The sequence below is a fragment of the Apostichopus japonicus genome, chromosome 18 (assembly GCF_037975245.1).
Source record: "Apostichopus japonicus isolate 1M-3 chromosome 18, ASM3797524v1, whole genome shotgun sequence".
In the NCBI taxonomy this organism is placed as follows: Eukaryota; Metazoa; Echinodermata; class Holothuroidea; order Aspidochirotida; family Stichopodidae; genus Apostichopus; species Apostichopus japonicus.
Genome location: NC_092578.1, coordinates 5519748 through 5632092, shown reverse-complemented (window position 1 = coordinate 5632092; position 112345 = coordinate 5519748). Strand labels below are relative to the sequence as shown.

At 36.2% G+C, this 112345-nt stretch overlaps 7 protein-coding genes and 1 pseudogene across 12 annotated transcripts; 2 read left to right on the top strand and 6 right to left on the bottom strand.

Moving 5' to 3' along the window:
- Nucleotides 1–1452: 1452 nt before the first annotated feature.
- Nucleotides 1453–16972, top strand: LOC139958698 (cytochrome P450 20A1-like). The gene is made up of 12 exons (XM_071955972.1): nucleotides 1453–1632; nucleotides 3078–3205; nucleotides 3818–3867; nucleotides 4701–4870; nucleotides 5408–5553; nucleotides 6600–6767; nucleotides 7069–7147; nucleotides 8636–8818; nucleotides 9311–9434; nucleotides 9907–10018; nucleotides 10860–10924; nucleotides 14003–16972. Exons 2-12 carry the CDS (start codon nucleotides 3131–3133, stop codon nucleotides 14247–14249), a joined length of 1419 nt encoding a protein of 472 aa, XP_071812073.1. The 5' UTR covers nucleotides 1453–1632; nucleotides 3078–3130; the 3' UTR covers nucleotides 14250–16972.
- LOC139958695 (cytochrome P450 20A1-like) lies at nucleotides 15427–34105 on the bottom strand. Of its 2 annotated transcripts, none has more exons than XM_071955965.1 (12): nucleotides 33896–34105; nucleotides 32110–32251; nucleotides 31127–31182; nucleotides 30450–30619; nucleotides 29580–29725; nucleotides 28356–28523; nucleotides 26699–26777; nucleotides 25810–25992; nucleotides 24244–24367; nucleotides 22991–23102; nucleotides 21876–21940; nucleotides 15427–21408 (listed from the first exon to the last, which is right to left on the bottom strand). In XM_071955965.1, the coding sequence occupies exons 2-12, from the start codon at nucleotides 32188–32190 to the stop codon at nucleotides 21159–21161; spliced, it is 1434 nt and encodes a 477-aa protein (XP_071812066.1). In that variant the 5' UTR covers nucleotides 32191–32251; nucleotides 33896–34105; the 3' UTR covers nucleotides 15427–21158. The 2 variants fall into 2 exon arrangements, with proteins under 2 accessions (XP_071812066.1, XP_071812067.1); XM_071955966.1 differs by having other exon boundaries at nucleotides 32110–32224.
- Nucleotides 34106–36561: 2456 nt separating this feature from the next.
- LOC139958696 (cytochrome P450 20A1-like) lies at nucleotides 36562–69734 on the bottom strand. The gene is made up of 12 exons (XM_071955968.1): nucleotides 69588–69734; nucleotides 65148–65286; nucleotides 62989–63044; nucleotides 61603–61772; nucleotides 60620–60765; nucleotides 60152–60319; nucleotides 47498–47576; nucleotides 43603–43785; nucleotides 41911–42034; nucleotides 41003–41114; nucleotides 40093–40157; nucleotides 36562–39578 (listed from the first exon to the last, which is right to left on the bottom strand). Exons 2-12 carry the CDS (start codon nucleotides 65226–65228, stop codon nucleotides 39329–39331), a joined length of 1434 nt encoding a protein of 477 aa, XP_071812069.1. The 5' UTR covers nucleotides 65229–65286; nucleotides 69588–69734; the 3' UTR covers nucleotides 36562–39328.
- LOC139958699 (sister chromatid cohesion protein DCC1-like) lies at nucleotides 43870–47422 on the bottom strand (annotated as a pseudogene).
- Nucleotides 47607–60145, bottom strand: LOC139958693 (uncharacterized). 3 transcript variants are annotated; one of them, XM_071955963.1, is made up of 10 exons: nucleotides 59691–60145; nucleotides 57830–57884; nucleotides 54434–55186; nucleotides 53896–54036; nucleotides 53396–53492; nucleotides 52567–52721; nucleotides 52129–52288; nucleotides 51336–51522; nucleotides 50637–50719; nucleotides 47607–50384 (listed from the first exon to the last, which is right to left on the bottom strand). In XM_071955963.1, the coding sequence occupies exons 3-10, from the start codon at nucleotides 54916–54918 to the stop codon at nucleotides 50094–50096; spliced, it is 1599 nt and encodes a 532-aa protein (XP_071812064.1). In that variant the 5' UTR covers nucleotides 54919–55186; nucleotides 57830–57884; nucleotides 59691–60145; the 3' UTR covers nucleotides 47607–50093. The 3 variants fall into 3 exon arrangements, with proteins under 3 accessions (XP_071812064.1, XP_071812065.1, XP_071812063.1); XM_071955964.1 differs by lacking the exon at nucleotides 59691–60145 and adding an exon at nucleotides 59562–59580; XM_071955962.1 differs by lacking the exon at nucleotides 59691–60145 and having other exon boundaries at nucleotides 57830–59173.
- Nucleotides 55154–57803, bottom strand: LOC139959128 (uncharacterized). The gene is made up of 3 exons (XM_071956726.1): nucleotides 56467–57803; nucleotides 55676–55785; nucleotides 55154–55186 (listed from the first exon to the last, which is right to left on the bottom strand). Exons 1-3 carry the CDS (start codon nucleotides 57590–57592, stop codon nucleotides 55154–55156), a joined length of 1269 nt encoding a protein of 422 aa, XP_071812827.1. The 5' UTR covers nucleotides 57593–57803.
- A 6345-nt stretch (nucleotides 69735–76079) lies between the features above and the next one.
- On the bottom strand, nucleotides 76080–88581 carry LOC139958697 (cytochrome P450 20A1-like). Of its 3 annotated transcripts, none has more exons than XM_071955971.1 (12): nucleotides 88070–88581; nucleotides 86695–86808; nucleotides 85256–85311; nucleotides 84336–84505; nucleotides 83186–83331; nucleotides 82703–82870; nucleotides 81558–81636; nucleotides 80728–80910; nucleotides 79073–79196; nucleotides 78318–78429; nucleotides 77174–77238; nucleotides 76080–76668 (listed from the first exon to the last, which is right to left on the bottom strand). In XM_071955971.1, exons 2-12 carry the CDS (start codon nucleotides 86773–86775, stop codon nucleotides 76419–76421), a joined length of 1434 nt encoding a protein of 477 aa, XP_071812072.1. In that variant the 5' UTR covers nucleotides 86776–86808; nucleotides 88070–88581; the 3' UTR covers nucleotides 76080–76418. The 3 variants fall into 3 exon arrangements, with proteins under 3 accessions (XP_071812072.1, XP_071812071.1, XP_071812070.1); XM_071955970.1 differs by having other exon boundaries at nucleotides 86695–86830; nucleotides 88126–88580; XM_071955969.1 differs by having other exon boundaries at nucleotides 86695–86830; nucleotides 88070–88579.
- Nucleotides 88582–90395: 1814 nt separating this feature from the next.
- Nucleotides 90396–109932, top strand: LOC139958692 (uncharacterized). Its single transcript, XM_071955961.1, has 20 exons — nucleotides 90396–90746; nucleotides 91508–91585; nucleotides 91890–91970; nucleotides 93066–93149; nucleotides 93728–93902; nucleotides 94242–94313; nucleotides 94853–95002; nucleotides 97010–97088; nucleotides 97513–97679; nucleotides 98655–98811; nucleotides 101022–101142; nucleotides 101754–101864; nucleotides 102370–102513; nucleotides 103571–103648; nucleotides 104533–104640; nucleotides 104785–104880; nucleotides 105387–105464; nucleotides 106723–106800; nucleotides 108327–108377; nucleotides 109684–109932. The coding sequence occupies exons 6-20, from the start codon at nucleotides 94286–94288 to the stop codon at nucleotides 109879–109881; spliced, it is 1644 nt and encodes a 547-aa protein (XP_071812062.1). The 5' UTR covers nucleotides 90396–90746; nucleotides 91508–91585; nucleotides 91890–91970; nucleotides 93066–93149; nucleotides 93728–93902; nucleotides 94242–94285; the 3' UTR covers nucleotides 109882–109932.
- Nucleotides 109933–112345: the final 2413 nt, after the last annotated feature.

The following is a 112345-nucleotide window of genomic DNA, read 5'->3' as shown; positions in this document are numbered from 1 at the left end:
GATTTCACCTCTTTCTGTCAACCGATTGCATAAAGTGATACAGTTTTGTCACCTGATGGCCAATATAGTAATTAGGTTCTCCAACACCTAGTAAAATAGGCTTCCAACATCGGCCTATAAGGCTATAACCTCTCCTCCGGTGGCTTAATAGGGACATAGGGGGGAAAATGTCACCAAATCTCAAACGTTTGACTTTTTATCTCAAAATGTTGACTTAAAAAGTCAAATATCTATACTAAATGAGTGAGTATACGTGAGTAAAATATAATATAAAATAGGCCATTGCCATAACTTCTTCCCCAAAACTTATTATTATAATCAGTTGCACACAGTAGTGTCGACACTAATATGTGATTCTGAAACTGTAGTGGCTATAGCTATTCTAAAATATTCACATACACTTTAACCTTTCAACATTAATTTTACGTATTTCCCCAGACGGAATACGCGTTGATATCATATATCATAATTTTTATAACATATATTAAGTGAACCTCCTGCGTTTTGGCGGAGACGAAGACAGACAGTGTCTTTCGGCAACGGCAGTATTTCTGCGAACTTTGTTAGCAACTTAAACTATGCCTCTGGTTGCTTCAATTTATCATCCCTTAATTTGTTATAGGGTTTACGTACTATACAAGTTTCGAACTTTGTTGTAGAAACTTACCTTTCACCGTCAAGAATCAGGATTTATACGACACTCCTCTTTCGAATGAATAATATTTCAGTGTTGAAAGGACCTCAAACAAGCGGATAAAGGAATAACTTAATCCAATGGTTTTACTTTATTTGCTTTCAGCAGTGTTTTCTTAGCTGCAACTTTTCTAATTATTTTTAGTTTGACAGCATTCCCACATCATATATCAATATATGCTTAGCTATAATCAGTACTTTATCTTACGTAATCAACAGTTAACTGTTCTTCAAACGTTTGGTTCTTTCTGCTATCGGTTTTGTTCCTCAACATATAGGAGGTATTGTATATGTATGGCCATACTCGGTCTAAATCATAACCCCTTGGCCGGTTTGAGACAATCACCCATTGTTCATATTCTAAGCAGCGCGCAGTTCTGATGTCAATACCCAAACCTTAATTATTCTCTACAATGAATAAAATTTTGACAATAGTTAGCAATTGTCTTCCTATCATGCAGGGGTTCATACAGAGTGAAATAGGTCTTTTGTGCGATAAAATGGTGACATGTTACTCCTCGCTTGAGTTTCAAATTTTTGATATTTTATCAGCGATTTGATACGGAAGCTGTAAGTTCAGAGCTATCTCCATCACATAAGTTCTAACTAAGCCGAAGTCTTTTTTTAAACATATGTAAATTACTCTTCTAAATTATATATTTATAACAGCGCCACCCATTTAAGACTTGATCGTCTGCTAAGCAATTTATAGTCAAGTTACGTATGTTTGTGTATTAACCACGTAGTCTAAATGCTATGTTGACAACATGAACCTTCTGAAACACATCCATATGACTTAAATTTAGCCCAGTCAGCTTCAATTGATTTTCTCAATAACACGAAGAAAACACACGAGGAGCTGTAATTGAACGAAAATTGATACTAAAATAGACTACTTCTACTGAATTTCTTCACTCAAGTTTCCAGCAAAACCGAAAGGTATATTATCACCATTTCAGTATGTGCCATACCCATACTCCTTAGGCCTAACGTTGGACCTAGGCCTAGGCCCTAACTTTAGAAATTAGAGTAGGATTAAAGGCCTAGGTAGGCTAGCGTAAAAACCCCCAGCTCTATTGCCAGAGCAGAGTAGCCAATTAGACGTAGGCCCAGGCTGCTGTATGCGCCGATAGTTGGAACACAGCTCCATAAGTACCTCATGTACTGTATGACTAACAGTACAGTAGTTTTAGACTTGAGTTAGACCTAGCCTAGTACGACCTAGTCTGAGGCCTATGCCTATTCAATCTATAATATTAATAAGGCTTGGGCAAGCTGCTGTAACCAAATTTACCACAGTATTGTTATTTTATTAACAACTGTAGAACAGGAAACAAGATTTGAGATGAAAGGACTTCTGGCATTTATCAATACAAAACAAAGTACCAAATGTAACATAGCTTTGAAGCATGAGAAATAGGCCACGAGAATGAAAGTTATAGATTTGTGTCCGGACTTTTTTGAAAACACATGAGGCTGTTTTTCATCATTCATTATTCATTATTTACAACTGCGCATGCGTAGCTATCTACATAAACCGTTCACGCAAGTGGTAATGGTATATAAACGACTTCAAAATACCATGTCACAGTAGGGGAGAATAAAACCCTGGCTTTGAAACACAACTGCTACTACTGTAGTACTAGGCTAGCTGGATGGGGATGCATAGAATTTATAAAAATGTTAAAATACCGGGCTCCTGTCTGCAACATGATGTACACAGTGACAATGATAGCCTACATGACTTGGTCACTACAGTGCATTGACCTGGAACAGTACGTACGTACGTAGGCTAGGCCTAGATCGACTGCTTGTTATCCTATGCTTTAGCATTACACTGGAGACGATCAAAAACACCGCCGAACATCGACCAGTGAATCGTACAATTTCACATTCTGATCATGCCATCCATCAATATTTGTATATCGTATGCAATGTCAATAAACTTTGTTATAGTTTAGCCCTTTTATTTCAACAATTCGAGTCTTCAAACTATAGGTAAGTATAAAAGATTGACAGGATTTCTTACGTTTCGTTCCACGAGAACAATGCATGGTATCAACGCACGTGTGCGCGTGGAGACATTGCGAGAATCCGATGCGCGGTTGGAGCGATTTGACCTGTGACCCCGATGACGCCGCGACACTGGCAAAGCGATGATACTGTTTTCATAGCTGCATTTACGTGATAAATAGATCGTCTTTCCGCTGTGCGCGATTTGGATTTTTTTTTTTTTATAATGAAATTTTTTGTATATAATAATGAAATTTTTGGAAATAATGAAAATTTTCGTGCGGTAGCTTTTCAGGCATGCGGGCGGTGGACGCAAATCTATAACTTTCATTCTCGTGGCCATATATGTTTTCTTTCTGATTTATTTTCAGGTTTCTTCCTCCAACCTATTTCTCCTGACAGCAAAACAAAACTAATTATCAGGATGCTAATTGCATTTGGCATGTTTGCTGTGGCATTTGTCACATTTCTACTTATTGCTGTGATTTACTTCTATCCTGTGAGTATATTGTTCACTAATTAAGACAAACCATTGTTTTAAACTTGTTTATTCAACAGTCGTATCGTTTTTCTCTCCTGTGAATACTCATAAATAAGCTGTCGCAAGTTAAAGTATGTTCACTTCAACATTCATGTTCATAGTCTTGGCAGCAATTTTGATGTTTCTTCATTTCCATGCTGATAAAATTAACACTGAAATATAATATCATTTTTGGGTTCAAAAACTGCTATGAATATAGCTACATTTTTGCTACCAAATTAATTAGTGCTGGATTTACATAGAACCAAGCTGAGTTAGAAACAGATCTCTGAGTAAACCACATTAATGATGGAAGAAGATATACATCTCAGCAAGAACAAAGCCAACATCCACCTGGGTATTTTGGCAACTTTTAAGACTCATCTTTTTAGATCTTATTTTGATTGTTCAAGTACCATGAGCAGTTATTGTTTTGTGGATATTGGTACATGATAAATGTATTTATTAGTAATAAACAGACCAAAACAGCTTTCTTTATATAAAGTAGAAATGAGCATGATTTTATGCAATAGGAAGAAACCATCGTTTTTCCTTTCTTCAATTTGGAACTTTTTTCTATCTTCTTTGCAGGGATCAGCCAAAGTGAGCACAATACCTGGACTTGATCCAAGCGATTCAAAGTAAGTACATATGATGATTGAACTTTCTTCTCTCCATCCCTTATCTACTAACCCCCCCTACATATATCTCTTAGTGTTCACCATGCTCATTAACCTGTTTGTATTCTGTGCGTGTTTTTGTCCCTTCTGATACTGTTACTTGTCATTTAGCCTTTGAAGAAGATCCTGCTAGGATTGAAACGTCAGGCCAACGTTCTTTTACACATTCTCCTACACAGGCTCTCTAGTGGATGCAGTTTGCTAACAGTTTTATTTTATTTAGATTGAAAATAAAATGCACAAAAGTAGAATGAGTTTCTGTGCTCAAAGCGACTGATTATGTTTGACTGCTGACTTCTGGGAGGGTTTTCCTTCTCAATCACTCAAAGCTTCCCTGCTGCTTAGACAACTGAGCCTAACATACTAATTTAATATAAATATATTTTTGTGTGATTGTATGGGTTATAAAATGTAATATGAGACTGAATCCAGTAAGTGAGTTGAAGACAGAAGTAGACATGTAAATTAATTGATAGTTCACAAAGCAGAAAGAGCTAAATATTGTCTTTTTTTTCTTTCCAGTTATCAAATCTATTGTTCTTCGATGTCTCTGTATTATTTTGTCTCTCATCATATCTTACATGATATGCATAATTGTTCCGTACTCTTGTAATGAATTCTGTTATGTTAAATAATTGCTGTTCCACCTCCCAACCAAGATAGTTGGAGAGAGAGAGGGGGGGAGGGTATGGGGGGGAGGTATATTACAATATTGTAAAGCCAGAGCCTAAGTGTTGGTCTTCACTATTCTAACATACAGTACTACATTATCTCCAATATATTTTTTCTTGTAGGGAAGGCAACTTTCCTGACATAGCTGCTGCTGGGAGTCTGCATGAGTTTCTTGCCAAGTTGCATGCAGACCACGGACCGATCGCCTCTTTCTGGTACGGACCCAAATTTACCGTCAGTGTTGCATCCCCGGATCTACTCAGCGATCTCAAAGGAGTTTTTGACAGACCAGGTAAGTGTGCCCTTCAGAAAGGGTATAACCATTTATTGTTGTAGGGCTTTGTTCTTAACCGGTCATCAGTATTGGCTCCAAAATTTTGAAGCGCTAAAAATCGCTGGAAGTTTTCCAAACATACTTTCCTAGAGACTTTGATCCTCAAAATAATTGGCAGACATTAAAAAGGAAGTTTCAATAGACATTTAAATAATGTCTCAAGGAGGCAGTATAATGCTTTAATTGCGGCAGTAAAATGCATGTGGAAATGTGAGCCTCAGTGACACTTGAACTTTAAAGCGTATTCATCCCATTACAAAGCTTCTCGTAGGTAGTTTAATGAGTCGTCTTCACGATGTGATTGCATGCTTGTGTAGGCTGTATGTGATAAAATCACATCACCTACCTTTTGATAATGATGTCTAACAAATTAGATTCCCATTGTGCTATTTGCTGACTCAATTTAAGAACGTGGTGATAGGCATTATTTTGAGGCCAAGATCAACGTAATATGTGAACGGAAAGTTCCAATTGATGCTGTTGTCTTTTCCACAGCTGAATTGTTCAGTGTCTATGAACCAATCGTGGGACCAGATGGCATCAGGTTTACCAATGGTGTGGAGGGTCGCAAGAGGAGGGCCTTGATAAACCCTGTCTTGGCTCATGATAATCTTGATCAATTCTGTATAACCTTCAGCCAGGTAAAACACTGAAAACATTTTGTTCAAGAGGGGATATTTTGGTGCACTGGTTTGTAATAAAATAATACTTTCATCTGGAATTTGCTCTGGAGGGTGTTTAGGTGAGAGGAAATTTTGGAGAACCAGGAATAATTTAGGGCGACATTGCAGTACATTATGCAAAGATGTGGAGCGGTTTTCTTGTGAGCTGAAGTGCACTATTTACTGTATGCTCTGAGGACTAGAATTCTAAACTTTAAAATTGCCGAGTGATTCGTAAACCCTTAAGTGGTACTCGGAGAAGTCATAAGATCTAAATTGGCGATTTAAGGTAGGGGACAAGTTCTAACACAACACTTTCAAAGGCCTTCTTGATGCTTTTTCCATTAGAGTTAAGAAACAAACGGTGACATTTGTAGAATATTTATAGTAATTTTGTGTACTTCCCCATTAGTGACTTTGGAAGAACCGTACACTCACTCAGGTAGATCAATTGAAAAGCAGATGAGTCACTCAAGCAGATAATTTAATAAGCACACTTCAGTCTTAGAACATGAGTATCTCATGTACAGTATAAACAAAGGTCCATGGATAGGTATGAGTTCATTGGTGATGTACTTGAAGTACCAGACATGGTAAAGATAGTTGCTATAGTAACCACCATCATGGAAAGAATGATCATGTGACAACCAAACCATTTTTACCAGGGTCCTTTTTTTACCAATCCTGGAATTTTAGCAACAGGTGGAGACGAGTTTGTAAAAACATCCATAGATGTGTTACCTTACACCTTACTATGCTACTTGAAAGCATTTGGACTGTGATAGCAATTTTCAACAAAAGTGCTAAAAACCAACATGAGGCAACTTTGTCCCCCATTCCTATCCCCACCACACTCCATCCCCACCCCACCCCACCCCACCCCACCCCACCCCACCCCACCCCACCCCACCCCACCCCACCCCACCCCACCCCACCAAAAACAAAAAGAGAAATATATTTGCCACTTGAATCTTTTCATGCATTTTTAGAATGTCTATTTTCTTTCCATTTTTTTGATTTTTTAGTTGGGCCAGGAAGTTGTAAAGAAGCTTTCTTCCACACCTAACGATGATCACATACCACTCTGCCAATATAGTCTTGCCCTCACCATTAAGGCACTCGCCCAAGCAGCCTTTGGCAATTACTTCAAAGATGACCGTAAATGCTACGAACTGAAGCGTAATTATGAAATTGTAAGAGCAATTCATCGTCTTATCCAAAGTTGTAATTTCACCGATGGAGTCCTAATTGAATAAAGTTGAATGTAGGAACTTGTTGAAAAAAAAGAAAGCTTAGAAGGCAGCAAGGAAAATTTGTTTGTGCCGCTTCAGTTTTTTTTATAAGTTTCAGTCATTTTTCTGTCGTTCATTTACTTACAGAAAATTTAAAAGATATTCTTATTTCCTTTCTTTTTGTTTGCTTGTTTTTTATGATAATAGACAAATGTATCTGTATGATGATAGTAAACTTCCCCTTCCCTTTTCTTGTTGGCAGTGTTGGCATGAGATGGAGGCTAGGGTGGGAGGAGAGCTTGACCAAGAGGGAAGTGAGAACATGAAGAAAGTAGATGAAGGTTAGTCCAATACTTGCATCTGATATTATAAGAACAGTGGTCCTTATTTCAAAGTCTTCACCTGCCCCATGCATGAAGGAGGAGACACAGAATCAACCATCATTTAGCTTTATTATCTGACAAGGAAGTTTGTGAGAAACAACTTCCCTGAACATTTAGGTCAAATCTTTCTCCATTTGGAAGATATTGTAATATTGTGACGAGCCTGGCTCCTCCGATAGTAATACTATATCGGGACTCGCGATAGAAAGGTACTGGGGTTATCTTGATGCCGTATTTATGCTCAGGAGATGTCTCGAACGGGAGAAAACAATGAGTTCACACAAAAACAAGTTGACAAGATAGGATTTGATTATTGATTCGGTATAATTTCTTCTCTGTCGATTCTCTTTACAAATAAAACTACAATGATTTGACTCCGTCAATTACGCATTTAGAAGGAGTGATGAAATGGTGACGAAGCAATGACGAAGCGATGAACTGATGACGGAGTGATAAACTTGCGCCACCATGCCGCCTTTTATACCTTACTTCTATAAAATCCCACTGCGCACAGTCAGTAGGCAGCCAATAACCTGACCATCCTGTATTAACTCAACGATATAAAAATAAGTGCACTGGCACTGATCTGCCCTGATTGGTTGGGAGTTTGGAAGTCCAGCCCCTTTTCTATGGAAACTTCCATACCACGTGAGAGAACCTTCTCGAATGTTCCACAGACATAATGGAATCTATTTTGGGAAAAGGCCCTGTACCAAGATTCAATAAGATAGTTAAAACTTCTCGTGGGAAAACTGAATCTTTGACTTAGATAAATATATAAGAGGCCTGTAAGGTGTCTCGATGGAGTTTTTCGGTAACATCAAAGAGGCAGTATTACTATTTCATAACAATATATTAGTTTAAAAGTCAGGCCTAGTAACTGCAATCTTTATAAACCTGTGATGTCCTAGTGCCACCAGGATCTGAAATCTGTTACTTTTGTCCCTGTTTTTCCTTTCGTACTTTGAAGGTGGAATATTAGCAGTGTTGACACACAAACCGCAAAAGGTCATGTTAAGAAATTAGATATTTGATATTCATCATTTGCTAACCCATCTCCTATACAGAAAAATAAACATTGTAATAAATTAAGAAAAACATGACAAAATTTAAGCACCTTTGGCTTAATGATGCTCAAAATATGATATAGGGCCAGCTGAATAAAGCTGATGTAGAAAAGACCTTAGCATATATTCTTAACTGTTAGAGACTATTCACTGACCAGAACCAAAACGTAAATCATTGAAGGAATACAGTATCTGCTTTCCAAATACTGTACCTTTAATGGGGGAGCCCAAAGTAGCAATGTGTTTGTTGTTAAATAATCTAAATTGTTTTAATCAAGCAAAATAGGCAATTAATAAGTTTGATGTAGAACACAGTCAACTGATTCTTCTGTTCTATAAGACTATTTGTTGCTTTTCTTTAACCTGTTTTTAATACAAGCTCTTAAGGAGCTAAAAAAGATGATAAAGGAAGCAGTCAAGGAGAGGCAGGCCAACCCTCCCAAGAGCAACCAGAAAGCTTTCATTGATGTCATTTTGGAGAACAGTTCTACCTACTCGGATGCTACAATGATATCAGAGGCCATGAGTATTATGGTAGAGGGTTTCCATACTTCAGGATATCGTGAGTATTATTATGCACGTTTATCAGTTCTTTTTTCCATGCTGCTACAAAATTGTTCTGTAACATTTTAGTGATTAATCATATAAAGGAAGGTTTAAAACATTCTTTCAGGGTTAGTGGGGCTTAAAACAGTTGGAAGTTGCCTTTTATGACCATATTACACTTTTCATGAGATTCACCTTGGTTTAATATTTGAGCAAAGTTCTGTGTAAGGCCTATAAGTGTTTCTTTTCTCTTTTTTTGTCAAGAAAGGTGTAGTGAACAGGTATAAATTAACCTCAGTAGTTAATGACCATAATTTCAGCCCCGTTATCAGCTAGGAATCTCCTGATATCAAAGTTCATGGTATATTTTTTGGCAAATGACAGAATTATATCTCTATTGTTAGAAATCTGATTTCAGACACATTTTATTAACTGAATCATTCTTGAAGCATATTTGAGAACTATATAATTAGTATCAAACTTAGGTGCTTATCTTTCGATTTGGCAGTTCTCGCCTGGACGTTATACTTCATCGCAACTCACACCGACGTCGAGGAGAAATTATACCAAGAAATATCGAAAGTCATCGGCAATAGAGAATCTGTTTCCCATGAGGATATTAGCAAACTGAAGTGAGTTGAAAATGTGTTCTTAGACACCAAACAAGCCATTTCCAAACAGAGTGTGATATTTTACTGTACTGTATGTACAAAGTGTCAGATAATATATGTATATTGATCTCAAGTATGACTTCTGTATAATTAAGGAAACTTAGTTTAGTCTTGTTTTGAGCTTGAAGTCTTGCTTGGTAGGGGCTGTTACGTGCCCGGGGTAAGGTGTGGGAGGGTGGAGTGAGGAGGGTTAGTGGGTGAACCAGGCAGGTATATTAGAAAAAATAAAAATAAATTGGGATGAGAGAAGTTATTGCAGATAACATATCGTAGAACTTCTCTGGATGGACGTAGAGCGAGCAACAACTTCAATTCTTCAATTTTTAGTAATCAATAATAAATTTAATCAGGTGTCTAATGTTATCAGTAGTAATGACAGGATGATATCAACTTTATTATTTTGTTTGTTTTCAATTAACTTCCCCAAAACTAGATATTTACAGCAAGTTTTGAATGAGAGTATGCGGTTAAGTGCCCTGATACCCTGGGCTGCTAAGGTGCAAGACCTGGATATCGAACTTGGAGGACACATCATTCCAAAAGGGGTGAGTGTAACTTCAAGATCTAAAAACTCATGAGTGAAGGGCAAGAACACTGCAAAAGCTATGACAACTCCATATTATTATTTTCAGTGTTCTATTTTAAAGAATTTTTTATATAAGCACATTTAAATGAGCACATTGGTGTATTATTCATAAAGGGTAGTTGCATCACTGATATGGTAGAGTTAATCACATTACAGAAGGTCCCCAAAACAACCCCCCCAGGCATCTTTATGATATGAAGAGCATCGTTTGTATAATTATTGACCGAATAGTAGGTTCCTACAAGGCTGTTATTTTTGAATCACCATAGCTTTAATGTATTTTTCTATCCTATATAAGTACTATTTTATTCTTACTATTTTATTATGATTATAAGTGGGCATGTCGGTATAGGTTTAGGTTTTTAGGGGTTTAGGGGAATGTGAGGAGGCAAAGTATACACACAGACACTAAGTGTACTGTCTGTACTGTATGAATCACTGATTTATTCTCCCATTCCAGAATTACAGATGAATGGTGCATGCTGGGAATGGTTTACAATTAACCTATAATTAATCTTGAATTACTTTTTATATCATGATATAACAAATGCTTTGGGTGATATTGTTTGGATTCTGGTGGGATTATGTTGAAATGTATGACACCATTCACAAGTTTTGTTTCAAGTGTAAAACATGATTGAACTGGGTGAACAAATTTTGTATTTCATTATGAACAGAAAACATAATGAGGTTTAGACATTTTATATTGACTGATAGTAGAAAACCTTGTCCTGATCCGATGTTTGAGTATTATTTAATAATGATTTTCATTGTCTTTGGTATTTTACTTTCTTTTTAAGACATCTGTCATCACAGCTTTGGGAGTAGTGTTTCAAGATGAAACTGTCTGGCCTTTACCAAATCAGTGAGTTATGATTCATTTTCCCAACCTTTTTGTTCTGATTGGTTCAACATGGTATCATGTGACCATATATCTGCCAGTAAGATATTCCTGAACTAGTGGTCAGTAAACCTCATTTGTATACCAACAAAATCACAGATATGTTGTTTATTAGTAATTGCTTAAAATTTGGCAACCTCTCTCTATCCATTATTTTCATTTTTGGCTCTGATTGGCTGATACAGCATAATGTGACCATTCCTGACTATCTGTTAATATACAAATAATGAATGGTTATGAGTGCATTAGTGCAAATATTTCATGAGTTGAAAGATGGAAAGTTCCATCCAACAATGCACAGCCGAGTTGAATGGAACAAATTACAACGAATGAAATATTTGCAGTATTGCACGAATGGAAACCATTCATTATTTGTTTTATACAACATATTATATTAAGATGGGTAAAATGCACTCATGCAACAGATTGTTTTGAACAGACAGGTTTCTCTGCTCTCTTACCATTGAAAAAAGTGCTACCAAAATAGCATAACCCATGGTTCTATTTCATAGAGTGCAATAGAGCGGATTTTGCATGCAATCAATGAGCAATTGACCAATCAAATGACCAGAATACAATTAGGTGTTGTATAATTCTCAATAACTCTATAGTAGCCTTAATTAGCATGCACAAATCCCTAGAAACAAATCATTATCAGAGGGTATAGAGATGGTCTGTTGTTGCTAGGCAACAGGTTGTGCAGGACATTGACAAAGCAAGGCAAGGACACTGACGAATCACATCATGTAAACAATATACTGACAGTGATGCAATGATCTTCTATTGACACATTATTCCAAGTGGAAATTCCATGCATTGAATTTTCAACTTTAAGCCAATTTGGATAGTTGTTAAAGGGGGCGGAATCCCTCTCCATACTACCTTTGATTCCTATAAAAAGAATAAATTAACATTTACATGTCTTTTATTTGTGAATCAGATGGTCTAGACATGTGTTCATCTTTTGGAAATCAAACACGTTTGTTCGCCTCATAAATCAAATAATGAAAGGTCTTGACAAAACTGTACTGTACTTATAAGTACATGCAGAATTGTTAAAAAAGAAATGTTTAGTAAATCTGGTGCACTTAGAAATTATGAAAGCCCACAATGTCTCTTTAAAGGGTTAAGAATCCTGGTCTCACGATATTTCAGATTATGAGCCCAAACAATTGTCATTAGCATATGTAGATGATATCATTTCTGATAAATTTTGGCAAAATCTTTGTCTTTGTGGTCTCTTCCAAATAAACTAGAGTATGACAATTAAATGCTTCAACAGTTCATGGAGAAAAGCCTCTGGAGATTTTGTTATAAATATAAAGGCCTTATGATTAGGTCCTGCTAACATTACAACTTTATCACTAATTCTGATATTAATCAATCATTATACTCTAGGCTTGGGCTAACTTGTTAGGCCTAGGAAACAAACTGTGCAGCGCCTGACAAAGCTTGTCAACTGAATGACTGAAGCACAAAAATAAACTAGGCTATCAAACTTCCCAAGTGACCTGATTGTTAGATCTTTGAAATAAGAGATATGGCTATCAGCCTAAATGTACAGAATATGTGTAGCCCTAGCCTAAGTTATAAACTATTGATTATCAAACCGCAAGCGTCTAACGTTAGGCCCACAGTAGCCTACACCGTAGACCTGTGAACCAAACATGTTCTTAGCAAACGATGAGCAAAGAATCCCTTAAATTTATCAAAGATGTTTCATAGCAATATTTCAATCTTCAGTCACCAAATGAAAGGCATTGCGAAGAACTTTTCTTAACCGTAATGCTGATAAGCCCTCTCTGCTTAAGGCCTCTCTGCAATCATAAGGTCCCCGGTTTGAGTCACTCCAAGATTAATGTATGTCGTCCAGTTACATAGTTGTTGACAATTCATAATCATGGACGTTAAATATGAATGTAAGAGACTGACTTCGGTCAGCTTGCGGCTTTGATAAGCCAATGAGGCTTCTTTGCCAGTTCCTGCTTGCAGGAGGATCTTAAATACATACATAAGCCCTCTTGACTTTAAAGTTTAGACAATAGCGGACCCTGCTGCACCTTATCCAATACTCCCCTAAATTTAGTGCCTCGACGGTTTATTCTCTAATTACCAGCGACCTATGGCAATTTAACTTAGGTATATATTTTTACCTTTTCACTGATAGCAGTCTCACACAAACATAATCTACATCATCCTGGTACAATTTCTATGTGTAGTGTTGAAAACATTAATAGCTGAACAGATAATAATTTTGTGTTCAATTCTGTTTAGCAGTTTTGCAGGTTCTGAAATTTGTCTCTTGTATTCATACACTGTTTCCTGTGTTAAGAAACAACGGCCATACATCTTTGGACTTCTATAGCAACTTAACCATTTGGCAGAGCAATTTGCGATGCGGTTCCGATTAAATTATCCCCCTGATGAGGGTGCTACAGTTTCCGTCACAATTGATAATGAAACAAACCGGTGTTATGTTGTTGAATGTGGGATCACATGCAAATTTTGGAGAAAAAAATAAGCAATTCTGTCAGTGGGTGACTATGACATCACACCTATATATGCCACTATTCCATTTTTGTTAGAAAATGTATCAAGCTCAAATGTTGTTATGTCAAATACAGGAAACGAATGCAAAGTCCATTGGGATATTCGGATTATATTCCTCATCTCACGTCTAGAAGTAAAATTATCTCTGGATTATTCTGGTCTATGGTAGACCATGAGTTAGACGGAAGATTAATAGTCTAAATCTAACATTGTCAAGATTCAATTTGAGAAAGAGAAGAACATTAAAACAATGTTCACTATCACTATCACTGAAATTAATTTAGCAATTTGAAGTATTTTTGCAATCCTTGAAATTGACATCGTAAAATCAGACTGTATCCAAAATGTGGTGAAAATAATCTTAAAAATCTACTTTAAAGCTCCCTGTGATGTTGGAAACAAAAATTGTTCTAATAATTGCCTTCTCATCTTTCTTCTCATTTTTTTCTTCTCCGGTTTCCTCTCATTTCATTTTCTCATTTTGCTGAACAGATTTAATCCTGATAGGTTCAGTGCGGAGAATGTCAAAGGTCGTTCTCAGTTTGCCTTTCAACCATTCGGACTCCCTCAGCGTATATGCCCGGGAAATCAGTTTGCCTTGTACGAGCTTTCAATCTTCGTCTCGCTACTGGTCCGAAGCTTCAAATGGAAACTTGTCGAAGGGCAAGTAGTAGAGAGCGTCCATCACCTGGTCACTTCGCCGAAAGAAGAAATCTGGGTACAGGTTGAAAAACGCTAAAACCTTTCATCATTTATAGACATGCTCTCTCATCCAATGGTTTCTGTTCGGTGCCATCATTTAATATTCAACTCTGAAAAGGCTTTGACCTAAGTTTTCTTCCGCTTGATCCTTGCATTCAAAAAGTTTGGAATCAACAGTTCATATAAAATTTTGTCCTGATGTAGGCTCTGTATATTTCATCACTTCTTGCTTGGCTGTATTTCTGGGCCTTACAAGAGGAGGTCTGGTGAGGGGGGAGTCAACATATTTATAGACTGACAGACACCTGTAGAGTGTCTGGTGCTCTGTGTCTTTCCGTTGGTTGAAAGAAAAGTGGGACGCAGCGCTTGTACTTACGTAGTTTAGTGTAGCTGTAACATCTAATGACCACGTTATACCGACGGATACCTAAGTAATTATATTGCAAAATAGCTACATTAATGTTATTGGTCGTACTTGTCACAACAATCTAGCTCATGTTACACAGCTTTTCTCGTCAAGCTTGTGGGGCGTATATAACGGCTTGAATCATGTTTGTGGGCTGATGCATCATACTTTCCAAACATCACGTACTGTACAGTGATGTGCTGACTATCCTTCATGTGTTCTTTTCTTTAAGTTAGTTTACTTGTCTTAAAAAAGAAGATATCTTGTCGTGTCACAAAGAGTTTTAGAAGGTCGGGATAATTTTGTTTGCTGGCAGTATGGTATATGTTCATTGCAGAAATGGGACAGTCCTGCGTGATTGGGACGGTCCTGCATAGTTGGGACAGTCTTGCATAATTGGGAGGGTATATTGTAACGCTAAAGTATGTGTGATGTGTTTCTTTGTTGACATTCGAGACCACAGAAAATAATAGAAGCTGGGTCTTCTGATTTTTAACATTTAATGTTTCAAGTGGCTGTTTCTTAATAACTTCTCTATTATGTCAGTGCTGATATTACCACTATAAACTGAATATCATACTAGGCTGAAATTTGAGTTTTTGATTTCACTGTCCATACCTTAAAGAATTTCTAAAAAAAAGTAATCATGACATTTGAGATTCTATTTTGGTCAGTGAAAGTTTACCGTGTTTGTATTGCTTTAGCTGTCCATTACTAACAGAATAATGTGCAAGTATCTTCAAAGTGATTCACTTACCTTGGAAGTCATACCAATAGAGTTTTATTAATGACTTAAACACAAAACTGGTTGTTTGTTTACAATGTCCATTCTGTCGCAGTGCAAATATACTTGAGCACAAAACATGTTTATCTTTGTTGCCCATATACGGTACCACAGTAAATGTTTAAAGAAAACTTGTTACCTTTCTAACACATGTTCACCAAATATAGGCTTGACAACACTTTTAGGACATATGTACCTACGTCTGATCTACTCTGTGTGTGTAAGAATTGTTGTACTTGCCAACTGTCATTGTAATGAGGTGATATCATTTCTGCCTTAGAGCTGTATTGTGCTTCGGCTTGTAGTATTTTTAAGCAATCCAGTGGATGTTCACACATTATTGGATTACACCTAACACTAACCAAGAGATGTATGCGGTTGTTCACTTGGTGACACCTAATCGTCAATTTACTAACCATTCAACGCTGTACAGAAAATTTGTGTCCCACACATTTCATGTAGTTTTCTAATGTTTAGTTTGCACACTGTTAAAGTAAAATGCTTAATTTCACATTCTTGGTGTGATTTTTATTGGCTATCTTAACAGAGTGTGTTTTCAGCTACCTTATTTTGCTGTTAACATTGCAGTGTGGTGCTTAGATTGTGCTAATTATGAACTCAGCGAGTGCACCATTTTAGGTAAGAAAACCAAGACAACGTTGCACTAGATGCTACTGTGATGCTGTGTGGAAGTAGGTAACATTTCAGTGCCCGAAGGTGGGGAGGAGGGGGGCATGACACCCACCTTCAGTGGGGGATTTTTTGTCTTCAGTGTGGGAAGAATTATAACCCCCTCCCCTGTTGCATTTGGAGCTACTTACTGTATATAGATCTTATTTGTAGGTTTAATATGCCTCAGAATGCACCCACCATTTGAAGTCTAAACTTTGAATGTTTTTCTAGGGGAGGACCCAGATGCTCTACAGCTTCAATGACCCCAGGGCAGTACCCCTATCTTTATAAAAGTCTGGCCTCTGGCCTTCCCATCAAGGTTCAGGCCCCTACGTAAGTCAGTACTGGGAATTTGAATTTACTATTATTTTAAATAATAATAATTCTATTATATATGATAAAATTTCTAGTTTATAAATTGACTTCTGGTCCTTCCGTAAAGGCTCATGCCCCTTCCTTAATAAGTGGAGGGGATTATTGATTTCCCCCTCCGCCCACTTTGGAATCCTGTCCATGCCACTGATATACAAGTTTAAATTGCGACAAGCATTTTTATGGTTCAAATTTCAAGTTGTATCTCATCAGGAGCACGGATAAATGCAAACATGAATAACAATTAACAAATTTTGTTCTGGTTTCATCATATTCTCTTTTCTTTGAGTTTCTTCATTGGTGCTTTTGTTAGGTTTTCACTTCATTAGGGTTACCTTTATTTATTTTTTCTTTAGTAAGGTAGCATTGGGAGGGGGTGGGGTTTGGGGATACTTCATCAGGCATTGGTGATGAAGCCATACTGAAGAAGTTTGTGCTGTTAAGGTACCATGTTCAAGGTACCACAAGTTTATTGTTCAGCAATGAGGTCCTGTGAACATGAGAAACAAATGCTAAAGTAAACAAATTGTGTTTGCTTTCTATGTCATTTTGTCTTTTGTTTGTTTATTTATTCATTATTTTTCATTCTTTTTGTAAAATATCCTCTTTCTTTGACCTTGCTTTGGCAGTGGTAGTTCCCCTCTCAAAATTTGACAGAAGGTAGTCTGAAATAATAACTCAACTTACATTTGTAATCTGGATGGAAAGACCATGAGATCTTTGTTACATGGTGTTGCTGTACCTCAAGCAAGGGTACGTCATTACTCTGCCAACTGTCCAAGAAAATATTTCTTTGGGTGATTCCACTACACTACCTCTTAAGTGCCTATAAGAGATATAGTTGGGAATCCCCTATATGATTTATAGTTGGGGTGCCTATAAGAGGTATAGTTGGGTGTGCCTATAAGAGATATAGTTGGGGTGCCTATAAGAGGTATAGTTGGGTGTGCCTATAAGAGATATAGTTGGGGGTACATATAAGAGGTATAGCTAGAGGTGCCTATAAGAGGTATAGTTTAGGGTGCCTATAAGAGGTATAGTTTGGGGTGCCTATAAGAGGTGTAGCTGGGGCGCATATAAGAGATATAGTTAGGGGACGCCTATAAGATATAGTGTTTGGGCGCCTACAAGAGGTTTAGTTGGGGGTGCCTATAAGTGGTATAGTTTGGGGTGCATATAAGAGGTTGGCCTATAGTTAGGGGCGCCTATAAGATATGTAGTTAGGGGACGCCTATAAGAGGTATAGTTAAGGGACGCCTATAAGAGGTTTAGCTGGGGGCGCCTGTAAGAGGTATAGTTTGGGCGCCTATCTGACGGTATGTTTTAGGCTGGTGGAGAACGACCAAATAATTTGATCTTTGTGCCATTAATTTCCTTTCTAACAGCGAAGCCAGTTAGCTTTGGTGATACCTTGAATATAAGTTGCTCAAAATAAACAATACTGTCACTATCTGACTAATGTAGGGCAAATGAGTTAAATTTGTCCAAGGATTAAGTGAGAACATGAAAACATTGTAGAAATCCATTGAGAGTATCAACCATGTCATTGACTCATAAGGATTATCCATATAGAATTTTAAACCAAAAGGTTTCAATATCCAGAAAGAACGGCCTATGTGAAATTTAGACACATTTTACCAACTTTGAGCTAGCAAATCCCTTTAAATAATTGTTCAGAGTTATATGACTTTGTTTTTATACCTTGAAATATATTTGAGAAAGTGGCAAAGTTTTCTACCTTTTGACATAACCTGTTGACCCCTTGAGCCATTTTTCTCTATTTGAGGTATCCTGTTGACCCCTTGCGCTCAGAAGGAGAAACTCTTATAGAAGGTTTAGGTGCACATTTAAAGCAAGAATATGAACTCTGAAACAGATTTCACTACCTGCAAGAAAGCCAGGTATGTTTCTTTGGAGACCTAAATAGCCCCTCCGCAGAACTAAACTAATTGCATTGAAGAATTGACAGATTAATTGTAGCTTTAATTTTGGAGTTATCATGTTTAAAAGTTTTCCAGACTGCGATGTCTGACCTTATGTAACCTTTGACCTCTACCAATTTCAATAGGATTATTGCACTGATCAAGCTGGATCTACATACTAGTATTAGGTTCAAGAAGGAGGTACTACTTTTGTTATCATGTTTACAAGATTTTCAGACTATATTTTAAATGTTGACCGCAAATGACCTTTGACCTCCACCTATTTCAATAGGGTTCTTGTACCCAACAAGCTGGATGTGCATACCATGTAGTTCAACAAAGATGTACATTCTGAGTAATTGTGTTTATATGGTTTTCAGACCAAATGAACATTAAAGTTATAGGCTTTTTGTACTTATTAAGACTGATAACATACCAAGTATGAAGTTAATCCACATATTAACTTTTTGAGTTTCCCTGTTTCGAGTGTCATAAACATACACATACACACATACCATCGCATAGCTTCCTTTATGTCGGGGCAAGGAATTAAAAACTGGGAACTGTGCTTTGCATTTTTCGTTTTTAGAGTGCACAGATCTAGTGTCTTAGGAAAGTTAATTATCTTACTATTAAAGTTAAACAGACTGCACTGTGAGGTTATTATTACTAACAGTTTAATTACTTTTCATAATAACAATGTATGGACAAACTAGACAGACAGTGAAACAACTCTATCAGATGCCAAATCTACATTTATTCTGTGAAAACCCAAAACACATTGAAACAACAAAAGAAAAGAAAAATGGAGCAAAAACGAGGCAGAATTAAGTAAACAAAACAATTATAAGAGAAATTCTTTGTGTAACCTTTATACTCTTCACCTTTTACAGTAATTGCAAGTGAATCCATCTCTGCAAAACTTGCACTGCTCCCTCATCATTATACCTTACAGAAACATGGACAAAAACATCTCCTCTAGATATGCCATCCTTACTTCTACTTGTTACCCCTCCACTCCCTCAATAGAGCAAAGTAGATATACAAAATCGTTATCACATTTAAAAAAAGTAGAAGAAATATAGTGTTGTATATGACATACTTTTCAAAGAAACAGCTGTTTGACAGCAAAAAAAGAAAGACCAAAAAAATAGAATTATCCACATCCAGAAGTGGTTGATCTAAAGTAAAATATTTCTTTATTTTAATTTCTGCAAAGGCACACTGTTTCACATAATGTGCATTGATTTAAATGAAACTACTGTTTGAACAGCAAACAGTGAAAGGTTAAAAGCTGCAGTGTTTAATATTCTAAGAAGTGGTTGATATAAATTGAAATAGACAATATATCATTATAATATCTAAAACAAATGATAGCGTTGTGTATGAATTTATATATTTTCACAATTTTCAAAGTGAAACTTGTTTAACAGCAAAATTGAAAGACCAATAATAGAATCATCCATATTCTGAGAAGTGGTTGAAATAAAGTAAAATATTTCCTTTATTTTAATGTCCTGGAAGACGCACTGTTTAACACCGAAATTAAATGTAACAAATTGGAGTGATTTCCATTACTCAAAGACATTTGTATCGTTTGGAATTGGACCGTAGTTTATTTCATACATTTTTGTAAATGCGTGTCCTCACAGAAACTTCAGGGTTATAGATAATTGCAATCAGGAGAGGGCTGACCGGTCGGGCAATCGGACAGTGCCCAAAGGGCCAGGAACTGAAGAGGGGCCCACTAACCTCGAAAACTCCGGATAAAATTGGATATTTACAATTAGTACCCTTGTGTTCACATTGGTAAAATAGTTTTGGCCTAACCAATGTAAGACAAGTTGTGCTCAGAAATGGACAAAATGACAACACTTTTATATACAAAATATGCAAAATAATGCGTGTTAATATTCTGCTGTACTGTAATATCTCCAAAGAGCAATATCAAAGCAATAATCTTGAAATGATCCAAGTTCCTTACAAACAATTGTTAATGATAATATTTTGGACATCAATAGCTTTTTTCTTCTTGGCTATGGTGCCGGTGGAAGAAACCCAATTGATGTTCTGTTGCCAGGGCCCAGAACATACTTTGAACTGGTACACACTGTTGCATAGGAAAAATTATTAATAAAGTGAAAGAAGTTGCTATGTTTGATGCTCAGTCTATAATATCTGTATAGATCTCTTCAAGCAAATAATAGTAACTATCACACAAATTTAGTTCTTCCTTTTTAAGTTCCTCATTTCTTGGAAATTCGAAATGCACTATCATCAGTACAGTCAAGACATTGTTACCACCGCCGTCTAGATTTTTATTTAATTTCTCTTTTAAAGTTTTAGTTATGTCTTTAGAAATTAAAAAACAAACAAGCATTAAACAACATTACATGACAAAGTCAGATCATTGATAGAAATAAAAAACCTCATCACCGTTATCTTTCTATTGATTATATGTATAAATAAAAAGAAGAAACCCTTCCACCATAATTGCTCGAAACATTTCGAATATCGGCAAAACATTAGTTTATATATTAGTTGATTGAAAACAGTGTATATTCAAGGAGGTGGGGCAGGGACGGGTGGGGCAGGGATGGGATGGGGCATCGTCATGGTTTAACTGACATGATTCAATGTTGTTCCTGGTTACTTTACATTAAACTGCTTTACCAATGATAGAAAAATGAAGAAGAAAGTGGAATCAAAACAAACCTACCACCAGCATTTTCAGTTGTAGTAAATCAGTATAAAACTTTCTACTTTGCTGATAAAAGAAAATACAGGTTTTTACTGACGTTTTTCAATATGAACCCAAACCTCCTCTTTTGGGGATGTAACCAATCCATAGACACTTTCCACCAACTGGCCTTCAACTAGAGTCCACTTGAAGTTCCTGATGAGTATCGCCATGAACACGGTCAACTCGTAATAGGCAAATCTATATCCAGGGCATATACGACCCGGTAAACCAAACGGCTGAAACGCAAACTGGTGACGACCTTTGACATTTTCAGGACTGAAACGGTCAGGATCGAATCTAACAGAGTAGAAACGAGATTTTGGTGTGGAAACAAAACAAATGGATGATTTTGTTAGCATTTTGACTGAACTTTGAAAAGGAATGAATATTCCACAAGAAAGAGTGTTTCACAGACATTTTCAGATTTTATTTACTGTATTTGACCTTTTAATCTATAATATACACCGTATATTTGTGTAGAAACAACAAAATTTGGCATAAACCAGAAGGTCTGCCAAAGATAAATGAAAATATTGCATTAAATATGTTGGACAAAGAAACTGATAGAATGCAGTCATATGGTTTCAACCATACCGAGCTGTTAATAGTCAAGAGTGAGAGGTATCCATAATATGTGTATACTACCTGGCTTGGTTACAGTTACAAACGATTTAACACAAACCAAAGACACACATAAAGATGTGAAGAGTAATGAATACTGTCCAGTGATCGACAAATACGAATATTTGGTCATCTCCACTTACTTCTTAGGGTTTGGCCATATTTTCTCATCCTGCGACATCACGCCCAAAGCTGTAATCACCGGAGTCTGTCCAAAAGAAAACCACAGACTCATGATCCATTGCAATCTGCAATGCCTTAGAAGCTTATGGTATTGATATACCTTAGAACATATGAGTATTAAACACTTTCAAACATCGGTATCATAAAGTTTAAAAAAACAATTTTGAAGTTAACTTAGGTTTACTTGTCCTGTATGAAGTCTTGTATCAGTCGTGCTCTCAAATGACTTTACAACACCCACACACCTAAGTCTGTACAATTTAAACAGTTGCCCTTAGCTGGGTAATAAATAGTGCCAACATCTAAGGGAAATCCCATTGGGTGAAACCATATCCATAGTAACAAGTTACCTCGCACATTCCCTTTTATACACCTGGATAAAGACAGGTAATGAAGATAATGAAAGTGCCTTGCAGTAGGACAAAATTAAAAAAAGATCTGACAGGTTGCGAACCTATACTCTCCTCAGATTGAGATTGCCTTTAATCTGATGACGTAATGCTCTATACCATATCAAACAGACACTAAGATTACTAACACATTTGAAATCCAGTCCTACAATCCATTCTTTCATCCAATTTTTAAAGAGAGAAGGGCTGCCCGCAGTTTGGAAACCATATTTAGCAACCCTCATTGACGGATTTATGATATGCGAAAAATATATGGGGAAACATAATGAGATGTTCCATGTCATTAGCATACAAAAACATCTGAAATAGATCACTATACCTGCTGACATCAAATAACCATGCAACTACACTAAAGCATCTGCACGATATGGAGCATCTTTGCGTAGAAAGTTTGAAAGTCTACCAAGTGTCAATCTTTGAGATACTGTGATTACATGGTTATCTTAATTTGTGTCAAGTTTTTGCTACAGTAGACACAATGGGTGGCCAATAGTCCCAGTTACAAATATGATAAGGCCTTTTCTAAAGAAATCATGTTACATTAAAATCATTTGTCATTTTTAAACATTTCTCTGAAGAGCATAACTGTTCATTTCAAGCTGTAACAGGGACGTTTTGATGAGAGACAAACCATAAAATAAGGTGAATTTCGAATGATTACTTACACCTTTAGGAATGGAATGTCCACCAAGAGAAATATCAACCTCTTGAACTTTTGCAGCCCAGGGAGCAAGAATGCTTAATCGGAGAGACTCATTCATCACTTGTTTCATGTATCTGCATAAAATCATAAACATTTGCACAAAACAAAATTCTAAAGCTATTTGAACAAAATTATTTACTGGTTCGAAAATTGCTGCAAGTTCATGACAATCAGGCCTGTCTATAGAAAAACAGTTCTCCTCATATGCAATCGAGCATTAATAATTTGTTACTTGAATACATAAACTGCCCCAAGTACTGCCATTGGGATTCAACCTTGAGCCCACCTAATTAATTGACCAGCCACCATATGATTGTAAACACAAGTGCTCTAATGGCTGGCATTACTTTCCTGTGCGCAGACGAATTTGGCTTGACCACTGATATAGTACACTGTGTGTTGAATCATGAATTTGTGCAGAGGAGAGTTCAGTATGGATAGCATTACCTACTCACGTACATATTCAATCTCCACTGTTTTGGCCAAGAACAGGGGACTCGGTGGTATTTGGTTTTGGCAGTGAAGATCGTAATGTTGTTGATTTAATGCAGTATAAAAAATGCCATCCAAATGCAAAGTTCTATAGCAGTTTTTGTAGACAGTAACCATATTATTTCATGTGGGACAACGCTCACATCATTAGGGCTCAAACCTGCTACACAAATATGAGCCCTAAACTATACCCTGGTTTAAAGGGGAATTAGGTTTGTTAATAAATTACCAGTCACTTAACACCTTTATTGTCTTGACAACTGCGACACAACTTCTCATGACAAAACGAAGCATTCTGCATGCTAGTCACGTACGCTGATTACCAAACGCAACCACTTCGACAGCATCCATCCATCTATGCTACATAACTCATAAAAACCATAATATATAAACCATAACGTACGATGACATGACCACTTTTGTTTCCAACAGACTTTATCATACAAATCATGCCGTTTGGTGACATTTGGCAAAACAATTCAGATAACAAAGGAACTGCTTTATACTTCAATCACATATTTGCCTGACATCCGCCTTCACACTTTGCAACATTCAAAAAGCCAGCATATTATGTTAGTCTTCTTTATTCTGCTTAAAGGTTAAACTCAAGCTGAGTCCTCCATGTCCTACAGCAATAGTTAAATTTAGAGATCATGTATGTATCATACACATGTAAATTTAACTATTTGGTATTTTATCATGAAATAAAATGTAAAAACTCACTGGAATTGAGGAATGTCCTCGGGTCCGATGGATTCTTTAGATCCAACCACTCTCAAGACTTCCTGATACACTTTCTCTTGTACCTCCTGATTCAAGGTCAGGTAATAGATGGTCCAACATAGCACTACAGTGAATTATTGTGAAGGGAAACAACATCATTTAATTAGTTATCACTGATAATGTCGATACAAAACCTCTAGTTATGACATAGAGCAATACATCTTTAATGTTACACAGTCACATCGATTTGGTCTAGACTACCTACCCTTTTCATTACCACTAAATTCTGTTTGAAGATTGCAACTAATCAAATGATCTTTTTTTTTGTGTGCTTTTCATTTATATATTTTTTCAACTAACAATCTCCTAGGACCATTTATGAACAGTTAAAACAGCTGATATTAGTTTGATTGATGCATTATAGCCATGTTGATTCCAGCTGCAATTTACATATTATGTTTTAGGGGAGTTTATTATTATAGTCTAGGGTGTCAAGTAGCGTACAAAATTTAAAAGCCTAAAGCAAAACTCATAAGGGCACATCTGCATTGGCCTCACATTTGAGCATAGTAAATTGCTTAAATGAATAATAACTTTCCTGGGGTTTTTACCCTCCAAAAGTATTCCCAAACATTGGGTGTTTTTACTTGAAGACAATTAAGATCTTAGTGATGAAAACTGCTCTGAGGGGGGGGGGGGGGGCAGCAACAATACTTGTTGAGCTTCTGAGCATGAGTACCATAACTCGAAATTTCTAGCAAATTTGTGGGCAAATACTCTGTTGTCAAGTTAGTGACCACAAGAAAAAAAAACTCTGAGAGAAACCCTCCTTCCGGTTTGCCTCCATATACACTACAAATGCAGCACAAGAGTAGTTTGCAAGCTAACCCTGGCTGAAGTTCATACTGCAGACGGAGAGCAGTATAAATCTAAACAGAGTCAGTGCCTACATGGTTTTATGACTGGGAATCATGTGGCATAATACTACAACGATGAAAGAAAGACAGACATTGTTTGTTGTTGGTAATTTATTTTGCATGCTCACTCTAACAATAAAGGGCTCAATTTGCATTTGTAATAGATAACCTGATGAGATCAATTTGACAATTTGACATTTGGAATTCTGCTGACCCAAATGACCTTTGAACTCTACCCAAAAATAAAAGAGACAAATATGAACTATGTGATGTAAACTATCTTGGGATATCCTGTTTACAAAGTTTGTGTTATAAGGCTCTGCAGATAAGGTTCTTGTACTCATTATAGGAAATCCACATGCAAAATACGATAGCAAATAAAGTTTCCTATCTGGAGATATCGTGTTAACAAGGATTTCAAGTTTAGGTAGGCTTTCAGGTTATGTTGTATACTTCTGGGATTACTAGTTGAACGAATAATTAAAGTTTCCATGATGCCGAGTATAATAGTAATAGTTCTTTAATGATATTTTAACATAAATTGTTCTATAATGTGATTACTGCAAGTTCTTTGTTGCGAGTTTTTGCAGAAATGGCAGATTAATTTAGTTGAATATGCCAGTATTGTGATGTTTCATACTTTACTCACAATATCCAGAGGTGTGAAATCCTCCAACCATATATGAGGTGGCATCTGCCAGTAGCTTTGACTCATCGTAAATATCTTCGTTTTCCATGAGAAGGTCAATGAAAGCTCTCTCATGAGGCTTGGGTGGATTTTCTTTCCTCTTCTGAACGATGTCCTTCACCATAGCTCTCATATTCCCGAGGGCTACCAATACGAAAATGTGATGTACACGTAAGCAGTTAATTAATCACAACATCAGTTTATAGTGATTTTTAAATTTTAGTGATTTTTAAGTTTAAATTACTCTTCATACTTTCATAGTAAATTGCTGGGTTTTTCATGTTTTTTGGGCAGTTCATGAGAAAATTCTATGCAATGTAAATTTGGAATAGCAAGGCTCATACTAAAGCTTTTTAAGGGAACAAGAACAATAAAAGCAACTTACATAGCACTAAAAAATTTGAAAGTGATTCAAACTGATAGTGCTCTATGGCGCTTATACCTACCTATGGCACTTATACCTACCTATGACACTGATGCCTACCTGTGGCACTTATGCTTACCTTTGGCACTTATACCTACCCATGGCACTTATACCTACCTACGGCACTGATACCTACCACCAACTCACCTAACTTTTAGAAGGAATGGTGGCAGACTTTTTGAAAGATGACAATAGTTGTTCCTGGATCAAACTGACACACTAAACGTATTGTTGTTGTCAGATAAAACTAATTTGATTTAAGTTTAAAAATAACATTTCTATCAGAAAATTGTGTCAGGTACGCAGTAGAGATTTAAGTCATCTTCTCACAATCATTCTGGGCTAAGTCTCACACAAAAATAGGGATGGATAATGTTAAAATGTAAAAAAAAAAATTAAGCAGACAAAGAGGTTCTATAAAGCTACCTTCATCATATCTTTTCTGTCTCTCACTTCCTTCCACCATTTGTGCACCACCCAATCTTGACTCCATTTCTTCCCAGCACTGTCAATATGAAAGCATAGCTATGTTAGAGTCGCATAATAATCAAACAAAGGTATTGAACATTAGAGGAGCAAAACAGTTGTGAAAGATTGAGAAACCCAGCTATGCATATGTGGACTAATCAAGGGCTGATCATTTCTTATGCTTATTAAACAATTGAACCATGTTAACGTATAATAGGTAGTATTAACTGAAGTATAGCCTAATACTCATGGCCTTGGTAGGCATATTCCCTAGTGCGTATCATAGGTACTGGGAGGTACTACCCAGTGCATATCATAGGTACTCCCAAGTTCTTGTCATTGGCTCATAGGTAATCTGTTCAAGGTTTGACTGAAGGATCTTCAAGTATTTAGTAACTTTCTTTCCATCTAATTATCTAATCACTTCTACTACGGAATGGACTTTCTCTTTTCCATACCATATCTGACTTCTATCCAGTGAATGGAAGTGGATCCCGTTATAACAAGTACAACTGTCCTTGGATGAACTATTAATCATTTATTTATTCCGCGCGCTCTACTACACCATCGAGTTCATCGACTTCAGACCCATTCTTTATAGATAAGTTATTTCTTTCTGGCGCCTTAAGTATACTGTACCTTTGCTTATCACTAACTTGTACCATTCACCTGTATTTTCCAAACTATTTGTAGAATATAGAAATATTGTTATTCAAAATACCATACGAAACCTCGTCCATCTTTGCTTTTATGCGCCAACACCCTTGGAAACTCTTTCTGCCGGAATACGAATTATTTACATGTCGTTTCCGTCACAACTTCATATTTAGCTCTAATAAGCTCACATCATATATCATGGGTACCATAGTTCCAAGTTAATATGATAGGTACTTATATGATATGTACTCTAAACTTTGTATCATAGGTATACATCTCATAGGTATTCTGAAGTAGTCCATATGAAACCACTCTTCTTGCTTCAATCATCTTGCTTTGACCTTTATTTCCTGCTCACACAGACGAAGCATAATAGCTTAGTAATCTGCAACATACGGTGGGTCATTAATATAGCAATTACCTTACACTGTGTGATACTATATGGCATGCACATCATCAACGCACTCACATCTCTCCATAGACCTTGGCTTACACATGACATGCTGATCCCCATGCATGAACTTTTTGCCCATTCTCTTTTCTTAAGTATTTAACCAAGTATGCGTAACATGTGCACCCGATGCTCTCCGTTTAATTGGTTGTGTAGTACTAACTGGACTTTTAGTGCCATTTCCTATTTTACTCTTTATTTTGGGGGCCTTCGCTGAATTTATGCCAAGCTAACCAGACATGTTCAGTTATTGTTGGTATCTTTTTGAAAAAAGTTGGCTTTTCCATCTACTTCATAATTTCTATATGCCTTATGCAGAGGGGATGGGGGGGGGGGGGCTGTTATACGGTTGCTGAACTCCTTAGTGTGATGGCTGAATGATATATAAGCATGAAACTGTTCTGCTTTGATGTTGGACAAGCATAATCATACTTGTAAACAAGTCCGGTCAGAAAGATAAGCTTTCATATATAAAGAATGGGACGAAATGCAAAAAAAGCAGCTCACAATTTCATAATTATGCTTCATATTGTGGCAGTGCTCATCATCCTTAAAGTAATCGCCGAATGAAGTCTGCGAGAGTCCTTTGATGGTGAGAGCTAGGGTGTACTGAGAGAGGGGAATGTGTTCCATCTTGGGCAAAGAGGAGAGTTTGGTACTCATCTCTTCACCGAGCTGCAGAATAAATTAATTAACACAGATGGAGCATTTTGATAGAATGTGGTTCACTAAGGTAATTTACGTTTCCTTGCTTCAGTTACAAAAAAGAAAGGAAGAAAGGAAAGTGGAGGGGTCATTGGCTCCAAATCAAAATGTAGAAAACATAATTCTATGCTTAGTTATCTTCCTGAGAAATGATATAAAAAAAACAATAAAAAAATTAACACATACAGTCTAAAACTGGAATTTGTGGTAGAATTGAGACAAAAAATCCATTGCCATACAAAAAAACTACATGATTTTATGTCAATAAAATTATCAGGTAATCCCTAAATTTCTACTGACAAACAAACACTGCACAGTTTCACATGCTTTCACAGGCTTTCAAATCCAGATTTCTACTTTGGCATTTTGTTTCCCACACTGAAGAAGTACCTCAAAATCCAATCTCGATGCGTGATGTTGGTTTTGAAACCCGCAGGGTTTCCACGTCTGCTGTTAAATAAGTTTGTCTTTTCTATTTAACCAGTGTGCATAGAATAGATCCATTGTAGATTGAGGGTGTGTGAAGTTCAAATCTCAAATCTTATTAATATGAAATTGTATGGAGTGCCAATATCTTTAAAACAGAGTCATTCTGGCATGACTGCACGCTCTACTGGTCACATTCTTCACAGTATAAAGCCAAGTGGTTACCAATGATGAAAATATCCCAATACGAAGGTAATACAGCATGCCTATTCATAGTGTGTCGATGGCATAGTATAGAAGGAATTAACTTCTTGCTCTACGACATATTTTGCAATATAACTGCTTAATCTAGATCAAGCCAGTACTGAAAATGATAAATAATGAGGAGAATTATAATTTAGCAATCTTGACATGATTCTATAATGAACAGGTTTTAATATTAAGCAGACCTATAATAACATACAAAGCTACAGCACTAACGACAAGAACAAGAAACATTGTCTTAATGATTCCAAAAAATGACAACTTCTTTAAAACCAATCTGTTAACATCATCATACAAATCAGGTGTTAATCTCAAATTTGTCGATAATTCACTTACTTCATTGAAGTTTTCACAAAAGTGTCGAAGCATGTCGTGACTCCACGATGCGTCGGTGAGTTTCCGGCGTTTGTGTCCTTCAAAGCCATTTGCATACTGGATGCTTTCTGGACCAATCAGAGGCTCAAACAATCGGAACAACTCAGCTACAATATAAGAACAGACACAAAGTTTATAATTATCATATGAAATTTGACATGGATTAAATTCAAAGTCCTGGCCAAAATTTGAACTATTTTACTGTATTTCCTCTAATCTCCTCGGCCGACATTTTTTACTTTTCCGTTCTTTTTCAGTCATGTGCGTCTGTTAAATATTAGTTTCAACCGCGTTGCAGTCAGCTCAGCAAGAAAAAGAGAGTTTTTTTTTATGTAATCTTCCTCCCATTGGTATGAAAGGTCACAGGTGCTCAATTTTCTTGGACAGAATCAAAATTTCACTATAAAGTAGACTGAACAGGGAGGTAGGGATATCAAGCCGAAGATGCCCAGATCCGATTAAGATCGTGGGCTAAGTTTTTTCATAGGCTGGATTGAAAACTTTTGCGGGCTGGACTTGACCCAAAGGGGACCCCTGTATTATGTAATTATGACATATTTGATTCTGATATATTTCTGCATTTCTTTTTGTCTATAAATACTGGCAGTTGAATTGATAGTGATACGCACTAAAGTATGACAATTAAACTACAACAACAGTATGTAAATGTTTGTACAAGTGACAAAGCAAATAAATAAATGAATGAATGAATATGTTGCTTTAAGTGAACTAAAAAAGTATTTTGAAGATTCCAAATATCATGAGACCATATGAATATTACCTACGAGCAAAGTTTATACCATACTTTGCATGATATAAATGTGTACTTACGAGGTCTATCGAACACAGCCTTCAATTCTTTAAACATGTCAGGATCGGCTACACTAACGGTAAACTTTGGTCCAAACCAAAATGAGACTATAGGCCCATGTGTCTTGTGAAGATTGACTAACAGTTCATGTAGGCTTCCTGCTATGGCAATATCAGTAAAGTTTCCATTCCTGCACATAAGAAATACGTTCCACATTTTGCATAGTCAAAGGAAAAGGGATTGGCAATGAGAATGGAGAGTAAAGGAAAAGCTTATCTCTTGGAGTTGAAGAAGAACGAAGGATATGGCTAGCAAAATGGCCAAACTTGCTACTGAAAAATGAAAAACTATAAAACATGCAATGGTGTTTTGTGATAAATTAATCTGATGTACTTATTCAAAATTTGTTGCAGACATAATACAGTACAAGTTCCAGAAACAATTCTGTGGACACTTTTCATCCCGGGGATTGAACATGGAAGTTAACTATACGGTATATAGCCAATCTATTGAACTCTATTGATATGGGATATTAGAATCCGACTTATTAAGGGGGGCAATCGGTGTTATCAATGAACTCAAAAGCTGACTCATCTGCATGTGATTCACTTAAACTTAACAGTATTTTAAACATAAAGTTTAAACTGTACACATTTATAAAGCAAACAGACACAGAACAAGAAATGCAATGTTTTACTGTGGATCATTCGATTGTAGTCCAGGGATAGTAGTTTTCACTTTCCATCCTGGACTCTGCGAAGAGGAGAAATGAAAGAAAAAAAGACATATACCTCCATGTTATGACTACTGTTTGTGCAGAAAAAAATTGACTCAAGGTTCTTATGGAAGCTAAAGTTGAAACGGTTTAACAACGAGAGGCCATGATAACTCCTAATATACGTTCTTATGAGACAAAGACTAACTGAGAACTCTCGAATATAAAAACAAACACACGTACACAGCCACATTGCTGTACACCTTAGTCAACTTGGGGGAATCCATATAATACTAAGATATAGTCCACGTTTCTCAAATGTTCTGAGATATCACATTAATTAACAATGTTTGCAACCCTTGACTTCTTGCGACCTCTTGTGACTATTGACCTTGGGTTTTCCAACCACTAAATATTAAGTTTCCATTCTTGAAGTTTCATGCTTATATGGTTTGCAGATATTGATGTATCTGCTGACCTTTTACCTCAAGAAAAAAATGACTAGAAATTATCTACTTGATATGTGGAGTATGCCTTACTATGTGTGGGATACCATCTAATGGTTTCCTTATCGGGATATTACGTTTAAAATGTTTACACTTTCACCTTTGTTGACAGTAAATGACCTTTGACCTCTATAAAACATATACTCATCATTATGCATCTACACACTAGACGAAAAACTTCAACTATTATTTCACTAGTTGCGAAAAATGTTTAAAAACTGATTAAAAGACTTTGACCACTGATGATATTGAATGACGTTTGACCTTAACACAAAGCAAAATATTTCTAAACCTGGTGGGTCTTGAAATCCATCCACACCCTCTGCAAATATTGCAGGAATGCTCTCGAACCATGGTTAATGCCACAATATGTATGATCATCTGCTGAAAAAAGTTTCACTAAAGGACAAACGAATGATGAGCTTATCTTCAGCTAATGAGCAATATAGGCTTACTCACCACTGTATGACGCTGCATGTAAAAGTAGGCAGCCAGCACTACAGTTACCAAGACGACAAGAGCAGCAAACACTGGAGTCATGATGGCAAAACAAGGTATTTCCAGATAAACGTCTCTGATAAAGTACCAGGGAAAAAAAACACTGCAGTAAAAACAACCATGTATCATTAAATTTGTCAATGTAAAATACAATGAATTTATGCAAATGTTTACAAAATCATGTGTCTATTATATTTTTAGACCCGATTGACTAAGTTCAGGAAGCTATATCAAAATTTCCTTGACAAGGTTCAAAATAAGTGGGTGCTTATATCTTGCCAAACAGCAAGCTTAGAATGTATCATATTTTGTTTGTGCAATGTTTATAAGTGTGTATAGTACACCCAGAAAATTAGGCCAAAACTCATTTCAAATGAGAAGTGAAAAAGACAGTCATGTAGCCATGCATTTTAATTAAACAAGAAACCTTCGGGACAACGGCATAATATTGCAGGCTGAAATGTTTGACAACAGACCATCAGCTGACTTCTGTTATGGAAGTTTTCTCCCTAAATTGTCAACACATATTTTGTGAATATTTGATCGACCTCATATGATCCCGAACCATCTGCAAAAATTCTTGCATCTTCCATAGCTCTTGCACAAAAATGTCATGATCAAACTTGCAGGCTTTTTTGTAAACAATATTTTCTCATGTATATGATTCATTTTTTTTCTGCAGCGTAAACCATGAAGTTGCTCACAAAGTATTATAACAATAAGTCAAACTTGACACCGTTTCCGAACAAGTTAGCGTTCAGAAAGTAAATATGCGACGGTCCTAGAAGTACAATAATGTTAGTTATACATGTGTGTGCTTGCTCTATCTAGTTCCAAGTACAGCAACATGCAGTTCACATAAAAGTTGATCACATGATCTCACTTCCTCTACACTTCCTCTGCACTTCCTCTGCTTTAGGCCTATATATACTGAACATATCTGAGTATAGAATAGCATTTAACATCATTTGTTACACTGGGAAGATATCGATGAATCAGAATTGTGCATAGACTGATAAGTTACAGATTACCGGCAATGGACTACAAAACAGATATTGTTGTCAGTCCTGACTACTGACTAAATAACTAAGTTTTGTAGTTAATGAAAATGGGCTATGTTCAGTCTGAATTTTGGCAACTCCAATTTTGACATTGAGGAACACTTTTGAATCAGGTAATGTTGCCCCCCAGATCTAAAATAGATTTACTAAGGCTGCTAATTATGCAAACTTGCATCAACTTTTTGACATCACAATTGTGCTAAAAACACCGTAAGGCTTACAAGCACCCTTCAAGTTGGTATTTGTGATTCTATGGCAGGATTACTAACTTAAGTTCCTAGACTGTACCACTACTGTATGATAAGGTTTCTCACTATTTATAAGTTGTAATAATATGAAAAATGCTTCAGTAAAGTTGTAACTTGCAAGCCATGTTAGGCATGCATGCCTGTGCAAGTAGGATAAGAGATATCAAGACCTTTAGAGTGCAGTTCGTGAGTACTTATGCCGAATTCTTTTCCCTCCTGTTTCTCATTTGTTCTCTTTCGCAGAAGAATTGCCTTTGTCCTCAAACCTCACGTGATCATGAATGCCTACGTACCGTTTTTACCATGTTCAATGTTATTCTGTAGGGATTGCCTCGGCCTATTACTAGGTATTGTATTAGTAGTAATAGGCTACTAGCAATATTTGTCCATTAATTCAGTTTCCCCAACCGTGCACTAAAAAAGAAGTTGAACACAAACCTGTGAGTTCCTATTCCCGAAGTAGCAACTCCCTGTTCAACCAGCTCTTCCTATTTTACCTACCAACGGTAAAAAAATGGATCAATTTATATCCCCTATCGGTCTCAGACTCTACGTTCAGCTACAATACAACATTGAGCTACAACAACATTACAGACATTCTTCAGCATGTATACACAGGTCTCTATTACTGCTTATGTTGCAACCAACGTGGTTGCAATGCATTGCATGAAATTAGACACTTGAACATTGTTAGGACTCCGACCCCGAGTTGAACTTGTTTTATTTAAGTCAACGAAAAGCGGTTTACGTATGCTGCCGGTATTAGGTAATAGGCCTAAACTATAAGTTTAAGTGCTCTATCATAATTGAAAATAAGTCGATGTGAATAGTTATGATATTTCTGCAATAAGCTTGTATCAGTTAAACCCAACCCAAATGCAACTCGCAGATGTCTGTTTTTAAGTTACTCCATATGAAACGATCGTACTGTATGTGATCTGTCCATAATATACATTAAGTTCACCTAGCACAGTGTATGTATGTATGTATGTATGTATGTATGTATGTATGTATGTATGTATGTATGTATGTATGTATGTATGTATGTATGTATATGTGATCTTCCCGCAAGCAGGAACTCGCGAAAGAAGCCATGGAGGCTTATAGACTCGCAAGCTGACCGAAGCCAATCTCTCGGCACACATCCATTTAACGTCCATGTCGGGAAGTTGTTATTGAACAACACCCTTGCCAGACGACACACATTGCTGTCGGCGGGGAATCGAACCGGGGATCTCATGACTGGGAGACGCCGGCGTAACCACTAGACTATACACTCCACAGTGTTTCTAAACCTTTCCCACTTCTCGAACAGACGCACCTCTTAGGAACCTGAAAGAAAGAAAAAGTCGTTTCATCCCCTGGACAGCCCCTCCGTAATTTCAACAAAAAAAAATACCAAAAAATATCTTAACATTAAAAGAAAGAAAAGAAAACCTTATACAATGAAATGACCTTCGTGCACTCTACTGTACAAAGATTAAAGATGAAAGAATATCATTTCTTAACGCTTTTGTGCATTAGGCGATATTGCAACATCTCTGGAAATATCTTAATTTACATCAACAGTTCCTCAGAATATAGATCCCTCATTTCCTTCCATTTGCAATTGACTATACTGGGATTTTTAGCAATTATTTATGGAAACATAATCCACTTTTCTGGGGGATGGAGTGGACTGAGGTTTGCTGGTTTGTTTGCCTTATCCACCATGTTCAACTTGGTTTTGACCGTATATTATTGTAATTTGGGGTGCTGTTCTGGAAATTGGGGGTGGTGTTATTGAAAGGGATGATGTTTTGAAGAGGTTATGTTATCGGAAGGGGGTAATGTTATTGGAAGGTAATGAGCGGCCAAATCCTCAAACGTGTAAATCAATGCTCTTCTACGAATTGCGTTTCTCCGAAAAACACTCAAAGTGATAATTACACATATCTCATATACTGTTGGTTTAATAATGATATAATTTCAATCTAGTACCGCCCCATTATCCATTGGAGGGAGGGGGTGGGTGGAATTGTTTTGGCTTAGTTTGACTTTTAATATTTATTAAATGAAAAATTATCACTGTCACAATTTTGTACCAAATTATTTTGGTTGAAACTTCGAGAGGGCCAAATATTCAACCGTGTAAATCCTATTCTTTTCTTGGACCAGCTTTCTTTACTTCTACTCCAGTCTTTTGTTTCTGTTGTTGTTATGACTGCTGCTGTAGCTGTAAATGGAAGTATGTAGGCCTACTACCATGGCATTTAATATTTTAAGATATATACTACCATAAATTTTTATATTTGAAATCATGTTATAACGTGATAAAATAAGGGAATGATATCCGCGGCCGTCTACACATAATTAATTCTGTAGCAAACAGTTTTCGAAGGTTATTACAATGATAAAGAAGCCTTCAAAATTAAAAGGTGGCAGCAGCAAGGTTTTCAGTTTCACTTATTTTAAATACAGTGAAGTTATTGGATTTACTTGACAAAAAACAAGTTCGAATTTTTACACCTTCAAATTGTACATTTTCTATTCCCGAACGTATATATAAACATTAATTGACTGACATGGTAATACTAACACATACAATTGACTAAACTTATGATTTGCTCCCTCCCTAATTGATGCTAGCGCTCGCATTATTGGCTACATTATAGTCTAAATGAATCACAAATTTTTCATCTATTTTCATTTAGTTTGCCAAACATTGATTACTGGTTTGAATTTCAAGTTCCATTAATTACTTCAATCACAAGAAATTGGGTGTCAGTTCTTGGTTTATATGCTACATTGAATATTTGGTCAATTGTTTTAGACGTTCGACCATCAGTGTGACGTGGTATTGAATGGCGTGCTTGCAAATATAATACCTGCCCATTACTTTCGTTTTCATTCTGTTTTAAATGTCCTGTCATATAGGCTACATGTTTTATCATACTGGAAGCTTGCTATATGACAATATGATTCTACCAGCTGTTTGAACTATGCCCACCGTTTTATGAATACACTTTACATAAGATGCTGACAAATCAAACAGAGTCACAAACTCCACAATTAATCAATGATGTTCTCTACTTTGGCCAAGAGATAACACAATTTTAGAGCACTTAAAATTGCTGCGTGCTTTATTCAACAAACGCCAACTGTTGTACAGGTTCTATCACAGGCGTGCATGGGCAAGAGTACACTCTTATAGTGGAAATTAACGTTACAGATTTTGCCTTCGGAAGTCAATTCGAATAGCATGATGAAATGGATACTCTCTGGTAGAAAGGTGTGGATCCTTATAAAGCTCAGTAACCGGTATATTGGCAGGCACCGTGCCTTTAATGATGTGTCGCAAGTCCTGCATAGTTGATGTGTAACTAGTGTAATAAATTATGACTTCTAAAGTACTAATGTATCCTTTCTTATTCTTCCTACGTTCTGCACCCTAGTGGATGGACATACATATGTTTGCCATATGAAATAAAAACTTAAGAGCCAATTTCTTCCCTACATTTTAAGATTCAGGGAATTTAAATTAGATTAACGATGTCAATTGATGACTTTCGATGACACTATACAGGCTATACCCTCTGATACATAATTCGAAAAATTTAGGGGGTGTTTCCAGTGTATTTTTTGCCCCTCTTTTAGGAGGAGGAGGAGGAGAGAAAGCATGTGCCCATGCTCATATTGGCTATGGTCATATATATATTACGGCTATCAAACAGAAAATGAAACATAATGTCAGAAAAAACAAAACACAAAGTAAGAAAAATGAAAAAAGAAGTTAAAAAGACCGAAAATTATTGTTTTAATGGTAATTACTCAAATTTGGAAGTGCTTTGTGATGCTATTGCTCCATTAAAGCGCTAGAACGGAATGAATGACAAAGATATAATTTAACGGCGACATTCTATTTCCATCGTAACGGCGACACTCTATCTACATCATTACACCCAATCCACGTTCAAATTTTGGTCATTCATACACGCAAAAAAGTGGGGAAAACAAGCAGAAATTCCTCATTATTAAAAATATGACAGAAATGTTGAACCTGATATATCGAACATGTGTTTCTTTGAACAACGGTTTCTTCATACAATCACCCATCAGTTTTCGTGAACAGTAAATACAGTTATATGAATGCCATATGAATGAAGTCATTTGTGGATTAGTCATTTTATGTATGCATGTAAAGAATGTGAGACACGTTTGATGGAAACATATTGTTTGTTGAAAAATTATTGTTTTCCTATATTTATTGAATAACTTTAAACTGATATTCTGTCACAAATTGTTCAGCACAATCCCCACAGAGCATTAAGTGCTTAATTTCGAATTGACCCGACCAAGGCCAAAATCCCTTGACCCCATGCTAGGGTAGCTTGCCACTACAGTATTGTCCTCAAACCTGCGAGGCGGTTAGCTTACTGAGCATCCATTCTGAGCTCTCATTCTCATGTCCTTACCCCCTCCTGTGTGAATCGGGACTGGAGTGGTGGCTGGACTGAGTGTGGGCTGGAGTGGGAGAAAGTATGTGGACATTTTAAGATACCATTCTGTAATTAATGGAGTCTGTACTTCAATCATACAGTGAAGGTTGTTAGGTTAACTTTTATGCTATGTCATAGACAACACAGAAACTTACAGGAAATTTTGGAAAATTGTTAGCCCTTTGAAAATTGTACCATAATTTTGTTTAAACTTTATTCGAAGGAGCTCTTACTCGTAGCTTAAATCACAACTCCAACATGTAGTGTCATAATAAATTTTCTAGTTAAAGCTTCTTATTCAAGTGTGCATTTATCCAAGAACTGATCCTAGTCTTGACTTTTTCATATGCAGTGTTGGCATATATGTTTGGCCTTACCTATGTAAGGTAAGTTGTGCTCAGAAGTGGACTAACCGAAACACTTTCTGCTTGGCTATAGTGCTGGTGGAGGGGGCCCCAATGATTTGCCTAGGTGCCCAGAACACCATCAATCCATCCCTGATTGCTATTTTGAAATTATTGAATTATTAAGAATACTGCATGTTATATATTATCAAAGTCTTGTTCTGTAATGTGCAAAGGGCAGTATCAAAACAAGAATCGTGAAATGATCCTTATAAAATATTGTTAAAGATTACACTTAGGACATCAATAGCTTTTATTCTTGGCTATGGTGGCAGGGACACAATTATTGTTCTGTTGCTCAAACATTCTTTGAAATGGTACTCACTGTTGCACAGAAAATAGTAAGTGAAAGAAGTTGCTGTGTTTAATGCTCAGTCTTTAATATCTGAAAATCTCTTTATGCCAAATTTTATTAATAATTACACAAATTTAGTACTTCCTTTTACATGTTTCCTCATTCATTGTCACTATTAAATGCACTATCATCAGTACCGTCAAGATATTGTTACCAACGTCGCCTAGATATTTATTAACTTTGTTTTTTAATTATTAGTAATGTCTTTAGAAAAATAAAAACAAACATGCATTTAATGCCATTATATGAAAAAGTAAGAGATAAAAACGAAATCAAAACTTCACCACTGCTATATTTCTATTGAGTATATTTGTAAATTTGAAGAAGAAACCCTTCCACCATAATTTCTCGAAACATTTCGAATATTAGCAAACTTCAGTTTATATTTCAGGTAAGTGAAAACAGTGTAGATATATGGAAGAGGGGCAGGGCTAACATGGAGCATTGACAGGGTTTAATTGACATAATTCAATGTTCCTATTGTTTTTGGTGACTTTACATTAAAATTCATTACCAATGATAGAAAAATGAAGAAGAGAGTGGAATCAAAACAAACCTACCAGCAACATTTTGAATTGAGTTATTAAATCAGAAGAAGACTTTCTACGTTGCTGATAAAAGGCAATACAGGTTTTTACTGACGTTTTTCAATATGAACCCAAATCTCCTCTTTTGGAGATGTAACCAATCCATGGACACTTTCAACCATCTGGCCTTCAACAAGGGTCCACTTGAAGTTCCTGATGAGTATCGCAAGTAACACGGTCAACTCGTACAAGGCAAACCTACATCCAGGGCAGATACGACCCGGTAAACCAAACGGCTGAAAGGCAAACTGGTGACGACCTTTGACATTTTCTGGGCTGAAACGGTCAGGATCGAATCTAACAGAGTAGAAGCACGATTTTGGTGTGAAAAGAAAGCAAATGGGCGGAAAATTTCAGCATTTTGACTGAACTTTTAAAAGGAATGAATGTTACATATAGAAATTAGTGTTTTAAAGACATTTTCAGATTTTTTACTGTATTTTGAACATTCAAACTATAATATATAGCGTTTATTTGTGTTGAAGCAAACCAAAAATGGTATAAACCAAAACTTTGGAAAATTAAAAGGAGGACCTGGCATTGAATTTGTTAGACAAAGAAACTGTGACAGAATGCAGTGAAAGGTTTCAATCATACGGAGCTTTTAATAGTCAAGAGTGAAGAGTTTCCAATACCACTAGGCTTGGTTACAGTTACAAAAAGTTTAACACTGTTAAAAAAAAAGTTACATTTTTTATATGTGACAAATAAAGATGCCGTAAAGTGTAAAGTATACTGTCCAATAACCAATGTAAACTATTGCTGGAAATAATTACAATAATTATACGAGTAAGTGGTCATCTCTGCTTACTTCTTGGGGTTTGGCCATATTTTCTCATCCTGCGACATCACGCCCAAAGCTGTGATCACCGGAGTCTGTCCAAAAGAAAACCAAAGACTCATGTGCGATCTGCAATTCCTTAGACGCTTATAATATTGATATATCTTAGAAAATATGAGTATTAAACACTTTAAATCGTCGGTATCGTAAAGTTTAAAAAAAAATGAAGTTTACTTAGGTTTACTTGTCATGTATCGAGTCTTGCATCAGAAATGTTCTCAAATGACTCTACAACACCCACATACCTTAGTCTAGTTGGGTAATACAGGGCGCCACATCTACATCTAAGAGAAATGACAATACTTACAAGTTTACCGAGCACATTCCTATTTATACACCTGGATTAAGAGAGGCAAAGAGGATAATAACAGTGCCTTGCCTAAGGACATAATTTTATTGATATGATCAGGATGCGAACCTATACTCTCTTCAGATAGCAAGTCTACTGCCTACAAACATTTGACTGCAATGCTCCATACCATATCAAAACAGACATCTGTACTAACACATTTGCAATATATTTTACAATCCATTCTTGCAATCCAATTATTGAAAAGAGAACAGCTGCCTACAATATCGAAAACATATCTAAAAAGTCAATCAAGTGTCTAACTTTAAGATACAACGATTAAAAAGTTCTCTTAATTTGTTTCACAGTTTCAATTTTATGCCGAAGTAGACACAAGTGTCTCAGTTATAAATATGTAAATCTACATGATATCAGTTTTTATTAAAATAATTTGTCATTTCTTAAACGACCATAGTTGTTCAGTTCAAGCTGTGACAGGGAGGTTTTGATGGGGACATGCTCTATAAAACAACAATATAGCCAATGAAATGCGGCGAACCACAATACGGTAAACTTCGAATGGTTACTTACACCTTTAGGGATAAAATGTCCGCCGAGAGAAATGTCAACCTCTTGAACTTTTGCAGCCCATGGGGCTAGAATGCTTAATCGGAGAGACTCATCCATCACTTGTTTCATGTACCTACATAAAAAACATAACAATATGTACAAAATATGTTAAGGCTTTGTGAAAAAAACTATTTTATGGGGACCTGGTATGAAGAACTGGTGCAAGTTGTTGATTTAAAGCAGTATAAAGCAGTGAATGAATTATGGTGGATCGCAACGCACAATGCCATGCAAATTCAAAATTACATAGCAGTTTTTTAACACAAGAAAACCATAGTATTTCATACGAGACAAAGTTCAGATCCTTCAAACCTGGTACACAAACTTAGAACACTAAATTATTCCCTGGTATAAAGGGAAGCTAGGTTTGTTAAGAAACTACCAGCCACTTAATACTGTCATTGTCTTGACAAAACTTCTCATGACAAAAGAAGAATTCTACATGCTAGTCAGGTACATGCTATTCAGATGATTATCTAATCACAACCACAAACGCTGCAACAGCATCCAGCCAGCCAGCCAGCTAACATAACTAATAAAAAAAATTAAAATGACATGACCACTTTTGTTTCAACAGAATCTATCATACAAATCATGCTATTTTGTGACATTTGGAATAAACTTTGATGAAAGATCAATCACATATATACTTGACATCCTTCAACACTTTGAATTATTTAAAACCAGCATATTAGGTTAGTCATCTTTATTCTGCTTCAAAGTTTAATATAAGCTGTGTCTTTGTTTTATAGCCATAGATAAATAGAGCGATCATCATTGTATGTATCACTAACATGTAAATTGTAACTGCTAAAGTCTGTACTACAACTACTTGGTATCGTATCATGAATTAAAATGTAAAACCTCACTGAAATTTAGTAATGTCCTCGGGTCCGATGGATTCTTTAGATCCAGCCACTCGCAAGACTTCCTGGTACACTTTCTCTTGTACCTCTTGATTCAGGGTCAGGTAATAGATGGTCCAACATAGCACTATAGTGAATTATAATGAAGGGAAACAACATCATTCAATCAGTTATCACTGAAAACGTTGATACAAAACCTCTAGTTATGACATAGAGCAACACGTCTTTAATGTTAAACAGTCATATCGATTTGGTCTAAAGTGTCCTAGTACCCTTTTCATTACCACTAAATTCTGTTTGAAACATCATTGCAACTAATCAAATGATCTTCGATAACCAGGTTCATTTGCCTATTTTGGGTGCATATGTTTTAACTAGCAATCGACTAGGAACATTTATAAACATTTAAATATTATTGATGCATCAGCTATGTTGATTACAGCTGAAAGTTTTGACCCCTGGTTAACTTAAATGAACTGTGACTTACACCAAATAGCTTTACACTATATAAGGCTATCCTACCATACATAGGTATATGAGCTGATATGTTCAGATTCTGGAACATAGATAAATATAGCGATCATTAATGTATGTATCACTCACATGTAAATTGTAACTGTTTAAGTCTGCTTAGATGTTCAGGTTATGGCGCATAGATAAATATAGCGATCATCAATTTATGTATCATTCACGTGTAAACTGTGACCTACAACAAATTGTGTGAAAGCTTTACACTACATATGTATTTGTTCAGGTTCTGGAGATAGTATATTTGAGATTTCCACATTTTGCCCTGTGCTGACCCCAAATGACCTCCATTCAAAATAATATGTTTCTTGTACTAATTATGGTCGACCACATGCCAAATATGAGAACTGCAGAGGTTACCTATCTGGAGATATTGTGTTTAAAAATAGGGCGTCACATACACACGCACACCCAAACTTGAATGCGTTGGTTACTTATCTGCCTATGGCAACTAATCAGAAAAAAGACATAGCAAAACAAAGAAACGTCAAAGAATTCTGATTCAGACATAGTGAGTGTTAACTATTTACAAGAGAGGATTTCAGGTTATATTGGATACTTATGAGATTACTAGTTGTTTAAAAGTAAGTGGGCTTGCAGTTTCGATCCTAGCAGGATCTTCTTCAGAGGCTGAATGACAAGTAACAGAAAGGACAAATACACGCACAGAACACAAACAGGTTAAAGAGCAGGGTGAACACAAAAGAGATAGATGTAAGAGGATTAGTACACAAGGGATGAAGAGAAGAAAGAAACCAACAGGTCGAAGAGGAGAGGTAGGAGATAAACTGAAGAGGGACAAAGAGAGGATTAAGCAAAGAGAGTGCGGAATAAACTAGAGGAGGGCAAAGACAGAACAGTAGGGAGAAAAAAGGTAGATGAGAGCTACAAGAAGATGGGTGACAGATGTGGAAACAAAAGAAGATATCGGGGGAGGGGGAGGGGTGAGCAGAAGGCAGGTTATTCATGTCCTTCCTGAATGTTGAGATTTCTAGTTGCGAGAATAATTAAGTAGGGATTATGCCAAGTATAGAGACTTCTTTAATGATAGTTTACCATAACTTGTGCTATGATGTCATAACTGCATATTGTTACGAGTTTTTTACAGAAATGTCAATTCAAGTTTGTTTAGGATGCCAACATTGTGATGTTTCATACTTTACTCACAAAATCCAGAGGTGTGAAATCCTGCAACCATATATGTGGTCGCCTCTGCCAGTAGCTTTGACTCATCGTAAATATCCTCGTTTTCCATGAGAAGGTCAATGAAAGCTCTCTCGTGAGGCTTGGGTGGATTTTCCTTCCTCTCCTGTACGATCTCCTTCACCATAGCTCTCATATTCCCGAGGGCTACCAATAAATAAATGTGACGCATTCGTAAGCAGTTAATAAACCACAACAGCAGTTTAAAGTGGTAAGTTGAAATTACTCTCTTTCATAGCAAATTGCAGACTAACACACTAACTTTGTTGTTGTTGTCAGATACAACTAAAGTTGATTTAAGTTTAAAAATTACCTTTCTACAAGAAAATAGTGTTAAGTACGATTTATATATCGATGCAAGCAATCAAGTACTCTACCAGCAGAGCATGCATTTCGATTTAAGTTCATACCGACAATTATTCTTGACTAAATCATTCAAAAACAAAACTTCAAACTCATAATCAAAGTCTAGAAGCCGCCAAAACCCATTGATACAACAAGCTCTAAGTTTATTCAGTTCAGCCCTTAATTCTTTCTGACTGGCCTGAACTACATCTAAGAGATCGTTGTCAGTAAACTTAGGACCTGTGTGACTGGGACTGTCTTCACAGAGATCGCCAGCATATACATGTTGTTCCAATAAGTGCTGTAGCTTCTATACTCTCGGTCGCATGGTGCGTAGTTCATAATATTCATGAGCTAATGCTTGTACCGCAAAATAATGAATATGTGTCTCATTCTCCTGGAAATTTTCTGGATCACAGAAACATATGTCCAGTAAAAGGGAATTTGATGTCTGCGCTTCTTTGAGGTCAAAAGTTACACCATCAAGGCATAAAACCGCACTCTCCTTTTTATATCCACGTATTATTAAGTTTTTGCCTTCTTCAACATAATCTATGACAGATGAATCCACTTTCACGATTTTCATACAAGAGTTATAGGAAATTTGTGGACATTTCGCAGAGATAGCAATCCCTTCACTCACTTTCCCGAAGAGGAGAGAAATGAGTTTGGACTGATCATTGTGGGGAACGGTTTCAGCTCCTGAAGCCTAAATTGGAATCTGTCCCCGTTACGGCATATCCAAAGTTTGAAAATATGTTCATACTAGACACTGATGCGAGTGACCGTGCGGTGGGAGCAGATCTCTCGCAAAAGATTAATGGGGAGGAGCACCCTGTAGCATATGCTAGTAGAACATTGAGTAAAAAAGTATGATGTTACTAGGAAAGAGCTCCTTGCGGTTGTTACGTTTGTAAAATACTTCCGTCCATATCTTTATGGTAACAAGTTTCACCTTAGAACAGACCACGGGTCTTTAAAATGGCTCTATTACTTCAAATCCCATCAGGGTCAAGTGGCCAGGTGGATCGAAGTATTAAATACTTTTGAATTTGAGATAGAGACAAGGCCTGGAAGAGTACATGTTAATGCCGATGCATTATCTTGAGTAGAATTTAGTTCCCCTAATTTGGAGAACGAGCTTACTACAAAGGTAGTTGGTAATGATCCCCTTAGGTAAAATCTAGTAACTGTCGATAGTAATTGGGTGGGATGTTGTAGTAAGGCCCAACTGCGACAGTATCAGTGCGATAACCCGGATATCGGGGTCATTTTGCACTGAAAGAACGCTGGTGGTCCCCGGCCGGGATGGGAAAAAGTTAGCGGAATGAGTAGGGCAGTCAGAGCCTATTGGTATCAGTGGGATTTATTTCATGTTAGGGAAGGGGTACTCTACAGGTTATGGGGTTCAGACTCTGGTGAACAAAATAGTTACTTATTGGTGGTGCCCCAGAATTTGAGAAGTGATATACTTTACGAGCTGCATAATTCCCCCACTGATGGTCATTTAGGCAAAAGAAAACTAGGGCCAATGTAAGAGCAAAGTGTTATTGGTTTTCCATGAGAAGGGACATCAAGGACTGGTGTCGTAGATGTGAATTATGTTCCCGTCTGATACCCCCTACTCCCCGTGGTCAAGTCCCTATGGAAATAGTGAAGGCATGAGAGCCAATGCAACGTGTAGCGATTGATGTTCTAGGTCCTTTACTTGAGACTTACAACCGCAACAGGTATATATTAGTAGTTGCCGACTAATTTACTAAGTGGACGGAGGCTTATCCCATTTCTAATCAAGAGGCCAAACCTGTGGCTTCAGAATACTTATTTCATTGCTAGATTTTGGGTACCGCAGATCATACATTCTGACCAAAGTTCACATTTTTAATCTGAATTATTTGGGGAATTATTTAAAAGCCTAGGAATTCATAAAACTAGAACGACGGAATATCGACCCAGTGTGATGGGTTAGTAGAGAGATTCAACAGGACGTTGGAACAAATGATCAGCGTATATGAGCATGAGAATCAAAGAGATTGGGATGTGCATGTCCCCATATTATTAATGGCTTATCGTTTTAGTTGCAGGAAACCAGACTGAAGCGGTATCTTGAGCCGGATGCATTATGCACGAGTTTCGGGGTGCGGGAGCTGTTTCCGGAGGAAAATACTGCATATTCGATTACTGGGGATAGGGTTGAAGGGGGGAGAGTAGTGACAGAGATATATGGAGCGAAGAAGAGGCTGGGAGCGATGAACATTGTGATAATGATTGTGTTAGGCGACCTCGCTGGGTGATATAGGACCTACAGGACGAAGACGTCGCCCTCCGGTGTGGTTAAGTGATTATGTACAATATTAGCGTGACTGATCACCATTCTAATATTTAAAGGAAATGTAATTGATGGTTAATCGTTAGTAACCTATTTGGATGCAGAAATGTGGATTGTGCGCAGGTTCATTGTTCTGCGGGTGTTTGACACTAAAACATACATTTGGTTGGGACGGCACGGGTGTATGTGTGTTTGGGGCATTTCATTGGGAACTACTTAACTTTTGGAATTTTCTATTGTAGACTCGAGGACGAGACCTACTCATTAGGGTGGGGGTGATCTGACGCACGGATGAGCGTCACGTAGACGTCTCCGTACATAGGTGGCATCACTGCTGGAGTAGTTGTCCTGTTTGTGTGTATTGTTCTATTGTTCTCTGGGGTCTGTTTGATCTAATATCTTTTATATGTATAGTGAATTGGTGTAGTTTCACATGCTATTTTATTCGTTTGTTTCCGTCTCCCTTTCAGCTGTCCAGCTCTTGTGACAACAGTCTGGTTCCTTCATAGCTATGTGGAATGTTCGAGCCACGCGAAGATCTGAGGTTTCGAGTCAGTATTTGTATTAAGTTAGAGCAGTTGTAATTTTGATTTCTAAGAGTGTGTTATGGGTTGGGTGTAAGCTGCTGCCCAGTGAGGTCCGTTGGCCAGTTCTTTAAGTAAGTTAAATTTTCTTTTATATTTTAATAGTTTAGGCAAGTCCGAGTCCTTTTTCTTATAATGTTGTAGACGTTTTTCCCGTTTTTCGGAATCCCTTTGAATTAGTTCTCTAAACCCATTTAAAGTTTGGGAACACGGTGTTTGCGTCGGACGATTTTATCGCTTCACCCTGCGGGATTATTCTTGTATTTGTGGCTTGGGGATGACTTTGATTCGGGTTGAATTTCCCCGAGGCAACGCCTACGTATTGTAGATTTAGGACCCGTAATTATACGTTTGGCGACGGACTTTGTATTAAATTTATTGGTTGTAGAAAATTCAATTTATTTGTTCGTGTTTTATTGGTTCAGGTATTGTTAACTTGTAATTGCCCCACATTGATCCTGACATAGGGTGGCTGACAGCGGCCCCATCGAACCCACAGCCGCTTGGCTAGTTACAACCTGTTGGAGGCGCTACAGTATAACACAAAAAGAGGAATGCATAATTTTATTGTAAAAAGGATAAAGAAGGTCTATGAAGTTACCTTCATCATATCTTTTCTGTCTCTCACTGCCTTCCAACATTTGTGCACCACTCAATCTTGCTTCCATTTCTTTCCAGCACTGTCAAAATGAAAACATAGCCATTACAGAGTCGCATCGTAAACTAAAGGTATTGAACTTTTTTGGAGCAAAAAAGATTGTCGAAGATTGAGAAACCCAGCTATATAGGTGGACTAATTGTAGGGCTGGCTATTTGTTATGTTTATTGAAAAAACAAAAACATTTTATCGTGTGTTGTATCACTGTAATAGGCCAATGGTAGAGAGAATTAATATAGAGTGTTTACAAACGCAATAATTATTAAATTATTGGTTAACGTTTTTCAGCATATACAATATCTAGTGACTAAAATGTAGCCTACTACTCAGGGCTTCGGTAGGCCTACTCCTACGTTAATATCATAGGTACTGGGAGCTACTCCTCAGTGCATATCGTAGGTACTTGTATCATTGATACTCCAGAGTTCTTAACAAGTGCTCATAGGTAATCCCGAGTTCCAAGTTCATATCATCAGTATATCATATATCATTATAATTGTTACTCCCAAGGTCATATGATAGGTACTTATTTGATAGGTACTTATTTGATAGGTACTGTAAAGTTTATATCATAGGTATAAGTATCATAGGAACTCTGAAGTAGTCCACATGAAGCCACTCTTCTTGCTTCAATCATCCTGGTTTGACCCAAACACATGGTGGGTCATTAGTATAGCAAACATATTACATTGTGTGATACTATATGGCATGCACATCGTCAACGCTCTCAAATATATCTATAGACCTTGGCTTACACATGATATGCTGATCCCCATGTATGCATTTATTTGCCTATTCTTTTCTTATCGGTATTTAAGCAATTATGTTTTTATACTTAGCATATGTCTACGATGCCCTCTATTTAATCGGTTGCGTGGTACAAACTAATCCTTGAGTATTATTTCCTTTTTGCCCTTTTTTGGTGGCCTAAAAGTAAAGTAAAGCTTTATTACTCCACAGAAGGAGATTGTTTATAGGCCTTCGCTTATTTTATGCCATATTAACCAGACATGTAAAGTTTTTATCAATTGACATTTTGAGAAACCTTGGCTGTTCATTATTTCTATATGCCATAAACAGAGGGGAAGGGGAGGCTATACAATTGCAGAAGTCCTTAATGTGCTGGTTGAATGAGATCCAGGCAGCAAACTGTTTTGCTTTGATGTTGGACAAGCATAATCATACTTGTAAACAAGTCAGGTCAGTAAGATCAGCTTTCATATATAAAGAATTGGGACGAAATGCAATAAAAGCAGCTTACACAGAAAACGAAATTTACTCCAATTGCGAGTAAAGTTACATCCCCAATTCTACTAGGCAAATGTGAGTAAATTTACGACCACTATGAGTATGCTTACATGGTGTTGGTAGTAAAGTTACTATATAAGCCTCGTAAAGTTACATCCCGAAAACTACCAGGAAATTTGTTTAAATTTACTAGTCGAACCATAAACATACTCAAGCCATGAGTAAAATTACTATTCACTTAACCATTTATGTAATCTTAAGAAATGAAAGCTGAGATAAAATATTGTAGTTTTGTCAATGTTTTATTGAAACAAATACGTATCAAATCAAACGCGTCAGAACAGAACAAAAGAAGGCACACTAAACACATGTACTCCAAAACAGTTAAAGTATTCTAAGACTTGTTAAAACGATATCTTCCTTGAAAGTACGTAAAAAGCAGATGACTTTGATCAATCTTTTCCGTTCATGAAAGACACATAATTTTCTTTGCAAGATATGCTTTGGCTAATTAACTTATGTATATATACTATGACTTATAAAACGACCAGATATAATGACGAGAACGATAAACACCATTGATTTCCAGTCAATTAAACATCAACGATTATTTGTTTTCGTAGTACAAAAAACTCTGCTTTAGGATGTAATCAACACCAAACATCTTTAAACTTTTTAGATTTCTCCCGCCCATGCACATGTGTACATCTCAAAGGGTTACAATGTTTTGCGTATTGACACTAAATACATTGTTATGATACTAAATTCTAATATGAAACTTTAGTGATTTACTTTTAATATCATCATGGAAAGGTTGACATAAACTTGAAATAGTGATCATTCATTGGCAAGGGTTAACAATTATATATATGAATTAAAGTGCATCAAACATGGATTTGCAAGTGCAGACCAGAACTTTTTCAGCCCATGCAGCAATTATTTATGAAGAATAAATAATTTAAATGAAAGAAAATGGAAAAGAACAGTCAAAACCTTTTTTTCAAAAGTTTCTTTGCATTGGTAATAAAATGAAGAAAACATACACCTAAACTTTGAGAAACAGAATAACCATACTTTTTACACTTTTTTGCTTTCAATTAGTTTTCCATTGTATAGAACTCTTAGTCTATTAAAGTTAAAGCTTAAAGAGCTATATGAAGGTCCTTTGAATCAATAAATGCATAGTTTGTGTTTTTTCTGTTCTGGACTAATATCATTGTTTCAGCCAGCAGTAATGGAGTCTAACATATCTTTGATACTCAATATCAAAGTTAGAGCAAATGAGGGTGTTTTACACTTTGGAGGTACATGAAAGTACCTTTTGAATAAGTGATTGTACACTTCGTGTTGTTCTATTCTTCGCTCCAAGCATGGTTTCTGCCAGCAACAAGGAATTTTTACATTCCTTTGGATACTCCATATCAAAGGCAAAGTATGTGCAAATTAGACAACAAAGAGCATCTAACATCGATTTGCAAGTACAGACCAGAACATTTTCAGCCTGCACAACAATTTCTTCAGGGGCGTACAGATCTCCTTTGTAACAAACTTTTGGGTGTGCTGTAAGAAGTGAATCTTCCTCCTGAAGAAGATAAAATAATTAAAAAAACAAATGAAGTTTCAAACAGTCACAAGAATGTATAAAAATAATTATCATTAGTCTTGAATCAACTTCAACCCTTTTAAACATATCAATGGTTTTCCACATTATTGTCATAAATATATGTTGTGTTTGGTTAAAAAAAAGTGGGCATAATATATTTTTTACAAAGTAGCCAACAATTTATGTTGAGCAATCCCTGAATCAAGTTTGCATTTTGCTATCATAACATACCTGATCTCCAACAAGGTAGGAAGACAGCTTTTCTCCCTTAAAGTAGAACGGTACAAGTACAAGAGCTGTGAGGACCTTTGCTTCTAGAGAAAGTTGAATAAAATATAATGTAGTATGTATTCGCACACATTCCTTTGTCAATAGAGCTCCACGTCTTAGAGGTGCTAATAATATTTGAAAAATGGCACATGGACATTTCAAATATCAGAAAGGGACAAAATATCACAACAAGAAATGTGGATAAAAATTTAATGCTGTAACTTTTTGGCTATTTGATTTAACCCAATTTGTCAATTTTTAAGTCCTTGTGCAAAAACCTGTGAAAAAAACTGTTTCTTCCAAATGATCCTGCAAAAATCCATTAAAGAACTAACACTTCCCAAACTCCCTTGCCAACAGGCCAGAATAATCGATCAACTGCAATAACATGATTTACCTCTTATTTTTGTAGCTTTTATTTGTACATTTATACATATGGTAATAGTACTAAATATGCATCAGTTACTATTAAGTACAGTACATTTTGCATACGACCTCATGTATGCTAACAATTTTGAAAGAGATAATTTGGAATAAGGTGCATTGTCGTTTCAGAAGTTCATTAACTAAATGTGCTTTTTAACCTCTTACCTATTTCACTATGGCTGGAAATCAGCTTTTCATATACATAAATATTCTACATTAGTGAAGTAAAATTACCTTTAGCTTGGTCGTTGGTTAAGTTGGCAATTGCCTCTCTGTAGTTGTTAACAATCGCTTTAGCATTCTTTTTGCTTTGGCAGCTATCTATTAAATATTTAGCATATGCCTCTAAGTTGCTCATCAGAAGATCTTTTGCATGACAAGCATCAATGCTGGGGGTTATTCGCCTCATCTCGATGAGAATCTGTTGTACAAAATGTAGAAGTTCATATTTCAGTAAAGCAAATTTGTAATGAGAAAATAAAATATTAAAACATATTTGTATGAAAAACAGACAAAAAAGGCTGACACTCCTTGGGTGGCGTGGAGACATGAAACCATTTGTGCATGCCTCTGTCCATGCCATAGAGAAATAGAAGTCTAGATTGATCTTAGTATGAAGCAAATATATAAATTTAAGAGAATATTCCACTGTGTATGGCCATTGAACACCATCTCATTCCCTACTCCACTAATGAACATATGAAACCATTTCAAAATGTTGTTTGCATATCCCAACAAGAACTGTAATGCAAACTGCAAACTGCAGAATGCAAATGTTTTGCAGAATGATATATTTGACAACCAGACAAAGAAAGCAATTACATGGATGTTACAATAAAGATATGATCATGAACGTCATGGTTACATAAGTAATCAGAACCAAAAAGCATATCTATCTTCATGATGCATGCTGAAATGTTACTTTCATTAAGAAAGAAAAACAATGGAAATGAAGAACAGTATGAAACACATCATGAAGTTGCAAGGAGCAAATTTTAACTTGTGCTTTTGTAGGAGGAAGGTTTACCTGTCTCTGTGAAAACAGACAAGGAAATTCTCGCTTCAGCTCAGCTACAGTAGGCTTTTCATCGATAATCCATTTTCTTCTTGGTTGAAAAGTTATCTCCATCATCTGTGATATCTTAACTTCATTTTGTCGAGCCCTTCTTGCCTCTTCCTGCATCCACCTATGGAAACACAAATATCAAAGAAATGGAGGTCACACCAACCATGCATTGCAAAACAAAAGGCACCACCGTGTCCTTCTAGAACAAGAAGTCTTGATTGATTTCTTTTATTTTTAAACCCTTGATTACCATTCTGATGCCTATATGGAAATGACACAGTTGAGAATGAGCAAGAAGAGTGTTTCTGTTTTGTTTTTCAGAAGAAAAAGCAGAAGATTTATTTGATTCATATTCAGCCCGTATCAAAAAAGTAAATTACTTACTACCTACATACTTACTTCTTATGCCTCTGAATACTGGCTGTATCATCTACTAATTGTTGATCATCAACTGCTTTAGCTGGTGTCACTCCACTACTTTTTCTCTTCTTTTCCACTGGCATGTGCTTTCTCTCATTCCTGAACTTGTCCATTATTTTCATTCTCCAGTATTCCTGTTTTAAAAAAAAATTATAATAATTTGTACATAAAAATATTGGATAGTCAATATTGAACATGGATTCCCAAATGTTTTCCCTCAAAAGCCTACCCCCCCAACTCTCCCTCTCTCTCAGGCTCTCCATATACCTGTTTATTTAAAACTCCATAATATTCAACCTTCAGTGACCATATCCCAAGCTCTAGAAATATTACACAAAGAACAGATGTTTTCATCAGACTTCCATAGTATTGCTGAAAGTTGTAACTATTTAATAATTGCCATCAATCACGATTACACTTTGATCGTCCAATTAATATAGCTCAAAACCAATGTTGGGATTTCTCAAATTTAAGAGTGAAATCCATCAGCTGTCAAAAGTCAAACTAAAGCAGTTTTTCTGCCAAAATATCTTACAAATATTGATTTTCTTACAACAATTTTGTGGTATTGCTCTACAAATCAATCAATATCATGCCAAGACTCAATATAAAAAAGTTTGAAAACGATATGCAGAGAAAGAATTTCTTACTGTACTTTTGAATGACAATAGGGATGTCACAATTATTTAATCATTGTAATCGAGGTAATCAAGAGAAGAGCTGCACCATTAATCCACCAAAATTCCTTTCAGCACAAGTGTGCAGCCCTGAACCCATATTATGCAAATTTTCAAAAGTGATCTCTTACTACTGGACGGGCTCCAGGGATGGTTTCCTTTCCAAGGAAGGGGTACTTCTCCAATAAGCATCTCACTGCCTCTGAGTAGTGAGCTGACAATGGATAGCTGTGTGTTGATGGACCAAAGGGCAACTATCAATACATGAAAATAACCAATGGAAAAGCACTGCAAGATTTGTGACCACTGTTGAATGAACATCTTTGGGTTAACATATTTTGAGAGATTATGTGTGAATTTCTCCATAACCAAAGTAACTGTCACATAAATAATTGACATCATTCAACAACAAATGCTTTGACAATTAAGCTTGTCCACAGTAATGATCCATTTGGTAGATTTGTTTGTACCTGAGTAACCGGTAATTTGACAGTTGCACAACCAATATGGTAAGATATATCCTACATAACTTAGCAACCTCTTTTGTAACCCAACAAATTGTGAGGTATGGTAAGTGAGGGATGGCATCAGTGAAGTAAATCTACTATTAACAAGTGTTACTTTAACTTACCTTGTAAAGCCTGCCATGTAATCAAACAATGTTTGGACTATCTGTCTCCTTTCTCTGTCGTTAGGCATTCTCTCTGCGTTGAGCTTTCCCTCCAACACAACTGGCAGTCTTGGCAGAGCAAATTTGTCTGGCCATTGCTTCCTGTGAAGAAATATTTTGGATTAACAAACCGGTTATCTCCACAGCTTTGCAATTTTATATAAACCAACATCTACCATCAGATCCTTAGCCGTAGCACGAACGTGTTAGTTCATTAACTATGCCATCCTCCCCTTCTACCCCCTCCCCCCTTCATCAGCTCCTCCTGTTGGTTGTTATTTAACCACACCCAGAAGAATGTCCGGTGATGTATCTGGGTCTTGTTTCCAAGCAATCATTACAGTTACTGTTCGATATGTTACAATGATCCTATCAGCAAGTAAAGGTCAGCAAGTAAAGGCAAGTTATTTCAAGATTTGAAAGTTTTCAAATTATAGCATGGGTGTTGATCATACCATTGAGGGTAAAACATTGAAGAAAAGGAACTTAAGTATCTTACATCTCAAGCCATTTTCTCTTGACATCTGACTCTCCGGTACTGCAGTCTTCTTCCACATTCCATGAATGACTAGAACTTGTTGAAGCTGAAGAGATATCTTCAGCCTGAGAGGTTGATTGGCAACTTTCTTTTTGGTGTGCAAGTTGAATCATACTACTTATGAAGTTTTTTGTGGGTGGCTCAATTTGGATTGGAGCATCTGAGAAGTTATAACTTTCACTAAATAAGCTGTTTGTTGAGCTTAAGTCAGTCAAGTTTATTGGAAGTGTATCCTCATGAGGGATGGTAATTATTTGGATTTTTCCTCTTTGTGGTAGCTGATGGATTTCCACATCTACCCAATCATCCCATGTTTTGTCATAAAGTTGAAACCTGATATCCTCATCTATGTGAAATTCACTTCTCACTTTTTCCTTTAAAGTTGATATGTCTTGAACCTCAAAGACCTGCTTTTGTTCTTTGAAGGTGATATGAAATGTTGACATGTTGTTGCTCTTTAATACTGATTTAGTTCACAATGATAACTTCTACTTCACACGCTCTTTTTAGGACAAAGTTAATTAATGTTGAAAACCCAATTAAGCTGTAAAATACGATTGTGTTTTTCCCTTCAAAAAAACAGTCTGTAACATCTAGGTTATCTTTGCTGCATTTTTCAAGGGCAATGATAAAACATGTACCATTTTTAAAAGCTAGGGCAAGTTTTGGCATGCTTATTTTTTATAGAAGATGAGGCTTTAGAAACTGCACAGCCTGATGAGAAAAAAAAATGATATAAAATGTATCAAAATGTGAAACTTGTTTGTGCTGATTATGGCTAGAGTACTGCAAGGCTACCCACAAACTTAAAATACCAAGCAAAAAAGCAACAAAAGGTCTCCTCGCCTTTTTGATAAGTATGTGGACAATGGCTTACAGGCCAGCATACTCTTGATGCAACTTGTACTTCATTACTACATAGCTTTTAGTACCAACTTTGTACATTGGTAAAGCATTGTGATCAAGAAAACTCCTACTCTGAATGATCACTTTTCTATTTGACTCTACAACAACATATGCATGACAATTCCTATCAAAGCACTCAGTATCCATTTCATGAATAATGAAGTAACACTCGCAATTGTGAAAAAAACACAGTTTGATTAAGCCAAATTGGCACATTCTCTCAACTACATTCAGGATAACACATGCTCCAGAATCATATCTCACCCCATTCAAATGTACAGACATTGAGACATATACCTCGTCACATTCCCCAGTAATTTTCAAAATGAATGGTGTCATTTCAGGTGATAATTCACCAATCTTGATCATTTCACCTTGTACCGGTAATGTGTTCTCTTTGCCCAAATCTGAAGTTGACATAATGATACTCTGAAATATTTGGTGTCTCTTTGCCAGGGTATATGTTATATTTTTTAAATTTTTAGTAGCCCTTGAGATATCTTTGAAGTAAGAATGTTTTGATTCAAACCTCAAAGTCCAAAAATGTGATAAAGGTCCAAATTGCATCATTTGTTTGGCATAGTGGGTCATAAAATGCATTTTGGGTGTAAGATGTGAATTTGGATATAGCTCACAAAACAGCTCTAAGCAATCTAAAACCACACCATTGAGGTAAACACATGACTGTTTGGTCACACTAGGACTAGTCACAAGGTCCACAATGTCAATGATATGTAGCAAAAGTTGCCACTTTTCATCTTTTTCTTCAATGTCATTTGAAAACATCAAGAAAAAAAGGCGCATCAAGCACCACATTTGACAGGCTTTTTGCCTTACCTTAACTGAAGAGCATGACCAAGATAATGTAGTGGGTTTGTTTGATTTGTCAAAACTTGCATATGGAAAATCATTGATCCTCTTATTGATTGTTTCAACAGAAATTTGACCTGTCTGCACATATGACGTCATCACAGTGCTCAAAATTTTTGGACAAACGCCCTCAAACAAGTCATGAGCTATGTCTGGTGGTAGCCCATTAATTACATGAAAATAATGAAGGGAATTCAAAGGCGAATCCAGCTTCACACCATACGCAGTTGACATTTCGCTGTCATTTCGCACTCTGCTCACATGAATCTTATGGGCATTGACTGTTCTTTCCATATGACTTTGATGAAGCTCATTTTTTCTGAGACTTTCAGATGTGCACATACAAAACCTGCACACACGAAAACCTGAGAAAGATTCTGTAAATCCCCCTATGAAATGACTGGCTAAATTATCTGCTATGACACTACAAACTGAACCATAAAATTTGTGTTCTACGCCATGAACATTTACCTGAATTCCATGTTCCTCTAGAATGTTTAGATCATCCATGAGGGGTTTGATAATTGTATCCAAGCCATATTTTTTCATTAATGAACTTTTGCAAAGCCAAACTAATTGAATATGGTTCACAGAAGATCGATATTTTGGTTCAACATTTCCAATAAACATGTACATAGCATTAACTTTATGGGTACCAGTGTATGTCCCTAGAGGATTTACAACCTCAAAATCATCTACATATAAGTGAATTTGAATTGCAGTTGAATGAATTTGAAAAAGTCTACTACATTTAAATTTGGCTCCATCACAATAGTCCATCATAATATCTGGATCCCTAGATGAATGTCCATTGATAACATGTGCTAAAATTTCAGCATTTAGCAACATAGACTGCAAAGTACCTAAAATAGAAACATATTCGAATGTTTCTTTCTTGCCAGATGCTTCAAATCCAAGACAAATTTGTAGGGGATCCACCATATTCAACTGTTGTCTACAAAAGTGAAGTTGATGATTCTCACTAGCCATGTGTTCAATGGCTTTACGAAGTTTGTTTTCCTTTAATACTCCCTGAATGTTAGGACAATCTTTTATATTTACACCCATTGCAGCTAAATCAGTATTTATGGCATTTTCAATGTCGAGAAGATTTGAAACAAAGAGTTTATTATATTCACTAGCAACTTCATCTAAAATTGTCCGAGGTAATTTGTGAACTTCTCTCAATTTTAAAACATGGATTGCATATGGAAATAGATACTGGTTTTCAAGTTGATTTTGGAGGTGAGAACTTTGATCTGTTATGTTTGCATCATATTCTAGCATTTCAGAATTGGTATCTTCATGATCGCAATGCATTTGCATGTTTGCTTCCTCAGACATAGACAGTGTTTCATCCAAATGACAATTATTATGCACCCTTTTCAGATGTTTCTTAAATGAATCAATTTTAACATAAGTCTTTTCACAATTTTTTATCCCGCATCTTAGTGAAAAATTTTGCTCATGAGAGTGAATGGAGTGTAAATGTTCTAAGAGTTTGTTGAACCTTCCTGTCCAAAAGACCGAACATTTTGGGCATTGGTAATTTAAATTCCACCTATTTTCTGCCATGCTTACTTTGCGTATGTTTGGCTCCTTTTCAGGACTGTCGTTCTGCAGTGTTTATGAAAATCTGAAATGAAAAAGAAACAGTTCATTTCAAAACATCATTAAAAAGAGCGTACGAAATATGTTTTCCAGCTATTTAAAGATAAGACTGTCGATAGCAGTATACTGACTGATTAAATGTAACTTGGTATTATCCAGTAACACCTTTCTATGTAGGCCTAAAACATTTATAAAATCTCATTTAGGCATTAGCATCAATGTGCCTATATTTAACTAATGGCTTTAAATTCAAAATCATGATTCAAGGCAGTTTTCTATACTGATGGCTACAATGGCCTGTTGAACAGAGCATGCTTTCAAGTGGACTATGGTGAAAGTCTATGATACAGTTGAAGTATAGGATCAAAATCCTCGATAAAACAGGACAAAAGAAGAATTTTTTAGCCCAAAATTAGGACAAAAGTAAGACTTTTGCAAGTAGTCAATATTCATCAACGTTTGCAGCACTTCATGAATATTTTAGGCAATGGCATTGTCCGTTGATTTTCACATTAATATTATAATTTTTTTTCAGTCTTTGAGAAGAATATAGTCTGAATTAAATTAAAATAAAAAAACAAGTAGAAGGAAGCTTCAAAAAGTTGGAGAAACTATTAACTGCTGTAAATTAGGCCTATATGCATTTTAAAACTCTGAGACATCGATCAGCATCTGTTAATAACATCAAGGACATGACAGAGCTTTGACTAACATCAATAATTTTATTATTCTTCCCTCCTTATCATCAGAATATGACAATTCATCATTTGATGTACGTTTCTCACTAAATTTCATCCAGCCTAGTTCATCATGATCAACTACTTCATACTGGTACACTTATGAATTTAGTGAAGGATTTTGTAGCAATGGTGATTCAACTAAGCGGCCTGTGTATTGACTTCTGTGGTCTATTGTAACTGCAAGAATAATGAAGGCTTTTAGTTTAAGGGGTTGGTATTAACAATGGCAGACCTATATAATTTGAATGAAATTAGGCATATAGGCTAAGCCTAATTTTCTTCAAATGCCTAGGTCTAGTGCCTGACTTTCACATTTTAAAAATAGTATATTTCTACCTCTGCTGACCCAATGATAAGCTACTTCTGCTTCTCACCCGACCTTTACTAAATTAAGAGTCATGTACCCTATTAAGCTAATATTAATAAGGTAGCCTAGATGATGTTCCAACTTCCAAGTAGCATGGCAATTTGGTTGTTCATTTGTTCTTATAATAGGCCCTAGGCCCCTAGGCCTAGTATTATTTTGTTTTTAACAGTACATCTGTAGTTATAACAAGTATGATCTCTTTCACAATATTACCCTATAGGGCCTACTGTTAATACCCCCCCCCCCCCCGCCCCACTCTGCTTTGGCAGGGCTAGGGCCTGCACAAACACAATCAAATTGCTACTCGTTAGGATTAAGTAAGGCTGGACTACACAGAACCACATATATCATTGCAGTCATAAACTTTCGGCTAAGTGGAACAATAGTACTAGTAGTAGCATATGCAGGTCATTTCTTAGTTGAACAACTGCCACACTGCTGTTCACAACGTCAACTCAGATGGCATATGCCTAGCCTAGTCAATTCTTTTCGCCTAGTCTATGCCTACTTACACGTAGATGTAGGCCTAGCCTACAAAGACTACGGGACAAAGCTGCCCAAGTAGGCTATCCTAACGTTACAACTTACAAGTAACCTTGCAAGTAACTGTCACTGACTTTACGTATCAGTCTAGTAGCTGAATGTGTTGATCAATATAAAAATGAAAAGTTAGGTATAGTCCACGACCTGTGCTGTTGGATCATCTTTTCAATAAAATACTTACTCTTAGATGCTTAACGAAACACCACAACTTCGTAACCGTAACTTCGTGAGCGTGGTATAAGGTAGCCTGCGCGTGAAAGTGACGTATTCATCGTACGAAGTAGTAGTCCTTGAAAGCGGCGTGTGAGATTATTCTAATACTAGTAAAGTTAAACACGAACGTGTACTTAAACTCTCGTTGTTGTAAGACATTTCTGAAGAGATTGAGTAAATTTACCATGGTCAAGGGTAAACTTAAATGTGCGAATAGTTTTATCATTTGAAGCTAGTATTATTACCTCTAAAGCTCTAATTCTACGTTTCTTGCGTGGACGAATGAGTAAATTAAAGCATGATGGTACAAATACTCACACAAACCTAAGCAAGCTCGTTCAAACACACAATATGTGAACGAATAATAGTTTCGACACTCATTTGTTAAGTAAATTTACTCTCAATGAGTATTTTTTGTTTTCTGTGTACAATGTCATAATTATGCTTCATATTGTGGCAGTGCTTATCATCCTTGAAGTAATTGCCAAACGAAGTCTGCGAGAGTCCTTTGATGGTGAGAGCTAGGGTGTACTGAGAGAGGGGAATGTGTTCCATCTTGGGCAAAGAGGAGAGTTTGGTACTCATCTCTTCACCGAGCTGCAGAATAAACAATAAACCAATTAACACAGAAGGAGCATGGTGAGAGAATGTGGTTCACTAAGGTAATATACATATCCTTGCAACAGTAACAAAAGAGAAAGAAAGGAATACAAAAATCGGCCCAAATCGAAATGTAGAAAGCTGTGAATACCAATAAAGATTTCTGCTGTATGTTTATAGTTAACACAGAAACACATAAATTTACACGATTCTATGCTTTGTATTCTTTACAACCAATCTGTAAAAATCACGGTTCAAATCAGTGGCTAAACTCCAATTTGTCGACAATTCACTTACTTCATTGAAGCTTTCGCAAAAGTGTCGAAGCATGTCATGACTCCATGATGGGTCGGTGAGTTTTCGGCGTCTGTGTCCTTCAAAGCCATTTGCAAACTGGATGCTTTCTGGACCCATCAGAGGCTCAAACAACCGGAACAGCTCAGCTATAAGATAAAAATAGACAACAAGTTAATCATAATCATGTAAACTTGACGGGGATTAAATTCATGTACTTGCCAAAAACCTGAACCATTTTACTGTATCTCCTCTAATCTCCTCGGCAGACATTTCCCCTTTTCCTTTCCCTTTAGGTCATGCACGTCTGTCAAGTATTAGTTTCCTTGAACCGCGCAGTCAGCTCAGCAAGAGAAAGATTTTTCATGTAATCTTCCTCTGAATAGCAGGAAATGTCATGTCACAGGTGCTCAATTCATTTTCTAGGACAACCAGCCCGGGGAAAACGTTGGTTGGACAGAAGGCAAGACAATCAAAATCTCACTTTTACGTAGATTGAACAATTTGTAGATTGAACATTCCTGTATTATCCTTGTTTGTAAATGTTGTAAATGTAATTGATAGTGATACATACCAAACTATGACAATGAAACTACAGCAACAATATGTAATTGTTTGTACAAGTGACAATACAAATAAGTGAATGAATGAACGATTTGGTTTTAGTGGACAAAACGTATTTTGAAAGAACAAAGATATAACTTTGGCATATCACAGGATACCAAATATCATTCGACCAAATTGTTATAAACCTACCAGCTAAGTTTATACTAAGCCCTATAGTTAACGCTATCCTCTAATGTCTACTTACAACACAGTGACCCACCAGGCCCATAAGTAGGGCAATGGGGGGGGGGGGGTGCGCAGTGCTAAGATGTTACTAATTTAGGTAGGTTAGGGTATATTGGGGTGCATAAGTGGCATGGAGACAGGTAAGGGTAGAGTGCAGTAAATACTATGGGTTTTATGAAACGACATGTACTTACGAGGTCTATCGAACACAGCCTTCAAATCTTTAAACATTTCAGGATCGGCTACACTAACGGTAAACTTTGGTCCAAACCAAAATGAGACAATAGGCCCATGCGTCTTGTGCAGTTTGACTAACAGTTCATGTAGGCTTCCTGCTGTGGCAATTTCAGCATAGTTGCCATTCCTGCACATAACAAATACGATCTACATTTTGCAATCGTCAAAGCAAGATAGTACGTTATGAAAAAGGGAGAGTAAGGGGAATTTTATCTCTTGGATTTAAGAAGAACCAAGGAATACTGAAAAATGAAGAAAATTTATACGGACAGTGGTGTTTTGTGATAAATTTATCTGATGTACTCATTCTTATTTTATTGCAAATATAAATAGACTAGAAAACTTGACTTCCCTTTTTTCTCGAACCTGCGATAACTTACTCTCGATTTCTCAATATTGGACTTTAATTATAAACAAAGACTTGTAAGTTACACTATGATATATTAATGGTAAAAACAGGTAGAAAGAATGTACTGTGAAACATTACATTATTCTGTGAGTAGTTACACAATATGACTTTGAGCTATTCTTTGTGTTGAAAGCTAGACATGGTCTCATAATAAAGAGACCATATTTTCCCCCAGAAATTCCAGGGACATAATATTGATGTTGACAGAATTTTGACATCATGGGTAATACCTACACTATACGTTTCAAGAGGATGGGAGGGATTTTCAGATTTCAATGTTTTTTTTTCTGCGGCCGTTTTAAGAATGATAGTCAATAATCCATGTTCCTGGACTTAACATTCTATAGAAACGCATTTGTTTTTAAATTTACATTATTCTGGGCCTTTTCACAAATATAGGATTGATCAGCGATAAGAAGTCCCGGGGGCGTATTTTTTTCCCAGGACGAACGTGGGCATCGGCCAATCAATTCCCTGGATTCAAAACATGTGACGCTTTTTCAAAAAACATGTTCTGAATCTTTTTTCCTAGTTTTGACCCCAGATTATGAACGACAATCCTTCATATTCGTTGAAAGAGGATCCCTTACCCACTTTTTAAACCCTAACTCTGATTTCAAAGGAATTTGTAAATTCCTGAAAAACCTGAAACCCACGTTCGTCCTGGGAAAAAAAATACGCGTCCCGGGGACAATTCTGTGGACACTTTTCAGCCCGAGTGCTTGAAAATGAAGTTCACTGCGGTATAGCCAAACTATTGAACGCCTTTGTTATGGGATATTGAATCAGATTAAGTTGAGGGGAGAAACATCGGTATTATCAATGAACTTAGAAAGCTGCATCAACTGCAAGTGCTACACGTAAACTTAAGAGTATCTCATGCAGGGAGTTTAATCTGTACACATTTATAAACAACAAGAAAAAGCAATTTTACTGTGGATCATTCGACTCTAGTCCAGGGATAGTAGTTTTCACTTTCCATCCGGGAGTCTGCAAAGTGGAGAATGAAAGAGAAAAGACGAATACCTCCAGGTTATGGCTAGGGTGTGTGAAGTAAAACATGTTCTAAACAAAGCAATTTTTGTGCCACTCTAGTCTTCAAACAAGTTACTTTATACTATGTGTTAGACATAACATTATGCAATAATGAAAATACAAACCTGCACAGTGCATGTTAAGCTTTGCTTTGTATATGTATATCAACACCGAAGCAATTGCTCAACGTGTTTGGTACGTGGAATTATGTCAGTGGAAATGATACTATATATACACAGCTGGAAAGTTAGGCAGTAACCTACAGTACCTCCCATGTTTGCTTTTCATTTACAATCATAGCAAACAATAGCTTGTAAAATTTAATGCTTGTTTATAATGAAACAATCGTATTGTGAAATGTCAAAGGTCGGACAGCTATATACAGTGTAATTTACTAAGAAACACTAAAAATGATTTCCACATGACAGAGAAATTGTGAGTAGACCTACTTCGCACACTGGTCAATTTGCTGCCAAGTGGTACCATAAAGTCTATGCACTCATGAAATTACCCAATAATAAATAGCTGTAGGGCTAGCAAGACATGGTCACAAAAAATCCTCTGGTTTTATTAAGGCAGCACAAACACATTTCTTTAGTAATGTGTACTACATGCATGTATGAGAACTCAAGACAACATAAAGAATATCACCTCTAGATATGTGTGTACTGGTCAAAATCTCAGATCTTACTGGTTGGAGGACATGGATGTATGCAATTCTTCTGACACCATGTATAATGTAGTGAAGTGGGAATTTTGCATTTGTTCTATGCACTCGCAAGTGTGTAAACAACTTTGACAATTCCGATGGTTGTGAACACGGTTCCCTGTTGTTCAGTAATGTGGTCTTAGCAGTTTGTGTGGATAGATACTGAGTGGTTAAATTTGGCAGTTCTAGTTTATTTTCATCCTGTCAGCTGGGTTCTTGCTGATGGAGGCACCTGGGTCTGTCCTCTGGGTCTGTCCCCTTAGCTTCTATCTTTCATTTGTAAATTCCTTTTGTCAATACTCTCGGAAGCATGTATGTCTCAGATTTGCATTGCTTAGGTCTCGGATGAGAGACTTATTGTTTACTGTGGTGGAGAGTCAACCCAAGTTGATGAGAGAGCGAACCCAAGAGATGTCCACGATCGCCCCATGAATATTGCTTATTTCTTTTCCGCGAGCGATGAAGTTATCCGTTCCTCGAGCGAGCCGTTATAATCGAGTAAGATTTCACCTGTGATTAAATGTTGAATGATATTTTGTAACGTCAAGTAGATCTAATTGTGTACTGTAATTGCCCCAAGGTTAGGCTATATGCTATCACTTATTGTGTGGGCTTATGTTAGGACACAAATGAGCTGTGTACGTGAGTGTTCTATTCAAGTTATTGTAAGTTGCACGTTAGTAAAATATGTACGAGCTGAGACTTGTAGAATAGGTTATTGCGACTATATCAAGTTATGTTTTAGTTTCATCACATGATTGCCACTTCCCATATTTGGAAAGGGTTGCGCAAGTTGTTGGGTATTGATTTGAAATGATGTATGATTTTAGTTTACTGGGTCGAGTAAAGGGATTACTCAGAGCCTCAGAGGTGTATTAAGAGTTGAAGTTCAGGTTAACGGTGTGCTTGATTGTTCAGGTTTTTGCTGTGTTATTTACGAGTTAGTCCTAGCTTTTAGTCGTGTCGAGATATAGAGGGACAACGGTACACACATTGTAGTTATCTAGTCATGTGTTGAAGGAACTTGAGGTATATATTTCCTATCCTATCTCTTATCGGTTAATATCTGCTTGATTAAACATAGCCCAGACCAAATCTGTTATCAGTGAGATAAGTACTAAACTACGAGACTGTAACTGTATAATCCCACTTGAACTTGGTTGAGTGGCAGTCACTGCAAACACGTGTCTATATTTAGGAGCTATATTATTATTTAAGATTTTTAAGAGTCTTTGACCTCTGCTGATCTTTCATGACATTTCACAATATGTATGGACATCTGCTGAAGAAAGTTTGACTAAGGGACATTGAATGATAATCTAATTTGTCGCTCATGACAATAAACTCACCACCATATGACGCTGCTTGTAGATGTAGGCAGCCACCAATACAGATACCAAGACGACAAGAGCGGCAAACACTGGAGTCATTATGATGAATGGCCAATACTTGTCAGATGAACCACATTGATGAATTACCAGGAAAACGCTGCAGTAAAAACAAACATGGATCATTAAAATTTCTCAATCGAAAATTAAATTAAATTTTATGCAAATTTATACAAAGTTATGTATCTATTATATGTTAAGACTGCTTGACTTTAGTTCAGCAAGCTATATAAATACAACACTGTGTTTAATCCAAGTGGATATGCCATAAAACTCTGGTTGCTACTAATTCGACCTGACCCACAAGGCTAGTTTTATAACTATTTTGATCGTTTTAAGTTTTGTATTTCTTAATAGAATTGATCACGATGATGAGGTATGATATGGGAAAATTTACCAGCAGGTGCAAGCCAGAAGGACAATCAGAGATTTGTGGCAAATTGCATAGAAAAGCTTGATTTGATCATGGTGTATAGTTTTAACTCCACCCTTGATTCAATGTCTACAAGATCTTTAATGGCATGTTTGACCAGATTACAATTACGTCCACACTCCACACTCAACTATCTTAGGTAGCTTTCCAATTAGGTGATCAACTTTCCTCTTTGGTGAGCAGGATCATTTTTAACTTAACTTCTAAGTTTGACAAATAACATACAGAAACAAAGTTGTGAAACTCAAAGTCAGGTGAACTATTCGACAAGGGTCAAAATAAGTGGGCACTTATTACTTGCCAAACAGCAACCTTAAAATGAATCATATATTGTTGTGCACTGTTTCTTATTGTGTATAAAAGCACCCAGACAATAAGGCTGAAATTCTTTCAAAATTACAAATAAATAAAACCGGTCAAAGCTGTTCTTTTTAATCCCACAAGTAACAATCGAGACAACCGAGAATATAATATTGCATGCTGATAAAAAAGCTGTTACGGAAGTATTCTTCCTAAATTCTCAATACGTATTTTCTGTGTTATTAATTGACTTTAATATGATCCCCGACCAGTTGTCTGCAAACATTCTTGCTTCTTCCATAGTTCTTGCATGCTTAACTCATTATCAACCTGCAGGCTTTTCTGTTAACAATACTTTCTCATGTATACTTTCAATTTTACTGCATCATGAGCCATGAAGTTGCGCACAAAATATAACAATAAGTCAAACTGGACACCCTTTCGAAACAAATTAGCATTTAGAAAGTTAAAACGACTGTCCTAGAATTACTGTGTCAGTTACATATGTAATCTTGGTCTATCTTGTTCCAAGTATAGCAACAGTTCAAATAAGCTCCCTTCCTCTGCACTTTGGGCGTTATAGTACGCCTTATGGCAAAAATGGCCAACCTGTGTTAATTGCAAGAGCTGTTCTTAACTTTTAAAGCAATTTGCCAATTCGGGCAAGTAGCTTCTAGAATTAACTTGCCCTGATAATTATTTACTTTCTCTGAAATGACGGAAAAGAACGGTAAAAGGTAAAGTTTGTTATTGTAATATGCAATGTTGTTTGCTTACAATGTCACATGTGTTTTATTGCTTATGCGGATGATAGTGATGCGAACATCGTGATGTTAATGTTTATTTGTATTATTGTTATAAGAAATATTGACATTTGCAGGATTTCTTAACTGAGGAAATCATTCATTGCAATTATTGTAATCTACCTTTGCTTTGGTACATATAATTGTCATGTCATTAGTACGTGATCGCTTGTGGATCATAATCTCTGTTCGTCACTGCCTTTCCTTTTGGTGGAACTTTATTTTGCAGTGCTGCATTATTACATTAGAATGCCAGTAATGAAAATTTCTTCACCATGCTTTTGAAAACAGAAACAACATATCAGTCCTTCACCTTGCAGTACTAACGTTTGTTCAATACCTCCGCTGTTGGCATTCACGGGGGTACACGTGATCAATATTCTCACAAAAGGTACAGCGCCAAGTTACACAAATGAAAGTCAAGCAGTACGTTTACGTATCATTAAACAATCACCCTGTCCTTACGTGGTAAGTGCCGTATGGCATGATACCTCACTATTTTGTTCCAACTAAATGTTGACTGATATTGTTTCCAAAGTGGAGGTTACTACTTTCTGAGGCCTCCAAATTTATTTACAAACGTACTCGCTAATTGGCGAGCGTGACTAAAAAGCTATAGGCCAAAACGCAAATTCATTCGCCACTTTAATCGCTTCAAATCTCCACACTTGTACTATATAGTAAAAACAAACTACAACATCAGTACCTTCGATGAACCGAGGTTCGGCAGATATATGGCGCTACTGTGAATTATGATATTTAATCTTTTCCACCAAAAGAAAGTGATGAACATCGTAAATATGTCGCAGAATGATTCATACATGCAGCTAGGCCTATTTTGTCTCAAACTATTCCAAAGAACATCGACAAAGAATACATAAGAAGGTATAGCTAGGCTTCGGTATCTGTAGGAGTCCTGTAGTGCTAGCTAGGTGAGTGCAGGTAAGCCTACACAGTATCTCACTGTAACATTGAGCCGATTCTCGATTAGCGACTACGCACATTTTTCTAATCATTTATTCTTGTGAATGCAAAATAGTGCGCGAAAAATACACTACGTTGCCTATTAAATCAGACAAATATTTTACCCAATGAAAATCTAAGGTTGATATTCCATCCACACGAAACATGTGTCGAGTGGAAATCTGAAAAATCTTTGGAAAAATCTTGTCTCAAATCTCCTTTAACGTGCGGTTGTACTTTTGCAAGTTATGAGAAACAGCATTAGGAAATATCTCAATAAACATTCCAAGAGGTCTTTGGTCACCTTATGCGTCTTGGTATTCTGACACGAAACATTTATTCTTCTTGTTTTTGTGATCACGAACTTAATACTATCCTACGGTTGTTAGTGTATGGCACAGTGAATGCTATCCAAGTCGGAAGTTCCACATGCCTTAATTGCCGGTAAAAATGTTTTTTTACCAAAATGACAGACGTGTATTGTGGATTTGATCTTCTGCATATCAGCTCTAAAGGGGCCTAAAACTCTAAAGCGTGAAACTCTAAATAAAGTGGTTACAATTTATTATTAATTGTTCTATTTTTTAGTAATTTAGTGCTCTTATATTTTAAGTTCAGGTACTGTTTATTGTTAATCGTCTACTTGGGCAGCTACTTGGCCGACTTTATCCTACTGTCTAGGGCAGGGTTGTCCAACCTACGGCCCGCGGGCCACAGTTCGGCCCGCCGTAGGGTTGCGTGCGGCCCGTCAGAGATCCTCTACGGTGCGAAATTTTTGAGAGCAGATTTATTGGTAATAATTTGAAGCTTTATAATCAATCATTCGAACCATCTGGGTCCAAAAAGCTGCATAAATTTTGTCATTTTGTGTGACTTTCTCTCCGGAGTGGGGGGGGGGGGGCGGCTGAACTATATTTATCTGTTTTATCAGGAAGAAAAATATATCACTGGCCTAGGCCGGGGTTGCCTGAGCATGACCAAGCCGTCATGATATCGATGTTTTTAAATGGTTTAGATATGAACATATGCATACACCATGTTTATGAATGCTTTGAAACACATTACGTACTTCGTTAGCTCAAGCCATTCCCTGAAATAATGAGTCATACCAGACTTTAAATGATGCTTTCACTATGCACGTGTGTTTACAGATGGAGGAAATGCTCCGTGAAGAGCATGAACAACTTCCGTACGTTACACATTCCCGTATATAATGCACTTGCAAATAGCGAAACAGATGTTATCAGTCCTGACTACTGACTAAAATAACCTATCATTTTTTTGCAGCCTATGAAGCTGGGCTATGTTCGGTCAGAATTTTGGCAACTTCAATCTTGACATTAAAGAACACTTTTGAATCAGATCATATTGCCCCTAGGTCTGGATAGATGTGCTGCTAATTATGCAAACTCGCATCCCTTTTCTTACATCGTAATTGGCCTACACGAACTGAAAGACTTACTAGCACCCTTCAAGTGGGTATTAATTTGTATTCTATGAATAACTTAAGTTCCAAGGCTACACTAATCTTTGATAATGTTTCTCACTTTGTAAGTTGTAACAAGAAAAATGCAACAGTAACATTGAAACTTGCAAGCGATGTTACGCATGCTTATTCAAGTAGGTTAAGAGATATCAATACCTTAAGAACGCAGTTCCTCAGGACTTATGCCACGTTTTTTCCCTTCTTTTTCTCATTTGTTCTCTTCTTCAGAAGGATTGCCTATGTCCTCGATTCTCACTTAATCATTAATGCCTACGTACATTACCACGTTCAATGTTATTCTGTAGGGATTGCCTCGGCCTATCAAAGTTAGTATTAGTAGTAGGCTACTAATAATATCCTATTAGTCCACTAATTCAGTTTCCCCAACCCTGCACTAAAAGAAGGTTAACACAAACCTGTGAGTTCCTATTCCCAAAGTAGCAACTCCCTATCAACCAGCTCTTTCTGTTTTACTTACCACCGGCGAAAGAGGTATCAATTTATATCCCCTACAATTCGACAATAATGAACTACTACAACATTAAATATGTATACTTCAGTCTGTATACCCTGGCGGCTATTACGGCTACTGCTGCAACCACAGTGGTTGCAACGCATTGCATGAAACTTGACGCTGTTTCGGAACACAACGGTATCACATGAATGTTGACATGTATCGATCGTTAGAACTCGGACCTCGAGTTGACCTTCGTTATTTGTAAGTCAACATTAAGCGGTTTACATATGCTGAAGGTAATAAACGATTTTTAAGTTTTCTATCATAACTACGGAAGCTTAAAAGTGCCATCAACATAGGAAAAACTTTGCCCCATAAGTCGACATTTTTCAGTAAATTGTTTAGATAGCAAGATAATATGTTATCAAAATCAGAAAAATGTTGGATTGCTCAGTTGCTTTAACTGAGCTATTGAAAAATTTTCTGCAAAATGTTTAATTGACAACTTATCAAATCTCGTCAATTCAACATGTTTCTGCAAAATGTTCAATTGCTCACTTCATTCCATTCTGAGCAATTGAAAAATTCTCTGCAAAATGTTCACAGACAAAACTCCGTAATTGAGACAAACGGGACTTTTCCTGGGCCGTACAGTACATGAGACTTTCGTGCGATGAATTTCGTGTACTGCAGAATCAAGAAAACTTAAACGGTACAAAGATTAAAAAATGAAACAAAATCGTTCTAAACGATATTGTTCGATTGTTCGATTGATTTTTTTTTCCTTTTCAATCACTTTTAATTTCTTTACCAAGTTATCTTGATTGAATCTTACAGGGAAATCGCCGAAGTGAAAAACGAATACAATGGGTGGTTTTATTGGAACTTGAGGGTGATGTTATTGGAACTTGGGGTGTTGTTATAAGAAATTGGGACACTGTTATTGGAACTTGGGGGTGATATTATTGGATCTTGAAGAGGTGGGGGGGGGGTCGATTTTATGATTTTATGCAAAGAGGTGATGTTCGTGGAGGAGGTGATGCTATTGGAAAGGGATGATGTCCTTGGGGAGGGGGGAGGGGTGATGGTTTTGGAATGGGTAATGTTATTGGAAGGGGGTGATGTTCTTGGAAGGTAGTAATGTTATTGGAAGGTTATGAGTGTAAATAAATGCAATTCTAAGAATTTGGTTTCTCCGACAAAAGCCCAGAGTAATAATGTATGCATGTCATATATCATGTATAGTGTTGTTTGAATAGTGAAATTAATTAAATCTAGCTCACCTTATTTTCATTTTATTGAGGGAGAGGGAGGGGGGGGGGGGGTAGTGTAATGGACTTATTTTGTCTTTGTTTGACTTCGATTAATATATTACTTTCACATTTGTTGACTAAGTTATTTTGGTTGAAACTTACAGAGAATTCGGGTTAATAAGAGTTATATGGTGATATTATTAGGAGAGGATATCGAGTGGGCTAAATATTCAACAGTTTAAATCCTCTTCTTTTCTTGGACTGCCTTTTTATTCTTCCACTCGGACTTTTTTTATATATATTTTTTTTTATATATTGCTGCTTTAGCTGTTATTACTTTAAATGAAAAGACGTACTACTATGGTTTATATATTTTAAGATATATAATACCATCAATTCTTATATTTGAAATCATATGCTATAACGTGCTAAAAAAATAAGGAAATGACATCCTAGGCCGTCTATAATTAATTCCGTAACAAACAGTTATCGAAGGTTATAACAATTACTAAGTGACTACATTGAAAGGGGCAGTAGCAAGGTTTTCAGTTTTATTCATTTTTTAATTCAAAGTGAAGTTATAGGATTGACTACACTCTAAAAACAAAAGACTGAACTTTTCACTCTCTTACCGGAGTGAAAAATGTTTAACTCCAAAGGAGCGGAAATTCACTCCTTTAGACAACAGAAATCTTTGTATTTCAAAGCCATTTAATATTCACTCTTTACAAAGGAGTGAAAAAATGAGCCAATCAAATGCTAAGAACTCTCACTCTTTCTTGGAGTGAAGGATCAACCAATCAGTATGCGTTTCTTCGAATTCAGAAATATTTGTATTTACGCCATTTTTTTTTTACTCGTTTGCCTTCGCTCGTTCTTGTCGTTTTACATCTTAAAACATGTCAGTTTCGCAGTGGCTTGAAGAGAGCGGATTTGGATGTGACGGTATTAAGTTGTTTGGAGGTCAGTTTATAAAGCAAATGTTGAAACTGAAAGAACGTGAAATTGTATAAAATTTAGAAGGTCGCCAGAGCCGCAGGTCGTCGTTGCTTACAGTCGATTGGCTAGGCTCTTAAACGTTACGCTTAACAGTGTACTTTAGCGGAAACATTTAACATTAGGCTTGACACTATACACATTAACACATTGGCTAGTTGTTTGGAGATAAGGCCTATGCCTAATGTTAGGCCTATGAGTATTGGGCCAGAAGTAAATGCAGCTTAGGTCCAGGAATTATGTTTTTCTTCATGAAAGTTTTTCTTTATGATTTTTGTTGTTGTTGTTATTTCACGTATCAAGATGTAACGTCACAAAGTGAAACAGAGACAGCAGAATAACCAGGTTGTTTTTGGATACATATTTATTCACAGGTGGGAAATTGGGAATAAGGGGAAATTTCCTGAACGAAAATTGCAAAATAATAATAGAAAAAAAATCAACTTCGGACGACAAACAATTGCAATATTCAATCATTGCTATGATGAATAGCAATAGCAGATAATATATATAAATGTCACTTTAAAACAAGTTCAATATATAAATTTAACTTCAATATACGGGAGAACAATACTATACGGCTTTAAGATTTAGCGTTCACAGTACAAACAGCTATGAGTAATACTGTAGAAAACCAGTCAGAGCCTTAAAGGAATACCAACATTAAACAACCTTGCATTTAACTAGTTACTACAACAAAGTTGAACCACTTTCAGTATTTAATTCGCAAGGGAATGAAAATATGGACAGAAAATACAATTAAACGTTGAACTGTGTTGGAAAATCCGAATGATTGATTACAATTCAGGTATGTTAATGGTCCTACGTAGCAGAGAAAGAAACTTAAGCCAAAAAAAATTTGCATGACTTTCAAACCCCTTAAAAAGGAATATCCTGAGAGAGTTACAGATGCCTAATACGTACACAGTGTATGGACATAGCAAATGAAACACCCTCCAAAGCAAACACAAGATTCATCTACTCTTAGATGGGTACTATCTGTGACGTTGAGTAACTTCATTCACAGTACAGACAGCAATGGGTAATAACGTAGAAAACCAGTCAGGGTCTTAAAGGAATATCAATAATTAACAACGTTGCCTTTTACCAGTTAATAATACAACAAAGATGTACCCCCTTTCACTATTTAATTCACAAGGGAATACAAAATTAATATGGACAGAAAATAGAATTAATCTATCAACTGTGTTGGAAAATCTGAATGATTGCTTACAACAGGGATGTTAATGGTCCTATGCAGCAGAGAGAGAAACTTAGGCCAAAAGATTGATTGAACTTCTAACCCCTAAAAGGGAATATCATAAGAACGTTACAAATGCCTTCATACAGTGTATGTTCCTGTTAGTGCAATACAAAAAGGAAGAACCATTTGTTGTGTTTGGTGTTAAGGTTATTACCCTTCCCGCTTCAACTGTTGGATAGTTTTTAATAGACAAAATTGATAGTGATGTAAAGACGTTATTTTTTTCAACTAAGGTGTACCACAGAATTAGAAACTAAAAAACAATGTGTCCATTTGATCCATAACCACACGTTTTCATCTGGGTAATAATGTTTTGAAATAACTCTGTCGTTTCAGGTAGGCTGTGGGCACCAATGTTGGCCAATTTGTTAAGGAGAAGCCCCTGAAGTGCACCCAACCTTTTCTGTTGGCTAGGTCCAGACAGGAGGCCAACCCAATTCTTTTTCATTTTGATTCAACAAGCTCACCAGTTTGAAACTCCATCACAGTTGTATAAGTGCAGTAGTATTATGCTGACATTTATGTCACTTAAAAATCAGTTGACAAGGCAGTGTTTTTATGCTGGCATTATGTCTAGACACTCGTTTTACTTGATTTCAGACATTCATGGCATATACACGCAGAATTTAATGGTTTACTTGAATATCAGTTGCCAAGTGCAGTATTTTTATGCTGGCATTATGTTTAGCTTTAGTCGTTTTTCTTGATTTCGACATTCACCGCATATTCACGCAATATTTAATGCTTCACTTAAATCAGTTGACTAGTGCCGTTTTTTATGCTGGCATTATGTCTAGACATACTCGTTTACTTGATTTCCGACAATAATTCACAGCATATAGCCGATAACATTATCAGAACACACTTTGGTTGTATACCGTGAAGAGAGTGAAAATTTCACTCTTTTGTTTTTAGAGTGTAATGTGTACAAACACATTTCATGATGAAACCTTTAATTATATAACTACTGTCAAATTGCGAACGCGAGAAATTTGGCCGTAGACTAGTTACAATATATGCAGGCCTGTACGGCGTACAATGCATACTGCTATACGGTATACAACCAAAATTTAAATCCAAAGGAGCGGAAATTCACTCCATTTGACAACAGAAATATTCGTATTTCAAAGCCAAAGTACTTAATATTCACTATTTACAAAAGAGTGAACAAATGACATTTTGCTATCAAATTTTGTCAGCTTAAAATTAAAGTGGATATTACTTGAAAAGTGCAGCTGCTATTTTGACTTTGCAGAGACCATCTTACTCGGAATTACATACACTTCTATATGAATGGGAAATTTGACCTGTCTGTTTACCTTTAAATTCCCACTTTTTCTATTCTTTATTAACAAGTTTGATAATTTTAGGAAGCAAATGAAGGTATTTTTTATTCATTACGTACTGCTATGTTAGTAATTCAAAAAGGTTTAATTTAACCTTTTATGGATGATGCATTCTTTGTAAAGGATTTATTCAAAAGCATATTATGAACTCGAAATTTAGACCATTTGACTCACTTTCTATTTTGATATATTTTTTTCATTCATCATTATTATATTATTACTTTACATGGTCCCAATGCATCTGTTTAAAAATTGGACACTCTTAGACTGTTTTCAGACGCCACCATTATTTTGAACTTTAAAACTCTGTTATGAGTATAATATGAAATTCTTTTACGAGGGTATTGTTTGCAAAACCAAATTGAATAGTTGTGATCCAATTTCCATACTTAAAAATATTTTAATTATTTTTTTTTGTTTAAATATATTTACTACCGTAGTACCTAAATGTGACTTAATAATACGTAATTACTGAGTTAATTTCCTTTCAAATGTTTGCATAAATTCATATTCTAGTTTTGCCATCCAGAGGGTTGACGGGTTTAGATGTACAGGATGGAGCGTTTAATTTCTATCCGTCAGGTGATTTACCATTGTGCTGTAACTTATCCGTTTCACCAGTCATAGACAGTAGTATCCCAGTGTGATTGTTGTTCTTCATTTATTTTTCACAGCTTTAAAAAGGCGCCAAAACGAGTTCGAAAATTATAAATGTTTGCATATAGCAAATTGAAATTGTAAGATTGCGTTATTTTTAAAAACATTTTTGAGGTATTGCCAGCACACTCTGAGTCTGATACATGTTTCATGGACGTAACTGGAATTATTTTTAACTATAAGAAAATCACATTTGTATGAGAGAATCATTCATTGCATATTTTGTGCCTTTGTATGTTTGTAATGTTGCTTTAATCTGTGTTTGTATATGAAACTTGGTATCATTTTCACTGTTTTATATATATTTAAAAGCATAAATTGTTGTCTTTGTCCTTTTTTTATTTGTTCTAACAGTGTCCAAATCTAGTAAATCGTCTTATCATCAGTGTAGTAGCCCATTCCATTGTCTTGATATTTTGATGCATCCTTGTACAATAGCCATATTTCTGAAAAAAAGATAGGGCCTTTCCATTGAGTCACCAACTCATTCTATCAATCCCGTTCCTCAAAATCAGCGGTACAATATCATTAACTCTTTAATGAGTGAAATTCACTCTTTTAAAAGAATGATTCTCACTCTATCTAGAGTGAAAAAGCCCACTCTATTAGAGTAAAAAGCTCACTCTTTGAAGGAGTGATCATTCTCAATCTTTTAAAAGAGTGAATTTCACTCTTCATGGAGTGATCACTCACTACACTCTCAGAAAGAGTGAGAATTCACTTTAAACGAGTGAAAATTCACTCCTTTGTTTTTAGAGTGTACTGAGCTTGTTGATAATTTCTCTTTTCTGGTTCTTGATAACCAAAAAAGGTTCGATTTTTTTCACCTTCAAATTGTATTTATATATATACATTGACTGGCATGGTAATACGTACTTATACAATTGACTATATTTATCATTTGTTCCCTCCCTCATTGCTTCCCCGCCCCCTCCGCCCATCAAAATCAAACTTTACCACTGCTATTTTTCTATTGATTATATTTGTAAATATGAAGAAGAATCCCTTCCACCATAATTTCTCGAAACATTTCGAATATTGGCAAACATTAGTTTATATTTCAGTGTAGATATATTGGTGGTGGGACAGGGATGAGGTAGGGCATTGTCAGAGTTTAATTGACATAATTCACTGTTCCTTATGTTCTTGGTTACTTTACATTAAACTGCATCACCAATGATAGAAATGAAGAAGAAAGTGGAATCAAAACAAAACTTCCACCAACATTTTGAATTGTAACTTTTCACTTTGCTAATCAAAGGCAATACAGGTTTTTACTGTCGTTTTTCAATTTGAACCCAAATCTCCTCTTTTGGAGAAGTAATTAATCCATGGACACTTTCCACCATCTGGCCTTCAACAAGAGTCCACTTGAAGTTCCTGATGAGTATCGCCATGAACACGGTCAACTCGTAATAGGCAAATCTATATCCAGGGCAGATACGACCCGGTAAACCAAACGGCTGAAACGCAAACTGATGACGGCTTTTGACATTTTCCGGGCTGAAACGGTCAGGGTCGAATCTAACAGAGTAGAAATGTAGTGTAAACAGAAAGCAAATGGATGGATCCTTCTAGCATTTTGACTGAAGTTTGAAAGGAATGAATGTTCCATAAGAAAGAGTGTTTTAAGGACATTTTCATATATTATTTTACTGTATGTGACCGTTCAAACTATAATGTACGGCGTATATTTGTGTGGAACCAACGAACTTTGGCATAAACCAGAAAGGTCTGCAAAATAAAAATGCAAACATTGCATTGGATTTGTTGGACAAAGAAACTGACAAAATGCAGTCACATGTATAACCTCTCAGAGCTGTGAATAGTCAAGATTGAGGGGTATCCACGTGTGAGTACTACCTGGCTTGGTTACAGTTACAAAATGTTGAAGACAAACCAAACAACATTTTGACTTCTTTTATGTAACAAATACATATGCAAAGAGTAATTTATAATGTCCAGTAAACGCAATTAAAGATGGAGATGATTTCAGTAATTATATGAATATATGGTCATCTCCACTTACTTCTTAGGGTTTGACCATATTTTCTCATCCTGCGACATCACGCCCAAAGCCGTGATCACCGGAGTCTGTCCAAACGAAAACCACAGACACATGATTCATTTGCAATCAGCAATGCCTTAGAAGCTTATAATATTGATATACCTTAGAACATAGGTGTATTAAACACTTTCAATTGTCGGTATCATCAAGCTTAAAAAACAAGTTTGAAGTATAATTTAGATTTACTTGTCTTGTATAAAGTCTTGTATCAGTCATGTTCTCAAATGACTCATGTTCTCATGCCATGTCATGTTCTCAAAAGATTTTACACACCTAAACAACTACATGTGTACAATTCAAACAGCTGCCCGAAGTGGGCAATACAGAGTGCCACATCTACATCTAGGGGAAATCCCATTGGCAGCGACCACAACCATACTTACAAGTTACCTCGCAAATTTCTATTTATGAACCGGAATACAGACAGGTAATAAAAGATCATAAAATTGCATTGCCGTAGGACATAATTTTCAAGATCTGACCAGGATACGAACCTATGCGCTCCTCAGATTGAGACTGGCCTTAAACATATGACTGCAATGCTCCATACCATATCAAAACAGACACTGAGATATCTTCATCTGCACTCAAACATTTGCAATCCAGTCTTACAATCAATTCTTGCCATCCAATTATTGAACAGCTGCCTACAGTATCGAAAACATATCTCGCAACCCTTATTGACTCAATGATATGCTGGAAAAATCATGATATGTATCATGCCATTCGCATACAGTAACATCTGAAATAGCTCACTTAACCTGCTAACATCAAATGTCATGTGACCTACACTGAAACAATAGGGTTCATATACACAATTTGGAGCATCTCTGTGTAGAAAGTATGACAGTCAACCAAGTCTCCATATTTGAAACCCGAAGATTACAAGGTTCTCTTAATTTGTTTAAAGTTTCCAATGGTCTCATTTATAAATATTTTATTGCCTTGTCTACGTGAAATCAGCTTTTATTAAAATAAGTTGTCATTTTGAAAACATTTCTCTGAAGAAATTAGTTGTTCAGTGTCAAGCTGTGACAGGGAGGTTTTGATGGGGGACATGAATTGCAGCGAACCAAAATATGGTGAATTTTGAATGATTACTTACACCTTTAGGAATGGAATGTCCGCCGAGAGAAATTTCAACCTCTTGAACTTTTGCAGCCCAGGGAGCAAGAATGCTTAATCGGAGAGACTCATTCATCACTTGTTTCATGTAGCTGCATAAAATCATAAAAAATCTTAAGGCTATTTGAACAAAATTATTTTATGGGGTACTGGTTTGAAAATTGTTGCAAGTTGTTGATTTAAAGCAGGATGGCAAAATGCTAAGCAAATGTAAAGATGCATAGCAGTTTGTGTACACAAGAACCATAGCATTCATATGGGACAACGATCAAATCCTTCAAACCTGCTACACAAAGGTTGAACACCAAATTCTACCCTGGTATTTAAGGGGAATTAGTTTTTATTTTGTATAAATTAACAGTCACTTTATACCTTCATTGTCTTGACAATTACGACAAAACGTCTCATCACAAAAAGAAGAAGTCACGTACGCTGATTACCAAAACACAACTGCTGGGACAACATCCACCCATCCAGCCCACATGACTAGTGAAAACCATAATAAATCAACCATAACTAACAATGACATGACCTTATCATACAAATCATGCCATTTTGTGATAGTCATCTTTATTCTGCTTCAAAATTTAATCCAAGCTGAGTCCTTGTTTTATACAACCATATATAAATATCGAGATCATCATTGTATTTATCACACACATGTAAATTATAACTGTTAAAGTATGTACTACAACTATTTGGTATCGTATCATGAATTACAATGTAAAAACTCACTGAAATTGAGGAATTTCCTCGGGTCCGATGGATTCTTTAGATCCAACCACTCTCAAGACTTCCTGGTACACTTTCTCTTGTACCTCTTGATCCAAGGTCAGGTAATAGATGATCCAACATAGCACTATAGTGAATTATAATGAAGGGAAACAATCAGTTATCACTGAAAATGCTGATACAAAACTTCTAGTTAGTACAAAGTAAAGTTAAACAGATATATCGATTTGGTCTGAAGTACCTACCCTTTTGATTCCAGCTGCAATTTGAGTGAAACACATTTACAGATGTTTAAAAGGGGAGTTTATTATCTTAACTTCGGATGTCAAGTATCGTAAAAACTTCAGAAAGTTTACAAACATAGAGCAGAGCTTATAAGGCCTCATATGTATTGGTCTCACAGTTGCGCATAGAAAATTGCTTAAAAAAATAATAAGACCTTATAAAGTTGTAATCTGTATTGGCCTCACATTTGAGCATGGTAAACTTGCTCAAAAATGAAATTAAAAATACTTTCCAGGGGTTTTTACTCTCCAATATTAAACATTGGTAACTTTTGCTGGAAGACAATTAAGATCTCAGTGATTAAAACTGCTCTGATGGGGATAGCAACATTAATTGTTGAGCTTTTGAGTAACGATTACTTGAAATTTCTAGCATATTTGTGGGGAAATACTTCGTTATCAAGTTAGTGACCACAACAAAAAAAACATAGGGAAACCCTTTCCAGCAGTAACTTACCTTTAAATACATTACAATACATATGCGACGTATGAGTAGTTCGCAAGCTTACCCTGCCTGAAGACCATACTGCAGATGGAGAGCAGTATAAATGTAAATATAGTCAGTGCTGACATGGTTTTATGACTGGTAATCATGTGACATAATACAACAACGTTGAAAGAATAGAAGGACATTGTCTGTTGTTGGTAATTTATTTTGCATCCTCACTCTAACAACAAGAGAGCCAAAATATGAGAGCCAATAAAGTTTCCTAATTGGAGATATCGTGTTAACATGGATTTCAAGTTTTGATCCCTTGGTGACATTGAAATGAACTCTGACAAACACCAAATTGTGTAACAACTTTAGACAGGTTGTTGAGATTGTGTTTTTTGTGATTCTCACATTTTGCCACCTGCTGACCTCAAATGACCATCCCAACACAATAGGATTCTTGTACAAATGATGAAGAAGATACATGCCAACTATGAGAGGTTACCTTGATTGAGATATTGTTTTCACCACTAGGGCGTCAACTACACATACTGACACCAACATGCACATCCACACAAACACGACAAGTCAACTTTACTTCTAGGTTACTTGCCTGCCTATGGCAAGCTACCAGAAATAAGAAGAAAAAACATAAGACATAGCAAAACAAAGAAACGTGACACAATTTTGATTATGATAGTGTGTAAAAACTATTCACACGGTAGGATTTCAGGTTATAATGGATGCTTCTGAGATTACTAGCTGAGCGAATAATTAAAGTTTTGATTATGTGAAGTACAATGGTAATAGTCCTGTAATGATAATTTACCATAAATTGTTCTATAATGTTATTGCTCATATTTCATTGTTTAGTTTTTGCAGAAATGACAATTTAATTTTGTTGACGATGCCAACATTGTGATGTTTCATACTTTACTCACAATATCCAGAGGTGTGAAATCCTCCAATCATAAATGTGGTCGCATCTGCCAGTAGCTTTGACTCATGGTAAATATCCTCGTTTTCCATGAGAAGATCAATGAAAGCTCTCTCGTGAGGCTTGGGTGGAATTTCCTTCCTTTTTTGAACGATGTCCTTCACCATATCTCTCGTATTCTCGAGGGCTACCAATACAAAAATGTGATGTACACGTAAGCAGTTAATTAATCACAGCAGCAGTTTATACAGATTACTCTCTTTCATAATAATTACTGAGTTATACAACTTTGTTTTGGGTAGTTCATGAGGAAATATATGAAACGTAAATTTAGAATGACAAGGCTCATTCTAAAGCTATAACAAAAAAGTAATTTACATAGCAATACACCTAAGCATTTTTAAAGTAATCCAAATTAACAGTGCTCTAAGGCACTTATACCTAACTATGGCACTTATACCTACCTGTGGCACGTATGCATACCGATGGCACTTATACCTATCACCAACTCACCCAATGTTTAGGAGGCATTGTGGCAGATTTGGAAGATGCTAGTGCTAACATGCTAAGATGCAGTTCAATTAATTGTTGCTGGACCAAACTAATACACAAAAAAATTGTTGTTATTGTCAGAGAAAACTAAATTTGATTTTAAGTTTAGAGACGACCCTTCTACCAGAAAAAATTATCTATCGATGCAAGCAATCTGGTACTACGCTACCACCAGAGCATGCATTTCGATATAATCAATTATTCACAATCATTCTGGACTAAGTACACACAATTTGAACATGTAACAAAGATTAAGAAGACAAAGAAGTTCTATAAAGATACCTTCATCATATCTTTTCTGTCTCTCACTTCCTTCCGTCATTTGTGCACCACTCAATCTTGCTTCCATTTCTTTCCAGCACTGTCAATATGATAGTATAGCCATTACAGAGTCGCATAATAATCAACCAAAGGTATGGAACATTTGAGGAGCAAAAAAAGGTTGTTAAAATTTGAAGAAGAAAAAAATAGCTATACATATGTGGACTAATTAATGGCTGAGCATTTGTTATGTTTAATAGAAGAAACACATGTTAACGTGTATCATATTACTGTAATAGCGCGGCCAATGGTAGAGAGAATTAATATAAGGTATTTACAATATAAGCAAAAAGTATTCTGTTATTTGGTTAACGTATTTAGCGTATATATACAATATCTAGTAACTGAAGTGAAGCTTACTGCTCATGGCCTTGGTAGGCCTACTCCTAAGTTCATATCAAAGGTACTGGTATCAGAGGTACTAACCAGTGCATATCTTATGTACTGGTATAATTGATACTACTAAGTTTATTTATTAATTATCATCTGCTGATAGGTAATCCCGAGTACCAAGTTCATATCAGAGGTACACATATCATATAATTGTCACTCCCAAGTTCATATGATAGGTATTTTTATTATCATAGGTACACCTAAGTTCATAGTATAGGTACTCATATAATTTAGTATGAGTGCCATAGTTACTCCCAAGTTCATATGATAGGCACTTGCATCATAGGTACTCCTAATTTCATATGATATGTACTCATAGCATTTATTATGAATACCATAGTTACTCCTAAGTTCAGATGTTAGGAACTTATTTAATAGGTATACTCTAAAGTTTGTATCGTAAGGATTAATATCGTAGGCACTCTCTCTCTCTCTTACTGCTTCAATCATCTTGCTTCGACTTTAATTTCCTGCTCACACAGACAACAAAGCGTAATGTCTTAGCACTATGCAAACACATGGTGGGTCATGAATGTAGCAAGGGAAGCTTTACAATTGCTGAAGTCATTAGTGTGCTGGTTGAATGAGACCCAAGCATCAAACTGTTTTGCTTTGATGTTGGACCAAAATAATTATACTTGTAAACAAGTCAGGTCAGAAAGAGCAGCTTACATATAATAAAGAATTGGAGAAAAAGCAATAAAGCAGCTCACAATTTCATAATTATGCTTCATATTGTGGCAATGCTCTTCATCCTTGAAGTAATTGCCGAATGAAGTCTGCGAGAGTCCTTTGATGGTGAGAGCTAGGGTGTACTGAGAGAGGGGAATGTGTTCCATCTTGGGCAAAGAGGAGAGTTTGGTACTCATCTCTTCACCGAGCTGCAGAATAAACAATAAACCAATTAACACAGAATGAGCATAGTAATAAAATGTGGTTCACTAAGGTAATATACATATCCTTGCAACAGTCACAAAAGAGAAAGAAAGAAAGGAATACAAAAATCGGCCCAAATCGAAAAATAGAAAACTGTGAATACCAATAAAGATTTATGCTGTATGTATTTAGAAAACACAGAAACACATTAATCTACACGATTCTATGCTTTACATTCTTTTCTTATTCTTTAAAACCAATCTGTTAATATCATGATACAAATCAGGTGTTAAACTCAAATTTGTCAACAATTCACTTACTTCATTGAAGTTTTCGCAAAAGTGTCGAAGCATGTCATGACTCCATGATGGGTCGGTGAGTTTTCGGCGTCTGTGTCCTTCAAAGCCATTTGCAAACTGGATGCTTTCTGGACCAAACACAGGCTCATACACCCGAAACAGCTCAGCTATAAAGTAAAAGCAGACAAAAAGTTCACACATATCATAGGAACTTGACATGGATTAAATTCAAAGTCCTTGCCACAAACCTGGACCACTTTACTGTATCTTCTCTAATCTCCTCGGCAGACTTTTCTCCCTTTTCCTTTCTCTTTGCAGTTCATGTATGTCTGTCAAGTATTAGTTTCCTTGAACCGCGTTGCAGTCAGCTGAGTTCAGCATGAGAAAGAGAGTTTTCCATGTAATCTTGTTGTGAAATGTCATGTCAAAGGTGCTCATATGAAAACATTGGTTGGACATGTCAGAAAGCCGGACAGAATCAAAAAAACGTTTGCAGATTAGACTTGACGCACAGGGCCACCTCTTGGGGAACCCTGATTTATGTAATTATGATATATCTGCTCCATATACATTTCTCTATTTTATTTATTTGTAAATGCTGGCAGTGTAATTGATAGTGATATATACCAAACTATGACAATTAAACAACAACAGTGTGTAAATGTTTGCACAAGTTACAAAACAAATAAATCAATAAATGAATGTATCGTTTTAAGTGGACAATTTGTTTTTGGAAAGAACAAAGAAATACCTTTGGCATATCACAGGATTCCACATATCATGTGACAATATGATTATAAAAGATCAACCAGTGGACACTGCCTTCTATGTATACTTAAAAATGTTATGAACCACCTGACCTATAAGTAGGTCAATGGGGGCACGAGGAGGGGACAAAGTGCTAAAATGTTACTAATTAGGCGAGGTTAAGGGAGATTGGAGTGCATATGTTGAATGGAGACGGGTAAGGGTGGAGTGCAGTAAATACCATACTTGGCATGATATGAATTGTGTACTTACGAGGTCCAAGACATGGAAGTGGGTCACAAGAGAGGAAGGGTGCTCAGTGCTAAAATCTTACTAATTTGGGTAGGTTAAGTTAGATTGGGGAGCATATGTTGAATGGAGACATGTAAGGGTGGAGTACAGTAAATATGAAATGTGTACTTACGAGGTCTATCGAACACAGCTTTCAATTCTTTAAACATTTCAGGATCGGCAACACTAACGGTAAACTTTGGTCCAAACCAAAATGAGACAATAGGCCCATGCTTCTTGTGCAGTTTGACTAACAGTTCATGTAGGCTTCCTGCTGTGGCAATATCAGCATAGTTTCCATTCCTGCACATAAGAAGTACGATCCACATCTTGCAATATTCAAAAGAAAAGGTTTGGTAATGGGAAGGGAGAGTTAGGGACAAAGTTATCTCTTGGATTTGAAGAAGAACCAAGGATATGACTTTGTTGCAAATATAATACACTAAGGAATTTTCTGAGAACCTGACATCGATATTTTCTCGAACCTGCCAATTTTTTATAAATATATACATATAAATATGTTCATATTCACATAAATATAAATATATATATATATATGTGTGTGTGTGTATGTATATGATATGGGTGTTGACCCATCATACCTACATTATATGTTTTAAGGGGATGGGTGAGATCTCATTTATTTTTCTGATGCTGTTTCAAGGATGGTGGTCAATTGTCCACGTTCTGTAATTTACATTTTATTAAAACACATTTTTGGTTTTAAAATTTTACATTATTCTTGGCCTTTTTTCAAAGATGAGAATGATTATATAGTTACAGTACAAGTACCAGAGACAACTCTGTGGGGACATTTCAGCCCGAGGAATGAAACAAAAAGTTAACTACGATATAGCTGACCTATTGAACTCCTTTGTTATGGGATATTAGAATCCGGTTGAATTGAGGAGGACAATCGGTGTTATCAATGAACTCAAAAAGCTGCATCAACTGCAAGTAATTCACTTAAATTAAGTGCATTTTAAACAGCTAGTTTAGACTGTACACATTTATAAAGCAAACAGACACAGAACAAGAAAAGCAATGTTTTACTGTGGATCATTCGATTTTAGTCCAGGGATAGTAGTTTTCACTTTCCATAATGGACTCTGTAAAGAGAAGAATGAAAGAAAAAAGACAAATACCTCCAGGTTATGACTACTGTGTGTGCAGTAAGGTCAAACAAGTTACTGTATTATGCGAAGATACAAAATTACACAGTGCATATTACGTTTTGCTTTATATATGCATGAATTAACAAACAAGAAACAATTTCTTAAAAGTGGTGGGTATGTGAAATAACGTCAATAGAGATGGTACTATATATTGTACACACAACTGTAAAGTTAGGCAGTCACCTACAGTAGTGTCCATCACAGTCAATCACAGTCAACAAAAGATTATAAACTTTGATGCTTGTTTATAATGAAAACAATCTTATCGTTCAATGTTCAAGCTTGGACAGCCTAACACAGTATATATATACTCAGTAACACCACAAATGATTTTGGCTTGAGAGAGAATTGAAACATGTTGTGTGTAGAACTATTTCGCAGACTTTAATTATGAATCAGATATTATTAGCAAGACATTACGTTTATTTAAGGTTTGTACAATTTGATCTCGAGTACATATTCTTCATCCCAGTTTCCCTTCCTGAGATACTATGTTTACCAAATTTACAGACTTTGACCTCTGCTGACTTTGACCTACACTTATCAATGCCAATAGTATCAACTATCCATCTCCAGAAAACACACACACAAAAACAATACAGTACACCTTAGTCAAATTGGGGAATCCATATACTTAGAAGGTATTGTCTAAGTTTCTCAAATGTTCTGAGATATCACATTAATTAACAATGTTTGCAATCTTTGACTTCTTGCGACCTCTAGTGACCATGACCTTGGGTTTTCCAACCACTAAATATTAAGTTTCCATTCTTGAAGTTTCATGCTTATATAGTTTGCAGATATTGATGTATCTGCTGACATTTGACCTCAAGATCAAATTGATTAGAAATCAACTACTGGATATGTCGGGCATGCCATGCTAGGTATGGGATAATATCTATAAATGGTCATTCTTGATATATTACGTTTAAAAGATGTACATTTTCATCTCTGTTAACAGTAAATGACCTTGACTTCTCTTCAAACTAAGTGTTCATATACTCACCACTATGCATCTACACACTAGACGTGAACGTCAATCACTATTCTCTTTCCAAAAAATGTTTAAAAGACTTCAAAGACTGACCTCTACTGATATTAAATGACATTTAACCTCTGTTAACAGCAAACTATCTCTAAACCTGGTGGGTCTTGAAATCCATCCACACCCTCTGCAAATATTACATGAATGCTCTCGAACCCTGGTAACTCTCACAATATGTATGAACATCTGCTGAACAAAGTTTCACTTAAAAAGACAAAATGATTGATCAGAAGATCATCTGCAGCTGATAAGCAATATAGGTCTATACTCACCACTGTATGACGCCTCATGTAAAAGTAGGCAGCCAGCACTACAGTTACCAAGACGACAATAGCAGCAAACACTGGAGTCATGATGGCAAAACAAGTTTTTCAAGATGAACCTCTCTGATGAATTACGAGGAAAATACTGAAGTAGAAACAACCATGGATCATTAAAATTTCTCAACGGAAAATACAATGAATTTATGCAAATTTTGTGATGTAAGTCATTTATTAAGTCATGTATCTATTATATTTTAACTTGACTTGACTTAAGTTCAGCATGTGTGTGCTTGGTCTATTTTGTTTCAAGTACAGCAACATGCAGTTCACATATAAAGTTGATTACATGATCTCCCTTAAGATGCATTTCGGGAGTAGTACTTCCGATGGCCAAAAATGGTCAACTTGTTTTAACTGCTCTACGCCTAAATATACTGTACGTATTTGGGTATAGAATAACATTTAACATCATCTGTCCCACTGATGAGATATCGATGAATCAGAATTGCGCAAAGATTGATTACCGGCACTGGATAACAAAACAGATACTGTAGTCAGTCGTGCATACTGACAATATAAGCAAGTTTTGCCGCCAATGAAAATGGACATTGAGGAACACTTTTGATGCAGGTAATATTGACCCTAGGCCTAAAATAGATTTGCTCAGGCTTCTAATTGTGCAAACCGTGCAACACTTTTTTTTAACATCACAATTGTGCTAAACACACGGAAAAACCTTCTATCACCCTTCAAGTGGGTATTTGTGATTCTATGTCTGGATTACTGACTTAGGTTCCAATACTATAACACTAATGTATGATACGGTTTCTCACTTTGTAAGTTGTAATAACAGGAAAACTGCTACAGTACTTAACATTGTAACTTTCAAGCCATGTTAGGCATGTATGCTTGTTCCAGTAAGCTAAGAGATATCAAGACCTGTAGAATGCAGTTCGTCAGGACTTATGCTGCTTTCTTTTCCCTTCTTTTCTTATTTGTTCTCTTTTTCAGAAGGATTGCCTTTGTCCACGAACATGTCTGTATATGTATGCATATGTATGTATATAAGATCTTCCTGCAAGCAGGAACTCGCGAAGAAGCCCTGTTGGCTTGTCAAAGCCGCAAGCTGACAGCAGTCAGTCTCTTATAGAATCATATTTAACGTCCATGATTATGAATTGTCAATTGTCAACAACTCTGTAACTGGACGACATATATTAATATGATTATGAATGCCTACATTACCATGCATGTTCAATGGTATTCTGTAGGGATTGCCTCGGCCTATTTAGTATTAGTATTAGTTGTACTAATAGGCTACTGGTAATATTTGTCCATTAATTGAGTTTCCCAAACCCTGCACTAAAAGAAGTTGAACACAAACCTTTGAGTTCCTATTCCCGAAGTAGCAACTCCCTGTTCAACCAGCATTTTACTTACCACCGGTGAAAGAGGAATCAATTTATATCCTCTATGAGTCTCAGAATATACGTTCAGCTACAATACGGCAACAACGAACTACTCTGTATACCCAAGCCTCTGTTACTGTTAAGATTACAACCAAGGTGTTTCGGAACACGTAATAATAAACAATAATAATAATAAATGCAAAGTTATATAGCGGCAATATCCAGAGGAAAACCAAATGCTCTGTGGCGCTAGTGCCCAGGGAGTGCAGTCAAAAATATATGTGTTTTGAGTCTGTTTTTGAAAATGTTAACGTTGGGTGCCGACTTGATGTGCAGTGGAAGTGAGTTCCAAAGAGTAGGAGCGGCATAAGAGAACGATCTTTGACCACATGACTTGAGTTTCCACTTAGGTACATGGAGCAGTTGCTGATTTGAGGATCGGAGAGAGCGGGTGGTGGTCTTCCGACTGATCATGCTACTCATGTATTCTGGTGCTAATCCATGCAGGGCATTATATGTGAGCAGGATGATCTTGAAGATTATCCTGTAGGAAACAGGTAACCAGTGCAGTGCAGTTGCCGAAGAATAGGGGTGATGTGGTCGAACTTAGGCTACATAATAGTGTTGAAACTTGTAGGCAGTTAATGACTGATGAAGCTTTTAGTATAGATGAATTGGCTAAGTTGTGACAGTCAAACGATATGGTGGTGTCTGTCTGTGATTCAAATAAAGATGAACATAAATTAATGATAGTATGTTTAGAAGTGGTTATTACAAATTTAAACCTAAATGGCAAATGAGTTTACTATATCGTCCCTTAATTGTAGGGGACTGAATAATATTAGTAAAAGAAGAGATGTTTTTGATTATTTAAAACGAGTGAACGGTACTATTTATTGTTTACAGGACGTCCATTGGGATAAAAAAAAATGGAAGGTAAAGTTTCTCTTGAATGGGGAGGTCAGTACGTTTTACTTTTCATCAGGAAATAATTCGAGGGGCGTTGCTATTTTTATTAATGATAATTGCCATGCTATCATATGTAGGATACATTGTGACAATGAGAGTAATTTAATTGCTTTAATTATTGAAATAGCTGGTTATTGTATATCCCTTGTTGTGATTTATGGACCAATTAGTGACGCACCCCACCCCTATTTTTTCAATAGTGTTCAGGCTATCATTGAGGAGTTTAATACCCCTCATTGTATTATTGTTGGGGATTGAAATGTTGTCATTGATCCGGATTGGATACTTATCATTATCTCCATACCAATAATCCTAGGGCGAGACTGACAGTGTTGAATATGCAGAACGATCTGAATTTATTTGATGTGTGGCGGGTTTTACATCCAAATGAAAGGAGGTATACCTGGCGGCAAAAAAATCCAGTTAAACAGAGCCCCTTTGATTTGTTCTTGGTTTCATCCGGATTAATTACTTAATACCGTGTCAATGTCATAAATAATAGCAGGCTATAGGACTGATCATTCATTAATTAGCACAGTTTGTAATTTAAATAAGGTCACAACAGGAAGAGGATTGTGGAAATTTAATAACTCTTTACTGAAAGATGACTGCTATTTTCCGATTGTTAAAGACACAATTGCCACAACTATTGATGAATATGCATGTTTTCCGTATGTTCGATAGAATATTAATCACCATTCCCCTCGAAAGGGAACAGGTACTATACAGATGTTATCAGCCAAAAGGCCGAGAAGCGGATAGCCCAGTAGGTAGAATGTTGGGCTTGTAATCCTGAGCTCACTGCTTCGAATAACGTTCTAGTCATCAATTTAATTTCCTCTTTTCCACTAAAGAAAAGCGCAGTAACAAATGTCTATCACTTTGAGAAAGAGTTGATAAATAGCGCCATCACATAGTCTTAAACTCCGTGTATGCAAAATAGCCATGGGTCTGTCTGTGACATATTGACGATTACTGAGATGTGGTTAAAAAGGTTTTCTTTTACATATTCATTGCCGAAAAGTGAGCTGAGTGGAAACAGATCTTTTTTTGACATACGCATACGTGAATAATGATTTTGGGATTAAATAGTTCTTGAATAACGTGTATTTCTGAAGGAAAAAAAAATCAATTTTTATAAGTCGCCATAATTACGACACAATCAGAGTGTACTAATAACGAATAAATTCTTACGTCACGCAATTCTGGTCCGATCATCGTGCGCGATTGTGACAGCTAAGGCATCAACATCGCTTAGCAACTGTGTGTTGATTTCAATGACTTTTCAACTGGCCACTGTCTGTCGTGGTACATTACCACATTGCGCCATTACGTCACGAAACTCTTATCCAATCGTCTTGTGGGATAGATTGTGACAGTTCAGTATATCATAGCAACTTTGCATACATCGAAATTAACTAGATGTAGCTAACTCTATACACAAATCGTAGTAGTATAGTACGTGCACGTCGGGGTCGACAGTACTTGTGTGCAAGAGAGCCACATACCTTGAAAGAGGAGTTTAAGCTCAAGTCTAGGTCATAGCATTCTTTCTGTAGGACGATAACAATGGGACTGAAATTTAACATCTTACTAGTAATCCTTTTGGTGCTGATTTATGTATCCGCCGCAGGTGGTTTGAGGCTTTCTGGAACCAATTTTCGTCGGACTGATCCTGATACGGTAAGCAGCATAGGCTAGGACGAAACGTAAACATGTTCACAATCACATGGTTTAATATAACTAATATTAGCCTATAACTTAATGTGTTCTAACGTTAGGCCAAGCCAAAATTTAAATAGACTTAAAATAAATCACAAGAAAAAAACACATTTGATCTCACAAAAATTGTACCAAAACAAAGTAGGTAGAGGCCTACATTTATATTCTTAGTCTAACTCTCGGTTTACACAATTACAGATGTCTAACGTAGGCCTAGCCCACATCTAAGTCTAACTAAGTTAGAGTAGACTTAGAGTTAGTCCTAACCTTTTAGGCCTACGGTAGGCCTAGTACTAGTAGTATGCCTACCACACGACAGAGAAATCGTGGGTGCTATTTCTGCCTGCCAACCAGCCATTTAATGCATATAGTGTAGCTGTTTATGCAAGTCTTTGAACTGAATGAGAGAAGAATGGATCCCAAGAAGGCTGAAAGCCTTGGAAAATAGTTCTTTGTTTAATTTATGCAGTTTATTGATGCATGCAGGTGGTTTGGAGTTTATAATTGTATAATAATTAATATCTAGCATACTGCCTAGGCATAGGACTAACTATACAAATTATCGAATTGAATAAAGCTTGTATTTGTATGCAGGGTTATTGAAATTAATCTTACCATCCCATTTTTAATGTTCATTCAAGTTTTGTGAATTTTCATTTTGTTTTAAGGATTCACCTTTTTCATCTCCATATTTTGTACTTCTCTCTTCACACGAATCACAGCATATGGTGTTCTTGGGTAGATTTGTCTTTGAACCAAACGGGGAAGGACTTCTATACTACGACATCATAATTGCAGCTGTAAGTACTTGCCAAAGCTTAGGCCTGTTGAAATTCTCTTTAAATGTCTGTAGCTTATAATGTTATTGTGATCTTCTAGTTGCAGGCTTAAAATTCTGTCAAATTGTTTTCATAATTTGCTACATGACATTTAAATTCTGACACTGGATTAGTTGCGCAACTTTTATATGCATACACAACCTTTTGCACTGCAAATTTTAGCATCGATTGTTTTATATTTTTCTGACCCAGAGACATCAATATTTTACGTGAAGTCCTTTTGAATAAAACTCAAATTGTATCAAATTATTTTATTACTTTTCAGAATTACTGCTGTCCTGATATCGTCGTATTCAGTGATTGGAAAAACGAATGGCCTGCTTTAAGAGAACAACAATATCATATGGTAATTAAATACTTCATATTCATTAGATGTAATTACCATATCTGCACATGAAAAAAAAGTAAAATAAAAAGGAAAGAATGAAAAGTAAGGTTAATAACTTGTATTTAATACAATGTACATACATTAATTATTCTTGTATTTATTACTTGACCTTAACTGAAATTGGTGCCATTACACTCAGAGTAGTTTTGACCAAATCATGTACAGCATGTTTACAATGATTATCTTAAGATAGACTTGAAGCAAATGGTGTATCAATAATTGTAGGTAGGTGTGGTTTATGTCAAGCTTTGTCATAAATGGATAACAAAAAGGTGCCCTGGGATGAGTTGAAAAGAATGCAAGATCTTAAATCAGGATTCCTTATCCATAAATCTTTTCTGGGTTTGTTGAAGCTAAATCTCCCACCATCTTTTGGAGGTTTAGTGGGGGGGGGGGGTGGGGGGGCAGGTACTTCAATATAGGCCCATGTTGTGATTTTTTTATATATAATATTTGTGATAAGTTCTTTTTTATATAATATTTCGCATGACACTGTTTTGTAAGCAGGAGTGCTTAAATGAATCATGAATGGCTGTAGGTAACCATTAGAAATATATAACGACTAGACCCGAGTTATAACATGCAGCTATGTTCAAATAATAATTAATTTCAGATAATAAACAGTAGTATTGCAAAACTTAGTGAATGGCATATTTCCTTTCTAAGTTCATCCTTGATGATTATATTAGCTAGCCACTTGGTTTTGTTGCTGTTCTACATCAACATGTATGTATGTATGTATGTATGTATGGGTGTATGTATGTATGTATGTATATGTGATCTTCCCGCAAGCAGGAACTCGCGAAAGAAGCCATGGAGGCTTGTGGCAAGCAGCAATAGATTTTATGATTCCTGGCATGATCATTAATGTTATTACAGTAACTAGAGAATGGCATATCCTTTTTTTAAGTTTGTCCTTAATGATTATACTATTTAGATAAGCTAGCCACTTGGTGTTTATTGCTGTTCTATATCAACATGAGGCAATTAGCAGCAATAGATTTTATGATTCCTGGCAAATTAATGTTTCTTTCCATTTGCATTTCTTTAAAGGACTGCTATGAAATGATTGATAGAGCTACTCTTGTCATTAGTTTGTGGGGTGAGAGTGCATCTTGTGAGCCCTATGGTGATGATGTAAGTATTAAACCAATGAAATTGTAATTCCATTCTGCATATCTTGTCAAGTACAAAAGAGGTCTTTTGGATGAACATGTTCCAAGTAAAGGTATGCATGTAAAATGAAGAAGGGCCCATGGTCTTTGAACACTGTCTGCTATTTGGATGGCGAATTTCTGTTTACGCTAGCAGGGTTTGATTGAGCAGCTGGTCAAAGTGTGTCATAAGGACACATTCTACTTCTTTCAACGATGAGAAAAATGAAATGTTACAACAAATGTACAGTGGAAATTTGTGGCTTTTATGACATTTAGGGGAATTTTGATTATTTTTGCTTCTACAGGTGAATAATTTATTTGATTGAAATATTCAAATTAGGATATATCTACACAAATTTAAAAAAAACCTTGTGTACATAGTATTAACCCTATATGTTTCTCTTTGAATTAACTTTATCTTAAGTTGGCCATTTGAAAGAATATCTAAAGATTGAGATGAACTCCTGGAACTTTTCATTTATGTAAAGAAATAATAATAATCTGTAGCAAGGAATCCTAGTCCTGATGAAAATGTAAATAAATGCTTCAACTTTTCAGAAAGTTCGATGTAAGGGCATGAGACGATTTGAATACCCTCTGGCACAGTGGTATTATGTCACAGCCATGAACTGTCACTAACAGCAGAATGATGGCATTGAACTTCTGGACTATAACCTGGGCTTGGTGAATCATGGCCGCGGACTGACTGACGAATTTTTAGCCGACGAAGACAGTAAGTTGATCAGGACAACTATTTTAATTTTGTGTCAGATATGCCATTTTACTGAAGGTTCTAAATTTATTGTCACATCACAATATGGTTGTTCTAAAATTTACTGGGAGGGAGGGAGGGAGGGAGGGGGGGGGAGGTGGTTTGGGGCTGAAGATTTACTTTTTAAATGACATATTTTTTTCCTCAACTTGTAAATCTAACAAGTTGTAAGTTGTAGAAAGTTGTTGGTAATTTTGGAGTTGTCTGAGACACTGATACTGATGACACTGGACTTATTTTTTTATAATCTCTTTCACTCCAATGAAAACTGTTTCCTTTTTCGCTATCATTTTACTACAGCCAATCTACCTGTGTCTCTCGTCTTCACGGTAATCCTTGGCTTGATGTTCCTTGTGGGACTTATTTTCGGCGGTGTGTATTGTTCTATATCTTTTGCTGTTTATCAATTAGAAATTAACCTCTTTTAGTAGTGACTCGACTAACTTTATTGCGTATGTCATAAAATTTCTGTGCTTTGTGCAATGAAGTTTGTAGCATATATGTACAAGTAGAAATTGCTTGGTCAGTATAAATATTCACATTTCATAGTTTCAGAAATGTTAGTAGCTTGCATGCTGGGTCTTACTTCTTTGCCAGCTGGTTAATAATTATAATTAAAACAAATTATACTATCAGATATTCCCTGCACATTATGGTGCACTCATCTGGTCCTAAGCCTATCAACAATAACAATTAAAAGGCTAATTAGAAATTATAGTAAATTATAAATATGGACGATAGGTTATAGAACTGTGTTATCTGCTATCAAGATGGCTAAGGTTGAGTTTAGAGTAAGAAAAAAAAACCCTGGATATCAGTATTTTAAAATCTACTATCACATTGAAGTAGCATTTGGTACTTGTGTAGCCTAGCTATTTCTGTTCATTTATTGTAAATATTTCTTTCTACAGTTCAACTAGCACATCAGAAGATGCTCCACGTGACCTTCCGACTATGGCTTGGATCCCTTCTCCTTCACACCACCGGCATACTGATCCTGGCATGTGGATGGCTCAAGTTTGCTCATGACGGCATAACGAGAGAAGACTTGCAATTATCAGGTACTCAACATATACATGTAATCAGTGGCGGACTGGCCACACAGGCATTTGGGCAATGCCTTGTGGACCGGTGGGCTGGGGAGCCTGGTAAAAGTTACAGCCCATTTTCACAGTAGTTAATAGAACACAGACGGGCTGTGTAGAAATATATTTTATAACTGTGGGAATCAGCTCATGAAATCACCATGTTAGTTAGCCTGTTAGTTCGTAACACAAGAACGTGCTATTGGCAATCCGTCCATGCAAATTAGCACTCTTACTCCTAAATAAAATCCATTAATGGGTTTTTTTTCAAGCATGTTGCCACAAAATGCTTGAAAAACTAATCAAAATCCGTTTTAAATCATATATTTTTGTCTATTATTGTTCACGTTTTTAACTTTCCTCAGTTTAATCAAGTGTTGCTTCTGAAAATTATTTTTGGGTCATTTTACAGGATTATTGTAACCTACAAAATCTGAGAAATATTAGGGCCGCACAGGTTCCAAATTTTTGGATCCGGCCAGAACCGGATTTTGCCGGATAGTACATGAAATCCGGCCGGAACCGGATTTTTTCATTACACAAAAGAAAATCATTAATAAGCAGTAGAAGTATGAAACAAGGAGCAAATCTTAGGTGAGGTATACGCATATTATAAAGAAGGTGAAACTAAAACCCCATTTATGAGATTAAATATGACTTGAAGTGGTGTACAGTGGCGTCGTGCCCATTGGGGCCCGGGGGGGCACAGGCCCCCCCAAATTTTGTCAAAGGTGTCATAAAATTTTGTCATAATTAAAAAAAAAAAGTGTTTTCAAAATCGAAAAGTAGACTAAATAGTCAATTGCTCTTTGATGGTCGTTGCGGATTTTCCACATATAACTCAAAGACGACATATCGGGATTAGTAATGCCATTGCCTTTGAATATGTTTGTTCTAAGCTCGCGTTTGATACAGTCACAATTAACCTGGAAAATAATCACTTCGTTATCGCATGTTTTGCCTTAGGTTTCGCTACTTTCGCATTGTCTGCCCATGTTTTCAAACGACATAGCTTTTTCTTCACCCAGTCACCACTTCTCATGGGCATGGGCGGTGATCATGGATCAGCCAACACAAAAATGTTTCGATTTCTTAAATTTTGGGCGCTTCTGGGAGACAAGGAATTGGTAAACTGAGGAATAAATGGCGATCACTTCCTTCGAGAAATATTTCCCAAAATAAAAAATTGCCTGAAATTTTTATCAATTTTAGGGGTGTTGCTTACTGCCATAAGGCACAGGAAGTGCCGTTTCCTGAAATCTGAGGGGTCTGCCAGACGAAAAATTTTCTTGTACGCTGCGCGCCAACCTGTGGTGGCGCTCCGCTTAGATAGTCATCACCTGCTCACGGGCCCCCCCAAAATTTATTTTCGCACGACGCCCCTGGTGGTGTAATCTACATTTTTTAATAAAATAATTACAATATAATTGTTGACAAGCTTGATACAATATGTAAATTTGTTTGCTGGAAAAATACTGCATACTACCTACCTTTTTAAGGAATAATTCAGGCCAGATTTTGAAAAAGATCTGGCCAGATTTTAGAAAGATCTGGCCAGATTTTGAAAGATATCCGGCCTGAACTGGAACCGGATAATTGCTCACTATCCGGCCGGATAGTCCGGCCAGACCGGATATCCGGTGCATCCCTAAGAAATATAGCACCATTTTGCATCTAGGCATTCCTAAACTTCAAACAAATCTCAATTGGGAGGGGGAGACAGGGGGAGTTCTTGATTTTGAGTCATACGTTGTTACAAAAGTGTTATATTTAAGTTATCTAAAATTCCTTGTTCTTCTTACTGTACATATAGCAAAGGAACAAATTTCAGCCTGAATCTCCATTATTATGCTTCCGTTTTAGTTGAACAGAATCCACCATAGAATTATGTTTGAGTGCTGATTTACATGTGAAGTGGTGTAACATTACAGGTTGTGTTCTATGGCTATCAATATGTAACATTTTATTGTTTGATCTCCATAGGTTACATCACAAAATCTGTTGGTAATGTTGTCTTTGCATCAATGTTGGTTCTGATGTCCAAAGGATACACAATAACAAGGTAAAAGTTGAAATCTGTTTTTTGTTTCATGTACGACTGATATATCCAATTTCATTTTATTTTCATTATATATTTCATTTTTCCCTTATTTTAAAAACTAACATTTGTCCTGCTCACATGTGTTAGATGATCATGGAACCATCACATAAACAGAGTTAATGTAAACAAGTTAATAAGATGTGACTGCGGTGTAGATTGTATATTATATATAGAATATATATTTGCAGTCTTTACTCATTTAGCTTTCATATTGTGATACTTATAAACAACAAAAAAGACCTATCCAATCATACCCTATGAGAAAATAATTAAAATATTCTAAATCATTTAGCAAATTCTTTTGTTTAAAAAAAAAAATTGTAACTTTTTTTTTTGGTCTGACTAATTTGTCAGCTTTATTTGTTGTTTATTCATCAATTTACAGACTGACCATGAGGGATGTTGGAAAGATGAAATTTGTGTTCTTTGTAACCGGGTTTGCCATCTGTCATGTGACCTTGTACATCATCCAACTGAACACTGATCCACAAGAGGTTCACAACAAGTATGACACACCTGCTGCCTTGGGATTGATTGTGATAAGAATCATTGGTGAGCATTGCTGTTTAAAACTGTGCATGTAATTGACTCCTTCGTAGGGTCGGAGATTTTACAATTATGTTGCCAGCGTACCATAATTGTTCTTAGGCATCCAGTTTTTTGCTCAAAATGCCATTGCGGTTGATCAAACTAACACTCTTTAACATCTTTCACTAAATAAGGGGTTAATCAACGGTCTAGCGTGCGTTACTCACAGGATTAATGCACGATCGGGGGATAATGCAAGCGATGCACGAGGGCGGAGCCCGAGTGCATCTAGCGATAGCATTAACACCCGGAGTGCATTAATCCTGTGAGTAACGCACGCTAGACCGTTGATTAACCCCGTTCATTCATACACTACCAATTGTGTGAGGGAAAAATCATAAAACAAAACATTTTTGGTTACATATAACCAAAGATTTATTAAAGTGATGCCCCGTAATTTTACCGTGCGTTACTCACAGGATTAACCACGGTCAGCTGACCTGAATGGACCAATAGGATTTAGGAATCTTTACTAAGTACGAATGAATGTAAGTTAATTCAATAATAGTTTTTGATTCTGAAAAGAGGATATTTTTTCGCATATTAGTATAAATCATATCCAAAACAATAAAAGCAAACCTTGTTTTGACATTTTTCTTCCTTTCTTGAAATGGAATTCTGAAAATAAGTCAAGGAAATGTCTGGTTGCTAGATGGGATGTATTTTATCAAAAAGTGTAAAAATGGTTTTAGCTAGTAGTTAGTAATTAGCAAGAAGCTGAGTTAGTCAAGAAAGTGAACAAACAATAGTATAATATGTATATATATATATATCTATATGTATGTATATATATATATATATATATATATATATATATATAAATATACAAATACAAATACATATATACGTATAATGTTTGATAAAATATCTGGTGTGGTTATAAACATGATTATATCTTTAATAATTACTTTGTAAACATTCATGTCTGATCAATTTTAGGTACTGCTTGGGGCCTGTATGGGACCTACTTTACAATCAAGGATTTTCCATCAAAACGAGAGTTTTACTCGGTGTTCGTCCTGTTTGTGATTTTCTGGTTCATGAGTGAACCGGTAGTGGCCTTCCTCTCCACCTTCTGCCTCCCACTGTACTGCAGGTAAGAATTACACTAATCTTTATTGCAGTCATGAGGACTGCAGCATGACTGCTGTTCAAGAGCTTTGATGGTGTTTGCTAAGATGATTCTTTAATTTGTTTCATTCTCTCTTTTTTTTTGTTAAGGGAGAGGGGGAGGGGTTGAGAAAAAGATGCAAACCTCCCTAAAGGAGAAGTATTGCCCAGACGAATTTAAGGCAGGAAAACCCTGGAATATAAGCCAGGAAAAGCCTGGATTTAACCCAGGGAAATCCGGGGAAATTCCTGGGCTTGAAAATGGTAATTCGGACAGGAAATGCCTGGTAAAGCCTGGTTTATATAACTCATTTAGAGCCAGGTTAAGGCCGGACAAGCCTGGATGGTTAACCCAGGATTACCCAGGAAAAGCCAGGTCCCTGTTTATATCAGTGAGGAGCTAGGAAAAGCCAGGTATACATACCCAGTATTAAACCGAAAAAGCCAGGTGTCCATGCTTACCCTATATAAATTATCTTGCTGGCTTAAGTTGGCAGTTACTTTTAGCGTATAGGAGGTTAGTGTGTTTTTGGTATAGGAAATTTTCATAACTTTAAAATCATGAATTATATGTATATGTAAGGGTGTTAGCGACTGAAAATAAACGTTTGTTCTTGATCAGAGAACTCTGGGTTTGGTGTGATGACCAAACACAGAACAAGACACATAAAAATGGAACACTCAACTGGATTAGATCAAAATAAATTATAATTATGAATAACAAACAATATACAGCTGATCTGATCCCAGTCAAAGAATTAAATAAAACGACTTAAAGTCGAGAGGTGCACCCAAATTTTAAAGTTAATACACTTAATTTATAAATCTGTTCTGGTGATTGGTGTGCTGGTGACATCAGGTACAGATCTTCCACGACATCAGATCTTCCACGACATCAGTATAGTTGAACAGAATAAATTGTATGATAAATGTCCGATCCCAACAAAATAGTATCCTTTAATTAATAAGCAATAGTGTCCCAGGGTGTCCTTTCAGTAAAATAATGTCAGTAATAACAAATGGTGTCCCGGAATATCCTTTATGGTAAAATAATATCCTCTAAGTAAGTAATATCCTTTATAGTAAATAATGTCCTTTATAGTAAAACACGTGCCAGACTGTCAGGTGAATATCACTCCTTCCATAAAATAATAAGGACTACAGTAACTTGATTTTATAAATTAAGGTTTAAAACAAACTATCCAGCATTAAAACTATATTTCTCGTCTTTTGCAACTGTCTTGCTCCAATACTCATGGCCAACTGCCTAACTCCCTATACCCTCACAAAACTCTTTTGTTCCTATAATATATATATACACAGACCCCTTTTCCTGTGAGAGCTAATTTCCAGGAAGAACAAAGATAGTTGCTTAGCAACCCAGAAGAGAGAAATCTTAATCCCCCCCCCCGACCACAAAACAACTTACAAATATACTGTACAAATGTATAGCCCTCTGTACAGTGAGCACTGCACTAATAAACAAGTAAAACTATAGTACAAAAGAAAACTTTATGTAAGAGCTGACCATCTTACAACTAGCTAATACTGGGTAAAAGGCAAGCTTGGCTTTTCCTGCCTAGCCAGGACAGCATTCCACTCTCGTTTCCTGCCTCTTGTGGACTTGTGAGGCTGGGTGAAGCCAGGAAAAAGGCTGGACTTTCAAAATCCTGGCTTTTCCTGCCTAGCCAGGACAGCATTGCCCTCGCTTTTCCTGCCTAGTGTGGACTTGTTAGGCTGGGTGAAGCCAGGAAAAGGCTGGACTTTCAAAGTCCTGGCTTTTTCTGGCTACCTGAGGCAGGAATAAAGCTTGGATATCCAGGGAAACCCGGGGTTTTCTTGACTCTTGCTTAAAAGCCAGGAATTATTTTCGTCTGGGTGTTCATCTGGCAAAAAGAAAAAATTCTTATCTTATCTTAAAAGCAAACACAACTGCACAAAGAGCCCTCAGCTGTTACTAACATTTATGCTTTAAAAAGGTAACTCTACAGAGTTTTGGGGATATTCGACCTTTGCAATAAACCTGACCTGAAGTTGCGGTTAATCTGTAGTTTTTGCAGTTATGTAGATCTTAATTGGTAAGTTTCTCTGTGTTGATTTGTTGACTGTCTCTCTCCCATTGAATATCATTAACAACAAAAAATGGATGTCATATTTTATTAACATTTTTCCTTCTTCCTCTAACCTCACCCACAGGGCCAAATTTATATTTGGTTTTGATGTTGGGGTTGTTGCCCTTGGACACTTCATTTTCCTGTGGCTCATCAGACCTTCATCTACTAACACCTTCTTCCCATTTCACCTTAAAACCAATAAGGTTAGGGGGTTGAAATATAACATTGACTTCCATCCATATTCTTTTATACTTACTAATGTGTTTGCCTGAAGAATATGCACATGAAGAGTTGTCCTTATTTATGAATCTATAAATTTCTAATTGTTGGAAACTGCAGTGTGCTCATTCACAGTGTACTTGCTAGAAAGTCGTGTTTATGGAACTGAGCAAATCTAACAGGCCTAGTTGTGTGTGTTTTGATCCAGTATGTAATGTTGCTATTTATTCTGGATATATATGTAATATTTCCTTTCCCTACTCATTTACAAAATCCCCAAAAGAACCCCACACAGCAGGCTTTGTGTACAAACATGTTAAGTTTTGTTGTTGTTGAATAGACTTCATTTCTCAAATCTCTATCTGGCTAGCTAATTTTCATTTCACTTAGCCCATAAATTACTTAAATTGCTGCGTATAGGCATCATTTTATACACCCCTAGCCCCACACTGGAGGATAAATAAAAAATGCACAAAACTCCAGTTAGATATTCTCCTAACCCTACATGCTACTCTATACAACATAATTCAAGCAACAGCACAGTGCAACATTTTGTTTTAGTACTTTCACTACTAGTTTCTGCTTTCTTTTGTAGGTCAGCTTTGAGTTCCTAAATGAGCTTCAGCCAAAGAACAACTACAGACCAACCACAGAAACATTTGACCTTTTCCTGGCTAAGAGAGATGACCCTGCTGCTAGTTCAAAGGTTAGCAAGCACTATTTCTTTTGTATAAATTATCTTTAATAGAAATGATGAATAAAGTTATAATTCATTCTTTTTTGTCATCTTTAGTCAATTCAAAAGTCAGGCAAACTTATGACCATTTGTCCTGAAGGGTAACTAACTGAAATTAGTGCTCTAGAGTTTAGCCATTGGTCAAAGGCTACAGTAAATGGAAATACAAAATATATTTATCTAGAATGCGGCCTTCAACCGAAGTTTTACCAGATATTAACAATTTCCTTAGCTGCTACAAAGTGAATGTTCACTGGTTAAGGTGTGACTATACTTGGGATCAACTTACACCTGAAAAGTGTAACAGCAAAACATTAATACATCAAGAGATGACAGAGAAGCTAAAAATGACCCCACCCCAACTACATACCCTAAAGCAAAGAAAAAAGGAAAATGGAGTACCATAAAACCAATTAGGAAGGTCACCTAGCAGTCTTTCATCTTAGTCTTTCTACTTTTGGGTTCGGTTTGGTAGGATGACACTAAGAAAACTAACAAGTCAACCGACGACCGAAAACCATCAAAGGGCACTTACGACATCTTCATGACCGGGAAACCAGGAACTAAGAACTACGCTGGAGATAAGAGGGTAAACTGCATGGCCAAACTTCCACCTATTGTAAGTAAATTAATTCTAATGGTATTTATGTACCGTGAACCCACTCAGTAATTGCCATGCAGACATCTAAAATGTTCTAAATCATTCAAACATGTACAAATTAGATTTTTTCTTTGACATGGCAATAGAGTTGGGATGTTATTTTATAGCTTCTGGATTGTGAGAGTTTTTGGTCGTCAAAGTATGAAAACAGGATGTGGGGCTATGCAAGACAATTTTGTTTCTACTTTTTTTTTAACTAATATCCTTAGCTGTCCAAAGATTCCTTCCTCCCATTCAGTGATGACCTAACTAAGAAAGTCACATCAATCGATATGGGTAATGAAACAGTTGCAAAGGCTATACAAATATGATATACTTTTCCCCATCATAAATGTCAAGGTTATTTTTTTTTTGTCACAAAACTGCAGCTAGTGTTGGCTGAATCTGCTTACACCAAAATCATCTCAGCAACATGGACGAACCCAAATTCAGTTACTTGTGGTTGTTCATAAGATCTTCATTTTAGCTTAATAAACAAGAATTGTCATGATACTGATGTTTCGCTTGCCAGGTCATTTATAAATCACAGACCTTTTTACTGGATCACAGTTCATAGCTTCAAGTAGTTAGTGGTGTTTCTAATAGGCATTGCTAATGTTGCCTTTTATACATACATGATGTACCCATGGTTCGACCATTTTTGGACATTTTGTTGGTGGCTTTGGTGTGGCTCTGTGACACAAGCTGGGAAACTTGGTGTCAGAGCCCTACTATTAGGTATCCGGGCAACAATTGGTACTTTTTAATTAAATTGGAGTTTTTGTTCAACTTTTCAAAGTTGAAATTCAATGTTTAAATGCAATATGCACTATACACCCCCTAAAGAAATGGTATAGGAACAATTCCTAATTTGATGTTTGTAAGTACTTGCAACTGTTAAAAACTTTCTTTTGTCATTGCATGCTATTTATCAGATTTGACACAGATTTTCACTTCTTTTTTATCCTTGTTTAATTTTTTTTTTATCCTTTTTTAATTTTTTTATTATCCTTTTATTCATTTTTTTTTTTTACAGAAAATAAAAATTCCTCTGGAAAGCATGATTAACTGTCCTGTTGCACCACCAAAGAACCTGCCTGTGAAATACCTTGACGTATGTATCAGTCATAAGAACAATAAACTTCATTTTGATCAAACAGTTGAAATATTTTCAAAACATAAATTAAATGTGGTATATATAAATATATATATATATATATCCCATTTTGTTCAAAGACTCTCATTGCATGACAGTATCACCCTGAATTATACTTACTTGCTCATTAGCAAACCAGATGTGTTTGATATGAGTCACTCCAAGATTATTGTATGTCGTCCAGCTACAGAGTTGTTGACAATTGACAATTCATAATCATGGATGTTAAATATGAATGTAAGAGACTGGCTTCGGTCAGCTTGCGGCTTTGAAAAGCCAGTGAGGCTTCTTCATGAGTTCCTGCTTGCAGGAGGATCTAAAATACATACATACAATACATATATGACCTTAACCCAATCTAGAAGCCAGTTGATCAACAAATTTGTGATCAACTTGTTGCTTTATAACGGCAATCGGTCCTGTAGATTTTATCCTCGCTTCAATATTTATAATTGGATTAGTAATAGATCTATGTAAAATTACCATGCCATCGGTTTCTTTCTTAATAGGGGCTTTGTAAATTCTGAAGCTGTAAACAGTCAAGTGTGTGGCTGTTTCACTGAGGCTGCTGTTTGGGTGTGTTTGTATTAAGATGTTCCTTCATAAATGAGGCAACTACACAAAGACAAATATGTCAATAATTGGACTACTGACACAAATACTGATTTCCAATCAGCAGAATGGTTTTATTCTAACTGACAATATATCTGTGTTTCTGTTGTGCATAATATTGAGTCCCCCCCCCCTCCCCCCTCCCCACACTTTCAGACAAATAGGAGTGAATCAATAAATAAAGCAATGAAAGCATTACAATTCTTTTACATTTTTTTTTTTTTTTTCAGGATGAGGTCACTTACACCCCAGTTGAAGACTTGAGAGTAACCTACACTGCTGTTGATGATTTAAGGATCAAACCTTTGAAGAGCAACAAACATCAGACATTTCAACAGGTTTGTGTCGTTACCAGTTGTTGCAAACACTCAATTTTTGTATACACACTGAAATTTATCAGTCAATAGCTATATAGACTTTCATTATTATTATTTTTTAAATTGTAAAAATAACCATCAGCATTGACTTTTTTCTCGTGGCAGGTACCAAGGACTACTGCTATGACCAATTACAAGCCAGCTATCTATGAACCTGATAGACCTTATGTATCCAACCATAAACAACCAAAGCCTGATCAGGTGGGTTTAGGTCATTATTTTACTAAATGACCTAGTTGGAATGGTGTGTATAATACATCCATCAGTATTCTCCATTTATGAACATCATTGAAAATATGTCGTAAGCATATGTCGGAAGACTCTGGGAAAAATATTTGGTCGTGAAACACTTAAGTCCAAGGTAAAAGGAAATATTTTAGTGCCAGTAATGTTTCTATTACTATTCTGGTTTTACAAGATATTCACCTTACTTTGAAGGATCTATTCATCATTTGTGCTTTAATGTTCTTTCACAATTAAGTTTGAAATATATTGATCATTTCAGAAATACCAAAACTTTTTGAGTTTGTCCTCTACAAGAATGAAAGTGCAGTGTATCAAGAAATTTGAATGAAGTTGAGATCATTATCTGTTTCTTATTTCCTAAGCTTCTATGCTACTATTAAATGTTATTTGTAGGAAAGGTCATTCCACCTTCCCCAAATGTTTCAAAATGGGTAATTTTTTTTATATTATTTACTTTCTAGGCTCTGAACTTAGGAAAACTTTGTGGACCTAACAGTTCAGAGTTGAAGGTAGAAAACAAACTGCAGCGACAATCAGAGGTAAGATATCTTATTATTTAACTTGAGTCCATAGAAACATTAAAGGCTGCATCATTTTGGCAAACAAGTGATAACAAAGTTCTTGTTCTATATGGATTGGCGTAGTCAGCATTGCGAGGTGTTGGTGTCTAATACAAACAAAAGGCAGTACCTACAGTAACCCAGTACAGTAGCAAATAATAATAATAGAAAAATGACACATTCCAATTGGACTTTATCTGTATACCTGGAATAACTGTTTATCAAGTTATATTTGGCTTTATATGGCCAGATAAAACTTAATCTGCATATCTGGATTGACTACATATCCAGTTATATCTGGCTTTGTATGGCCAGATAAAACTTTATCTGCATATCTGGATGGACTACATATCCAGTTATATCTGGCTTTGTATGGGTAGATAAAACTTTATTTGCATATCTGGATTGACTCTATATCAAGTTATATCTGTCTTCATATGGCCAGATAAAACTTTATCTTTATATCTGGATTGACTCTATATCCAGTTATATTTGGCTTTATATGGCCAGATAAAACTTTATCTGGATATCTGGATTGACTACATATCCAGATATATCTGGCTTTGTATGGCTAGATAAAACTTTATTTGCATATCTGGATTGACTCTATATCAAGTTATATCTGTCTTCATATGGCCAGATAAAACTTTATCTTTATATCTGGATTGACTCTATATCCAGTTATATCTGGCTTTATATGGCCAGATAAAACTTGATCTGCATATCTGGATTGACTCTATATCCAGTTATATCTGGCTTTATATGGCCAGATAAAACTTAATCTGCATATCTGGATTGACTACATATCCAGTTATATGTGGCTTTGTATGGCCAGATAAAACTTTATCTGCATATGTGGATTGACTACATATCCAGTTATATCTGGCTTTGTATGGCCAGATAAAACTTAATCTGCATATCTGGATTGACTACATATCCAGTTATATCTGGCTTTATATGGCCAGATAAAACTTTATCTGTATATCTGGAATAACTGTATAACAAGTTATATCTGGCTTTATATGGCCATATAAAGGCTTGATATTGCCAGATTAAACCAGATATATAATTAAAAAGTGACTGATTAATTAAAAAAAATGAATCCATTTTGAAATATAATTTTGTCTTGTGTTCAGTTCACTCTTAAACAATACTACATCAACTCTCATTAAATAGCATTTTTAAATAAAGGTAAAAGATGGAAGATCTTGCACATGCTCTTCTTTCTTTGTTGCAGGCTCAGAAGAGAGGAAAGCTTTGCGGACCTCTAGCTTTTGGGTTTCAAGTGGAAAATGAACTGCAGCATGGATCAGCGGTAAGATTTAATTTCACGTTTACCTTCACGGCAGCGCCTTGAAGAATGTTTCTATATTCTGAAGTCTGTGACTTTGGTATAAAAGTGACTGTATAAGCAGCCTCATCTTGAGCATGTGATAATGTGTTGTGGATACAGTGTAACTCCCTACTGTGTATTACATCTGACCAACCATTATTTTTTCACCTAAGCATATATGTTATAATTGTTATTATTATGTTAAGCGCTACCAGAATTATATCATAGTTTGTTTGTCACTAACAAAAAATTTTGTGTTATTATTATTATTAGTATTATGTAGTGATAATTATAAATGATTGGCAGTTCAGTCTAATCATGTTAGGATGACAGCACTTTGTTTGCAGTATATATCTTCATAGCTATACCAACAAAACTAACATTAGATGAAAAAGTCCATGTGGCCATCAGGGGGGGGGGGGGCGGAGGGGGGAGGGGAGGAACAGTGTACCAAGTGGGAAAGCACACTTACCTTCTGCCAAGTATTGTCACCAAGGTACAGACGAGTAATACCGTACAGCATGTCATTGAAACTCATGTATTGATAAGGTTACATGCATGAGATCTCATGGCTTAGTATTATTCAAATCACAGTTAGCTCATAGGTTGTTGCATGCTTCTAGTAAAAGTGTTAAATAGTTGGTCAGAGCTGCAGCTATTAGTTAAACTGTCCATGATCATAGCTAATATAGCTATAGTTGCGCTGCGATTGCAAAACATACATGATGTGGACATGTAACCCTCTGATAGCATTCTGATCAAGTGGTTAAAGAAATGGACTTGTGATCTATGGACTACAGGGTTATAAATGTGGATACATACATGATGTGGACATGTAACCCTCTGATAGCATTCTGATCAAGTGGTTAAAGAAATGGACTTGTGATCTAAGGACTACAGGGTTATAAATGTGGATACATACATGATGTGGACATGTAACCCTCTGATAGCATTCTGATCAAGTGGTTAAAGAAATGGACTTGTGATCTAAGGACTACAGGGTTATAAATGTGGATACTTTTACTGCCAATTATGGCTGCATACTTTAAGATGTCTCCCCCCTCCTCCCCCACAGGGGGCAGGTAGACAGGGCGAGCTGTAGTACCCTAGAAGGGACCACTAGCTGAATTGCACACACTGTGTTGTGTACATGTGTGTGTGTGTGACAAGGTACCAGTTGCCACGCAGGGGTTAATAATGACTGTTATAATGGTGTGTGAGAAGGAGTCTTGCATATATGGCTTTGATACAAGATTGTAAGCAATCCTCTGCAGAACTTCAAGTCCTACTTTCATGTAATAGTGTGAACTGTGTTCAAGGTCAATGTTGTCTTCAAGTGTGGTGATTACACATAAAAGAAAAACATTACACCTTTGTTTATTAAATTGATTTGAAAGATACTTGAAAATGTAACGATGTGTTTTCATACATATAGACAATTTAAAAATGAAAGCTTTAAGAACTCATCACAGTTATGGTCATTCCTTTTCTTGTTTTTACTTATACAGACTAATAAGACAGAGGATTTGGGTGCAGCAAAGAGGAGAATTCAAGAAATGGTGAGTTAGTAGGTTGTCTTCACAAGGTTTTAAATATAAAGCATAATATGTGACATGGAAGGACAATTTTTTGTAATGAAAACAGTGTCCTTTTTTGTAAATTATATACACCATGTTTACAGGTCCCTATAACTTCCAAGTGCAATAAAATTAAACAAGAACAGTTTCATTTCAAGTGTATATGAGTAGGCTTCTGACTGTGCTTCATTGCTACAACAATCTAGCCAATGCATTGCTTTCAAACATTGTGAAACGACCATTGTTTTACGGTAAGAGCGAACCATGTTTAGTTCATCGGTCTGCTTTTAAGTATCTATTCACATCAATAATGGCACTGTATGGCATATAGATTTAGTACCAGGTTTTTGCATTTTGAAAAGTCAACTCATTTTTATTTGGGTGTGTGATGCATCTGTTGTGGCACTATTGCTATGAAAGTGCAGGCCATTTTGTACAAACGTCAATCATTTTGTCTGCCTGCTGCTGCTCGCCCAGACACATTAAGTGATTAGCAGAAAAACTAGCTGCTCTCATGTCATTGGATGCGATTTCAAGTCTTTGTGAATTGCCACACTGGTAATGGTGCATTAAGGAATAGCGCAAGTAGATTATGTTTGTTTGTGTTCACTGTTTGTGATTATTTTAACATTACGTTTGGTTCACTTTATTAAACCCCCCTCCCGTATTCTGCAAAATACCCACCTTTTCTTGTGGTTTATAATTGCAACCAATTGACTTAAATGAACCTACAATAGAGTACACCTCCTAAACTTGTTTTTTCGCATATCGCTTATCATCAGATCGCTGCTGGAGATTCTACTCAGTAATGATCTATAGTATATAAATGCATGAACTTGAAAGTAGTCACCAACAAATTTCGTTTTTTTTTATCTCTCCCAGGGCTAAGTAAGTGGAGATTAAAAGTAATTACAGGCTTGTGGTTATTTCTGTTCAACTCAGGAGGTGCTTGATGATGCATTAACTGTGTTAGTCCTGTCAATGAACTAAAAAGGAAATAGATGGGAGATTGGTCTGAAAAGCTGTACCGGGAGTTATAAGACCTCATATTTGATAATAGTCTTGTTTCGAGTCACGGGTATTAGTAATAAAATAGTGCATATTTAAATATTTTGTATGTATGTATGTATGTATGTATGTATGTATGTATGTATGTATGTATGTATGTATGTATGTATGTATGTATGTATGTATGTATGTATGTATGTATGTATGTATGTATTTAAAATACACACCCGTTGCAGGGCATGGTCAGTACCTAGTGAATTATACGTTTTCATTTCCGCAGAGGGCTGCTTTGGCAAAGCAAGAGATGGAATACCAGAGGAAATTGAGCGAAGCAAACTGTGACAGCCTGGTCGGATCTGAGATGGATGTAGAAAAAGGAGACATGCACGTTACTGTTAAGAAGAAGAAAAAGAAGAGAAACCCAATTCACAAAGCTCAAAAAGTTTTAGGAATGAAAAAGTCATCAGAGCAGCGGTAAATTAAAAACGCATCTTAAAACAAAGCAAATAGTTTGAAAATGAACATTTGTTGCAAAAACTTATATATTAATAACAAACATTGACAAAAATGCTGCATAAATAAATCAATTGATAAAATGGTGCTAAATTTGAACTAAAAAGTAACAAATAATAATGAAATGTAAAACTTTAAATTGAGCTAAATAAGAAAAGTAAAATAAAATATCTTGTTGAGTACTTTGTCTTTTATTTTTTATAGTTTGTTTTCTGTTTCACAGGTTTAGAAAGAAAATGAACTTAATAGTTTTTGTTAATTAATTTATAGCAAAATTTGAATTTTACTTGATGAGCATTAAACTGAAGAGAAATCCTCCACAATATTGGCTGCCTCCACTTCGCCGATACTGTAGTTAACAGATTGTAATTATTACAGAGTATTTATTACAAAGAACTGTCTATGGTAACTTTGTATAAAAGAATGAATCAGGGATATTCACTCTTACTGTAGAATGATGAATTCAGATGTCAGCTTTGATTTCACCCACATTGGTGGAACCAAACAGTTTTGTACAGACTTAAAGAAAACACTTTTTGTTATGTATTATATTTATTACATTTGTTGTTATGTGCAATATGCTATAAATATCATCAGTTATATGTTGCTGCTTCCATCTTTTTGAACAGTACTAAAACATTCTCGCCAAAACTTGTATTATCAGTGTATAACTGGAGTTGCCTTTTTAATATAATAATCATTATATCAATTTTGAAATGTCTGTAAAGCTTTATATAGATGAAATAAATTTTAGATAATAAGTATTTCTTGTTGATTTTATGATAAAATAATGTTTGAATTAGCAGGATCTGCACATTTGAGCAAACCTAGATGTATTATTCTATTATGGCTTACCGTATCATATTCTCATCTTGAATGCCATAGTTTACTTAAGTATGACAACAGCATGTATAATGTAACGCCATACATCTCCAGATGATTGGATATAATGATGAATAGTAATATTTTCAGCAAAATATCAAGTTGTTGTGTTTTGAGCGGATGAGTTACTGGATATTTTTGCAGGGGAAACTGTTCAGATTTTACGAAGTAACGCGGAGGTAAATATATTCAGTTTGTCATTTATTTTGAAAACCTTTTCCTGGGTAAACTTTCATCAACTGATCGAATAGACACATTTTCTGCACTTTGTTGATTTACGCGAGTCAACAATTTATTTTTATTGCAGAATAATTAACAGATTAGCATGTCAAATCGCAACTTAGGAGTTACCATTATGAAGTTTAAAACCAAATAACTCAGTTTATTTGATATTTGAAGAAATTTAGTTCAATTTAACTTGAGTTTAATTATTACTTACCTTTGTTTTATTCTTACTTCTCCTCTTCATCGTCGTTTGTCCGTGGTTTCCGGGTTTGTCGTTTGCCTTAAAACTTAGACGAAGACCCTATACCCTAACATACAATCTCCAAGATATCAAATTGAAAGGGGGGAGGGGCGGGGAGGGGGTCGAAAGTTGTTGAAGTTCATATAGTTAAAAGTAAATTATAGATATATTTCGAGTGCAAACAGACAAGACATAAAAGTAGAACACGGCAAACGGCTCTACAAGAAGTACGAGAATCCTACTGTTTTGTTTTTTCGGGAGTTGGAGTGTCAAGCCATGTAAACAAATGAACATGTATTATTTTAGCACTTTGTCGAATACCCTGTAAGTGTAATGAGTGCAGTGGCGGCGGAACCGGGGGGGCTTGGGGGGGCTCAGCCCCCCCAATAAAAAAGTTGAGGGGGCAAATGCATGATAAGCCCCCCCAATATTTACCAAGGCTCCGAAACGTGCATCTGCCTATTTTTCAATGCATACTTGTCGATCTGTCCGATGCACACGTATACTCTATAGGTGTAATAATTTTAGTAATTGCTGGGGGACCCTCGGCCCGTCCCCTGGCTATAGACCACATTGTCACCCCAACCGCGTCTTCACGCCCCGTGAAAAGTGGAAGCAGTGAGTGTGAGTACCGGTAAGCGTAACACAACTTCGTCTTAGGCCAATGACTTGCCTCATTTCAGCCACTTCTCCAACATCCCCTTACTTAGTGGCGGAGCGTCCATATATACAGTCAGGAGGCGGATGCCCCCCCCCCCCCTGACGGACTCAAATGGACTGCTGGCGCCCTTTTCAGCTTTTCACTACTTTTTACTTATTCGCGATTTTTGACTATTTTATTGCGCTCTCATATACCTATTGACATTTGTCATATTCTGTTGGTGTAATTTTCCGACAAAATGGCGACGACACCTATTTATTCTCCGTTTATCTGCAAATTAGCAAGGCCCCGGAAAGGGTCATTTCCTGCAATCTAGGGAGTGTCTTTACTCAAAAATTTTCTGTACGCTCGGCGCCAACCTGTGGTGGCGCTCCGCTTAGATAGTGTCGAAAGCGCCCCTACAGACCATTCTTGCCCTCC

Bases quoted from the DNA above. Each gene is read 5' to 3' on its own strand.
- LOC139958698 (XM_071955972.1), top strand. From the start codon at position 3,131: ATGCTAATTGCATTTGGCATGTTTGCTGTGGCATTTGTCACATTTCTA. The intron at 10,019-10,859 runs GTGAGTGTAACT...TTTCTTTTTAAG, and splicing joins GACACATCATTCCAAAAGGG to ACATCTGTCATCACAGCTTT. The intron at 10,925-14,002 runs GTGAGTTATGAT...TTTGCTGAACAG, and splicing joins GTCTGGCCTTTACCAAATCA to ATTTAATCCTGATAGGTTCA.
- LOC139958695 (XM_071955965.1), bottom strand. From the start codon at position 32,190: ATGACTCCAGTGTTTGCTGCTCTTGTCGTCTTGGTAACTGTAGTGCTG. The intron at 29,726-30,449 runs GTAAGTACACAT...CTTATATTGTAG, and splicing joins GGCTGTGTTCGATAGACCTC to CTGAGTTGTTCCGATTGTTT. The intron at 28,524-29,579 runs GTAAGTGAATTA...TTTATTCTGCAG, and splicing joins TTTGTGAAAACTTCAATGAA to CTCGGTGAAGAGATGAGTAC.
- LOC139958693 (XM_071955963.1), bottom strand. From the start codon at position 54,918: ATGTCAACATTTCATATCACCTTCAAAGAACAAAAGCAGGTCTTTGAG. The intron at 52,722-53,395 runs GTAAGAGATCAC...TTTTTAAAACAG, and splicing joins TCCCTGGAGCCCGTCCAGTA to GAATACTGGAGAATGAAAAT. The intron at 50,720-51,335 runs GTAATTTTACTT...AACTTTCTCTAG, and splicing joins AACCAACGACCAAGCTAAAG to AAGCAAAGGTCCTCACAGCT.
- LOC139959128 (XM_071956726.1), bottom strand. From the start codon at position 57,592: ATGTCTGAGGAAGCAAACATGCAAATGCATTGCGATCATGAAGATACC. The intron at 55,786-56,466 runs GTGTGAAGCTGG...TGTCAACTTCAG, and splicing joins CGAAATGTCAACTGCGTATG to ATTTGGGCAAAGAGAACACA. The intron at 55,187-55,675 runs GTATATGTCTCA...TTTTCTCATCAG, and splicing joins TTACTGGGGAATGTGACGAG to GCTGTGCAGTTTCTAAAGCC.
- LOC139958696 (XM_071955968.1), bottom strand. From the start codon at position 65,228: ATGACTCCAGTGTTTGCCGCTCTTGTCGTCTTGGTATCTGTATTGGTG. The intron at 42,035-43,602 runs GTGAGTAAAGTA...AATTCACTATAG, and splicing joins ATTTCACACCTCTGGATTTT to TGCTATGTTGGACCATCTAT. The intron at 40,158-41,002 runs GTAAGTAACCAT...TCTTTTGGACAG, and splicing joins GACATTTTATCCCTAAAGGT to ACTCCGGTGATCACAGCTTT.
- LOC139958697 (XM_071955971.1), bottom strand. From the start codon at position 86,775: ATGACTCCAGTGTTTGCTGCTATTGTCGTCTTGGTAACTGTAGTGCTG. The intron at 80,911-81,557 runs GTATCTTTATAG...TTGTATTGGTAG, and splicing joins ACAGAAAAGATATGATGAAG to CCCTCGAGAATACGAGAGAT. The intron at 79,197-80,727 runs GTGAGTAAAGTA...AATTCACTATAG, and splicing joins ATTTCACACCTCTGGATATT to TGCTATGTTGGATCATCTAT.
- LOC139958692 (XM_071955961.1), top strand. From the start codon at position 94,286: ATGTTCCTTGTGGGACTTATTTTCGGCG. The intron at 97,680-98,654 runs GTGAGCATTGCT...GATCAATTTTAG, and splicing joins GATTGTGATAAGAATCATTG to GTACTGCTTGGGGCCTGTAT. The intron at 103,649-104,532 runs GTATGTATCAGT...TTTTTTTTTCAG, and splicing joins TGCCTGTGAAATACCTTGAC to GATGAGGTCACTTACACCCC.